This window comes from Salvia hispanica, chromosome 3 (assembly GCF_029641045.1).
Source record: "Salvia hispanica isolate PSC_SH4W2 chromosome 3, Shi_PSC_v1, whole genome shotgun sequence".
Taxonomy (NCBI): domain Eukaryota; kingdom Viridiplantae; phylum Streptophyta; class Magnoliopsida; order Lamiales; family Lamiaceae; genus Salvia; species Salvia hispanica.
This window is the reverse complement of record NC_142694.1, coordinates 23,516,181-23,656,028: the sequence shown is the minus strand read 5'-3', so window position 1 is coordinate 23,656,028 and position 139,848 is coordinate 23,516,181. Positions and strand designations below refer to the sequence as shown.

The 139,848-nt window shown below is 37.7% G+C and overlaps 13 protein-coding genes and 7 pseudogenes across 24 annotated transcripts; 6 read left to right on the top strand and 14 right to left on the bottom strand.

The window, feature by feature from the left end:
* The first annotated feature begins 18,781 nt into the window (after positions 1-18,781).
* Positions 18,782-20,865, top strand: LOC125212302 (basic helix-loop-helix (bHLH) DNA-binding superfamily protein). 2 transcript variants are annotated; one of them, XM_048112428.2, is made up of 7 exons: positions 18,782-19,164; positions 19,226-19,619; positions 19,689-19,796; positions 19,935-20,000; positions 20,133-20,198; positions 20,283-20,333; positions 20,417-20,865. In XM_048112428.2, the coding sequence occupies exons 1-7, from the start codon at positions 18,908-18,910 to the stop codon at positions 20,567-20,569; spliced, it is 1,095 nt and encodes a 364-aa protein (XP_047968385.1). In that variant the 5' UTR covers positions 18,782-18,907; the 3' UTR covers positions 20,570-20,865. The 2 variants fall into 2 exon arrangements, with proteins under 2 accessions (XP_047968385.1, XP_088923504.1); XM_089067378.1 differs by having other exon boundaries at positions 20,133-20,333.
* Positions 20,866-26,257: 5,392 nt separating this feature from the next.
* On the bottom strand, positions 26,258-28,917 carry FQR1 (flavodoxin-like quinone reductase 1). The gene is made up of 4 exons (XM_048110007.2): positions 28,761-28,917; positions 27,418-27,511; positions 26,849-27,111; positions 26,258-26,672 (listed from the first exon to the last, which is right to left on the bottom strand). The coding sequence occupies exons 1-4, from the start codon at positions 28,781-28,783 to the stop codon at positions 26,438-26,440; spliced, it is 615 nt and encodes a 204-aa protein (XP_047965964.1). The 5' UTR covers positions 28,784-28,917; the 3' UTR covers positions 26,258-26,437.
* A 13,512-nt stretch (positions 28,918-42,429) lies between these two features.
* LOC125213518 (G-type lectin S-receptor-like serine/threonine-protein kinase At4g27290) lies at positions 42,430-46,069 on the top strand. Its single transcript, XM_048114109.2, has 7 exons — positions 42,430-44,176; positions 44,246-44,383; positions 44,451-44,572; positions 44,655-44,865; positions 44,979-45,216; positions 45,295-45,445; positions 45,522-46,069. The coding sequence occupies exons 1-7, from the start codon at positions 42,889-42,891 to the stop codon at positions 45,825-45,827; spliced, it is 2,454 nt and encodes an 817-aa protein (XP_047970066.2). The 5' UTR covers positions 42,430-42,888; the 3' UTR covers positions 45,828-46,069.
* LOC125209561 (G-type lectin S-receptor-like serine/threonine-protein kinase At4g27290) lies at positions 44,978-49,385 on the bottom strand. Of its 3 annotated transcripts, none has more exons than XM_048109158.2 (7): positions 48,095-49,384; positions 47,874-48,008; positions 47,640-47,788; positions 47,357-47,567; positions 47,012-47,249; positions 46,776-46,926; positions 44,978-46,703 (listed from the first exon to the last, which is right to left on the bottom strand). In XM_048109158.2, the coding sequence occupies exons 1-7, from the start codon at positions 49,356-49,358 to the stop codon at positions 46,398-46,400; spliced, it is 2,454 nt and encodes an 817-aa protein (XP_047965115.2). In that variant the 5' UTR covers positions 49,359-49,384; the 3' UTR covers positions 44,978-46,397. The 3 variants fall into 3 exon arrangements, with proteins under 3 accessions (XP_047965115.2, XP_088925117.1, XP_088925118.1); XM_089068991.1 differs by having other exon boundaries at positions 47,640-47,782; XM_089068992.1 differs by lacking the exon at positions 44,978-46,703 and having other exon boundaries at positions 46,797-46,926; positions 47,008-47,249; positions 48,095-49,385.
* Positions 49,386-49,883: 498 nt separating this feature from the next.
* On the bottom strand, positions 49,884-52,158 carry LOC148930401 (G-type lectin S-receptor-like serine/threonine-protein kinase SD1-1). The gene is made up of 7 exons (XM_089068993.1): positions 51,703-52,158; positions 51,480-51,605; positions 51,252-51,397; positions 50,953-51,163; positions 50,606-50,843; positions 50,388-50,538; positions 49,884-50,321 (listed from the first exon to the last, which is right to left on the bottom strand). The coding sequence occupies exons 1-7, from the start codon at positions 51,878-51,880 to the stop codon at positions 50,013-50,015; spliced, it is 1,359 nt and encodes a 452-aa protein (XP_088925119.1). The 5' UTR covers positions 51,881-52,158; the 3' UTR covers positions 49,884-50,012.
* LOC148930400 (G-type lectin S-receptor-like serine/threonine-protein kinase At4g27290 pseudogene) lies at positions 52,039-52,980 on the bottom strand (annotated as a pseudogene).
* A 2,750-nt stretch (positions 52,981-55,730) lies between these two features.
* On the bottom strand, positions 55,731-56,553 carry LOC148930399 (G-type lectin S-receptor-like serine/threonine-protein kinase At4g27290). The gene is made up of 2 exons (XM_089068995.1): positions 56,263-56,553; positions 55,731-56,191 (listed from the first exon to the last, which is right to left on the bottom strand). The coding sequence occupies exons 1-2, from the start codon at positions 56,404-56,406 to the stop codon at positions 55,886-55,888; spliced, it is 450 nt and encodes a 149-aa protein (XP_088925121.1). The 5' UTR covers positions 56,407-56,553; the 3' UTR covers positions 55,731-55,885.
* LOC125213520 (G-type lectin S-receptor-like serine/threonine-protein kinase At4g27290) lies at positions 56,506-58,868 on the bottom strand (annotated as a pseudogene). Its single transcript, XR_016137260.1, has 5 exons — positions 57,700-58,868; positions 57,500-57,631; positions 57,292-57,431; positions 57,003-57,210; positions 56,506-56,743 (listed from the first exon to the last, which is right to left on the bottom strand). The product of XR_016137260.1 is annotated as a G-type lectin S-receptor-like serine/threonine-protein kinase At4g27290 (transcript).
* A 6,251-nt stretch (positions 58,869-65,119) lies between these two features.
* LOC125209560 (G-type lectin S-receptor-like serine/threonine-protein kinase At4g27290) lies at positions 65,120-67,238 on the top strand (annotated as a pseudogene).
* Positions 67,142-68,174, top strand: LOC125213523 (G-type lectin S-receptor-like serine/threonine-protein kinase At4g27290). The gene is made up of 3 exons (XM_089068994.1): positions 67,142-67,492; positions 67,579-67,729; positions 67,812-68,174. The coding sequence occupies exons 1-3, from the start codon at positions 67,263-67,265 to the stop codon at positions 68,115-68,117; spliced, it is 687 nt and encodes a 228-aa protein (XP_088925120.1). The 5' UTR covers positions 67,142-67,262; the 3' UTR covers positions 68,118-68,174.
* A 772-nt stretch (positions 68,175-68,946) lies between these two features.
* LOC125209558 (G-type lectin S-receptor-like serine/threonine-protein kinase At4g27290) lies at positions 68,947-72,211 on the bottom strand. 2 transcript variants are annotated; one of them, XM_089068990.1, is made up of 7 exons: positions 70,886-72,211; positions 70,689-70,820; positions 70,486-70,622; positions 70,198-70,405; positions 69,742-69,979; positions 69,505-69,655; positions 68,947-69,433 (listed from the first exon to the last, which is right to left on the bottom strand). In XM_089068990.1, exons 1-7 carry the CDS (start codon positions 72,174-72,176, stop codon positions 69,125-69,127), a joined length of 2,466 nt encoding a protein of 821 aa, XP_088925116.1. In that variant the 5' UTR covers positions 72,177-72,211; the 3' UTR covers positions 68,947-69,124. The 2 variants fall into 2 exon arrangements, with proteins under 2 accessions (XP_088925116.1, XP_047965114.1); XM_048109157.2 differs by having other exon boundaries at positions 68,947-69,430.
* Positions 72,212-75,369: 3,158 nt separating this feature from the next.
* On the bottom strand, positions 75,370-78,223 carry LOC125209557 (G-type lectin S-receptor-like serine/threonine-protein kinase At4g27290). The gene is made up of 6 exons (XM_089068996.1): positions 76,818-78,223; positions 76,609-76,726; positions 76,328-76,535; positions 76,015-76,252; positions 75,778-75,928; positions 75,370-75,695 (listed from the first exon to the last, which is right to left on the bottom strand). Exons 1-6 carry the CDS (start codon positions 78,218-78,220, stop codon positions 75,390-75,392), a joined length of 2,424 nt encoding a protein of 807 aa, XP_088925122.1. The 5' UTR covers positions 78,221-78,223; the 3' UTR covers positions 75,370-75,389.
* Positions 78,224-93,096: 14,873 nt separating this feature from the next.
* Positions 93,097-100,492, top strand: LOC125213522 (cysteine protease ATG4-like). 2 transcript variants are annotated; one of them, XM_048114112.2, is made up of 9 exons: positions 93,097-93,269; positions 93,778-94,379; positions 94,471-94,556; positions 94,644-94,694; positions 95,161-95,537; positions 95,879-96,017; positions 99,800-99,855; positions 99,952-100,022; positions 100,115-100,492. In XM_048114112.2, the coding sequence occupies exons 2-9, from the start codon at positions 93,854-93,856 to the stop codon at positions 100,312-100,314; spliced, it is 1,506 nt and encodes a 501-aa protein (XP_047970069.1). In that variant the 5' UTR covers positions 93,097-93,269; positions 93,778-93,853; the 3' UTR covers positions 100,315-100,492. The 2 variants fall into 2 exon arrangements, with proteins under 2 accessions (XP_047970069.1, XP_047970068.1); XM_048114111.2 differs by lacking the exon at positions 93,097-93,269 and adding an exon at positions 93,429-93,625.
* Positions 100,493-101,430: 938 nt separating this feature from the next.
* On the bottom strand, positions 101,431-104,631 carry LOC148930398 (G-type lectin S-receptor-like serine/threonine-protein kinase At4g27290). Its single transcript, XM_089066838.1, has 7 exons — positions 103,315-104,631; positions 103,108-103,245; positions 102,919-103,040; positions 102,626-102,836; positions 102,275-102,512; positions 102,046-102,196; positions 101,431-101,969 (listed from the first exon to the last, which is right to left on the bottom strand). Exons 1-7 carry the CDS (start codon positions 104,606-104,608, stop codon positions 101,664-101,666), a joined length of 2,460 nt encoding a protein of 819 aa, XP_088922964.1. The 5' UTR covers positions 104,609-104,631; the 3' UTR covers positions 101,431-101,663.
* A 1,068-nt stretch (positions 104,632-105,699) lies between these two features.
* On the bottom strand, positions 105,700-108,700 carry LOC125209556 (G-type lectin S-receptor-like serine/threonine-protein kinase At4g27290; annotated as a pseudogene). Its single transcript, XR_016136888.1, has 6 exons — positions 107,425-108,700; positions 107,214-107,354; positions 107,009-107,133; positions 106,732-106,942; positions 106,418-106,655; positions 105,700-106,344 (listed from the first exon to the last, which is right to left on the bottom strand). The product of XR_016136888.1 is annotated as a G-type lectin S-receptor-like serine/threonine-protein kinase At4g27290 (transcript).
* A 6,534-nt stretch (positions 108,701-115,234) lies between these two features.
* Positions 115,235-117,657, bottom strand: LOC125213524 (G-type lectin S-receptor-like serine/threonine-protein kinase SD1-1; annotated as a pseudogene). The gene is made up of 6 exons (XR_016136887.1): positions 117,206-117,657; positions 116,810-117,136; positions 116,535-116,744; positions 116,081-116,424; positions 115,689-116,005; positions 115,235-115,510 (listed from the first exon to the last, which is right to left on the bottom strand). The product of XR_016136887.1 is annotated as a G-type lectin S-receptor-like serine/threonine-protein kinase SD1-1 (transcript).
* A 1,235-nt stretch (positions 117,658-118,892) lies between these two features.
* Positions 118,893-120,934, top strand: LOC125209555 (G-type lectin S-receptor-like serine/threonine-protein kinase At4g27290; annotated as a pseudogene). Its single transcript, XR_016136886.1, has 4 exons — positions 118,893-120,230; positions 120,305-120,436; positions 120,525-120,660; positions 120,727-120,934. The product of XR_016136886.1 is annotated as a G-type lectin S-receptor-like serine/threonine-protein kinase At4g27290 (transcript).
* A 404-nt stretch (positions 120,935-121,338) lies between these two features.
* Positions 121,339-125,046, bottom strand: LOC125209554 (G-type lectin S-receptor-like serine/threonine-protein kinase At4g27290; annotated as a pseudogene). Its single transcript, XR_016136885.1, has 7 exons — positions 123,693-125,046; positions 123,209-123,346; positions 122,969-123,090; positions 122,677-122,886; positions 122,356-122,593; positions 122,139-122,289; positions 121,339-122,062 (listed from the first exon to the last, which is right to left on the bottom strand). The product of XR_016136885.1 is annotated as a G-type lectin S-receptor-like serine/threonine-protein kinase At4g27290 (transcript).
* A 479-nt stretch (positions 125,047-125,525) lies between these two features.
* On the bottom strand, positions 125,526-128,641 carry LOC148930397 (G-type lectin S-receptor-like serine/threonine-protein kinase At4g27290). Of its 2 annotated transcripts, XM_089067953.1 has the most exons (7): positions 127,309-128,638; positions 127,028-127,177; positions 126,827-126,951; positions 126,548-126,758; positions 126,226-126,463; positions 126,002-126,152; positions 125,526-125,926 (listed from the first exon to the last, which is right to left on the bottom strand). In XM_089067953.1, exons 1-7 carry the CDS (start codon positions 128,561-128,563, stop codon positions 125,639-125,641), a joined length of 2,418 nt encoding a protein of 805 aa, XP_088924079.1. In that variant the 5' UTR covers positions 128,564-128,638; the 3' UTR covers positions 125,526-125,638. The 2 variants fall into 2 exon arrangements, with proteins under 2 accessions (XP_088924079.1, XP_088924080.1); XM_089067954.1 differs by lacking the exon at positions 125,526-125,926 and having other exon boundaries at positions 126,009-126,135; positions 127,309-128,641.
* A 924-nt stretch (positions 128,642-129,565) lies between these two features.
* LOC125213519 (G-type lectin S-receptor-like serine/threonine-protein kinase At4g27290) lies at positions 129,566-132,508 on the bottom strand. Its single transcript, XM_048114110.2, has 6 exons — positions 131,027-132,508; positions 130,822-130,952; positions 130,542-130,752; positions 130,226-130,463; positions 130,017-130,155; positions 129,566-129,942 (listed from the first exon to the last, which is right to left on the bottom strand). Exons 1-6 carry the CDS (start codon positions 132,426-132,428, stop codon positions 129,655-129,657), a joined length of 2,409 nt encoding a protein of 802 aa, XP_047970067.2. The 5' UTR covers positions 132,429-132,508; the 3' UTR covers positions 129,566-129,654.
* Positions 132,509-139,848: the final 7,340 nt, after the last annotated feature.

Here is a 139,848-nt window from a genome sequence, read left to right as displayed (position 1 = left end):
TTGTTTTTCCAGATAGTATTTGAGTCTTAGTAGAGGATAGACACTTTGTGTTCGTCTTCCCCGTGTTCGATATCCGGTACTAACCTTTAGTTATACTATATATACTCTGTATACTTGCAGGTTTATTTAGTGCTAATAAAAAGTGCATTAGCCTCCTACACCATTCTACACGCCTCCTACCCCAAAAATACCACTTTTTCACCTAGGAAGAAGAGAAGAACGAGCAGAGGACAAGTATTCATCGCAAGATTGAAGAAGAGGCCTCCAATCCACCTAATCCAATTCTAGGAGTTTCTAATTTTAGTTTTATTCTTGTTCAAACAATGTTTTTGAATATTTATTTGAATATTTCTTTGACTTTTGTGATGAACATTAGTAGCTAAATCTTTCGCAGGGTTCTACGGGGGAGATACAATGATTCTTATGTTTAATTGATTTCCTTTTTCTATGCCTTGGCTCATGTGGTTATTTTGACTTCTCTTGTGCTTATACATTTATTTGATTGATCACCTTATAAATGCATGTGGATTTTACTACAATACTCGGGAGATGAGTAGTTTAATTTGAAAGAAGAGAAGTTGACGTCTTTGCCAATATAATCGACAGATTTGAGCCATTGAATGAAGCTAAGTATCTTAGGAGCTTTTAGGAGTTGTTACCTTAGTTCTAGGAAGGACACTTCGGTTCTAGGTAGCAATCTACAAATTATATGCTTTGAGAAAAGATATAGTTTTACCTTAGTGATAGCTTAATAACCCTTGAGACCCTTTGTTGGCATAGTTAGGAAGTTAGTTGAGCATAAGATAGTTGTTATCGATCCCGTAGGATTCTACCCTTCTCATCCTTGATCTACATCCGTTTTCTTATTTACTTTTAGTTATCTAGTAGTTGAGGTTGGTTCGTGGTAATTTGGTTGACACTGATTGTCTCTGTGGATACGATACTCTTTGTTTACTATTTGCTACATTAGCCCCGTACACTTGCGGGTTTACTTGTGTTAAAAAATAAGTTGAGTCAACCCCGTACATTAGCACTGGGCACATTCCAACGATGCATGATGAGCATATTCTCTGATCTGATCGAAGATTGCATATAGATCTACATGGATGATTTCACAGTATACGGAGACTCCTTCAACTCGTGCTTACAGCATTTGGACGTAGTTCTGGAGAGATGCCAAGTAAAGAGTCTGGTTTTGAATTTCAAAAAATGTTATTTTATGGTCACAGAAGGGATTGTCTTAGGGTACGTGGTGTCAGAAAGAGGAATCCAGGTGGATCAAGCCAAGGTGGACGTCATATCCAAGTTACCTTTCCATACTGACTTGAAGGGGATAAGAGGTTTTCTGAGGCATGCTGGGTTTTATAAAGATTTATCAAGGACATCGCCAAGATCACCCAACCTCTCACCAGACTCCTTCAGAATGAGGTGGAATTCATCTTTGACGAGCATTGTAAGGCCGCCTTTAACCTTCTCAAGGAAAATTTGATATCTCCACCAATCATCTGGGCTCCTAATTGGGATCACCCTTTCGAGATGATGTGTGATGCATGCGACTGTGCAGTAAGAGCCTTACTGGGTCAGAAGATTGAAGGGAAGAGGTACATGATATTCTATGAGTCGAAGACACTAAATCAAGCCCAACAGAATTATGATACCACCAAAAAGGAGATGTTGGCTGTGGTGTATTCGTTCGAGAAGTTCCGACAGTACTTGATAGGATCCAAGGTCATCGTCTATACTAACCATGCGGCCATTAAGTATCTCATTGCCAAGAAGGAATCAAAACCCCGACTGATTCGATAAAAAGTGCATCAGGTATAAGCATGATTCAAGGAGAACAAGCAATTAACTAATTATGCATTTCTTTCACGAAACCATCAAATCAAAACGTCAAGCCATACCTAATCAAAGATAAAAAAATATCATTGGCAACTCAGTCTAATGTGTCCCTATACATGCATGTTTCCAAAATTCTCCATGTTAAACTCATGATGCAATTCACCTCGGTTTTTTTTTTCTGAAAATAAAAAAAAACAAAAACAAAAACAAAAACCTAAACTCACGGCCCACCACTTCATCCCCCTAAACTTATTTACAACAAAGTGTAAAATAAGTTTGTAGAGTCGGTAGGGACGTGAGTAAACTACGAAAGCAATATACCTTGAAATTTTTGCGTGTAGACTGAACGGTGCAAAAATTTGAAAAACTCAAAAAAATTCGGCTGGAAAACTGTAAATGGACAGCGGTCGCTGTGGAAGAGTCAGAACGTTCCAGTGAGTGGCTAGCGGACCGTTGCGCGTACCACAGCGGTCACTAGGAGATGTCTAGAATCTGTGAAAATTTCAATCAACACAAAACGAAAATTAAATTAAAAAAATCTTTAAAATCTGAAAATAAATGGCTGGGTTGCCTCCTAACAAGCGCTTATTTTTCATCTTTAGCTTGAAGATGCCTTTGGGATGCCTATCGTGGGAATTCCGTTGGGATGTCTTTGTACCTACAGTTTCACAATGTGAGCATAGAATGAAAAAAATTATAGTAGGATACAACACATAATATTTGGCAATCCCCCAAACTTAAACCAAATCAAGACGTAAAAATAATCTCGTGCAAGACCAATTAATCTACCTTAATTAAAAAATTATCCCCCCATCATGATCTCTATTCCCCAATAATTTAGAAGAATTTTTAACAATAGACCAAGATCATGCATAACAATTTAAGCTAAAAAAATTACACAAGTCATGCAAGATAAAATAGCCTCACAATGCTATGAACATGAACTCTACGTATCAACAATCAAGTCAAAGGGGGTATTCAAATTTTATAAATAAAAAGAAGCTAATCCAAGCACAACCAACAATGATACTAGGGATGTCAATATAGCCCGCAACCCGTGGGCTGGCCCAAATAGCCCGCCAAATTTATAGGGTTAGGGTTGAACTTTTATAACCCGAAAGAAATCACAACCCGACGAGCCCGCACCCGATTAACCCGCAACCCGTTAGGGCCAGACCCGAAAACCTGATGGGTTGGCCCGAAAACCCGATAAAATTTTTATTATTCCAATTTTTACTCCTAATTCGACATTTCATTGATTGATTTTATAATTATAGATACCAAAAAAAAGTAACTTTCAATTTTTATATTAAATATATAAATTATATATTAAATTTTTATTAATATAATAATTGATAAATAAATTAAAAACTTTAAATTCACTAAAAAATTATTTAAATTTCTAAAATATGCATTAAAATTTTACGAAATATCTCAAATATTAGTATTTGATCATGTTTATGATTGAGTTTAAGCATATATCTCACGTTTATCATTATTAAATATTTTACATTTTATGAATATAACTAATTTTCATCATTATTTATGGGATTGATCGCATGTTAATCTTATCGGTAGCAACCCGATTAACTCGCTGGGCTAGCCAGAAACCCGAGCTTTTAGGGTTAGGGTTGAACTTTTATAACCCGAAAGAAATCACAACCCGACTAGCCCGCACTAGATTGACCCGCAACCCGAATAGGGTTGGCCCGAAACCCGGTGGGCCGACCCGATTGACATCCCTAAATGATACCCAACAATGATTAATTCCAACAAATGCACGACTTTCGTAGAATGACCATACCTTTCTCCAAAGAACTCCCATTGAGAAGATGAAGATACCAACGCGAATCTCTTTCAAAGACGAAGAGAATGATATATAGCATGCCCTGATCAGACTTCGAATCGCCGTAGAAATAGGTTCGAACTAGGACTACTGCACGCGAACAGGTTCAGCGGGCCGCTGCACAGCTTCAGAGCTCTCTAGACTGGTTTTCAGCGACCGCTAGTGTGCGCTAGTGGTTCGCTGGGTTGCGCTTCTGCTCCAGCTTCCAGATTTTGACCTTTATATGCTCTTTTTTAGCTCTATTTTGTTCATTTGTCACAAAACACGTCTAAATACCAAAATTGATAAAAAAAATATACAAATAATGGACATGAAATACAATTTTGACACTCAAAACGGACCAAATAATGGATAAAACATGCAAATAATGAACATCAAATGCAAATAATGGCCTTAAAGTGCAATATTCGAGTGTATCACATGCGCAGCGACCGCTGGAGTGTGCGCAATGACAACTGATTAGGATCCAAAACCTACGGAATACTAGCCAGTGACCGCTAAACACTGTGCAGTGGCCTGGGAAAATGAGGTGCACAGAAATTGTCCTATTTGCTCTCCAAGATTTACCGTACTATGCTGAAGATTTAGCATATTGAAGGTTGTAAATAACCCCTAAAGCTTCATCAAACGATCCTTTTGCTGCATACTACACCAGAGAATAATATTTGAGAGTTTCTTCCACTATTTATCGTTCAAAGTGTTTAAACCGTGGAATCAAGAAAAGATCAAGGCTACGAGATTCAACCTTTGAGTTTTATTATCTTAGTACTTATATTTCTATTTTTTTTCCCACAAACTATGGGTTTAGTATATTTCATCATGAGTAGCTAAATTCATAGAATTCTAGGGATATGTTAGTAACGACTTGGGCTTATACACTTCCTATTTATTTCATATATGTTTTCTTCATTACTTCGCTTCTATTCTGAGTTTTGTATAATTTCTTAATGTTTGAGTGACACATTCTATGATGCTATTGACTTGCAAAGCAATTGAGAGAAGATTTGTATGTTAGAAGAGGTTAGTTGACACTACAATGATTTCCCCTTAAAACGGTAATTTTAATTGAGAGCGATAACAATAGGAATCTTAGGTGCTTTTGGGAGTTACAAATATAGGATTAATGATCTACTTTGTGCCGCATGAGCAATATTTACGTTACTTGTTCTAGTAAAGTATGAATTGTGCCAGGGTGTTGTAGTTGGAATTTATATAAACCATAACTTTGAAAGCACATCTCTGGAATTTATCTCATTTTAATATGAATCTTAAGGATTCAATACATATATATTTTCCCGGACTTGCTCTTGTAAATATTTCAACAACCTAACAAACCAAACAAGAAATAGAACAATAAAAATGGTGAAAATGAAAGAAGATGAAGGTGTTATGAGTTAGGCTAAATAACAAGCAAAGAAACCCAATGGCTACTTTCACTCAACAATAACCTAATGGCTCTACAGAACTGGCAACACAAGAACTAGCTAAGCATACCTTAATATTCAACCTAAGCCCGACAATAGATTGGAATACAACCACCAGGGATTTTAGAAAAGCCTTTAAAGATGAAGGGGCTACTCAAATTTGAGTCTTTGTTCCTACAATATCATTCAAAGCTTCCATGAAATGAACCATCACAAGAGTATTTGTACATATGGGTTTAAGAAGAGTAAAACAAAACACAATATAGAAGTCTAAAAATTGTTCCGTCAAAAACGCCCGATTGGGTGATTTACTCCTGGCCAAATCTCCCGGTCGGGTGAACTTTCCAGACTCTGAACATCAAAACAGTCAGAAAGCCCAGTCGGGCGTTTGCTCCTTGGAATTCACCTGCCCGCGCATTTATTTATGGATTGCGCGTCTTTCGTAAAACAACCATAACTTCTTTATCTTAGCTACAATTGAAGCGTGTAAGGTACCCACGCGAAGCTCTTCCAACGATAAATACAATGGTGGTCATAAAAGAGCATTTGAACACCATCTTGATAGGAATATCGACATTTGAAACAAATCGTAGGTCCTGCTTGGCTCATTGGGTGCCTTCACTCTTTCTATTTGTTTGTCGCTTCCCAGATTCAAATCATCCACTCCTTCTTTTTGAAAGGATTTTTCCTCAAATCTGGTTCTTCAATTCGTCTTTCGCACACCCGGATTCATATCACATTTATTTTATCTATGTGTTTTATTCTCAATTGTTTACATGTTTACTTTAATTTACAAGTTTTTAGTTTTCTAAATCAAAATATTTTGTGTTTTCAAATAGTGAAAGAAACTTAGTAAGAGATAGTCAAGACAGTCTTGTGATCATTTTCCCTATGTTTGACATCCGATACTGACTGTTAACTATACTAGATCTATTCAATATACTTGCAGGTTTATTTAGTGCTAATAAAAAGTGCGTCATCTAAGTACAATAAACAACTTTAATTACTATCTAGATGATTCAAAAATGGTTTTTGTTCTAATACAGCTACTTAAACAAAATCAAAATAACAATCAATAAAACTTGAGCAAATAAATATGATGTGAAAAAGATGAATTGAAAAAATGTAGAATTTTAGGTTCCAATGAACAACTTAAAGCTAATATTAAATTAACTCCTTTTACCTTTAAGTGTCTCTAGAGTTATTAGACGGATCACTTAATTAGATTAAACATTTTTCCAAGGTGAGAAATTCGTAGATTAGATGTTAGGATCAAAATCCCCATCAAATACCTAACATCAAACTCCCAAATTCTCTAAAATCAAAGACTCCACACAAAATTTCAACTCGTTTGAGTTTTATTGATCAAAGAGTATATTGATCTTATTTCTAGTTTAATTATTTAATATCCCGATTAATTTAATTAACCCTAACACATTCAAGAGTTAGCTAAGCAATTGAATGAAAAAGGCGCAAGAAATAATCCAAACAACTATAAGAACGAAGCGAGAAAGAATTAATCGGAAAAAAACTATAGATATAGTGCATTTTCACCAAAAGTTCTACTAAAAAAAGGTTTAGAACAAAAAAAAATAAAAGAAAAACAAATTAATTACTCCCAATGGATGAATTATCAGAGTAAAAGCTTCAATCGAGGATTCAAAGTCTATAATCTTCAATTTCTTATCCAAAAGCGTTCTTGAGGTGTGAGTGGTATGTAATTGGCTGCTGGAAGTAAATAATTAGAATCCTATGCGTTCTTTTTTCTTATATTTCACTTTTTTCCCGAATTGACACGTCTTAAAGTAACTCTTTTTGCCTTTTAGTGTCTCCAGAGTTGTTAGACTGATCACTTAATTAGATTAAACTTTTTCCCAAGGTGAGAAATTCATAGATTAGATGATAGGATCAAAATTCCCTTCAAATACCTAACATCAAACTCCCAAATTTTCTAAAATCAAAGACTCCACACAAAATTTCAACTCTTTTGAGTTTTATTGATCAAAGAGTATATTAATCTTTTGTCTAGTTTAATTATTTAATATCCCGATTAATTTAATTAACTCTAAGAGTTAGCTAAGCAATTGAATGAAAAAGGCGCAAGAAATAATCCAAACAACTATAAGAACGAAGCGAGGAAGAATTAATCGGAAAAAATCTATAGAATTAGTGTGTTTTCACCAAAAGTTCTACTAAAAAAAAGGTTTAGAACAAAAAAAAAAAGGAAAAACAAACTAATTACTCCCAATGGATGAATTATCGGAGTAAAAGCTTCAATCTAGGATTTAAAGTCTATAATCTTCAATTTCTTATCCAAAAGCGTTCTTGAGGTGTAAGTGGTATGTAATTGGCTGCTGGAAGCAAATAATTAGAATCATATGCATCTTTTTTTTCTTATATTTCATTTTTTCCCCCAAATTGACACGTCCGGGTCGGAATATTGATCTAAATAGTGCTTTCTCGTCATACTCACTAAAATCTTGATGGTTTGGGGAATTTGCATGTTTGAGCACTCTGTGATGGTCAAAATGGCCCATTTAGTCCATTCCTTCGGGAGACGCGATGTCTTGGCTAAGTGGCTCACTCGGGTGGCTTGTGGCAGTGTGACGGGCAGGTCAATTTCACTCGAATCCTCACGTTGCAAGATCAAGGCCCGTCCGGGTAGCTTATGTGCGCCAATCTTCAGTCCGGACGGATCTTGCTCTCTAGAATCTCCAAACTTCGCCATTTTGGTATGATTTTCACAATTTTTCTCCACACAACTCACAAAACTCGTTAAAATCAAAAGCATCCCATAATTGGCCGGAAATATACTATTTGAACTATAAAATTTGACAATAATCACATCGACAAGTCAATAAAACCGATAGAAATACGAGTTTATCAAGCTTCCAAAGGCGACACACGGACCATGCATAACCTCACCTTGATTAAACAACTTGTGCGACAATGTGAGAGATTTAGATATACATTTATGAAGCGCATGAACCGTGTGTCATGATGGGATTTCATCGTATCTTTCATCCGAATTTAGGTTTTTCAACCCAAGTCAACTTAAACTCCTCATCTAAATAAATGATGTTCCTACTCAAAAACAAAACCCTATAGAGCCATTAACTAGATAATTCACATGAGATCCAGTACCTTTTATTAGATTGAATATGTTTTTTTCTGTGTATTTATTACTACTACGTTTTTATTGCATAATGTTTATTTTATTTTTATGAACATATTTTGTTTTTTTAATTAATTATATGTACTGTTTTCAGCTAATTAATGCATGATTGGAATATATTGTGTACACACATGAAACTCAAGGGATAATATTGATAAATGATTAAGTTGTTTGATAAAAGAAATGGAGTAATATTAATTGGAATATTATTTTTTCGAATTTCACTTTTGAAAAAAGTGAATCGTAATACTATTCTTACAAAATGTTTGGAAAAAACCAAAAAATTTAAGTATTTTAAATTTGTATTGATTAACTAAATATTACTTCCTCTGTCCCACCGAAACTAATCCACTTTCATTTTGGTTTATCCCAACCAAATGACTCATTACTAAAAATGAAAACATCTTTCCTTTACTTTATTCCCTCTCTCTTGCTTTAATTTTTTCACTTAACACATAAAATTAAACTGTATAAAATTTAATGCAATCCAAGGAAGTGGTCATCATCCTTGGGGTCGAGGGAGCATTTAATCAACCGATGTGATATTTAATTTATAACATGCATAAAATATTTCTTTAATTAAGTTTCTAAAAACAATACATTACTCAAGTACATACGCCATGATTTTAATTATTAAAATTAAATTAAAATTTCATAAAACCAATTATTAATAATACTACTTCCTCCGTCCCATAAAGATTGTCCCATTTTTCCATTTCCGTCCGTCCCACTTCACTTTTATCATTTTTGGTAGTGGACCCCATATTCCACTAACTCATTCTTACTCACATTTTATTATAAAACTAATACTTTATAAGTAGGATCCACATCCCACCAACTTTTTCAACTCAACTTTCCATTAGATTTCTTAAAACCCGTGCCGGGTCAAAGTGGGAATATCTTTGTGGGACGGAGGGAGTATAATACTAAAACTAAGTATAGAATTTATGTTGGGAAATTTATGCTCCTAAAAAAATGCATAGTTTATATTTTTCAAATGTGAAATCAAAATTATTTAATGGATAGGGAATTTAAAATAATTAGAAGAGTATGTCTTATAGAAGTGGATAAAAAAGAGCTTATTTATCACCCAAAATAAGTGTGTTAATTTTCCCCCCTTATTAAAAAGTACTCCCTCCGTTCACGAAAATTCGTCCCGGTTTGACCGGGCACGGGTTTTAAGAAATGTAATGGAAAGTGAGTTGAAAAGGTTAGTCGATTGTGGGTCCTACTTTTAAAGTATTAGTTTTATAATAAAATGTGAGTAGGAATGAGTTAGTGGAATATAGGGTCCACTACCAAAAATGGTAAAAGTGAAATGGGACAAATTTTGAGGGACGGACGGAAATGGAAAACTGAGACAAATTTTCGTGGACGGGGGGAGTATCTTTCAAGCAGAGAACCTCAATAAAAAGAGGACTGAAAGTCTGAATTAATCTACACGTAATCATAAGGAATGTAAGTACACTAATGAAAACTTTAAAAGATATCGTATGTTTATAAACAAAGAAGCGAATTATATTTGTTCTTTTAAAGAGAATAAATGAGGAAATCATCTTACGTCACATAGAAAACACCTTCCACTTGGAAACATGAAAGTGAAGTGAAGGATCGGGAGAACACATGTTAGACAAAGACCAGAAAAAGAAGATGTAGCTAAAATATCACAAATTAAATAATAAAATAAGTGTGAAGTCAAATTGCTAAAGCTTGTATGACAATGAACATAGCTGAAGATATTACCTAAACAAAATAATTACGCTTGAGAAATGTAGGCGTAATTGTTTAAGTCGCTATCGAGCTCTGACTCCGAGTCATAGTGGGGCACTCAACCGCACGCGTAGCTGCCCATTGGTTGACTTATGTTGAAACTCAGAAGCCTAAAGTCAAAATTAAGAATGACGGCAGCCACACCGTAGCAATTGCAATCGCCTATCCCATTTGAATTCCAGATTTGTTTACTTTATTATATGATGGATATTTTAGATTTTAGTTAGCCATTAGGGTATCACAGCGGCATCGTCACGTTATCATTCCCTGTATCAGACCAAAATTTTCATAATGGGGCGCACTCTGTCCGCACACCTCACCACGCCTCTCAAGTTAAATAGCATTATTCACTGTTTTAGTTCTAAAATTGAGATACGAGTTGACCATATATAACGTCAAACTGAAATTACTTTATTAAAATTTAAATAAAAAATTACTAATCTTAGAAATTGAAAAAATTATAAATCCTAAATATTTTTAAATATAAAAAGTTTGTCAGTGATTGAAAATGTTGGTGTGTATCCAAACTTCACCGATAAATCTTCTTGGAGGCAAGCATGGACCTGTTCCTCGCGCATAGAAGCCCGACCAGATGCTAACTCATAGAATTCTGAAGTGCACATTGAGTTAGGGAGTCTGTTACCACGGTCGAATTGGAAGCGATCGAATCATCCTGCCACACTATGATGTTTTCCCCTTCTTCTTCAACTATCATGGTATGCATTATGATACATGCGTACATGATATTAGAGACTATCGTTCACAACCACGAACGAGTCAGGCCTTTCACTATAACCCATCATGCTTGGTGGACTCGAAATGTTCAAAACCACGAACAAGTCAGGCCTTTCACTATAACCCATCATGCTTGGAGGACTCAAATACACGCTCCACGTCTTTCCGATTGAGCTCATGCTTGTGTGCGATCAACGACCACATCAGTGTTGTCGAACACGTTATCGTTTTCACAAACACATGCCAAAGTCAATAGATCCCATCTGCAAAGTAATAGCCTATATTTTACGGGCAGACATTGGCAGTGACGCATATGTTTGGTGATCTTACATGACATAAATGGTTAAATAGAGGGACTCGTTCAACACATTGAGGGCGTTGTTGGACCTAACTACTACGTATGCATGCATGATCCATAATTGTTTGTCAGATACAACCTCTTTCCCAATTGTCAATGTGTGCGTTTGTGCCCGTTAGTGAATGCACTCTGGCATTCCACGGGACAATCTTCCACTCCCAGTTCATACTATTAATGTGATACGCTCGGATTTTGCACTATTTTAAGGCCATTATTTGGTCAATTTTTAGGGTCAAAGTTGTGTTGGGGTTTGTATACTAAAAGATGCTTCGAGCGTACATGCCTTTGTACAGTCAGCTTGTGCATGTATACGAGAAACGCCATGTCCACTTGTTTACCTAATTATGAGAATAAATAATATAATATAATGGTTTATTATTGAAATATGATAAACAAGTCTAAGGCTTTTTACTAAGAAGGTTAAGTAGGGAAATTCGATGAATCTCCTCATGAGTTTTCCAGTAGGGGACTTGGCCAGACCTAGTAAGAAGAAAAACGTATTCACAACCTAGATAGGCTTTGGCTACCTATTGGTACGGTTGCGGTGTTTGTGATAATTCTCTCTTACCTAAGATGAGATTAGTAACACCAGTGTGGTAAAGCACTGAAAGGATCTAATCCTAAATGTATTCTTTATTGCTATCTACTGTAAGAATATATTTCAGAAAGTTTAGTATTTTCTAGTCTATGATATTAATATCAATATTGTTTATTCAATCAAACGCCACTTTGACTTATCAATATGTGAGAGTTTGTACGTAACTCAAGTTCATGATATCTTGGGTGGTAGTAATTGAATAACATGAAGGTATTGGAATATTATTTCATAGAATTCGCGTGCCCAGTGTGGTATGATTAAATCCCTAAGGGGTGATCCCCAAGAGGTGTTTGAAAAAGGAATTTATTATTCAGAAAACTGCGTAGTTGGAATTTATTCCACGAATAATAAATAAAGTTTCAAACTAGAAAAACTCTTTGGAGAATTAATTTAATTCTAGTCACATAGCAGACAAAAGAATTAAATTGACGGATCAAGATAATCTTAAACGCAGGAAATATTATAAAATAAAATGGACCCAAGTTATTTGTAATTTGGTGATTTAAGTGGGAGTGCAATATTATTCTTTAGTGGAACAAAATAATATTCCATTGATAATATATTAAATCATGGGTCATTTGATTTAATTAGTAATTTATCTAATGGGTGAGCCCAACACTTAAGTCACTCCATGGATCCCCTTACTAGCCCAATAAGGTCCACTATAAATAATGAATGAAAGGGAAACCCTAGCACACAATCCAAGACAACACAAAACCCTAACCCTAGTGCCTAGAAATCGGCGCCTCCTTCCTCTTCCTCTTGGTCTCGATTTTCAAGCCATAGTAGTGGGAGAATTAGGGTTTTGATTATTGTTCTTGATCTATCCTAATTCATAGGATTAGATCTAGACAATTTGGTGTTTGTATTGGGTTTCCCTAGATTCATTCAAAGTTATTTAATTGGTTTTCTAAGATCCGCCCACACGGATGGAGAATCAAGGACGAGGGAATAGTACGGAAGATTCGTGGTCGATAAACCAAGGATCTCCGGGTGGTGCAGCTAGCAACGTCAATCCAATGATGGCTTATGAGGTAACAATCGAATCTACATCGAATATGCATGATTATGTGTTTATTTGATGTTATATCTATAGATCTATGTAAATTGCATGAAATTGGAGTCGAATGCATAATCAACTAAATAGATCCGTTCTAGGACCTGTTTGGTTTCCGTGTCTTCCACTGCGGTAGTCCCAACAAGTTGCATTCAAGTCCACTAATTACATATTTTATCTATTTTGATATTTTGGCGTGTTTTGTGAGAAATGTGCAAAATAGAGCCTAAAAAGATAGCAAAGAGTCGAAGATGGAAATCTGGAGTATTAGAGTCGTACAATAGTCCGCTGGCCGCCAACACCGCTGAACCAGTAGCGGTCCGCTTCGGAAAAGTTTAGCTAAAAAGAAGAACACGCCCAGCGACTGCTGGGTTGTGTGCGGCGACCGCTCCGGAAGATCCAGTAGCTACGGGATGATGGCCAGCGACCGCTGAAACAAAGTGCAGCGATCACTGATCAAGAGGCAGAAACTACAGAACACATTGCAGCGATCGCTGAACAAATTGCAGCGGTCCGCGGGGAAAGCGTGGCGCACAGATTTGACCTACTCTCTCTCCAAGATTTACCATACTGTGCTAGATATTTGCCATAATTATGGAGCACGAAAATAAGGCTATAAATACCCCCTCAAGCTTCATCAATCGAGATTTTCTGCTGCATAATTTCCAGATATAATATTTGAGAGTTCTTCCATTGTTCATCAACATTGGAGGCGTTTGAAGAAGGATTCAAGAGCAGATCAAGGCTGCAAGATTCAACCTTTGGGTTCTATCATTTTAGTTCTTATGTTTTCTTGTTTTTTCCTACAAACCATGTTTTTAGATTATTCTATACAATCCCTATTTATTTAATATCCCTTTTGTTTATTACTTCGCTTCTATTCTAAGTGTTTAATAATTGTTTCACGTTTGAGTGATACATCCTGTGATGATCTATTGACTTGCAACATAATCGTGAAAGGATGTTTGCGAGTTAGAAGAGCTTAGTTGACGTTACAATTAGCTTCTCTTAAAACGGCCCTGTTAATTGAGAGGGAGAACATTAGGAGTCTTAGGAGCTTTTAGGAGTTATTAATCTAGCATTGACGCCCCTAGTGTCTGTAATCCACTTTGTGGGGCATGGATTTATTTGTGATTCGTTCTAGTGAAGTAGTTGGAATTTGTATAACCATAACTGTGAAAGCACATCCCTGAAATTCCCTTTCTCATCTGTTTAATCTCTGTGATTTATCTACAATCGTTATTTGTTTTCATGTTTACAATTTTTATTTTCAAAATTTCTAAATTTTTTGTTTCTCCAAATAGTAGAAGAAGCCTAGTAGAAGGTAGATAATTTGTGATCTTTTTCCCTGTGTTCGATATCTGGTACTGACCACTAGCTATACTATATATACTCTGTATAATTGCAGGTTTATTTAGTGCTAATAAAAAGTGCATCGCAATGCTACCAAGCATCTCGGGAAATCCATATACATGTCTGTGTATGTTCGCCAGCATCTAGGCATTGTCGCTAGTTGTTCATCTTAAATAAGTATCTTAAAAAGCCTAATCACCCCCTACAAAATCGAGTCAAGCACTCATGTCCTGTTGTGTAAGCAACATGAAGATACTCTCCGAACAAATTTAGAGTGTTGTCATATGCAAGTTGTCTTAGCGCCATAATGCACTTATGCAGTGTCGATAGGCCTTCACATCAAAATCTTTCTGGGCCCTGAACGAAGTACTCGTCACGAGCAATGAGTGCATCCACGTTCTGCAGAAATAACGGCCATTGCATTTGGAACTGAAAGCAGAACATTGAATCAGTCCATCGGGTGTCCCTATAAAAATAATCATCAAATGGACAGAGAGGAGTATCCTCGCGCTCTCGATGGATATACCACTGTGGATGTAAAGAGCAATCTCGTTTTTTTATTTTTGTTTAGATTGTATGCATGGAATCCATGATGATTTTTATAGCTATATCGAGGTGGGCATTCTCGTTCATCATATTATTTTAAAAACTATTGTACTATTAATTTGATTAGTTAGATTTAAATCCTTATAAAGATTTAATCGTATTATAACATGTTTTAATTGGCTAATACTAATTTATATTGTAATATCATGTTTTAATTGTATAATATCATGTTTGGATCATTATAGTGTTGTGTCAACACGAATTATATCGTATCGTTAACGGTAGGGCTAGAATTTTCAATACGACATGAAAACCCAACATAAACTTGTATGAAGTTATTGGTTTGGGTCAAGCATTATTAGGTGGGTCAATATCGGTTTGACTATATAAGGACCCAACTCGCATTATTTGTCAGCCCTAATCACAACAGAAGGGGACGTCGCGGCCCCACCGAGCGTCTTGTACCTCCCTCTCCGCCCACCACCTATGGGTGCTCATAGGTCAATATCGTGATGAAATTACTTTCAGATCAAATCAATTTCGGCGGTTCTACCAAAATATTTGATCGGATACAATTCAGAGAAAATCAGAATTTTTTATGTTGATATCTGAGGAAAAGAATATATCGAACCAAACAAGAATTGATCAGTATTTAACAAGATGAACCAGCGCATCTGTTAATTTCATAACCGAAATTAAGAGTTTGTCAAAGGTTTTTCCGAAATTGCAAACTAGTCCTTTGACTTTCAGAAATTACATTTTCGGATGAATTTCTTACACAGCTCGACCCCAGCCAGGGGCTCTGCCCCTTGGACCCCGCTACCCAGGGGCGCTGCCCCCGGACCCCGTCCATCTGTTAGGGGCTTCGCCCCTAACATTATAATGAATTCAAATAAGCGTGCACTCTGCACCTCCAGACTTATATGATGTCTCATTATGATAATACCGATCAATCAAGTTAATCCAATTACACTAAAATATCCAACAAAATACCACTCGGTCGAGTCAAATCCACTAACTCTTCTTCCACACCTCTCACTCTGTCAAGTGAATTAAGAGCGAAATCGCCACTCAGCCTATTAAAATCCTCTAACTCCTTTGTTGTCCAATTCACTCAGTAGAGTGGATTTAGGACATAAGTGCCACTCGGTTGAGTCACATTTGCTGGCTCATCTTCCCGAGTAATTCATTTGGTCGAGTGGCTTGTGCGGCGCAAGAAACTCAGTCAAGTAGAGTCTTCTGACTCGTCTTCACCTTGAGAGATATTTTCTTGGCTAGTCTCTCTGCAACCTTTAATCATTCCACTTGCATTAAGCCTCTCAGCTGCTTCACCTAAAGTGATAATTTAATTCTAAATTCATACGAGTAACCCTGAGTTTTGTTGTACGTTACTTTGACTTATTAGAAAGTTTGGATTTTTTGCAACCCTACGATCCTACTCCCTCCGTCCTGCTAAGATGTCACATTTCATAGTCGGCACGAAATTTTAGCAGTTGTTCGTCAATTGTTTAATTGGAGAGAAAATGGTGATTGTAAGTAATAAATGGAGAGAGAATGAGAGTTGAATATTTTATTGGGGAGAGAAAATATCATATTTATATTAATGTGGGAGAGAGATTTTTTCATAAAAGGAAATGTGATATTTTTTGTAGAACAAACTGAAAAGGAAAGTGTGACGTCTATTATGGGACGGATGAAGTATCATTTATTTGAGTTCTATGTAGATTTTATGTTTGGTAAATCAGCATCGAAATATTTCAGAAATAATCCTATATGATCCTAGGAAAAAAGGGATCTTCGATATATGTTTCAAACATTTCACATTTATTTTTAAGAAGTCAACCCATGTCATTCCCGAGCATTTATTAATCAACATATGTGATCTAATAAATTATTAGTTTTGTCTTATTCGACATAATGGTAACATAAGAAAATGTTGTTCACTAATGTAATTATTTGCAGCATTAGCAATTAACAATGTAGAGGACTTCAGATATAAAGGGAAACATAATTAGAACATATGAATTAATTATAAGATAATTAAAAGGAGGTAACTATATTCACCTAACCAGACTAATAAGCATATATCTAATACGTTTCGATAATGGAAGCGTGGTCCTCCTGTATAAAGAGTAGCCAAGTTGTGTATTTGATCATTGATGATAAAATTGAAACTATTTCCCTTCTTAGTTTTATGTCTCCACACAAACACTTGTTGTGTGTGTGAGAGAGAGAGGAGATAAAATGTGATGACGATGATGGCTTTTGTGAAATTGAATCTGGTGGCATTAGTCACTGATATTGACTCCACCACTATAATATGATAAAGTGGAAATTCTCTTTCTTCCTTAATTTAAAGGATTACTAAAAGACAAGAAATGTTATACACATTTTACAATACATGTGTGTGGGTGTATAGATATTTTTAATGTACTAATTCTGATCAGGTAATTATGATAATATCATTGAATATAATTGAATAAAAATATAATAGGAAAAATAATACAGAAAAATTATCCAACAGAATAAAGGTTGAAATTAAAATAATAATTTGAAATGAGATTTCTGTAGTCTAACTCAGGCGTAATGAGTGCTATTGTTTCAAAGAATTATGAACACATTAAATTTCTAAAGTAGAATGTTTCTGATAAGACTCAAAAATAGCACATATTTTTGAAAAAATAAATAACTAAAAAAACAATTAAAAGGGAAGGAAAAGGTGAAACACAATAAAAACAGAAAAAAAAACACAAATATTTTACGTCCATTTAACTTTGTTTGAACATTTTGAGTATTAATTTTTTTTTTAAGATCTTATTGTCATTATTTGGTTACTTAACAACTATTAAAAGTGATCTATTCCTACATTAGTTGAAAATTTTGATAAGGAAATTCTCATTCGGTTAATTTAGCTTATATTATTGTTTACCCATAGTTGCGACGTGTATTTTTTGTCCTACATCTTCAGTGGCATGTTGACTCGATGGAATTTAAGAATGCATGGAGTTTGCTTCCCTAAAAATTCATAATATTACAATACTGAAAATAACGAAGGAACAGATAATATAGCACTATCCAAAAATTAATAAATTAAGACTTAGGAAAACTGTGATGTGTATATACACACATTGAAATGTTATTGTACATATCTTAAATATGTAAGCACCTGAGCATCATTTTTATTTAAATGTTAATATTATCTTTTAACTTTGTACATTGATTTTAATTTTAATGATTAAAAAATTATGACTTACATCATTAATTTTATAAATTACATAAAACTCAAACCTTAGTTTATTGCTTTTTAACTCCAAATAAATATGTAAACGAGTAAATCGATATTTGATTTGTTGATGATTGTAAAATAAATAAATCAATAATAATTTTGAAGTATAAAAACAAAAGAAAATGCATAATGTAAAATAAATAACGTAACATTCAATAAACAAAAGCGTTCATATCATACAACAATTTCATGTTATACTACTTGATTAGTGCATGTTGCATTATGTCACCATATTTTCAGAAGTAACCCCCAAAATTTCACCATATTTTCATAAGTATAACACAATAATATTTTACATATTCTATTCCCTTCGTCCCACAAGAATATGCACTCTTTCCTTTTTAGTCCGTTCCACGGAATATACATTTTTCTATTTTAGAAACTCTTTTAACGTAGTACTCATTCTTCACTAACAATACTTTAATTACTTTTTCTCTGTACATCTCTCTTAGTTTCTCAATTTTACATTAAAACACGTGTCGAACCCAAAGTGTATATTCTTTGAGGACGAAGGGTTCGTATAATTTTTTATTATTATATTATTCGATATTTTTCCTAGTCATAAGATGAATTTAATGTGTCGTATAAGGTTGAATCTGAGATTCTGAATGGTAGACCAATTTTTATTGCTAATACATGTGATTGGCTATGTGGGGAATTTGCTTTCAAGATGACCAATCCTTTCCCTTGTCAAATCACTAGAATAAAAAGTCAACCACAAATTCCACTATTAATTTCTCAAATTGATACTAGTATAAATACCATGATGCAAGCGTCCTTGTTTCATTTCGGTTTTAATAAAAATCATCCATAAAGTAAAAGCAGCCAAATGAGTCTTCAAGCATAAGCCTCTCAACATTTATTTTGCCTTTTTCGGTTCGGATCGAAAAAAAAATTAAAAAATTCGAAACTCAGCCATGGCAGATGATTTCCAGCTTGGAAACGGAAGCTGGTGGGATACATCAAGAAACCGATTCGAAACCGGCACCACCTCCCCGGCTTCGTCGTCGTCGATTTCAACCACGCTGAATGCAATCGCAAGCTACGGATGGCCGACAGAGATGGTCGACACGAAATCATCAAGAGATGATCAATCATCTGGCGGCGGCGGCAACTTGCAAATGATGGGATTAGGCCTTTCCTCGCAGAGCCTGGATTGGAACCAAGCTTTATTGTACGTTCTTCTCGATATCGTTCTAATTTAATATACATATTTAAATCTTGTTTCTCTGTAGAAATGAAAAAGGGGAGAGCAGTTTCCGGTCGTTGCTCCAGCAAGATTTGAGCTCAAACCCCGCCAATTTCCGTGGATTTTCGTTGGATCAACCGCAGTTCACTTCTCAGGCGAGCTCCAACGACAGCACCATCACGTCGCAGAGTTTAACCCCCGCTTTCCAAGTGGACTCCTCCACCGCCTACAGCCTCTTGTTATCGGAAAATCAGCAGCAGCCTACCTACCAAAGTCGACCCATATCGAACTATCCATATGCTCCGGCCGGAAACAGCAACCATTTGCATTTCACCAACAACACTCCCTTCTGGAACGCGTCCGCGCCTCCAGCCGAAGCCCGGTCCAGCTTTTTCCCGCCCTCACAAAATCAGATTCCCACTTTTGATGCCAAACCAAAGGTATACACACTTTATAAAATTAGGGTTTTTTCCCTTTTTTTCGTGCTTATGTCCAATTTTGTGCATCAGAGCAAGGCAGAAGGGCGGGAATTAAGCGCGTCGGCGAAGAAAAATAGTGTTGAGGCGACGAATAAAAGGGCGCGAAGTGAAACGCCGTCGCCCTTGCCAGCTTTCAAGGTATGGTATTGGTATGCATACATACATACATGTTGAGGAGCTTTTGCTTTTGGAAAAGATGAATGAATCTGTGAGTTTCAGCTTTTATTTTTCTTTATTGAGATGAGATTAATGATGAAGCTTTGTTTTCTGGATTAGGTGAGGAAAGAAAAGATGGGAGACAGAATAACGGCACTTCAACAATTGGTCTCACCTTTTGGAAAGGCAAACAAACTCTCTTAAATTTTCATCTCCATTCATTTCTTTCTGTTTTATTACCAACATTAGTCTCATGATGTTGAACTAAATCAAACAAAATCTTCCTCTTATTTATTTATCTTATAAAACAACTTTCAGACCGACACTGCTTCCGTACTCTCGGAAGCTATTGAATACATCAAATTTCTCCACGAACAAGTCAGTGTAAGTCTCGTCCATCGATCACTCACACATGAAAATACGGAGTTTTTAAGTAATTTCTTGACAAATTTAAATATGATATATCAGGCCTTAAGTGCACCCTACATGAAAAATGGAGCTCCCATGCAAAATCAGCAGGTACATAAAATCTCCAATGAATTGGTAATTAATTATCATGTTCTTTCATGCTATAATTCCAATAATATAATCTATTATGGCAGAGTAATCCTGAAAAATCGAAGGATCTAGAAGGGGGCCGTCAAGATCTAAGAAGCCGAGGGCTATGTCTAGTGCCCGTTTCGAGCACTTTTCCGGTAACGCACGAAACATCAGTCGATTTTTGGACCCCTACATTTGGTGGTACATTCAGATAAGCAAGCAGAAAATTCATGAGACTCTAATCAAACTCCACTAATATCTAAGTAGGAAGAGAGAGAAGCAAATGCAGTGTTTCAAGTATACTTTTTGGCATGGTTTGGGCCAAACTGATGCAGTGTGGCAAAGATTAGTTTGCTAGCTAGGAAACAAATTGTATGCAGAATATATTAATTATATAGCCCTTGTAATAATTGAAGAATTATGAGTAAAAAGAGTTGGTTAGAAATGAGTAGACAATATAAGATGTCCTGAATTTAATTTAATTCAAAATATAGATTAGCTTGGTAGCTAGCTGATGGATTGGAGTATCAAAATTTTGTTGTTAGTAGCAAAAAATGAGCAGAAAAGGGGAAGGATAAAAATGTAAAGGAGCTTTTGGTGGGGAGAGAGAGCTGGCAGAGTTAGCTTTAGTGGTATTTAATTTCTAAAGAGAAATGAAAGGGAATAATTGAATTCCAGTAGAGATCATTTGATTGAAAATCTGGCTTTTGAATTGTTTATATGTTTGGAATAATATGTGAGTGGGAAGTCAGAAGGAATGTGGGGCATATGTGCAATGGCCACCCTCCTTTTTAGGGTTTATTATAATTTTTATAAATTATTTTTTCAATTAGAATGGGCATGTTTGAGTAGGCTATCACTCCATAGCTTTGTGGTTTTTATCCAATGGTCACCTTCACCTACTTTCATTGGAAGGTGGAGGCTGCATATCCACCTCCTGTTTTAAAATTATGATATTACCTAATATACATCTGCTAATGATATGATATTATATCATACTATAAGCTTAAGGTTTATGATTTATCAGCAATAAACTAGTGATTCCATTTTAATTCATCGCTTATCAAATATAGCAAGGAGTAAAGAGGGTGTATTTGTGTGTAAGTTGGCAAAGGGTAGAAAGGTTAATGCTTGAGGTTAAAGTTCTCGGGTTTGAGTTTTTTTTGGTGCCACCTCTAAATTTTTAAAAAAGAGTGCAGTTAATGTACTGTGTAAATTGTTTATTAATTATATTTCCTTGTATATCTTTTTCGCTCACCAAAAAAAGTAACTAATAATTTTAGTATATCTAGATCAAGAAAAAAGATAAGTTTAGCACATCTTCAAAACGATCATGGGAAACTTATACTTTAAAAAGTAGAATTTAAATTTAGTCCTCCATATTTACCTACAAAATACTCCCTCCGTCACATAATAATTGTCACTCTTTTCTATTTCGGTCCGTCCCACAATAATTAAATATCACACTTCATTTTTACCATAAATGATAAGTAAGTCTCACATTCCACTAACTCATCTCACTCATATTTTATTATAAAACTAATATGAAAATGTGGGTCTCACATTCCACTAATTTGTCCAACCAACTTTTCTTCACATTTCATAAAACTCATGCCCACAATAAGAGTAATAATTATTGTAGTAGGATGAGAGTAATATATTTTGATTCATATTTAATGATTCTATCGAAAAGTTAACTGTCAACATTAACATTTTAATTAGTAAATCAGTTGCATTTAAATTCAAAATTAAAAGAACAAAAAATGTCCATTTAGATATTTTTTTTCTTTAATATTTATGATTTTTCTAAATCAAGTATATATTTCTTAACTTTTTATCATTTTAATTTTAATCTTGTCATTGTTAACCATCAATTTTTTACGGGACCTATAAATAGGGATCTAAACATATGGAGTATTTAGGAACAAAAACTATTACATTTAATTTGTTGGATAAAAAAATATTCTAGCAAATACAAAGAATCTATTTTAAACTTTAATTTTTTTAAAAAATAAATAAGAAAATTAAGTTAAACTTTAACTTTTTAAAAAATAAATAAGAAAATTAAGAATTAAAAATATTATCTAGACGACTGCAGAAGTAAAATGTCATTATAACATAATATATATTGTGGATAATATTTTTTTTCTTACTAATGTACAGTACTTCCCACTAATTTGATTGATACAAATTAGTGTGCAAGTCAAGTAAAACATATGTTTATTCATACCCCATTTAATTGAATGGCGGCAGCATCATTCATTCATCACATATGCCTTGTGATACATTTTTGGTTACCATTTAACAACCTAATATGGTTAGCCCATAAGTATTTTATTTAAAAATATTTTTTATTTTCTGCGAGTTCCGTTTCAGAATTCTGTAGAATCATGAGTTCATGATACAAAAGTTTCCATTTTACCTTTAATCATTACAAATTCTTTGGTTTTTTTCAATTTTACATACTCCTTCAAGGGAGAAATGTTAACAAAACAACACTGGAAAGGGTTTTCATATGATCAATTTATATTTCTTTTTCTTCTTTATTTCATTTCCGGCTATAACAAAACTCACTAACACAAAGGCATTAATTACTTTCATTTCATTCCATAAAATATCAAAATAATTTTCTTTCGTTGTCTATCTCACAAAAATAGTACTACTACTTTTTTCCACTGCTTCTCAGTTCTCACAAATTGTTAACACAGTTAATTTACAATAACTTTACAAATTAATACTCCTTCCGTTTCAAACTACTAGTTGAATAATATTGTTTCGAACAATTAAAAAAAAGTAATTGAGTCATTTTTTTTTAGCAAAAAGATTATTTTTTCTTTTACTTTATCTCTTGTATTTTAATTTTTTTCCTCCTACATTAATCTCATCATTTTAACATTTATATATCAATTTTTTAAATCTTGTGTCAAATTAAAGAAACACATTAACTATCTTGGAACTTAGAAATATCAACTCACAATGTAGAAAAGGGTAAAAATGAGATTATTTCTCCACTCATACTACAAATACAATTACTTCTTGGATCTACCAAGTCCTATTTTATTATTTTCATATGTACATCAATGTATATCTTATTTATTTTTTACTATTTTTGGTAATGGACCTCACATTCTATTAATTTTAATCATTATAAACTAAGTAATATATAAAAGCAAGAATCTCCACTAACATTTTAATTTATTTTTTACTATATTTCTTAAAATTTGTATCTGATTAAACTTGGTCTTATATTAGTTGACAGAGGGAGTAAATATTTTTAAAACTCATACCCAAATCGTAAATTCAAACTTTATGGGACAAAAGGGGGTGTATTACTAGCAATATATACATAGAGTAGATGCAATGATACCTGCACATAGCCCTCATTCAAGTACCTGGTATTATATTTGTTTAAAGATCATCTAGACATAATTGCTTTGCTTAGAAGCATAAACCAATACAAAAAGAAATCACAAATCCTCGCCACATTATTGAATAATATTATTATTCATGATTACCCTCACGCTACAGCATCATCTCCTGACGCAATTAATCTTTTTATGAAATAATTAAATTAAATAATTAATTACTTTTATTGCTAGATTTGCAGTATATATGATATGTGGTAGATATGTTTTACAAACTAAAAAGATTTCTAGTGTCGTGAAGATACTATAACCTTATTTGTGCTGTTCCTTCTCCACAAAAGTTTATCCAAAACAAGCATAAATTCTTTTTCTTTATGTCATGTAATAAGTATCTCCTGTTACTTGCCATCTTAATGAATTGACTATAATTAATTGGATAGAAGCACTAGTTAAAAGTTTATGTAATAGCTATTCCATTACTACTCCAATATGGCAATATATCCTAATTAGCCAGATAATAATGATATATGAAATATAAAATTTACAGATTATTTAAAAATACTTTACTAGTTAGCACCAATAAGTGTGAAGTTTCTTTAGATAAACTTATCATTCATACGGCAGCAATGAATATATTATGGTTGCTGGAATTAATTAATTCGATAATATAATAGTCGCAGATATTTTGGTATTTTAGTAGGTTTAAGAAATGGAGGTGTTCAATCAGGAATATGTGCAAATTCGACAACTGTGGCTGAAAAAGAGAGTTGTTAACATTACCACCAGACTCAGTCATCTGTCAGCCAAATGTATTTTGCTTCAATTATATACACTCTATCAGTCCCAAGTGGAAAGAGCTATTTGTTGGAATAGTAGTCCGGTCAACGCAATTTAACTGGATCTTACAAGTGACGGATTATTTAATTTTAAAATAATTAAATAATTTATAATCGATTTACGCTCTGAGTAGATGATTTATTCATTTTCTCTAAACCAATTTCCGGTGAGTGGGAAATAATATTTTAAAGTATGTCATGATATACGGAGATATGTAATTAATTAATAATTAATCTCATTTTGGACACATAGACAAAACAATGTGACAATTGAGCATACGAAGAAAGCTTCTTAGAATGCGGGCACATTGATCGGGCCATCCAGATACATTTCTGTAATGAACAACTATGTGAGAGGTGTCTAGGTACATCCGTCCAGGTTCCTGCTCCATGATTGACGTTTGTAACGTTTGTAACCGCCGACCATTACAAATTAGCCTTAATGACATATTTGACTTCATATCCTCCACATGGCCTATAAATAGTGATGCATACTCTTGCATATTCTACGCCAAGTCATTACAAGATACACTTGAAATCTCTCCACTCAAAGCATTCTGTGCATTCATAAGCTTCCTCTCTCTTTTGTGCATTGTTCTTTTGTCGAAACTCTGTCCTCGCATCTATGTAGTTCGTCGGAGCTCTGCTGATAGCGGTGTTGTTTCATCAGAGACGAAAGTCGTTTTATCTTTGGGGACGTCACGCCAATCCAAGAGCCCTACCAAGGCGTATCTCATCTGCGGAAAGAGGACTCCTCGACTCGGCTTACACTATACAGTTTATTATTTTGAATTCTTCATTGTAATTTCGTTTCAGTTTACTTTTCTTTATTCCTTCTTTTGGGTTGTATTACATTCGGATAGTGTTTATCTTGTAATCCAGAAACCAACAGTATTCTTACCCGGTACGAGTTTTAAAAAATGGTTTAAATAAAAAATTAGTAAAATATGGATTTATTTTTAGATAAAATAAAAAATTCGCATATTAAAAGACAAAAATGGATAAAAGTAAAGGAATCTTTAAATAGTACTCCATCCGTTCCATAGTAGTAGAGTCATTTTTCCATTTTGTGCATTTCATAGAGTAGTTTTTCTATTTTGAGCGCTCCGTAGTAGTAGAATTTTTCTTTTTTTAGTAAAAATAACATATTTTTTTAATCTTATTTTCCTTCTCTCTTACTATATTTTACTTTTTTCTTTCTCATATTTTATTATCTTTTTAATTACATTACATACCTTTTCCTTAATCATCGTGTTCGAAAAAAATGTCACCAACGAGAGTAGATGTCTTAAAATCATAAAATGATCTTTAATGTAGAAAGTGTTTCTCTTTATTTACAAATAGTATGGTTCAATTTTCTAAGATGACAAAATTATTCCAAAACAATAACAAGATTTAAAACATTACATAAAATAGATGACCTCATGCTTTCGTAAGATGACGATTGAAAGTTTAGATTTCTCAAATATGTAAATAATCCCTCCATCCCAGCGAAATAAACCCAATTTTTTTTCCAACCGATATGTCCATTACTAAAATTAAAAACATTTTAATATTTATTTCTTTCTCCACTTAATGCATAAAATAACATTCGTGTCACCCAAAAAAACTTTCTTAGAACGGAGAGATTAAGTTTTTCGTTCACAATTGCAGCTAGGAAAAAGGTACACCAAACAACCATATGCATAACTGGATAACATAATTTCAGAAACAGTACTTTTAACATATAAATGCCACTTCAAATTTAAGGTAGGCAAAGTTATGACACTGGGACAGATATTGTATTAAGTAGCACAAGAGTGGCAGAGCAAGAAATACAGTGACATCTCAGGAAATAATAGAATCTTGGAAAAATAAGAAAATATATGATCTGGAATAGAGATTAGGCAGCTCCTCCCTTCAGTTTCATGGCAATTGTGGCAATGTATTTCCCTTGATGAAAAGCCTGCTGCAATTCAAGCTCGGACGGGCTTCTTGAACCATCACCGGCATAAGTCCCAGCTCCATAGGGGCTTCCACCTTTGACCTTCTCCATTTCGAACATGCCAGCTCCAAACGTATACCCGATCGGCACAAAGATCATGCCATGGTGAACAAGCTGAGTGATAGCAGTCAATCTGTAATGCATCAAATAATAAACTGTCAGTAATTTCTCTAGCAAAACACGGCTATATATGAGTTACCTCTCTTACGAGTAAAAATTCATAACAGAGTTTGTTGATCATGAGCTGTTGGAGATACAGATAAAACGTGAAATCTCGTAAGGTTAAAATGTGATTGTGGGAGGACATACGCTGTAGTCTCCTGGCCACCACCTTGAGAACCAGTGCTGTAGAAGATCCCAGCAGGCTTGCCAGCGAGCTGTTGTGTTCTCCATAGGCCTCCAGTAGCATCAAAAAATGCTTTGAATTGTGCAGCCATCATGCCAAACCTTGTAGGGAAGCCGAATATGAAGCCATCAGCCTCAGAGAGCTGATTAGGCGTGATAATAGGCACATCACTTTTTGGAGGCACGCTCATTTTTGTCAGAACATCATCAGATAGTGTTTCAGGAACCTATAGCATAGTTGCACTCAATGTTAAATTCTTTCAATATAAGTAGCTACGCAAATAATTTCTAATCAAACAATACCACGGGCCTATTCATATTCAACACAAGGAAGGGAAGAATTGGTGATATCCAAGTTTACTCTGCAAAATTAGATCCACAACTTGCCAACAATTGTGGCCTTCTGGCCATACAGATTTTTATTCATGATAAACCACTTCATATTTAGTAGAGTATAGTAACACAAATCAAATTTTATCATCAATGTGACAAGTGCTCACAGCTTGCAGAGAATGCGGAAAGAGAGCTGTTACCTGCCATAACTGGGCTTCTACTCCTTCAACAGACGCAGCTCCTTTCTTTATCTCTTCAGCGAGTTTCTCCACATGTCCATACATAGAATAGTACCTGTAGGTAGGTGTCGTTCGGTTAGCATGACTCATTATCTTATGACTATCCATCTAGGATTAAATTTGGGATTATTTTAGTTGGAGGGGGTGGCTATGACTAATTATCGTATGATTTGAGACTCAATCTCATGAACCAAACATAATACATATTTAATCATGAGATATAATCTTGCAAACCGCACAGTCCGGTAATAGATGAAAGGAATATCATCAATGTCATGCATCATAATAAAGAAGCACCTTCAAGATTTTCTGAGTAACAATAGATGTACACCAGAATCATGAGAATTTCTACTAATATACGTTAGTTCAAGTATTCAATATTTCAAAAATACTACATAGCTTTATGGAACTTGAATCCATAACAAAAGAATACTCCATTGGATCGAAGCAAATGACAAGTTCTTATTTCAAGTCAGGGACAATGATGGGTGTATATTTCGGGCTGTAATATATCACCACTGATTCTCACCTCACTCTTGCAATGATAAATAATAATGAAATACTAGAATATATGCAACAACAACTGATGCTTGTTCAAGCATAGATCAACTTACACTGAAACAATGTCAATTTTAACATCTTTACTAATAACAAAAATACTTCGGAAAAAGGACTAAGTTGTTCAGATTTACACAGATGATATTCCACACCAATTAGATTTTTTTCAAAGTTCTGAGGAAATTACAACATATTCTTCAAAATTTAGAGTTGTCTACACATAATTTTCTCAAGTAGATGTGCATTTTCAGGCTTTCACCAAGTTTAATGAACAGAAGAAAAGTCATCAAATTAAGCAATAATTAACTCGCAAACATGAAACTATTCAGAACAATCCAAGCTAATCTACCACTAACTTCGATGGATCAATTACTTTAGACTTGTTTGACCATCCTTCTCTTTACTGAATCCCATGGTTTATCACTCCAATTAAAACCCCCTTAGGCAAAACGAACTATTTTGAACGACTTGCAGACTAAATCGAAGCTAATACATAGTTTTACAGACTGATCATTCCTAAAATTACAAGTCTTGCAAAATCAAGAAACACGAATCAAGAATGATCACCAAAAATTAAAGCGTACTATCTCGAAATTCAAACAGAAAAAAAAACGACCCAAGTTATTGAAATGGTTAAAAAAAATAAAAATAAAACCTACAGCGGAATTACAATTATGCTCAACAGAAAACGAAAAACAGAATTAGATACAAGTATGAAATTATCGCCACTTTAAAACGGAACTCACACAATGTAAACTTTGGTCGCCATTGATGATGCAAACTCTCGAGCTTTTCCTCTGCCAAGAAAATGGACGACTAAGTGTTCGACAAAATGAGAATGTGAGCTTTCAAATTTGTCGCCCAATTTAAGTGCCGAAACAAAAATTAGTTAGCAATCATAATAAAAATTATTTAATAAATGTCAAAGAATTATTTAAATCTTAATTTAATATTATAAAAATTATAACGAATGGTATAGAATGGATTTATCTGGAAAAGTCTAAATTCTTAAGGTGGACGAAATAATCATAATCATTTTAGATTCAATTTATTAAGATCAATTAATCGTGTTCGATATGACACGTGTCGTCGGAAGTGGGATTGATGCGTTAATTTAGTGTTTAAATTTTTTTATACTCCACCTTTTTCTTTTTTATTTTGTGGTGGGAATGGATTAATGTTGAAGCCTGTGGACTTGGATGATGATGGGTTGTTGTCACGCTCATCTTCATGCTGGCTTGATTTATTGCGGATTCATAGAGTCGAATAGTTTTAATTCATGTAATAAGTTCAAAATTTTAAATCACTCGTGTAAACAGTTTAAATGTTTGAGCATGAAATTAATAAATTGTATTGAAGAGTAGGAGAGGAGAGTAAAGTAGGAAAAATAAAAAAAAATAAAAATAAAATAAGTGTACGATAACATAAGAGTAATTAGGTATTTTATTTTATTTTTTTTAAAAATAAAATGACTCAACTTAGTTGGTATATGCGGAAAACTAGAAAATCACTCAAGGGATACGACACGAAAAGTCAAAATAGTTATAATAAGTCTATTTTTTTTACCACAATAATATGATAAAATTAATAATTCATCCGTCCCATAAAAATAAGGATATTTTCCATTTTGGTTGCTCCATAAAATTATCTCGTTCTATTTTTGGTAACTTCTTCCTCTATAAAGCGGCATGTGTTCTCCACTAATAATATTATAATTACTTTTTGTTTTCTTTTTTATCTCTCTCTTATTTTATTGCTTGCAAATTTGTTTATACTCCTTCGTCCCGCTTTAGCAGTCCCATTAACTTTTCTGTCATCTTTTTGTAAAAATAATAAAAAATAGTTAAAGTGGAGAAATGGTAAAGTAAGAGACACAATAATGTAGATAAGACTCTTCTCTATATTGTTCTTTCTCTTAATTTACCATTTCACCTCTTTAACTATTTTTTATCATTTTTACAAAAAGAAGACAGAAAAATCAATGGGACTGCTAAAGCGGGACGGAGGGAGTAATATTTAAATGTCGATCTCTTATATTTCATCCATCTCAGCTAAAATGACACATTTCTTAATTGACACGAGTAATTTGTTTAATTGAAGAGAGAAAATATAAATGTAAATATTAAATAGAGAGAGTGTTGAAATCAATTAGAGAGAAAAAATGATTGGGTATCTTAATTAGAGAGAGAAAATTTCTTTATTGTTTCAAAAAATAGAAATGTGTCATCTTATTCGTAACAAATAAAAAAGGAAAGTGTATCATTTTGAGTGGAACAAAGGAAATACTCCCTCCGTCCCAATAAATATGAAACATTTGGTTTCCGGCTGAAGATTTTATGCAGGTGTTGTTTTGTGAGTTAATGAAGAGAAAGTAAAGTAAGAGAGAGGGAAAAGTAGAGAGAGTGATATTTCTATTTTAGGAAACATTTCATTTTTAGTGGGATAACCCAAAAAGGAAAACGTTGCATTTTTAATAGGACAGAGGAAGTAGTATTTAAGAGCCGATTCCACGAGGAAGTATGTGATTATTTAACTAGGCTTAAACGATAAATTGGGATTATGGTGTGCTAAATAGCTACAAACTAAATGCAAGGAATAAAGAATTTAAAAGCGTGAAAGCAAAGAAATTCAAAAGGTAAAGATTAGTGTTCCTGATATCATTCAAATAAATTGTCATATATCGATTCTATATTCAAGTCAATGTACCTATTTTGTGGACAACATATCATTTTTCACTCTAACAGTACTTAAATAGGGCATGAATGGTACTCTTACTAGTCCCTTAAAATACATTGTTCAATATCCTTATATCTTGTTCGGTTGTTCACTATCCTTATATCTTGTTCGGTAGCTCTGCAAAGAAAACATTGCACCCGGTACAAACTTGCCAGGTATAACACGAGAATTGATAACTATCAGCGAAGGTGGCTGTAGGGATCAGATTAGTCTAGATTCACTAATTACCGAGACCACTTTGTTCTTGTACAAGAGAGCTCAGCCAAACTCTCACCCACGCGGCTGATTTACACAAGTAATACAAACTAAGATTACAACGAATCTAGTTCTAACTATTACAAGGTCTTGAAGCTGTCAACCCAGCTCCACTCGTACTCGCTTGCACCTGCACACTCAAGAACCAAGTCAGTAACACTAAGAAAGATCCTCTCGGATCTGAACACTAGAACTCAACTAAGAACAGAGAGTAAAACAAGTGATCGAAGAATCTTGGCTCAGAACCCGCCACAACAACACTGATCTATTCTTCCAGAACTAGATCCAAGGGAGCACCAATGGATTGGATAGAGTCAACCCTCAGACCACCAATACCTCCACCAGATAAACCCCTCGCACCAGATCAAGTTCCACCGAACAAATCTCCACACACGGCCTTCAAGTTCTCACAAACCCTAGTTCCACTCCAGTAACAAGCAATCGAAGAGATTGCTTCCCACCAGCACTCACAAAAGATCTACCACTCACAAAACCATGGAAGATCACCAAGAGATGGCCGGACGATCATCGGAGAAGAATGGAGAGAAGAGAGAATAGCTCTGAGTCGAAGAGAAGAGAGAGAGTGTGAGAATGAATAATGAAACGGCTCACCACACCATCACTCACATAACACACACAACCCTACATCCAACGGCTGGAAGGCATCATCTGAGAGAGAGGGGCACGTGGCAGCATCTGGAGTGAGGAGGTAAGTTATTGGGCTCAGCCCAATTAATAACATCCGGGCTTAACAAATAACACAGCCCAAATAAGAGTCCATCCAAAATATCCAACATACTCCACCTTGGACTTTTATTCTGGGAAACCAATCAAGTGTTGTGGGCTAAGGCATAATCATCACAGCCTACAAGGCAGATCCCTTAGCACCAAAGGACGAAGTCCACTAGCATCTTGGGAACTACCAGGTTGCCTTTAGACGCCAGAGGGGCTGACACCCATTAGTCTAAAGGACTTCATGCCTCCAGCCACCTACCACCCTTACCACAGCAGATAAGGTGGCCGAGGTCTTTCCCCCGGGACATGCAACCTATCCTAGATCAAAGTGCGAAAATTTAATGCAGAAAAGAAGTTTTTCTAAAGGTAAGGGCTTAGTTCCCATGTCAGCTGGGTTTTTATCAGTATGCACCTTTTGAAGAAACACTTCACCCTTTTCTACAACATCCCTAATGTAATGAAACCTTACATCTATATGCTTTGTTCTATCATGAAAAACAGGGTTTTTACATAACTGAATAGCAGATTGAGAATCAGAGAACAACACATGAGAGGATTTCACAAACTTGAGTTCAGAAAGTACTCCCTTTAACCATACAGCCTCTTTCATTGCCTCAGTGATGGCAATATACTCTGACTCAGTGGTAGACAAGGCCACAATGTGCTGCAGCTGTGATTTCCAACTTATGCAAGACCTACACACTGAAAATACATAGGAGGTTGTTGACTTCCTCTTATCTCTGTCATTAGCATAATTGGAATCCACAAAACCAGTTAGTAAGACACCATCATCACATTTAGAATAGCATAAACCATACTTAGCAGTTTGCTTCAAATATCTAAGAAGCCATTTCAGAGCTTCCCAATGAACAGGACCTGGATTAGACATGTATCTACTAAGACATGACACAGCATAGGCAATATCAGGCCTAGTTCTAACCATCAAGTACATAACAGATCCAATAGCATTAGCATATGGAATTCTCTTCATAGCATCAATTTCAGATTGAGACTTAGGGCACAGATCTTTACTCAACATAAAATGAGCAGCTAAAGGCACAGAAGCAGGCTTAGCATCAAACATGTTAAACTTCCTCAGAATTTTGTACACATAAGGTTCTTGATGCAACGCAAGGGTGGATGTTTTTCTATCTCTGTAGATATTAATCCCTAAGATTTTCTGAGCATCACCCAAATCCTTCATGTCAAAATTCTCACTCAAGGCAGCTTGCACACCCTTAATGGTCTTCAAACAAGGACCCATTATAAGCATATCATCAACATATAAAAGCAAGAACACATGCACAGTATCAAGATTCTTAACATATAAGCATGCATCAAAGGTACTTCTGACAAATCCTAACTTCTGCATACAAGTGTTAAACTTGTTGTTCCACTGCCTGGGGGACTGTTTTAAACCATATAAGGCCTTTTTTAACAAGCACATATGATTGGGAAACTTGAGATCAACAAAGCCCTCAGGCTGATTCATGTAAATGGGCTTATCAAGATCACCATGTAAGAAAGCAGTTTTAACATCCATTTGCTTCAATTCCCAATTAAAATGAGCACACAAAGCCAACATCATTCTGACAGTAGTGAATTTAACAACAGGGGCAAAGATTTCTGCGTAATCTACCCCCTCTTGTTGAGTAAAGCCTTTTGCCACTAATCTCGCCTTGTACATAAGGCCCTCCACCTCATTTTTCAGTTTATAAAGCCACCTGCAATCAACCACAGATGCACCAGGAGGCAAAGGTACAAGAATCCAAGTAAAATTAATTTTCAGGAGTGCATCTCCTCCATCATGGCTTTATGCCACTGACTCTAGAATTTAGATTTAGTAGCCTGCTTATAGGTTTGAGGCTCATCACCATCAGATTCATAAACATTGAAAGCCAAATTTACAAGAGCAACTAAACCAACAAAACCATCATATCTAGAGGGTTTACTGACATTGACCCTTCTAGTTCTATCTCTGGATAACACATAATCCTGCAAGTTAGTATTATCAATAACATTTTGAATGCCACTAGGGCTATTTATCACATTCTGGACAGGACAGGAGGAGAGTTTCTAACAGGACTGTCATGTAAATTGGGCACATTGTTACCAACATTTTGGGCAGGATTATTGTGCAACACATTTGGATTTCCTTCATCAGGTGTCTCATTAGAAGTGTACACTGGATAAGTGTTCCAAAATGGCTGCTCCACCTCACTTGGAACATCACTAGAATGCTCCACTCCAGTGAGTGTATCTGTGGACTCCACCTCATTGAGGGGTTCATTGTCCACATCTATAGGATTTGGGCTACTTGTCAATCTTAAGCAGGGGAATTCATCTTCATTGAAGACTACATCTCTGCTTATAATGACCTTTAACCCAGGTCACTTCTTAGCCAGACTCTATACCCTTTGACACCCTCAGGATATCCTAGAAAAACACCTTTTCTAGATCTAGGCTCAAGTTTATCAGACTTATTATGCACAAAAGCAGTACAGCCAAAAACCCTTAGGTGAGAAAAATCAAGAGGCTTGCCATAGAACACATATTCAGGACACTGACCAATCAGAGGCACAGAAGGAGACCTATTTACCAAGTAAGTAGCAGTCAATAAAGCCTCACCCCAAAACTTTTTAGACAATCCAGACATAGAAAGCATGCATCTCACTTTTTCAAGCAAAGTTCTGTTCATTCTCTCAGCAACCCCATTTTGCTGTGGGGTATAAGGCACAGTTCTATGTCTTTTGATTCCAAAGCTATCACATAAATCATCCATCTGATTATTACAAAATTCCAGGCCATTATCAGTTCTAATAGCCTTAATCTTCTTACCAGTTTGAGTTTCAATCAAGGTTTTCCAAGTTTTAAGTTTTTCAAAAACATCAGACTTGTGTCTCATCAAAAAACACCAAACTTTTCTTGAGAAATCATCAATCACAGACAAGAAGTAAACACATCCAGAGTGAGAGGACACAGAAGCTGGACCCCAGACATCTATATGCAAATATTCCAAGATACATTTACTCACATTAGCAGGAGCAGGGGTACTAGGAAAAGAAACTCTATGTTGTTTACCCAGCACACAAGAATCACAGAAAGGCAACTCACTTTGAACATCATTATCAGAAAGAATGGCATGCTTTTTTAGGATACTCAAACCTTTTGCACTCATATGACCTAGCCTATTATGCCACAACATGGTTCTGTCAGTTTTAACTACATTGGCATAAGCTTTTTCACATGCAAGAGGCACAGCATTACAAACATACAAGCCACATTTTTTCTTAGCTTTGAAAAGACACATAGAACCTCTACAAATCTTCATACAGCCTTCTCCCCACTTCCCCCCCATACCCTCATTTTCAAGAGCAGTACAAGACATCAAATTATAGCACAGATTAGGAACATATCTGACATCCTTTAGGCTGAGCACATAACCATTTTCAAACTTTAAACACACAGTGCCAATACCAAGAATTTCACATTTCTTGTCATCAGCTATTGACACAAAAAGTCTTAGTTACAGGTTTCAGCTCAGAAAACACTTCCTTAAAAGGACTCACATGATAAGTACATCCAGAATCACACAGCCAATCATTTGAAGTGAAGGGACAAGCAGGAGAGGCATTCACAAATTGCAGGTCATGCACCATGAACACAGAATCATTGACATTGTCATAAGTAGCAACATTAACAAGGGTTTCAACCTGGGGATTGTTCTTAGGAAACTTATTCTTCTTAGGTTTAGTGCACTCTCTCTTATAGTGCCCAACATCACCACAGTTGAAACACTTCCTATAGGTTTTAGGATCCTTGCTTCTAGACCTAGACCTAAACTTTTTCCTAGGGTTTGAGGAATTACCAGAACCACTGCTGGGCTCATTGCCCCCTCTAGATTTAGATCTTCCTCTAACATTCAACACCTTATTATAAGCATTCTTATCAGCAGCCCTTTCCCTAAGCTCAAGTTCTTTGGATTTCAGGGAGCTAATAATCAGGTCTAGAGGAGCAGAGTCTCTACCATACTTAATGGTAGCCTTAACATCACTATAGGAATCAGGTATGGCATTCATCAGGGCTATGCTTGTGTATTCATCTATGGTTTTATCACTTGACCTCTTAATGTCCTGAACTAACTTCTGAAACCTATCCACATTGTCATCAATATCTTTAGCAAGATCAAGCTTAAATTTGAACAGTTTCTCAAGCAAATACATTCTGGAAGACATAGAGGTTTCAGTATACAGAGTATCAAGTAATTTCCACATTTCAGCAGCAGATTCCTCATGATCAACTTTTCTAATCACAGAATCAGATAGATTTAACACAATGGTAGCCCTAGCCAGATCATTCATCTCATCAATTTTATCCTGAGTAGTATCCTCAGGTAAAGTACCATCAACAACTTTGAACACTTTTTGTTGAATCAAAACACATTTCATTTTCTGTTTCCAAATAGAAAAATCATTTTTACCATTATAAGGAACCAAACCAACAGGTTGAGCCATTTTAGCAAGAAAATTTGCAAGAACACAGGAAGCAAGACAGAAACACACGACCTTACACACCAGAAAGCACAGAGACATACACCAGCAACACAAGAACAGACCAAGAGCTTTCACACAACAGAAAGGGACTCAAATCCTTGACTGTCACGAGCAAGACTGGCCAAGGCTATCCCAGCTCGCAATCACTCACTACTGGAGGGCGCAGGGGGTCACTTGGGCAGTACAAGATGCTTGGTGGTCAAGTAACTTGAGATCACAGATCACAGAGCACAAGAACCAGCGGAAGCAACACAGAGAAGAGAAAGCACAGAAGTCCTAAGTCCTTGCCAGAGACTGTCTACTAGAAACAAAAGCCCAAGCCTATATTTGGCACTAAACAGAAAACTTAAACAAGAAGGATATAGCCAATTTACCAGAGTGAATCCCCTCTGGAAGGAGGATTCCACTTGCCCACCTCCTTAAGCGACTCGGCGTGCTAGACTAATCCCCTCGTGGCTCTGATACCACTGTAGGGATCAGATTAGTCTAGATTCACTAATTACCGAGACCTCTTTGTTCTTGTACAAGAGAGCTCAGCCAAACTCTCACCCACGCGGCTGATTTACACAAGTAATACAAACTAAGATTACAACGAATCTAGTTCTAACTATTACAAGGTCTTGAAGCTGTCAACCCAGCTCCACTCGTACTCGCTTGCACCTGCACACTCAAGAACCAAGTTAGTAACACTAAGAAAGATCCTCTCGGATCTGAACACTAGAACTCAACTAAGAACAGAGAGTAAAACAAGTGATCGAAGAATCTTGGCTCAGAACCCGCCACAACAACACTGATCTATTCTTCCAGAACTAGATCCAAGGGAGCACCAATGGATTGGATAGAGTCAACCCTCAGACCACCAATACCTCCACCAGATAAACCCCTCGCACCAGATCAAGTTCCACCGAACAAATCTCCACACACGGCCTTCAAGTTCTCACAAACCCTAGTTCCACTCCAGTAACAAGCAATCGAAGAGATTGCTTCACACCAGCATTCACAAAAGATCTACCACTCACAAAACCATGGAAGATCACCAAGAGATGGCCGGAAGATCATCGGAGAAGAAGGGAGAGAAGAGAGAATAGCTCTGAGTCGAAGAGAAGAGAGAGAGAGTGAGAATGAATAATGAAAAGGCTCACCACACCATCACTCACATAACACACACAACCCTACATCCAACGGCTGGAAGGCATCATCTGAGAGAGAGGGGCACGTGGCAGCATCTGGAGTGAGGAGGTAAGTTATTGGGCTCAGCCCAATTAATAACATCCGGGATTAACAAATAACACATCCCAAAATAAGAGTCCATCCAAAATATCCAACAGTGGCAACCACTAACAGAGAAAATTACCTAGTATAAGCTTTTTCCCTTTCTCCAAAACCTTGAAAACAAACTCATCTCCCATTTTTGGCCTCTCACCCCTCCAATTGAAAGCACAAGACGACAAATTCGTGAAGCCTCGGTATGAATTGCTACCGGCGTTGTGTACGAATTTCAATCCAGGTATGCCGGTGGCGTTCGATTCTTCATGACCACCAAATTTGCATCTATGAATTTGGGTGTTACCAATCAGTTTCCCCTCCCATGCATGTTCATCTCACGAGCATCAGATTGAATAATATGTGACTCAAGTAATCACAACGTTGTAAGTGATTGTCACAATGTCTCAGGAAGAACAACTGACCGTCGTAATGTGAGACACTTGTAGTTAACTTCGGAGGCCTATATATAATATATGCCAACGTTGTGGGTTTATAACATTTACAACTTGAATTTAATTCAGGCATAGATGGACTGCGTTACGAAGAGATTAGGCATAAAAAATACATTCGTAATGTGACAATTAATTGAAGGCATCTTCGTATCAATAACTCAACTTATTTTAACACAAGTAATACCCGCAGTGTACGGGACTAGTGTAGCAATTAGCAAGTAAGAGTATCATATCCTACAGAGACAAATTTGTACCAACTTAACTACCACGAACAAATATTAACTACTATCTAGACAATCGGGAAAGGTTTGATTTGTTCACTACTGAAAGCATATAATAAGCAAGTAAACAATTGAAAACAAGTAAACAAGATATGAAAAGACAGTATAGAGAAAATTGTAGAACTCAAGGATCCGATGCACAATTCCATCTTATCCAATCAAATTGTCTTACCTTTTGGTGTCCCTAGAGTTATTAAGGTGGCTACAATTATAGATTAAACCCCCTCCCGAGGTGAGAAACCTATAGATTAGGTGCTAGGATTCAAGTACTCTTCTAATCCTAAACCCTTAACACACAAAAGCTCATTAAGATCAAAGACCTCACTCAAAACCCCAACTCTCCCGAGTTATATTGTATTAAGGTGTGAATTATTCTTATTTCCAGATTAATTATTTCATCTCCCGATTAATCTAATTAATCCTACACAATCAAGTGGTGATCAAGCAATTGAAAGAAATAAACCCAAGAATAATCAAACAACTACAAGAGCAAGGTAAGAACAAGATTAATTGAATAAAAATTATGAAATTAGTGCATCATCACCAAGAATTCTACAAAAAGTGTTTAGCTACTCATGTTCATAGAGAAAACTAAGTTTAACACAAAAAAATCCAAACAAAAACATGAAAGATAGATACTAAGAACTCTTGTGGAACGAATCTATGGAATGAAGCTTCAATCATCCGATCTGGAGTCTTCAATCTTCAATTCTCTCTCTCTCAAAGGTGTTCTTGGGGGGGGGGGGGGGGTGTGTGTGTTGGAGGCTGTAGGTATGGAATGATTAGGTAGTCTCTGCAACCCTAGCCTTTTCCTCCTTAAAAAATCGTGTTTCAGCAAAATTAACTCGCCAAAACAGTGCACCTGGCCGCGTGAAGATTTTCGACCTCTTACGGGAAGTCCAACACTTTATCACTTGTACCCGGCCGCATGAAAATTTATGGACAACGTAATGTTCTTATAACGACCATAACTGCTTCTACCAAACTCCGATTGAGGCGTGCGAGATATCTACACGAAGGTCTTTCAAATACAAAGAGATTGATATGCATTAGGGGCTGATTGGACTTCAAAATCTCCAGTAAAATTTTCTCAAACCAAGGCTGCTGCACATCCACATATTTTGTACCTTTTTCTACACATTCTTAACAAAATGGTCGACATACCAACATAATAGAGAAGTACATATAAACACGCCCAATAATAGACAAATATGATCAAATTCATACAAAACCACCCTCTAAAACCATGTAAAACCAAGTACCCACATATTAAAATTCCCAACAAAAGACCATTTCCCAAAATAAATCTCAGATAAGTAAGACTTTGTCGAACTTCTTCCTCTCATCCGGTCCCCACTTATTTGGAAACCCAACCAATAAATCTTCAAGACTTCGTCTCGCTTATACCTCCAAAAATTTCTTATTTTTTATTTTTATTTTTTCTCCTAGACTTCGTCTAGCTTATACCTCCATTTTTTTTACAATCTCACCACATCTTAAAGATATCTTTTCTCACTATATTCTTCTAACTCTCATTTTTCATAATTCATTACATGTAGTGATGTAGAGTCTAGGATTCCCAACCCAATTGGTTAAGACTCAAAATTGGTTAACAAAAAGTTATGAGTACGGTTAGTGTTTGAATAAAGATATGGCTAACAAAATTGGCCTAACGTCATCTCCTCTTTCTAAAATCACTTGTAGACTTAAGAAGACCAAGAGCAAGTTCTAAAAACATAAAGCACGATTGATGATACATCATACATGAAAAGATTAAGACTCAATTCTCACTCGGGTAAAAGCATGAATCAAACAAACAAGAAATTCGTTACTTATGCACCTGTTACTCAAACTTTCAAGGCAAACAAGTAATTCGTTACTTAAGGCCATCTGCATCCGTGTCTCAATACCGTCGCTTAACCGTCTCATCCCATCACTGTTCATTGGCCCCACTGCACTTTTTACCCCAATCTTTTAACTAAAAGACAACACATGCATCCATCTATCTCTTAACCATCTTATCCCTTAACTATTCATTCAATTTCATTTTTTATTTTTATTTTCAACAAATTCAATTAACAAAAACACACTTTATTAAATAAACGAATATTAAAATTTAAAATCCTAATTTTTTTTTTTAAAAATACATAATTAAAATCCTAAAAAATAAAAAAAAACACATAATTAAAATCCTAAAAATATAAAAAAGACATAATTTAAAATACTAGAAATTAAAAATTGCACCCTTAAATTATAAAAACTACTTCGCCGACAAATCATCCCCTGTAGGCGGTGGCGGTGCCCTCAAGCTAGGTGGAGGCGAACTACCAAGTTGATTTGCCAGATACTCAATGCCAGTCAGATGGGCTTGATATTGGGGACGCGTCATGCGGGAAGTGTCAGCCATCGTGACGGTGAAGTACATGGACATTAGGGAGGACGACGACCCTTGGGAGCCCGCTTGGCTTGATTCGCCTCGGCGCCTATCCCTCCCCCTCCCTCTAGCCGCCTTCCCTTGCGGCCGACGTTGTGTACCGGAGGAGCCCCCTGCATCGGATTGTGAGGCTTGTGAGGCGGTGCCTTCACTAGACGAGTATTGGCCACTCGCCGTATGCTTCGTGCGTTTCGAGCTCGAGCTCATGCAGGAATCGACACTGCCAGCCCACCTATCCATATGTTTGACCGACTCCCAAACATCGGGAAATTTGAAATCTTTGTCGGTGTTGGACTTAAAGACTCGCAAAGCCGCTCTCGAATGTCGGCTCTACTGGCCCCGCTTTGGTATTGCTCCGCTTCCCTCTTTTAGATCCCACAAAATCTTTTGACGTTTTTGTCGGCTCGCTCAAAATGAGCGCGAAGCATCTTCAGGTTGCGGCGGAAGGCCCCCTTCGGCTTATTTGCGTTGTATACGACAATGACCTTCTCCCAAAAAGCCTTGCGAGTTTGTTGAGTCCCGAGAATGGGATCGTTCGACGTACTGATCCAAGCGTAGAACGTAGCCATCGTCTCCGCTTGTGGGTATGGATGACGACCGCTGTCGTCTCCGTCATCCACCGCATCCGGAGTGTGTTCCTCCGGAATATCATCCCAAATTCCCTGCGTTTGCAAGCTCCTCGGACCCAAAGGAGGGGGAGGACGATATTATGCATCAACTAAAAAAAGATGGTGTCGCTGAGAACCGGAAGCACCCAAAACATTGTACGTGCCCCCCAGTCGACAAACGCGTTCAAGTCGTAGCCGCCACCCTCGCCGCCAGAGTTTCCATCACCGGACAATTTTGCAGAAATTGGAGAGGAAAGAGAGATGATGTTTGTGAAAGTGTAGTACATGTGTGTGGAAAAAATGGTCGTGGAATTGTGTGCGTGTTGTGTTATTTATAGATGAATGTCGGAGAAAAAAATTTAAAGAAAAAAAAAAACGGGCAGATAAAACAGATTTTTTATTATTATTCAAAATTTAAAAATAAATAAAAAATATCAAAAAATCGTCGCCCACTCGCGTGCTGGTGAGTGGGCGTCATGCCGCGCGCCAGAGCTTGCCATGTGGCGAGACGACTTGCGGCCCAACCCTCCCCCCCAAGACACGCGACGAGACAGAGCCATGGCAGCGGCGTCTCGCTGGGACGAGACCGAGCTCGCAGCGAGATGCCGCTGCAGATGCTCTAAGGCTCCGAAAAGTTAACTGAGTTCTCATGTATAGATACACATGCCGCTTGGGGCCGCGCACATTTTCAAGGGCCAACGTAAAGTGTTTTCTACAATATCAAACACGGGGTTTGACCAGAAAATATCCATTTTCTAGGCTTTTCTATAATATTAATACCCTAACCATCCACGACCCTGGCTCGGATTCAGGCCCAAGTCCCCTCCACGTCATCATTTTCCTAAATTTGAGTCCGAGGCCACAACTCCTCTAACCCTGGAGGCTTCATCCCAGACCACAACTATTAAATTGCACTATTCACAATTTCGACCTATTTACTCGTAAATATTGAAAACGTTGAACAATTGTAACACGAAAAATTCATTTTTAATTCAAAAATAATAAATTATAAACTAAAAAAAAATTAAAAATTAGAACATAAAAAATGCAAAAAAAAAAAAATTAAAAAAAAAAAATCAGAAAATTGGGCTCCGTCGCCCCTCTCCCTCTTCTTCCTCTCCCCCTCCCTTTACTTCCTCTTCCAAATGCAAAAATTGAGAGCTCCGTCACGGCCCCTCTCCCTCCATCGCCGGGCCAGGCTGGACCCTGGTCGCGGCCCAGGCCGCAAAACCGTCATCTCTATCGCGCGAGGCCGCGGGCCGGGCCGCAGTTGGGTCCCGGCCTGCTGCGTTATTTATGCCCTCCCCTTCAGTTTGACACCTACCTCCCTCTCCTCTCTATTCGTCCATAGAAAAGGTAAAGTTTTTACACAGTGCAGTCAGCAATCATAAAAACATGAAACAAATATAAGTGTGGACTTTGTTGAATAGTCAGCCAAAAACGTTTAACCAATTACACTTTACACCATTCATTTCTATTCCATATGGCGTACTACATCTACAAGAGTAAAACTTCTGACTCCGTCCCTGGCTGATAATATAATCAGATTCCATTATGTCGCTCTTCTCTTTCACTACAATCCTCTGCTCCCTGCTTCACTCTCTCCCCTTTCTTAGTTTAACAGTTGGGGCAGTTTATGATCACATACTTTTTCCAAATCAATCACTTGTTATAGGCCACACTCTTGTTTCTCAAAACCAAGTTTTTGAAATGGGTTTTTTCTCACCTGGCAAATCCTCAAATAGATTCTTGGGAATATGGTACAAGACCACACCAGATGTTGTAGCTTGGGTTGCAAACAGAAACCATCCCATCACTGCCCACCAAACACCATATTTTATGATATCTGGAAATGGAAGTCTTGTAATAAACAGTGGCAAAAGCATTATCTGGTCAGCGAATTCATCAAGAGTAGCAACAAATCCAGTTTTACAGCTGCTGGATTCTGGAAACTTGGTTCTTCTAGACAACATGGTGGAAGGCAGCTACCTATGGCAGAGTTTTGATCATCCAACTGACACTTTATTGCAGGGGATGCAACTAATGGATGATGCAGATTCGGGGGTCGAGAAATATTTGTCCTCGTGGAGAAATGCTGATGACCCTTCTCCCGGAGATTACATATTGAGGATCGAAAACAAGGGCTTGCCTGATGTTGTAACGCTGAGAGGGACAACAAAGAGGTACCGGCTGGGGAAGTGGAACGGTTTATATTTTGGTGGTGGTCCGCGCCTTCCCAACGCCATGTACAATGTCTCTGTGGTGTTCAGGCATGAGAGGATGATATCTGTGGAAGAGGCCTACGACAGCACGGCTGTCACGAGAATAACGCTGGATCCATCCGGCACAATGACACGCTATACGCTCAATGCTGGAAGAGACAGATGGAATCGCGCTTTCACTTTTCCTCAAGATACATGCGATGAATATGGTATTTGTGGTCCTAATGGAATATGCAAATCTAGGACTGACAGTCCGGTTAGATGTCAGTGTTTTAAGGGATTTTCTCCTAAGTTTCGAAGCTATTGGGACCTTCAGGATTGGTCGGGAGGGTGCACTAGAATTGAGCCGTTGAATTGCCATGGTGGAGATGGATTTCTAGAGGTTGGAGGGGTGAAATATCCTGAGATGTTGAGTTTTTGGTTGAACATGACTATGAGCCTTAGTGAGTGCAAAGCCGATTGCTTGAAAAACTGTAGTTGCACTGCGTACGCAAATCCATTCATTACTAATGGAGGAAGTGGATGCTTGATGTGGTTTGGCGAACTCATTGACACAAAGGAACTTTCAGCAGCAGATAGCAAGCAGAACATCTATATCCGCGTGCCAGTTTCTGAACTAGGTATCATCACCATTTCTAACTCTTATTCCTATAGATGGAAATAACATTGACTGGTGAATTTCTCTGTAGATTTGAGCACAAGTTTAGAGGATGAGAAGGAGAATAAAAGGCCTATGAAATTAATACTGATATCAATAGCTTCTGGTGTTCTCATCTCAACCTTTATCAATGGAGGCATACTTTTTGTGGCAAGACTAAAGAGGCAAGGTAACAATTCATAATGCAAACATATATTGGAGTGAAACACATTTATCTTTCCCTTTATTTGTTGCAGTTAAAAGAAAAAGTGAGGACCTAGAATTACCTGTGATCAAAATGGAGACTATTGTGCAAGCAACAAATAATTTCTCCACCGAAAACATGATTGGGATTGGAGGATTTGGTTCTGTTTACAAGGTAGAAATTTACTAAGTGAGAGTGTTGAAGTTAAAGAAACACATGAATACTTTATTTGCAAACTAACAACTTGCATAAGCAGGGAAACATGCCTTCCGGAGAAGAAATTGCAGTCAAAAGATTGTCGAGATCCTCACACCAAGGTCTTGAAGAGTTCAGAAATGAAGTTATGGTGATTGCAAAACTCCAACACAAAAACCTCGTCAAACTTTTAGGATGTTGCATTGAAGAAGACGAAAGGATGCTAATATATGAATACCTAGAGAATAAAAGCCTCGATCTACTTGTTTTTGGTACTCAGACTTATCCTTTACCTTCTTTTTACCAAAATCTCAGAGTTTCATCCTACATTATGACAAAGAGATTAAGACATCCACTGTGGACATTGTTGTTCAATCATTCGCAGATCATAGTCGGAGCACACTTTTGACCTGGCCTATGCGTTGTGACATTATTATGGGGATTGCAAGGGGACTGCTATATCTCCATCATGATTCCAGATTAAAGATTATTCACAGGGATCTGAAAACGAGTAATATTTTACTAGACAGACATTTAACTCCGAAAATATCAGATTTTGGGTTAGCCAGAATTTTCGAAGAGGATCAAGCTCTTGCCAGAACAAAAAGAGTTATAGGGACATTGTAAGTTTACTTCCTATAACTAAACTTACTCCATTAACTATTTCCTATATTGGCATGTTGATAAATAATTTTATGCAGTGGATACATGGCTCCTGAGTATGCAATTGATGGGAAATACTCAGTGAAATCTGACATCTTTGGTCTTGGAGTGGTTTTGCTGGAGATAATTAGTGGAAAAAAGAACAGAGGATATGAGGACACCAATCACAATCTTAACCTCTTGGGCCATGTATGCAAATACTTTGATTCCATTTTTGTTTATATGGACAAATGTCAAAAAACTTAGCTTGTTATTAATGTGGTAGGCATGGTTGCTTTGGAAAGAAAACAAGAGTTTGGAGTTGATGGATGGATGTTTGAAGAATACAGTTAGGGAGTGTGAAGTGAAGAGATGCATCCAAGTGGGGTTGTTATGTGTTCAAAAATGTGCAGATGATAGGCCAATCATGTCATCAGTGGTTTCAATGTTAGGATCTGATGGAGTAGTTTTGCCAGAACCAAAAGAGCCTGGATTTTTTATTCAAAGAAGTTCAAGCCCTGTGGAAAGTTATGCATCACCAAGTCTTAAGTCAGAGAACACAATCACCATTACAGACTTGGAGGCCAGATGAGGAAACCCTCAGAGTGCTGTGCTCCCTATGCTCCCTATCCATCTCTTTCTTTCTCTCTTTTAATGGGAGAGAGATTTCAAGAGAGAGAAAGGTGTTTTATCTAACCGTTTATATTTGACATCCTTCAGTCAAAATGTTGCTTGAGGGGTCTTCTACCTCCAGTGTAAATTTCAAGACGATCGGAAAGCATTTGTAGTATTTCATAATGATCAATGAATGAAGAAAGAAGAGAGTTTTGATAAGTGATGCGAGTAAAATAGAGTAGTAAAATTAGGATTATTTTATTTTATTTTATTTTATTTTTTTTGCGTGGGGCTTATTTTGATGAACTGAAATAGAAACATGAGACTATTTTTGTGAAACAAGGCTGTTTTGTAATACACCTGTTTCACTTCAAGTGAATCCCTTCAAGCTTTCTGCAAAATACATCTCAAAAATAACATTTATAAGCAGAAACTTGTCATAACCATATCTCAATCGAACAAATGAAAATCATAGCATTAAAACGATCATACAGGAAGAGATCAAAGCAAGCACATTGAACATTTATAAGTTAAATGTACCGCAAATTCATCGGGCCTCTACGAGGGAAATCGTGATTGCATTTGTTGAACTTGTGGTGGTTGTGCTAACAGAAGTTTCACTCTTTAGTATCTCTCTTCCTGTAAAGAAACCAGGATGTTTGGCTTCAGGCAGAGCGCCGCCGTTGCACAGCATCATTACCACTGACGACATGCTCGGCCTGTCTTCAGGGTGCTGTTGAACACATAAAAGACCAACATGGATTGATCTCGTTACTTGTGATATGTCGCATGAATTTTTCGCACAAGATTCGACCAACTCAATCGACCTGTCTTCTTCGTAAAGCATCCATGCCTGTTAACATCATCATATTTAGAATTATTGATCTCTTGATTCTATAAGATTGCTGCATTATGGAATGCTTACATGCCCGAGAAGATTGAGGCGGTGATCGCTATGCACAAATCCTCTGTTTCTCTTTCCGCTCACAATTTCAAGCACTATAACTCCGAAGCTAAACACATCAGATTTCACCGAGAACATGCCATCCACAGCGTATTCCGGGGACATGTAGCCGCTGCATGAAATTTTCACTACAAAGATTAATTGAACATAGTGCAAGTGAATGTAAAATGCATCACTAATGAAATAATCCTACATACTATGTTCCTACTACTCTGCTTGTGTTGCCTCCGGTTTCATTCCCCCCAAAAGTTCTAGCAAGGCCAAAGTCTGATATCTTCGGGTTCATATCAGAATCCAGTAGTATATTGCTGGCTTTGAGGTCCCTGTGGATTACTCGAAGACAGGAATCTTGATGAAGATACATAAGGCCCCTAGCAATGCCGTTTATGATGTTGAAGCGCCTCGGCCAGTCAAGTAACAAGCTTCTCGTAGGATCTGACAAATAAGGACATATTAACTATGGAGCATTTATCTTTACAAGGAAGATACTCATTTCAAATCTGGATTGATCTAATGTACGTAGTAATTGGACGAAGCCTTACTGAACAGTATTAAGTCGAGACTCTTGTTGGTCATGTATTCATAGACCAGCATCTTTTCCGTTCCTTGAACGCACCATCCTAGAAGCTTCACTAGATTTCGATGTTGAAGTTTAGCAATGCAGATTACTTCGTTCTTGAACTCATCTACTCCTTGATGGGAAGTTTTTGACATACGCTTGACAGCAATTTCCTGTCCCTCGTCTAGGACGCCCTAATATCATAATATACGTACGATATGCTTTAAACCAAGTTTATATATATAATCAATGATTTAGCTTCCTACCTTATAAACAGGCCCAAATCCACCCTCTCCAAGCTTGTTATCCATGGAGAAATCATTAGTAGCTTTAACTATGATAGACAAGTCAAATTGTGGTAGCTCTAGCTCCTTATTGTCACTTTCATCAGGCTGATGATCATCGAGACCTAATACTTCACGAACGATGAGGATGATATAGTGAATACAAAGAAAGGCAATCCAATTCTGCACTGAATAATTTATTTCCTCGTTCGTTACCTATTTCTGATGATTGGTGGTTCATCCTCTTCCTCATCTGGAAATACAGCAACAAGCTCAGGCACACCAGAATCACCCCAACCATTAGACACAGCGTCACAATAACTACTTGTCGTTTCGTTCCTCTTGACTCGTCTGTGGGATCATTAATACAAACAACACATCATATATTTCCCGGTTCACACAACAACCCTGAATATATTATGAATGAGAGATGTCACCTGACTCGGACGAAGCCAGCCTAATGTAGATATCCTGGCCAGAACCAGGAGACATGTCTCTTATGTTAACAAGGTCACCAAACCAAAGTAGGCATCCATTTTGTCCTCTGCTTATATCAAGGCTAGCATAAGCCATACAAGAACAATTTTTGGAGCAAACTTGGTTGCATTCTCCAAGGCTCAAACTAGCGTTGAACCACGAAAACTGAGTATCAGGCAATTTAATCCCGGAATACTTCAAAAACACATCCCCGCTTTTGCAATTCAATGGCTTACTTCGTACGCATCCATTTCTCCATTCTTGCCTACTCCATTCCACAGGATCTTTCGGTACAAACCTTTCCAAGCAAGCACAATCAAGAACAACGTCAGCGTTACAGCTACCGTGCGCGCCACATGAATTATACATATCACAGCCATCCACTTGCACGGTATGATACATCGCCCATTCCTGTTTTTCATGATTCCACACGAACCTCTGGGCGACGCCGCTCTCACTCAACTGAAACCGCGTTATGACAGAGCGGTTGAGGAGCTCGTAGTGATAGTAAACCTCAGCCTTGGTCATCACCACCTCAAACTTGAAAAGGTTATTCTTCTTCAAGTTCTGGCCGCCGCTGAAGCCGAGGCCGTTCCAAGGCCCTGACTTGTACTGCACAGAAGCACCGTTTTTAAGAACGTTCTGCGGGTAGCCGGTGGGATCACAGCGGAACGTGAAATCTCCTGAGGCCGGATCTCCCCCGTTCTTTGCTGACGTCATGTAGGCCTCTCTCCCGGTGGCGTAGTTCCAACCGAGCTTCATCCCTGGCAGCAGAGTGTCAGTTGGGAAGTCGAAGCTCTGCCACACGATAAGACCAATTCCATCCCTGACAACGAGGTTTCCAGTGTCAAGCAACTGCGCGACCGGGTTGTGCAGGATGCTGGATGTATTAGTGGACCAGACGGTAGCGTTGGCAGCATTGAGGAGAAGTAGACGGCCCAGTGGTGTGAGTGTGAGAGTGGCGGAGGAGTCGGGGAGAGGGCTGTCTCTGTTGGCGACCCACACCACCGTTTTCGGTGCTATTCGGCTGTACCATACGGCGACGTACCACTTGTTTGAGTTGTCAGGGTTGAAGAAGCCGAGTTCGAACGTGCCTCCGGAGGAAATCAGGGTGTCGCCGGTTGTGTGTCGCAGTGTTTGAGAGGGATTTAGTGTGTCCATTGCGTGAGTTATGAGGAGAGCGTTGGTAATGGAGATAATAGCAAAAGAGTAATACAACTCCATTTTTCCTGTTCCAAGCGTTAGTTTCTTGTTTATTTCTGTGTTCTCAGCGATAATGATTTGTCCTACTCCTTGTACGGACAAAATTTATGACTTTCAACAACTACATTTATATATGGTTGGTTGTTATCCATCCATGTGCTTTTGGTCTCAAAATTCAAAAAATGGACTTTGGTGTAATGCATGTAAAACGGTAAAATTGATGTTTACACCATCTACTAATAATGTCATGTTTAAGTCTGGTTAGATATGGAGCGTGACAGGAAATAATTCAGACCAATATATGGTTTATTACTCCTTTTATGATATGGAGTAGTACTTATTTTTATGTGAGGCTCTCTCTTTGTACAATTACCTTGCTTCTGTTCATCTCTTTTCTATTTGTGATCATTGTGTTTGTTTTCCAATAAGTCCAAATTTCAGAGATTGTGTGCCAGTGACAGTGTTTCTTTCTCAGAAACAAATACTCCATACTGTTACTTGAAATCATTTTGATAGTTAGTTATACATGAGTTGTTAACATAGAGTAGAAGATTTGTTTGTTCACTGAAAAAAATTCTCTTGTTTTTGGTGGCAAGGAATAGATATACATCTTGACACAAATTATATTTAGAGAGCTCACAAGCTCAAGTCTGAAAATTGGAATAGCTATAAATGTTATCGAGCCTCTAGTACACTAGTTGTGCTTCTGTTAGTACAACTTCCTGTGCTCCAATTAGCCTCTGGCATCTCCATCTCTCTTTGTATGAAAAACCCAGGATGTTTAGGTTCTGGTAGAAGCACGGCGTCGTTGCTCAGCATCTGTAGCACTGAAGACATGGTTGGCCTATCATCTGGGTGTTGTTGAACACATAAAAGGCCCACATGGATTGATCTCAACACTTGCTGCGATACATCATTGCATAAATTTGTGAGGCATGGATCAATCAATTCCAGTGACCTCTCTTCTCTGTTTAGCATCCACGCCTGTCGCGTTCAACAATTCAACAAACCGTATATCATCGAATTCAAGATTCAAGATGCAATACTTACATATCCCAGGAAGTTGAGCTCCTCATCTAAGTAACAAAATCTCCTATTTCTCTTGCCGCTCACTATCTCAAGCACTATTACTCCAAAGCTAAACACATCCGACTTCACTGAGAAGAGGCCGTCTCCAGCGTATTCTGGTGACATGTACCCACTGCATTGCAACAAAGTTAACAGAGTGAAAAAGAAATGCATCTTATAATATGATAAGTTATTCGTACTATGTTCCCACTACTCGGTTTGTGCTGGCTCCAGTTTCGTTTCCTCCAAAGGTCCTTGCAAGACCAAAGTCTGATATCTTCGGATTCATATCTGAATCTAGTAATATATTGCTGGTTTTGAGGTCTCTGTGGATGACACGGAGGCGGGAATCTTGATGAAGATACATTAGGCCTCGAGCAATGCCATTGATAATGTTGAAGCGCCGAGGCCAGTCCAGTAATATACTTTTCGTAGGATCTGCATCCCAGATAAGTCAGGTTCAAGAAATCTGTCTATACATTGTCCAACTACTTTTCGTTGCTGAATGTTTCGCTGTTAAGAAGATTTGCTGAAGAGGAAACCTTACCGAAGAGTATTAAGTCGAGACTTTTGTTTGTCAAGTATTCATAGACCAGCATCATTTCTTCTGAATGAATGCAGTATCCTAGTAGCTTCACTAGATTTCGATGCTGAAGTTTTGCGATACAGATTACTTCGTTCTTGAACTCTTCCACTCCTTGATGCGATGTTCTTGACAGTCGTTTGACAGCAATTGCCCCTCCATCTTCTAGCAGGCCCTAGTGAATAATCGTATGTGAACATTCTTACCTTTCTAATTCAGAACTTTAGTTATGATCAGTAAAAATGAATTTTAATTCTGATTACCTTATACACAGGCCCGAATCCTCCCTCTCCAAGCTTATTGTCGACCGAAAAATTATCAGTAGCTTTGGTTATAGAGGAGAAGTCCAACATTGGTAGATCCATGTCCTCGCGACTTTGATGGCGATGATAGTTTCTTCTAAGCCCGCCTATAACATAATCTGTTAAAAGGATGCGCAGAAACATAAACGGAACCAAATTACTAATACAACAAATAACTCTTCCTCTTACTACTCTCTTGCAGTTGATGATCACTTTTCAGAGAATACAACAACTTGAGGCTCAGGCCAAGCAGCACAATCGCAATTACCACGGACAATGTCACGATTAGTATTTCTCGTTTCCTACTTCCCACCTCTGTAGAGTTAGCCATTCACAGAAGAATTAATGCATAATACATTATTTTCATGCCTACATTATGTGAAAAAGCCAAGGATTGTGATTAAATTCATACCCAATTCAGATTTAGCCATTCTGATGTAGATATCTTGTCCAGGAGATATCTCTCTCATGTTGACAAGTTCACCAAACCATAGTAGACATCCACTTTCGCCGTTGCTTATATTCAAACTCGCATATGCTGTGCACGAGCAGTTTTTCGAGCATGCTACCCTGCATTCATCAAGACTCATACTTGCATTAGACCATGAATGCTCTGTGTCTGGTAATTTGACACCAGAGTACTTGAGAAACCCATCGCCTTCTAGGCAGTTCAATGGGGATCTTCGAACACAACCATTCGAAAAATCATCAGCACCCAAACCACTAGGATACTTGGGCTCGAATTTACTCAAGCAGGTACAATAAGGCGAAGTTTTGGCGTTTTACAAACACCGTATGCACCACACACACCATAAATGTCACAGTTATCAGTAGGAATGGTATGATAGAGTAACCAGTTTTGTGTCTGGTAAGACCAGAGCCACCTCTGCCCTTCACCGCTCTCGCTAAGCTTAAACCTCATGTATACGGATTCGTTGAGGAGGGTGTAGTGATAGTACACTTGATCCTTGTTTATAACCAATCCAAACGTGAAAATGATGTTCTTCACCAAGTTGTGACTTCCGCTGAAGCGAACACCATTCCACGGCCCTGATTTACACCGGACTATAGCACCGTCTTTGATCACACTCTGTGGATAGCCACTAGGATCAATCTGATATGTAAAACCACCTGTTCCCGGATCATCATTGCTCTTAGCGGACGAGAGGTAGACTCGATGTCCGGACACAAAGTTCTTACCAAGCTTCATGCCTGGTAAGAAAGTGTCAGTTGGATAGTCGAAACTCTGCCATATTATACTGCTCTGATTGTTTGCATCCACCACAACGAGATTCCCCGAGTCAAGTAAACGCACGAGTGGAGCGTTCACAATGCTTGATATATTAGCAGACCAAACAGTAGCATTGGTAGCACTGTTGAGAAGGAGCAGATGGCCGGGCTCAATGACTCGGAGCACACCTGATCGATCGGTGAGAGGATCGTCTCTGTTGGCAACCCACACCACTGTCTTGTCTTGAATGTTGTTGTACCATATGCCCACGTACCGATTCTTGGAGCTCCCCGGGCTAAAAAAACCCAATGCAAAGGCTCCAGTTGATGAGATGAGAGTGTCATTATGGTTATCTCTCAGTATTTGGGAAGTGAAAATGGTGTCATTTGTGTGAGCTGAGATAAAGGAGGTTATCAATAGAAACAGGCAGAGCCCAAAGCTAGTAGTGCTCATATTCATTTGGCTCACAACTAACAAAGGAGAAGGCCACTTTTTTTATTTAATTTGAAATTTATATGTACAAAAGATTTTTTTATTGGGGGATGAGTATATTTGAGGCCATGAATAATAAGTGCATGTGGTTGTGCGTAGCGTAAATGGTCGTCCATTGCTGCTACACGAATTCAACATAAAGCGAAGACCTTGACTTTCCGTTGCTTATAATGACCACCCAAAGGCAGTTGACTTCATTTCTAAAAAAAAAAACCAGTTTCACATTAATCATGGAGAAATTATAGACACGTTTAATAACACACCAACTTCTAAGTCAGTTGACTTCATTTACCAAAAAAAATACCCAGTTTAACTTCTTAAAACAGCTTAAAATAGTGGCGTGCAGAAGATTACTTGTTGAGTAATAAATAAACCTAAGATCTTGCATTATACTCCATCCGTGCTATAGAAATAGATCATTTAAATTTGACACAGATTTAAATGTGTAATTAGTAAAATACGAGAGGAGAAAATTATATAATTGAAATTGTGTAGTGAATGATGAAACTAATAAATGATAAAGTAAAAGAGAATGAGAAAAAAATTGCCATAAATGAATATGGATTATTTCTATATATGGACGAACGGAAAAAGAAATATGACCTATTTCTATAAGACGGAAGGAATATATAAATATTAAATAGATGTAATGTCTTAAAGACGGATTGAATTTTGGTTAATTACTACTCCCTTCATCTTAAAAAATAAACTAAGTTTTACCATTTTGGTCACCCCCAAAATTAGACCAAATCTAAATATAGAGAGTTTTCAACGAATAATAATTCTACACATCATTTATAATATGAACCTCACAATCCACTAACACTCTCCACTACCTTTCCCTCTCCCTCTAACTTTTTTTCATCTTTTTTACTTTACCAATTGCATAATAAAACCTGTATTATTTATAAATTTATCTATTTTTTTAGGACAAATAAAGTAAAACACAAAGTGCTAAATAAACCAACATACAAAGTAACAGTAAAAGATTACAAACAGTCTAACATATGGTAAAAAAAGATTACAAACAGTCTAACATATGGTAAAAAAAATTAAGATAATTCATGTACGGACATATTGCTTCCGTTCCTAAAAATTCGTCACCTTTCACTTTGATCATTTTAGTGGATCACACATTTCACTCACATTTTATTATAAAATTAATATAAAGAAGTAGGACATATATGCCACTGACTTTTTCAACCCACTTTCTATTACATTTCTTAAAACTCGTGATGGGTCAAATGATGACAAATTATAAGAGACGGTGAGAGTAATATACTCATTCAGTGAACACCTCCTACTATAACTGTTCCCTTGTTTGATCATGTGGATTATATGGACGGAGAGAAATAGTTGTGTTCATCAAGATATTTCCTTTCGACCGTTTTCCATGTTGTTTGGCTCATTACCCTTCATCTATGCAGCCTCGTATGAATCAAAACGTGTTATATTATCTTCGATGATCCAATCTGACCACGACCTCGAACTCTAAATATGAAGCCATACCTTTATATTATACGAATGTGTTCTTACATCATGTCACTAGCACAAGAACTATGTTTTACATACATAATACATAAGTGGTGGATCCAGACATTTTAAACTGGGGGTACAAATTATATGATAAATAAATATACATATACAAAATAAGGGGTGTGTTATATTACTAACTATTTAAATTGCTAACTCTGCTATCTCATCAATACAGTGTATTAAAAATGTCAACACATAATATCAACATATTATATTGAAGTTCAATAAAATTATGTGTTGACATTTTAATGTCATCGTGTTGACATTTTTAATACACTGCATTGATGAGTTAGCAACTTAAGAAAGTTAGCAATTGATCACTTCCCTACAAAATAATACATTAAAATATAAAGATAAAAATAAATTATGCTATATATAAACTACCACAATTTAGTAAAAAAAGAAAGAACATGAAAAGAACTAACTATATACTGATATTAAATTAGTACACAAAATAAAAACAGAATAATAATCTAAGTAAATAAATATACACAGAAATATGAAACACGCGGAATTAGTATACAAAATAAAACTTACTATGTACTAATATTAACGGAATTAATATACAAAATAAAACAAATAATAATCAAAGTAAATAAGTGTACATAGAAATATAAAACTCACATGAGATGAAGAGGAGTTGAACTAAGTGTACATACAAAAATGAAACACACATGAGATGAAGAAGAGTTGAAGTCGGGTCTCCACGTGGTGAAACAACTCACCTACCGCTGCACCACCAATGCTTTTTGTGTTATGTTTCTCAATACTATATTACATAGAGAATGATTTGGGGGTACAATTGTACCCCCTTGTTCTATGCTGGCTCCGCCAGTGACATGCATGAGTCGAAATGATTTAGGCGGTTGCTCATTAGGTCTAAAGCTTTCTTGAATGAATCTGCTCAAATGTATGATTTTATTATGCATGAGACTGTCTACTGTCTACTGACAAATTCATGATGAAATTTTGTTTTTGGAAGTAGAAAATGTGTTTTTGAATTAAAGTCAAAATCAGCTCAAATGTGTTTTTGGAAGTAAGAACTATGTCTGACACGAACTTGGGGGGCCATTTTAACCAATCTACACATTTTTGTTCAATTTGAACTTTTAGGTCATTTTAACCAATATAGACCCTCAAGTTTTCATCACAGTATAAACCCAAAATGACATTTGTGCAAATATGCCCAAGAAGCTTGGAATTGTTTTTCTTACATAAAAATGCTCCATTTCACATTCAACTCAAATTCCTACAACTGGAATACTATAGAAGTCTGCACAAGTACTTGTTTCTGTAATTATACAAATTTGATCTGTAATTTTTAGTTTGAATTTGTCTAACGAGCCTCTAGCAGTGAAATGGTAACTGCATTAGCGGAACCTGCAGTGTTAGTGGTATGCCGAGTTTCACTTCTCATTACATCTCTTCCTGTGAAGAATCCAGGATGTTTGGGTTGGGGCAGAACCCCATCATTATTCAGCATTACAACCACTGAAGACATGTTTGGCCTCTCTTCTATCTCTTCTTGAACGCACAAAAGGCCCACATGAATAGATCGAACTACTTGTGACGAATAGCTTGAATATTCCAAACAAGAATCTACTAATTCCACTGACCTTTCTTCTTTGAAAAGCATCCATGCCTGTTGTTTTATTACTACCTCTTATCATTCTCATAAGGATGATTTCCATGCTAGAAGAAGAAATTACTTACATGTCCAACAAGGTTGTGGCGATGATTCACCAGAGTGAATCCTCTGTTTCTTTTGCCACTTATGATTTCCAGCACCAGAACACCGAAGCTAAACACATCTGATTTCATTGAAAATAAGCCGTCTACAGCGTACTCTGGGGACATGTATCCACTACAAAAAATGTTCAACAAGGATTTTAAGATAGCAAGCAGAGAACTACAATTTGATGTGTGATACTGATAACAGTAAGGATAGAATACATACTATGTTCCTACAACTCTGCTTGTTTTGGCTCCAGTTTCGTTGCCTCCACATATTCTTGCAAGACCAAAGTCTGATATTTTAGGAATCATTTCTGAATCTAGTAGTATATTACTGGCTTTGAGGTCTCTATGGATAACTCTAAGACGAGAATCTTGATGAAGATAAGTAAGACCCCGAGCAATGCTATTAATGATGTCAAAGCGCCTTGGCAATCAAGTATGCTTCTCTTCACTTGATCTGCCAAATAAGTGAGGAAATATGTACACATTTGAAATTGATAAAGATTTGTTACATCTCATTTTGGTAAACTTTGCAACAGTTATGTGTTATATATACATCCTACTTGTTTCTAATATCAATGTCATAAATTTGCCTACAGTTAATTTGGTTCTTAAAACTTCTTTGAATCTGTTTTATTATGTTTATGCTAGATAGTTTTTTTTTTTTTTTTATTTTAAATAATTTGAGATGGATGCTAAATGCAGAAGAATCTTACTGAATAGTATTAAGTCGAGGCTTTTGTTGTCCATGTATTCGTAAACAATCATCCGTTCTTCTCCTTGAATGCAACATCCTAAAAGCTTCACTAGATTTCGATGCTGAAGTTTGGCGATACAGATTAACTCATTCGCGAACTCATGTGCTCCTTGAAGGGAAGTTGTTGAAAGTCGTTTCACAGCAATGTCCTGTCCCTCCAACAATCCCTAATTCAATAATGGTGTTATTTAAATTCTTGTTCTTCGACTTCTCGAAAGAACAACAATACATTGTGATATGGATTTTACCTTAAAAACTGGTCCAAATCCACCCTCTCCTAGCTTATTATCAGCTGAAAATCCGTTAGTAGCATTTATCATTGTGGATAATTCAAACATTGGTATCTTTTGCTCGTCGTGAGTTTCACGAGAGTTCCTCAGGTTGTTGTCTGAGAAATGAGAGTTAAAGAAGGGTTAACATGAAGAAAAGCATTGCATAACTCATCAACTGAGTCACCTGTTTCTTGTTGCTGTTGCTTTGGATTCTTTCTAACATAATGAAATAGAAACAATCCCAGGCCCAGCAGCACAATACTCGTTACCACTGGAAACGTCACTACAATTATTTTTGGTTTCCTACTTCCCGAGTCTGTACAAAAGAATACATTTCCATCAAAAAGATATGAAAACCAAGTATGGATGTGACTGAATTCATACCTAATTCAGATTTAGCCATTCTGATGTGGATATCTTGTTCAGAAGCAATCTCTCTCATGTTGACAAGTCCACCGAACCAGAGTAGGCATCCACTTCCACCGTTGCTTATATTCAGACTTGCATAGGCTGTACACGAGCAATTTTCCATGCAAGATACCCTGCACTCTTGAAGGCTCATACTCGCATCATACCAGGAACCCTCCGTGTCTGGTAATTTGACACCAGAATACTTGAGGAAACCGTCGCCATCTTCACAATTCAACGGGGTTCTTCGAAAAATTACCAGCATTCCAACCTTGAGGATTGGTGGGAATGAACTTATCCAAACAAGAACAAGCAGGCCAAGTTCTAGTGCTACAAATACCATATGCACCACACACATTATAAGAATCACAGTTATCCATGGGAAAAGCAAGATAAGGTTTCCAGCTTTGGGTTTGAGTAGACCAGGTCAACCTCTGTCCAACACCAATTTCGCCCAGCACCAACCTCGTAAATACAGCGTTGTTGAGGACATGGTAGTAATAGTAAGCCTCATTCTCGTTGATCACCACTCCCAACGAGTAAAGGGTGTTTTTTACCAGGTTCTGACTGCCGCTGAAGCCAAGACCATTCCAAGGCCCCGATTTAGACAGGACTGAAGCACCATTTTTTATCACACCCTGCGGATAACCACTAGGATCAATATGATACGTAAAACCACCTGCTGCCGGATCATCGTTATTCTTAGATGATGAGATGTAGACTTCATGATCAGACACAAAGTTCTTACCAAGCTTCATACCCGGTAAGAAAGTATCGGTTGGATAGTCGAAGCTCTGCCATATTATATTGTTCTCATCGTTTGCATCTACCACAACCAGATTTCCCGAGTCAAGTAAACGCGCGAGTGGAGTTTGCGCAGTGTGTGATATATTAGCAGACCAAATAGTAGCATTAGTAGCATTGTTGAGAAGAAGCAGATGGCCGGGTTCAGTGACTCTGAGCACACCTGATCGATCGGTGAGAGGATCGTCTCTGTTGGCAACCCACACCACTGTCTGTAAAACCCCAGAGCAAAGGCTCCAGTTGATGAGATTTGTGAAGTGTTAATGGTGTCTCTTGTGTCAGCAGAGATAAAAGGAGGTTGTCAACAGAAACAGACAGATAGTGCTGCATATCAAATTCATTAGTTCTGGTTGGCTCACTGTAAACTTTTGGATTAGCATTTTTGGGTCCATCATATAGCTGTACACAATTTCTTACCCAATGAGAAGACCAAGACTTTTCCTTTAAGTTGAATTTACAGACAACTCACACCTCCAAAATTCTCCTTCGCGCAAAAACCAATCATATCATCTGAAAGTTACTATTTGCAACATTTTCCTAATAAAGTTTTTATTTCAAAACAACGCCATTCTTAATTATTAAAACTTACGTTTAAAACATGCCATTATTGCATACGTTTAACTTGGTATCTTATTTGAGACTTGGGTGATGCAATATTCCGTTCAATCCACTTAATTTAGTCATGCATAGCGACCTAAGTTTTTTTCTTAAAAGTCGGCCACATTTTCTCTAAATACTTTTATTTAGTATTCGATGATTGAAACTAAGTTCCAAAAGTCATGTTAACAGTCATGTATAGTTGTATATGATAAAGAAATGTTAGACTAAAAAACTAAAATAGAAATTATAAATTGTGAATATGTGAAAAAAAATAATAATTAGCTCTCAATCCATTGAACACTATCAAAGGAATTATAGTATATGAAATAAGCTCTCCTAGACTCTACTCACTAACCCTATAGGCCCTACCAGATAACTTAGTAGTGTCACAACCGCATTTTGCTAAAGATAGCAAGTGTAGGTAAACTGCGACTAATAAGAGGGAATTAAGAAGTAGGGGGAGAAAAGGGGTAGAACTTGAGAAATTTACATAAATGACAAAACTAACGATATCATAAAATAAGTGTCAAGTATTCAATTACAGGGGCTTGGAATACAATAAGAATTTCATCAAATAAATCCGAGTATCGATGGTGAGAGTTTTACAATTGAAGTTGCAATTTCATACTATAAACGATAGAATCTCAATCTATTTGTAATTTATGTCAAGCTTATAAGTTTAGGAATTTTCTGTTATAGAATATATACACGTTGTTTAAAATGGTCGCATGCATAAAGATTACTTGTTGAGTAATAAATAAACCTAAGATCTGGAATTATAGTGGAGTACTCTTTTAGGCAGATTGAATTTGGTTTAGTTACTAAAATAACAGAGGGATAGTAAAATCTATCTTTCGCATTAAAAGTGAAACATTTTCTTAAGATTATTCTATTAAAAGTAAAACTTTTTCTAAAATGGAAACAACATCATCTCTATTTTCTTTATTTTTCTTACTTTATTGTCTCTTCAGTAACTCATAAAACAACACTATATAAAATTCCACAGCGAAAAACAAATATTTCATTCCAAATGTGACAGAGAGATAATAGATTACCCATAACATATACAAAAAACAGTAAACGACTTAATGTATAGACAATTTTGTTCTTTCTTTTCTCTTTTTGTGATTTTTACATTTTCTACTATAGATCACTTTCTTACTTTTAATTTTTAAACACTCACAGGATACTTAAAATTTTTATTTATCATAGCAAATATTTTGAGTATAAAAAATTTAATGCATATTTAACTAAAAATCAAATTTGAAAGAATGATGTGAAAAAAGCTTTTCAATTTTCCTTATATTTAATTATAAGCAATACAAGAAAAAACAAAAAAAAAGAGAAGATCTTATTTGTACTTTTATATATCATAAGGAAAATGCAAAAGATAAAAGAACAGAAAAATAAATAGAAAACCAACACAGTTTTGGTATATAAAAGAAAGGGAAAGAAGACATTTTTGTTGAGTTTCATATGAAAAAGAATTATATGGTTGGGTGGAGACGTGGAGTGGTAGGTGATTCAAGCATCGACCATAAGGTAATGATGTATACAAGATTATTAGATACTTAAAATGCTTTATAGCATCTCCAATAAGAAAAGGTAAATTGAGAAGGTATATATCTCATTTACCTTCTTAAAAAGGTAATTATACATTTTCAAAAAGTTATGGACTCTAAAAGAAGCAAATAAATGAAAAAAATAAATAAAAATAATTAACTTTTTACCTTTTATTCCAAAAAGAGATAAAGATACCTTCTCAGAATGGGAGAAGGTATAATACTTTAAATACCCTTTCTATTGGAGAATGAAATTTTATATAGAATTTTATATAGAAGAGATAATATGATGTTAGCATCTGTATAGAAGAGGTAATTACTTTACCTTTGTTGTAGGACCACATGGAGAAGTAAATAAAATGGGGGTAGCTCTCTCCAAGTGCAGAAACAAGGCTAATGAGGTCATGAAGATTGAAGAGTGCTTGTGGTTGTATAGGTTGTTGATTGAGATTGACTTTCCACCATTTGAGATATAAAAAAAATTGCAATCAATGTATTTGAAAATCTAATGAACTGACCAAGCAAAATATATCGAAATAGACAGGCATTTTATTAGAAAAATTTGTTGAAGGAAAGTAGATAACGTGATATGATCGACCGAGTGCTTTTCCATTATTTATGGAAAGAAAACTTTCATATAGTTGATTTGTTAATTTAATAATGCATATCCGGAAACAATTTGCATCTTAGTTTGTGATACTTCATTTACCAAACTGGATTCGAGGTTGCTGATGATCCTGGTTAAAGCAACAGTGATCCTGTTGCTGCCATTTTTGTTGGGAAATAAATACAAGCAATTACGAATATAAAAGGAGAATGAACACAACGAATTATTTACCCAGTTCGATACAAAGTGTATCTACGTTTGGGGGCGATGCCAAGCCAGGGATTTCACTATATAATTTCAGGATGATTTTACAATGAGGGGACACCTCTATTTATAAGCAAAATAGAGAGCCCTAATTCTAGTCAACTAGGAAACATATTCCATAAGGAAATATCTTCTATGGAATAAATCTATCACAAGGAAATATACTTCTAGAAAACAAATCCTAAATATGGTAGGAGATTAGGCTCCATAATTAACAATCTCCCACTTGGAGACTAACAACTCCTACGCCACCATATCCTCGTGATCTCATCCCTGCATCCGCTTAGCATCGCCTAACCTTCTCTTCAAGTTTTAAGGCCAATTGAAGCTATGCATAGCTTCAATTTCTCTAAGGTCACCACCTTAGTAAACATGTCTGCTGGATTCTCACTTCCAAGTATCTTCTCAAGTTGCGGGATTTTCATCTCCACTAGGTGTCGAATGTAATGATACTTCAACTCCACATGCTTTGTCCTAGAATGAAACGCCGGATTCTTTGCCAAGAAAATAGCACTCTGACTATCACTGTAGAGTCTGCTACTCTTGTTCTCCTTCCCAAGTTCATCTAAGAAACTCTGCAACCACACCATCTCTTTGCTTGCCTCCGTCGCGGCTACATATTCAGCCTCCGTAGTAGACAAAGCAACGGTCTTCTGCAACTTAGAAGTCCATGAAATAGCAGTACCACCAAAAGTAAATACATACCCGGTTGTGCTTCTTCTCCCATCAAGATCATTGGACGCCAAGTCTGCATCCACATAACCTGCCAGCTCGACATTCTTGCCATTGAAACATAAGACTCTTTCTGTAGTACCTCTCAAGTATCTAAGGATCCATTTAACCGCTTCCCAATGTTGTTTGCCCGGATCACCCATGAACCGACTCACTACTCCCACTGCTTGTGCAATATCAGGCCTCGTACACACCATTGCATACATAATACTGCCAATTGCTGAAGCATAAGGAACTTTCTTCATTTCAGCACGTTCTTCTTTTGTACTCGGCGACTCCTTCTTCGACAGCTTGAAGTGACTGCCCAAAGGCACACTTACTGGCTTCGAATTATCCATGTTGAATCTTTCCAAAACCTTACCAATGTAAGCAGCTTGCGAAAGATACAATTTTCCTGCCGCCTTGTCACGTTCGATTCTCATGCCCAAAATTTGATTAGCCTCTCCAAGATCTTTCATGGAGAATCGTTCAGACAATTGCCTTTTCAACTTATCCATCTCCTTTGGATCACCTCCTGCGATCAACATATCATCAACATATAATAACAGGATAAGATAGCTCTTGTCAAACCTCTTGTAGTAACAACAATGGTCAGCGTAGCATCTTTTATAGCCAATCTCCATCATGAATCCATCAAACTTCTTGTACCACTGCTTGGGAGCTTGCTTTAAGCCATACAAGCTCTTCTTCAACTTGCACACAAGATTTTCCTTTCCTTTTACTACGAATCCCTCGGGCTGTGTCATGTACAACTCATCCTCCAAATCACCATGAAGGAATAGATGTAACAATAGATTTTCTGCAGCTACCATACTCAACACTAAACGAATAGTAGTCAGTTTCACAACAGGAATGAAGACATCTGTATAATCAATACCGTATCGTTGCTCAAATCCCTTGACAACCAGCCTAGCCTTGTAGCGCTTGCTACCATCAGCTTCACCTTTGATTCGATAGACCCACTTGCAATGCAATGTCTTTTTCCCTTTTGGAAGTTCCACAAGCTCCCATGTGCCATTCTGGAGAAGAGAGGCAAACTCGTCATCCATGCCAATTTTCCACCTTCGTTTATCAGGGCCTTCTCCTGCCTCTGCATAACACTCAGGTTCACCACCATCAGTAAGTAACAAATAGAAATTGGAGGGCGAGTACCTATCAGGTGCACGTCGCTCTCTAGTCTGTTTAGGCAGCGGAATAATCGGTGGTGGAGTGCTTGGTTCTTCTTCAAGCACCTCTTCAGCATTCTGACTCTCCTTGCTCCCACTCGAGTTTGAGATGTCTAGCTCGACTACTTGGGGCTCAGAACTGTTGGAACTCGATGCCTCCAATATATCCTTGTATAATACATGTTCATTGAAAACGACATCTCTACTGCGAATAACCTTACGGTTATGCTCATCCTAGATCCTATAACCGAACTCATCGCCTCCATAACCAATGAACGTACACTTAATAGATTTTGCATCCAACTTACTTCTCTCAACAGAACTAACATGAGCATAAGCAACACAACCAAAGATACGTAGGTAAGATAGATTCACCTCTTTTCCTGTCCAAACCTCCTCAGGTATCCGAAACTCCAACGGAACTGATGGACCTCTGTTGATTAGGAACGCAGTTGTGTTGACTGCATCTGCCCAAAAATTCTTTGGCAATCCACTTTTCAACCTCATGCATCTTGCTCGCTCATTCAATGTTCTGTTCATGCGCTCCGCGATTCCATTCTGCTGTGGAGTTCCTTTCACAGTCTTCTCCATGCGAATTCCATTCTCTGCGCAAAACTCCTTGAACTCTGCAAGTTCATATTCTCCTCCATTATCGGATCTTAGGCACTTCACCTTCAGCCCGGTTACAGTTTCAACAAGGGCTTTCCACTTCATGAAAGTATCAAACGCATCAGATTTACTCTTCAGAAAATAAACCCATACCTTTCGAGTGGAGTCGTCGATGAATGTCATATAATATTCAGAGCCTCCTAGGGACTTCACAGGTGCTGGTCCCCATAGATCGCTATGGACCAACTCCAACTTCTGCGTCTTCAAGTTTCTGCCTCCTCTTGAGAAACTCACCCTTTTCTGTTTCCCAAACACGCAATCCTCGCATAGGCCAACTTCAACTGTTTTCAGGCCCGGCAGTAAACCTTTTGATCACACTATCTTCATCCCTTTCTCGCAATGTCAGCCACTTCTCTCTTTTGGCTCTTTCCATCAGATTGTCCCAAAGAGGATAATTATCCCCATTGAGTTGGGCGGCCATTTATAATTCCTTTTCCCAACATGGTGTTTATGAGTTTTAGATGAATTGGAGGTTAAATATCTCTCGGAAGAAGCACGCTCAACATTGCGTCGGCCAACGGAGCACTTCACGTGTTACTGTGATCCCTACAACGGGGCGCTTCACGTATTACTGCGATGTCTCCCTAAATATTTCTCCTCAAATTCTTAAAATTTCTTCATATATAAATATGCTCCCTCCCTACAAATTCCTAGCTCCGCCCTTTGGGTGGAGCAATGACTTGGCCGCCATCAGATGACTCGAGGCGTTTAACTGATGAGGCCAACTAGGTGCGCTTCTCACATTATCTGCCACAAATATAAATTGGGCTGAGTCAAGATAACAGATAACATTAATTATACCACACTAATTGTTTGAAATTAAGAATTAAAGAATGGGATCTAGACTGACTTTGGTTTGGAATTGGTGCAAAGTAGCTTTCGGGCCTACGCAGCAATTTTGATTCTTAAAACAAAAACTTACAACTACATCTTTGGAGTAGAGATTTAATTGATTAATTACAAAGTATCTAAGGTCAATGATAATAATATCAATGGCCATCATGCATGTTGTTTATTGTGATATAAAGATGAATGCTGTTTACCAATAACTAAACTGCGTTTTGCTAAATCTGATTAGAAGAAGCAAATATGATAAGCAGCAGCAGATTTTACTTGTGTCTGTTTGTATTCACAGCCTGTGTATTCACCACACAAACATCAGACACCATCAATGCGTCCCAAACCGTGAGCGACAGCCGCGATGACAGCCTCGTCTCATCAACTGGGACGTTCGCCTTGGGATTTTCAGCCCCGGGAGCTCCAAGCACCGCTATATCGGCATATGATACAACAAGATTGAAGAAAAGACCGTAGTTTGGGTCGCCAACCGAGACAATCCACTCATCGACCGATCAGGCAGGCTCGTAGTCATCCAACCTGGCCGTCTCCTTCTCCTCAACTCTACTAATGCTACTATCTGGTCTGCCAACATATCAACCACTGCACAGGCTCCACTCGCGCGTTTACTTGACACGGGGAATCTCGTCGTGACAGATGCAAATGATGCAAACAACTTCATCTGGCAGAGCTTCGACTACCCAACTGATACTACCTTACCAGGCATGAAGCTTGGTAGGAACTTCGTCACCGGACACGAAGTCTACATCGTGTCAGCCAAGAACAGTGACAACCCTGCAACGGGACGCTTCACGTATCATTGCGATCCCAGTGGCTATCCGCATGTTGTGATCAAAGAGGGCTCTTCTGTCCTGTTTAATTCAGGGCCATGGAATGGTGTCCGGTTTAGCGGTTCTCAGACCCTGATGAAGAACATGATTTTCTCGTTCGGTGTTGTGATCACTAAGAAGGAGGTTTACTTTTACTACAACCTCTTCAACGACTCTGTTTATATGAGGTTTACGCTTAGCGAGAGTGGTGTTGGGCAGAGGTGGCTTTGGTCGTATCAAAACCCGAAACTGGATACTCTATCTAACCATTCCCAATGATAACTGTGACATTTATAGAGTGTGTGGTGCCTATGGTGTTTGCAATACTAAAACCGTGCCTGCTTGTTCCTGCTTGGATAATTTCGATCCTACTCCAGGTTGGGACGGTGGAGATTTTTCGAGTGGGTGCATTCGAAGAACACCGTTGAACTGCCAAGAAGGGGACGGGTTTCTCAAGTACTCTGGTGTCAAGTTACCAGACACGGAACATGCCTTGGCTAACTCGACTTTGAGTCTTCAAGAATGCAGGGTGGCTTGCGCCACAAATTGCTCGTGTACAGCCTACGCGCCTCTGGATATCAGCAACGGTGGAACTGGATGTCTATGCTGGTTTGGTGACCTTGTCAACATGAGAGTTATACATCCTGGACAAGATATCTACATTAGAATGGCTAAATCCGAATTAGGTATTGATATAATCACTCTCTTTGTGTGTGTGTTTTTTTAGGTAAAAACATGTATGTTGATAGCATTGTTTTCCACAAGCTCAGGGAGTAGGAAAAGGAAAGCACTCATTGTCGCGTTACCTGTGGTGATGGGAATGCTTGTGCTGGGACTGAGCCTGTTGCTTTATTCCCATACAAGAAAGAAGCAGAATCATCAGCAGCAAGAAAGTGGTAAGATTGTGTGTTAACTAAGGCCATTAGTGTTGTTTTTGTTATTTATAACGTTTTTAATCCTCACTCTGCAGAGATGGATACCCAATATCCTAGTGAAAGCCATGAGGAGCTAGAGCTGCCAATGTATGATTTATCCACAATAATAAAAGCTACTGATGATTTTTCAGTCAATAATAAGCTTGGGGAGGGTGGATTTGGACCAGTTTATAAGGTAAAATATATTACACTTTTTCTACAACTTGAGAACAAAACTTTAGCAGACTACATGTTTGTAAAAGGCAGTGCTGGAGGGACAAGAAATGGCTGTCAAACGACTATCAAAAACGTCCGTTCAAGGACAAAATGAGTTTAAGAATGAAGTAATCTGTATTGCAAAACTTCAGCACCGAAATCTTGTGAGGCTTCTAGGATGTTGCATTCAAGGGGAAGAAAGAATACTGCTTTACGAGTACATGACCAACAAAAGTCTCGATTTGATACTTTTTAGTAAGTTCATTCCACAGTTAGCGTCCACCTCAATTACTCTAGCATTACAGCGTATTTAGTTCGCTTATTTTGCAGATAAAGTCATGAAAAAGATGCTAGATTGGCCGAGGCGCTTTAACATCATTAATGGTATTGCTCGGGGGCTTATGTACCTCCATCAAGATTCTCGTCTCAGAGTAATCCATAGAGACCTCAAAGCTAGCAATATATTACTAGATTCGGATATGAATCCCAAAATATCAGACTTTGGTCTTGCAAGAACATTTGGAGGCAACGAGACAGGTGCCAACACAAGTCGAGTAGTAGGGACATAGTAAGTATATGATCCTTACAACGTGATACCTCAAAATGCCATTTTACTGCCTTCTCTCTGATGCCATTGTGAACATTTTCTTGCAGTGGATACATGTCCCCAGAGTATGCTGTAGACGGCATGTTTTCAGTGAAATCAGATGTGTTTAGCTTTGGTGTTCTGGTGCTTGAAATCATCAGTGGCAAGAGAAACAGAGGATTCAATCTGAAAAATCACCGCTACAACCTTCTTGGACACGTAAGTATTCTACCTCGTTGCTGTCTTTATTTGGAATGGAAATTACCTTTTAATAACACAGTATGAGTTAATGCAACAACAGGCATGGATGCTTTACAAAGAAGAAAGGTCACTTGAATTAGTCGACAATTGTGTGGAATATTCAAGTTATATATCTCAGGTTGTGCGATCAATCCATGTCGGTCTTTTGTGCGTGCAAGAACAGGAAAAAGAGAGGCCGAACATGTCTTCAGTGGTTCTGATGCTCAATAATGATGGGGTGCTGCCTGAATCCAAACATCCTGGCTTCTTCACTGGAAGAGATGTAAATGCAAATGAAACTCCCCATAGCTCCAACACTGCAAGTTCCGTTAATGCAATGACCATATCGCTGCTAGAGGCTCGTTAACAAAATCAATGTAAAAGTTATAGATTGGGAAATTGTGAAAACATTTTTTTTTGTGTACACCTTGTTGTTCAAATTGTAGTAGAGAGGGAAACATAGGATCTATATGCTGGTGGATATCAAATAATGATGAATCTTGTCTCTAGATATACGGGAAGAAATGGGAAAGCTCTCAGGTCATGGCAACATATTTGGACCGTCTAAATCGATCTATCTGAAACCTTATATAAGCCACATTTTTGTTTTTGCTAATAGAATTTCCCAAGAGCCTGAGTTATTTTCTTTAAAAACTGCAAGATTTCTGATAGGCTTCGACTTCTCGCCTATCGAATTCAGAGCACATGAAAAATAGAGGAGCGTGCAAACATGAAATCATAGTGTAGGTTCTAGGGAATGGTATTTATAGGATTTAAAACTTGTTTAGGAAGTCATTATATCTTCGATGACTCGAACTCTGAATATGAAGCCATACCTTAATGTTATACGAGTATTTATTATGTTCTTACATGCATGAGTCGAAATGATTTATAGGATATTGCTAGTTAATTAGGTCTAAAGCTTTCTTGAATGAATCTCCTCAAATGTATAATTTTAATATGTGTGAAACTGTCTATTGACAAATTCATGATGAAATGGTGCTTTTGGAAGTAAGTAAATGTGTTTTTGAAGTGAAGTAAAAAATGTCATTAAGAACTATGTTTCACAGAAACTTGGGAGGCCATTTTAACCAATCTTGACATTTTTGTTCAGTTTAAACTTTTAGGCCATTTTAACCAATGTAGACCCTCAAGTTTTCATCACAGAGTATATCATATATATATATATATATATATAGATAAACCATAAATAACATTTGAAAAAATATGCCCAAGAAGCATGGAATTCTTTTTCCTTACATAAAATGTTCCATTTCTCATTCAACTCAAATTCCTACAACAGGAACAGTATAAAAGTACTTCTTGTTTCTGTAATCATACAAATTTAATCTGTAATCTTTAGTTTGAATTTTTCTAACGAGCCTCTAGCAGTGAAATGGTGATCGCATTAGCGGAAGCTGCAGTGTTCGAGGTGTGCCAAGTTTCACTTCTCAATACATCTCTTCCTGTGAAGAAACCAGGCTGTTTGGGTTGGGGCAGAACCCCATCATTATTCAGCATTAGAACCACCGAAGACATGTTTGGCCTCTCTTCTATCTCTTCTTGAACGCACAAAAGGCCCACATGAATTGATCGAACTACTTGCGATAAATAGCTTGAATATTCCAAACAAGAATCTACTAATTCCATTGACATTTCTTCTTTGTAAAGCATCCATGCCTGCTGTTTTATTACTACCTCTTATCATTCATTATTATAAGGTAAATTTCCAAGCCGAAGAAGAAAATACTTACATGTCCAACAAGGTTGTGGCGATGATTCGCCAAAGTGAATCCTCTGTTTCTTTTGCCACTTATGATTTCCAGCACCAGAACACCAAAGCTAAACACATCTGATTTCACTGAAAATAAGCCTTCTACAGCGTACTCTGGGGACATGTATCCACTACAAAAGATGTTCAGCAAGGATTTTAGGATAGCAAGCAGAGAACTACAATTTGATGTGTGATGTTGTAAGGATAGAATACGTACTATGTTCCTACAACTCGGCTTGTTTTGGCTCCAGTTTCGTTGCCTCCACATATTCTTGCAAGGCCGAAGTCTGATATTTTAGGAATCATATCTGAATCTAGTAATATATTACTGGCTTTGAGGTCTCTATGGATAACTCTAAGCCGGGAATCTTGATGAAGATACATAAGGCCTCGAGCAATTCCATTGATGATGTCAAAGCGCCTTGGCCAGTCCAGTATCTTTCTCTTCACTTCATCTGCCAGGTAAGTGACGAAATATATACACATTTTATTACCAAATTGATAAAGATTTGCTACATCTCATTTTGGTAAACTTTGCAACAGTTATGTGTGATATATATTATACATCATACTAGTTCTTTCCAACATCAATCTGATGAAATTACCTCCAGTTAATGTGGTTCTTAGGACTTTCTATGCTAAAAGTATTTTTTTAAATGTGGAAGAACGTTACCGAATAGTATTAAGTCAAGGCTTTTGTTGGTCATGTATTCATAAACAAGCATCCGCTCTTCTCCTTGAATGCAACATCCTAAAAGCTTCACTAGATTTCGATGCTGAAGTTTGGCGATACAGATTAACTCATTCTTGAACTCATGTGCTCCTTGAAGGGAAGTTGTTGATAGTCGTTTCACAGCAATCTCCTTTCCATCCAGCAACCCCTGGTTCAGTAATGGTGTTATTTAAATTCATGTTCTTCAACTTCCTGAAAAACAGCAACACATTGTGATATGCATTTAACCTTAAAAACCGGTCCAAATCCACCCTCTCCCAGCTTATTATCGGCTGAAAATCCGTTAGTAGCATTGATCATTGTGGATAGTTCAAACATTGGTATCTTTTGCTCGTCGTGAGTTTCACCAGAACTCCTCAGATTGTCTAAAAAATGAGAGTTAAAGAAGGGTTAACATGAAGAACTATTGCATAACTCATCAACTGTCTCACCTGATTCTTGTTGCTGTTGCTTTGGATTCTTTCTAACATGATAAAATAGAAACAATCCCAGGCCTAGCAGCACAATACCCGCTACCACTGGCAACGTCACTATAATTGTTTCTCGTTTCCTACTTCCCGAGCCTGTACCAAAGAATACATTGCCATAAAAAAAAATCTGAAAAACCAAGGTTTATGGATGACATTACCTAATTCAGATCTAGCCATTCTAATGTATATATCTTGTCCAGGAGAAATCTCTCTCATGTTGACAAGTTCACCAAACCAGAGTAGACATCCACTTTCACCGTTGCTTATATTTAGACTTGCATAGGCCGTACACGAGCAATTTTTCGCGCAAGATACCCTGCACTCTTGAAGGCTCATACTCGCATTATACCAGGAACCCTCCGTGTCTGGCAATTTGACACCAGAATACTTGAGAAAACCGTCGCCATCTTCACAGTTCAATGTGGTTCTTCGAATGCATCCATTCGAAAAATTACCAGCATTCCAACCTTGAGGATCGGTAGGCATGAATTTATCCAAACAAGAACAATCGGGCGAAGTCCTAGTGCTACAAATACCATGTGCACCACACAGTTTATACGAATCACAGTTATCTATGGGAAAAGCAACATAAGGTTTCCAGCTTTTGGTTTGATCACCAGACCAGATCAACCTCTGTCCAACGCCAATTTCGTTCAGCACCAACCGCGTGTATACAACATCGTTGAGGAGTTGGTTGTAATAGTAAACCTCGTTGTTCTCAATCACCACTCCAAACGAGAAAAGAGTGTTTTTCACCAAGTTCTGACTGCCGCTGAAGTAAACACCATTCCACGGCCCTGCTTTGTACCGGAAGGAGTCGCCTTCTTTGATCACAGTCTGGGGATAGCCACTAGGATCACAGCGATACGTAAAACCACCTGTTGCCGGATCATCGTTGCTCTTAGCTGACGAGACGTAGACTTCATGGCCAGATACAAAGTTCTTACCGAGCTTCATACCCGGTAAGAAAGTGTCGGTTGGATAGTCGAAACTCTGCCATATTATACTGCTCTCATTATTTTCATCCATCACAACGAGATTCCCTGAGTCAAGCAAACGCACAATGGGAGCGTGCACAGTGCTTGATATATTAGCAGACCATACTGTGACATTAGTAGCACTGCTGAGAAGTAGCAGACGGCCCGGCTCAATGACTCGGAGCACACCTGATCGATCGGTGAGAGGATCGTCTCTGTTGGCAACCCACACCACTGTCTTGTCTTGAATGTTGTTGTACCATATGCCCACGTACCGATTCTTGGAGCTCCCCGGGCTATAAAAACCCAATGCAAAGGCTCCAGTTGATGAGATGAGAGTGTCATTATGGTTATCTCTCAGTATTTGGGAAGTGAAAATGGTGTCATTTGTGTGAGCTGAGATAAAGGAGGTTGTCAATAGAAGTAGGCAGAGCCCAAATCTAGTAGTGCTGTTGCTGAATATCATATTCATTTCTGCACAACAAACAAAGGAGGAGGCCACTTTTCTGATTTAATTTAAGATTATTGGATGCCTATTATTTGGTCGAATATGTGGCTGAGTATGCTTGGGGCCATATATAATATGTACATGTGGCTGTTAGTATCGCTAATGGTCGTCCATTGATGCAAGCAAGCTACACGAGTCAACACTATGCGAAGACCGTCGCTTGTTATATTCATAATGACCAAACTTCCAAGTCAGTTGACTTCATTTCCATTGAGAAATTATAAACATCTCCTCCCTCCGTCCAAAAAAAATAGATCACTTTGTGTATAGTACGGGTTTTAATGTAGAATTAGTAAAGTAAGAGAGAGAAGGAGAAAAAGTAGGTAAAGTAAGAAAGATAGGGAGAAAAGAAAGTGATCTATTTTTTTTGGACGTCCCAAAATGGCAAAAGTGATCTATTGTTTGTGGACGGAGGAAGTATAATATACATAGGTTATTTGGGGAGGACACGAGTTTTAAAGCATAATTGGTCTAAGAGTATCGCGCAGGGGAAAGGCAATTGTCGAGCTAGCGCACCACGCACTCCCCCACGTGGCGTGTAAGTTTTTTTATTTACTACTCTCGTCCACAAAAAATAGGACACATTTACCATTTTTAGCCGTCCACAAAAAATAGAGCACATTCATTTATGAAAAGTTTTCAACAAAATAATAACTCTACACATCATTTTATTTACCACTTATGTCATTAAAATTAAAACTTCTCCCTTACGAGAGATTTCGGAAAAAGGGGCTCAATACGCAGGCTTTTCAAAATTTAGGATTAATTTCACACGCCTTTCGAAATATGGGATCGTGGCATGCGAATTTTTCGGAACAATGGATTTAAATTTTTATCTATTTTCTTTCTTTTTTCTTATTATTTCTCTCATGATATTTATAAATTGACCAAATTGCCCTCTATCATTTTCACTAAAAATGTTAACACTTTTTTATTACTCCATCCATCCCACATAATTTTACCCAGTATTCCATTTTGGGTCGTCCCACATAATTTTACACACTTCAATTTTACCATTTTTGGTAGTGGACCTCATATTCCACTAACTCATTCCTACTCACATTTTATTATAAAATTAATACTTTAAAAGTAGGACCCTCATCCCACCAACTTTTTCAACTCACTTTCCATTAAATTTCTTAAAATCCATACCGGATCAAAGTGGGTAAAATTATGTGAGACGGAGGGAGTGCCATCCTATTTTCACTCAAAACACCGCCGCCTCCAAATGATTACCCATGGAAACCTGAAGTTTGAGAACCTCATGCTTGACGAGAACATGAGCCCTAAGCAGACTGATTTCGGGCCTGAGGATCTCCGGACAGCAGATGACACATTGTGACGATGAGGCACGGCTGCTAGCGAGGGAGTCCGAGCAGCGACGATGCTGTGTCGTGGCCAATTTGAGAGGGCTGCTGAGCACCGAGAGGGTGACACTGGCTGTCAGCCAGGCGCGATGACGTTGCCTGAACGAGCGATGGAAATTAATGTTTGGTTGTGCAACAAGAGAGAGAAGAGATAGTCGACAGATTTTAGCTCTCTAAATTTGGGGACGGATGGGGGGTTGCAATGAGAGAAGACGGAGGTGTCCAGTTGCTTTTGAAATTAGGGTGCCGAGGGAGAGAGGCGACAGGTGCTAAGGAGTCTCCGGAGACGGCGGTGGTGGACGGTATCGAAACCGGAAGAGGCGGCGTCCTGGTGAAGCGAGGACGCGTGGTTGCCGTCGAGCGATCAGTGGCTAAGACATGCGACTGCAACAGCGTGACGGGAGGCTCCGGCTGGTCCGTGGGCAAGGGATGACGGTACGCAGCAGCCGCATCGATGACAACGTGAACAAAGGACCACTTTGTGTGGTCGCTGACGGCTGCACAAGAGAAAATATAGGGCGATAGGAGGAGAGAAAAAAGGAAGGAGAAAGAGAACGATTGCAAATTGGAGGCTGCGCATGAGGGTAGAGATAGGCGTTCTTGGTGATTTGGGTGAAAACAATTGAAATAAAAAAAATTGTAGTGAATAAATTAGGGGTAGGTTGGTCAATTTATAAATATAATGAGAGAAATAATAAGAAAAAAGAAGAGAAAATAGATAAAAACTCAAAAATCCCTTATTCCGAAAAAATCGCATGCCACGATCCCATATTTTGAAAGGCATGCAAAATTAATACTAAATTTCGAAAGGCCAGCGTATTAAGTCCCTTTTATCGAAATCTCCCCTTAGTGTTTTTTCAATTTGAAATTAGTTTTAATATATTCAATAAAGTGTTAGCATATACTCCCACCGTCATGGACTTTAAGTGTCACATTTCCTTTTTTTCATTTCTTACTCTAATTAAAATATTTACAGAAACAGAAACATCATTATCTCCACTTTATTCTCATGTCTTAACTTTATTCCTTCTCTACTCACTTCACCAAATAAAAATGTAGTCGCTCCGTTATAAAAAGCAAACAAAGTTGTAAATGGCACGAATTTTAATATGTATTGGTAAGGTAAGAGAGAAAGAAAGGGAAAATGTGGTGGAAGTAGTGTTAATAGATTGTGGGGTCCACATTTAGAATGATGTATATAGTTAGTATTGATTTAAAACTTTTCTTTTTTAGAATTAGTCTAATGTTGGTGGATGGCTCAAAATGGTAAAACTTGTCTATTTCTTGTGAACGGAGAAAGTATAAAATTTCGTTTTGAATAGGAAATGTTTCCATTAGAGTGAAAGGGGAGAAACACATTTCCTTTTTTAAAGTGTATATAAGGATATTATTTATTTCCTTAGAGTGAAAGGGGAGAAACACATTTCTTTTTTTTTTTAAAGTCTATACAACGATATTATTTCTGTTGAATCAAGCAAAATAATGTGCACAAGTGGTGATACTAGTTGTTACAACCAAGTCCACAATTTGCCATTTTGACATTGTTATTTCTTGTGCTTAATGTGTGGAATTTTTAACTCTGTCATACAATCGCCACACTGTTGCATGAAAATCTAGCAATTTCTAATGAAAATAACTCAGTCTCTTCTCTGGGAATTTCTATTAGCTAGAACAAAAATTTAGCTGATATCAGGTTTCAGATAATTGATTTAGATATGCCAAATATGTTGATAACACCTTATAGCTTTCCCTTTTGCATCAGGATGTACTCTAAAAAATGTTTGCAATCTATAACTCTTCATTGAATTTGTTAACGAGCCTCTAACAACGATATGGTCATTGCATTACCGGAACTTGCAGTGTTGGAGCTATGGGAAGTTTCATTCGCTTTTACATCTCTTCCAGTGAAGAAGCCGGGATGTTTGGATTCAGGCAGCACCCCATCATTATTGAGCATCAGAACCACTGAAGACATGTTTGGCCTCTCTTCTGTCTGTTCTTGCACGCACAAAAGACCGACATGGATTGATCGCACAATCTGAGATATATAACTTGAATATTCCACACATTTGTCGACTAATTCAAGTGACCTTTCTTCTTTGTAAAGCATCCATGCCTGTTGTTGCATTAGCTCATACAGTGTTATTAAAAGGTAATTTCCATTCCAAATAAAGACAGCAACGAGGTAGAATACTTACGTGTCCAAGAAGGTTGTGGCGGTGATCTATCAGAGTGAATCCTCTGTTTCTCTTGCCACTGATGATTTCAAGCACCAGTACGCCAAAGCTAAACACATCTGATTTCACTGAAAACATGCCGTCTACAGCATACTCTGGGGACATGTATCCACTGCAAGAAAATGTTCACAATGGCATCAGAGAGAAGGCAGTAAAATGGCATTTTGAGGTATCACGTTGTAAGGATCATATACTTACTATGTCCCTACTACTCGGCTTGTGTTGGCACCTGTCTCGTTGCCTCCAAATGTTCTTGCAAGACCAAAGTCTGATATTTTGGGATTCATATCCGAATCTAGTAATATATTGCTAGCTTTGAGGTCTCTATGGATTACTCTGAGACGAGAATCTTGATGAAGGTACATAAGCCCCCGAGCAATACCATTAATAATATTAAAGCGCCTCGGCCAATCTAGCATCTTTTTCTTTACTTGATCTGCAAAATAAGCTAACAAAATACGCTACAATGCCAGAGAAATTGAGGTGGACGCTAAATGTGGAAATATCTTACCGAAAAGTATTAAGTCGAGACTTTTGTTGGTCATGTACTCGTAGAGAAGTATCCGTTCTTCGCCTTGAATGCAACATCCTAGAAGCCTCACTAGATTTCGGTGCTGAAGTTTTGCAATACAGATTACTTCATTCTTAAACTCATTTTGTCCTTGAACGGACGTTTTTGATAGTCGTTTCATAGCAACTTCCTGTCCCTCCAGCACTCCCTAGTATAAACATAAAACATTTAGTCTGCTAAAGTTTTGTGCTCAAGTTGTAGAAAAGGTATTATGTCTTTACCTTATACACCGGTCCAAATCCACCCTCCCCGAGCTTATTGTTGGCTGAAAAATCATCAGTAGCTTTTATTATTGTGGATAAATCATACATTGGTAGCTCTAGCTCCTCATGGCTCTCACTAGGATAATTGGTATCCATCTCTGCAGTGAGGAATGGAAAGGTTATAAATAACAAAAACAACACTACTGCATTAGTCAACACAAAATAACTACTCATGTTCTGTCTTACCACTTTCTTGCAGCTGATGATTCTGCTTCTTTCTTTTCTGGGAATACAGCAAAATGCTCAGTCCCAGCACAAGAATTCCCATCACCACTGATAGCGCGACAACGAGTACTTTCCTTTTCCTACTACCCGAGCCTAATTCGGATTTAGCCATTCTAATGTAGATATCTTGTCCAGGAGATATATCTCTCATGTCGACAAGGTCACCAAACCAGCGTAGACATCCAGTTTCACCATTGCTAATATCCAGAGACGCGTAGGCTGTACACGAGCAATTTGTGGCGCAAGCAACCCTGCATTCTTGGAGACTCATAGTCGCATTAGCCATGGCACGCTCCGTGTCTGGTAACTTGACACCAGAGTACTTTAGAAAACCGTCTCCTTCTTGGCAGTTCAATGCGGTTCTTCTAGTGCATCCATTCGAAGAATCCCCACCATCCTCGAAATTATCCAAGCACGAACAATCAGGCGTAGTTTTAGTATTGCAAACACCATAAGCACCACAAACTCTATAAATGTCACAGTTATCACTGGGAATGGTAAGATAGAGTATCCAGCTTCGGGTTTCATACGACCAAAGCCACCTCTGCCCAACCCCACTCTCGCTCAGCGTAAACCTCATGTAAACAGAGTCGTTGAGGAGGTTGTAGTGATAGTAAACATCGTCTTCGTTGATCACAACGCCAAACGAGAAAATTGAGTTCTTCACCAGGTTCTGGCTCCCGCTGAACCGGACACCATTCCACGGCCCTGTCTTGAACCGGACAGAGGAGCCCTGTTTGATCACAGTCTGCGGGTAGCCACTGGGATCGCAGTGGTACGTGAATCCCCCCGTTGCAGGGTCGTCGCTGTTCTTGGAAGACGCGATGTAGGTCTCATGGCCCGTGGCGAAGTTCCTACCAAGCTTCATGCCTGGTAAGAAAGTATCGGTTGGATAGTCGAAGCTCTGCCAGATGAAGTCGTTTGCACCGTTTGCATCTGTCACGACGAGATTCCCTGTGTCGAGTAAACGCGCGAGTGGAGCCTGTGCAGTGGTGGTTGATATGTTGGCAGACCAGATAGTAGCATTAGTAGCGTTGAGGAGAAGGAGACGGCCGGGTTGGATGACTAGGAGCCTGCCTGACCGGTCGATGAGTGGGTTGTCTCGGTTGGCGACCCACACCACGGTCTTTTCTTCGATCTTGTTGTACCATATGCCGATGTAGCGGTTCTTGGAGCTCCCGGGGCTGAAAAACCCCAAGGCGAAGGCCCCCGTTGATGAGACGAGCCTGTCATCGCTGCTGTCGCTCACGGTTTGGGACGCATTAATGGTGTCTGATGTTTGTGTGGAGAATACACATGCTGTGAATACAAACAGACTGAGGTAAAATCTGCTGCTGCTTCTCATATTTGCTTTTTCTAATCCAGATTGGATTAAGATTTAGCAAAAGGTAGTTTAGTTCATCATTCATATTTATATCGCAATAAACAACCTGTAACTTGTAAATTTGTTTATGTGATGGTCCAAGTCTGATGGAGCTAACGTAAGCGCTATAGGGTCGAGTTTTAGTGTGGAATATTATTATTGTCATTATTGACTTCGAATACTTTGTAATTAATCAACTAATGAGACCCTTTATTTAAGGGAACATTATAGGAACTAGAGTGGGGAAAAATAACGAAATATTGTACTTACCGTATCCAAAAAATACTGAAAATACCAATTTTTTGGTATACCGCAATAACGCTAAGGTAACGGTATCAAAAATTAATCATACCGAATTTCTGTATACTGAATTCGGTAAACCTAAAATTGGTATGGTATTAGTATGATATTTTGTCGTATTGCAGTTTTTGACACGGTATACCGTACCCACTCACATCAGTTGATACCTAGAACATATGGAGGGGGTTTCTGTTAAAATTTCTTAATCTTGTCTATTTAAGAATGTCGGTCAATTATCCGGTTGTGGAGGTGATTAGTCAAGTATTAGAGGCTGCTGGGCAAATGGTTATTTTAGCTAAAGTGAAGCTGAAGTGGAAAATGACATTTATTCTATTTTATATTTCTAGAAAAAGTCAGAAGAGCATATTAGACGTCTATTATTAAAAATCAACCTTGTCTAATTAAGTCTCTTTATTTAGATAATTTCCAGTCATGCCAAGATGACTTCGTTAAACCTCCACAAAATTTTGTTTCACAATTCAATTTACTAATGAGAAAATAAAAAATCCAATCACCACATAGCTCATGACAGTCGGCCAACCCAAATGCCAAAGTTGTGTAGCGTGATACTCTTTCCGTCCCACCGAAGATGATCCACTCATTACTAAAAATAAAAATATGTTTATTTTTATTTCATTCTTTTTCTTACTTTAATTCCATCTACTCAACACACGCAAAAAACCTACGTAAAATCTCGTGCCACCCAAAGAAAAGGTCATCTTCCTTGGGACGTAGCGGAAGGAGTACATTTTAATGTACTATCTCCGTCCCATAGATATAAGACCCTTTAGAATTGGCACGAATTTTAATGTGTAATTGGTAAAGTAAGAGAGGGGAAGAAAAAGTAGTTGAAATTGTGTAGTGGGTGGTGGGACCATAAATGATAAAGTAAAAGAGAAGAAGAAAAAAGGTTATCATAAATGGAGATGGACTATTTCTGTAGGACGGACCGAAAAGGAAATATGACATATTTCTATGGAACGGAGGGAGTATAATTTAAACACAAAATTTTAAAAATTGATATGTAAAGATTAAAATGAGGAATAAGTATGAAAACAAAGAGTTAAATTAAAAAGATAAAAGAAAAGGCAAAACGTATATGAAGATTTTTATATTAATATTTCTTCCGTCCCACCATAAGCGATGTTCTTCATTTTTGCACTCATTTTGGAAAAATGATACTCCCTTCATTTCTTCATAGTTGAGTCATTTTACCATTTCGGGAAGTTTCTTCATAGTTGAGTCGTTTCCTTATATGGTAACTTTTTCCTCTTTCTTACTTTACTCTCTCTTACTTTATTCTCTCTACCTTTCCTCTCTCTTATTTTTTTATCTATTTATTTAACACACTCAACATTCATTTCTAAAACTCCGTGCCGAAAAGTTCCGCCTCAACTATGAAGAAACGGAGGGAGTATAAAATAGTTAAAGTGCAGAAAATGTAAAGTAAGAGAGAGAATAATGCAGTTAAGACGTTTCTACATTAATATCTCCCTTACTTTATATTTTCTCAACCTCAACTATTTTATACTCCATTCGTCCCATTTTAGCAATCTCAGTTGAGTTGTGCATGAGTTTTAAGAAACATAAAGAAAAAAATTGATGAAAAATGATAGTGGATCCCATTTTTATATACTACTATTACTTTTATATTAAAATGTTAGTGAAATGTGAGGCCATTACTGTTTATGGAACATTCTAAATGTGACTTCTAATGCGGGAAAGATTAAACTATCTGGGACTGCTAAAGTAGGATGGATGGAGTATAATTTTTCTAAAACGCGTATAAAAAAGAAGCTTCTTGCTTATGGTGAAACGGAGGGAGTACTATATTTTATTTCATTAGATCCTTGTACAATTTTTTGTATGTTATAGAATGTTGTATTAATGCATTTTATTTCAATAGGTATTTTTATTTTTATTTTTTTTTCATTAGGTACTTAGAGCACTCCCAATGGAGTTCCCTAAAAACTCCCTTATTTCTCCCTAACTCCTGCCACATCAGCGCCACATCAGCACCAAAATTTATCCCCAGTTTTTAGCCAAGTGCTACATTGGTTTCTCCCTTATTTCTCCCTTATTTCTCCCTAACTCAACATTTCATTTTTACATCATTATTTTTTATATTATTTAATTTTCCCTACAAATGTATTTAATAAATAGACTAATAATGAACAATTCATCGTTGTATTAATCATTGGAAAATATAATACAACGAGAAAAAAAAAACTACAAATAAAAAACGCAAATAAACAAAGATTTAAAAAAAAAAAATCTAAGACGGAGGGGCCGGAGGGGCGTCGGGATCGAGCCCCAGCGTACTCTGCAGGTGTTGGATGCATTTCCAGAGGGCCGCCTTTTCTTCAGGGGTCCCGCCGCCGGTGAAGTACAGCGTGTACATCTGGGTCAGATTGGCGACATTGCTCGAATAAGTGGCTTTTTCTAAGTCGATGACGGATTCCGACGCGACTTCCGACGTTGCGCCCTTCCCCTTCCGCCTCCCCTTCGCCTTCTTCACTCCCTCCGGGCGCTCGTGCGGACCATCCCCACTCAAGTCGATGTGGGCCGCGCTCCCCTCGCTCTCCGAAACGCTAAGTCGCGAGCGCACCGATTTCCCGTGCAGCGCGTCGTGCATTCCCGTCCGGAATTTGGGGAGATCCTTCAGCTTATCGTAGATGTTCCAATACTTGAAGCCCTTCGTCGACAAGTACTGGCTACTATACATCCGGATGGCCTCATCTCGGACCATGTGCTCGTTCTGGCCACTCGTCATGTGAGTCATCAAGTTAGAATAAATACCGTTGAAGTGCCCGCAGTCCCTCATGAGGCGCTCCCAATGCCGACGGATCGCCTCGCTGCCATGGTCCTTCATTGAGGCAGTCTTGTGGCTCCTGTACTTCGCGGCAATCCGCTCCCAGAATATGATCTCAGTCTGGTAGTTGCTGCGCTCCGCGTCCTGTGACGTGTCCGCCCAGCAGTCGGCTATCAGCTCGGACTCTTGCAGAGTGTAAGTAGTCCTTACCCGCTTCGGCCTCTCATCGGAACCCGTATCAGTCGCAGCCGACGACGCCGGCGCCTTCCCCCTCCCGCTCCTAGAAGGCGGCTCGGTGGGCGTTTCTTCCACCTCGAAGTCCTCCGCGCTCAGTGTCGCGGCCTGAGATTCTTGGTCGCCTGGGGTTGATCCGGGGGTGTCGAACTGGGGCCGATACACATCGTCGGCTGGAAAGGGCATTCTGCCGGCAGAGTTGAAGTACGGAGAAAGTCTCCGCGCCGGAGGAGTCTGCAAAGGAGACGGACCCCCGTATGGAAGTTGGCCGGGAGGAGAACCCATCGCCAACAACGACTGCATCCACTGCTCGTTTGCTTCATCCGTGTTGGGAATTTGTGAACTCGACTCTTTCCCCTTACCCTTATCCTTACCCGATCGGGAACTTTTCTTCCAAAAGCTCATAATTTTGATGAAAATTGAAGATTGGGAGAAGAGATTGAAAATGGAGAGAATGAAGATTGTGGGTGATGAATGGAGGAAGTGGAGGAAATATTTATAGGGGTGGAATGTAAAATAGCCGTTGGGTTCAAAAAAAAAAAAAAAAAATTTTAATTATCGCCGATTATCGCCGAGCGTCGCCACAGTGGCCGGCGATCGCTCGGCGATAATCCGGCGTTAGAACGCCACTCGGCGAAGCAACGGCAACATTATCGCCGAATTATCGCCGACTTCGCCACAATGGCCGGCGATAATTCGGCGATAACCGGCGATTTATCGCCGAGAATTCGCCACCTCCATTGGGAATGCTCTTATACTAATAACTTTGAATTTAAAAGATATTTTGAATGAATATTTATTTAATAAAATTTATAATTTAAATAACTTTTCTTGTATTAATTAAATTATATACTCCCGCAGTCCCACAAAAGATGTCACATTTGTGGGACGACACGAGATTTTAGGTGATTTTGTTTTGTGTGTTAAATGGAAAGAGAAAATATAATATTTATATCTATGATAGAGAGAATTTTTTTGGAAAAAGGAAATGTGTCATCTTTAATGGGACAAACCAAAAAGAAAAGTAAGACATCTTTTATGAAATGGAGGGAGTACTTTTCTTTGTTTTTCTCCTATTTATTCTGAAATTAATTTAATTATGATATCAACTATTGAAAAAATTACAGTGATAAATATAATTATAAACATAGTGATAATTATAAACATCAAATATACGTGTCATGATACCATTATGCAGAAAAATATGAGTGAAGTGAGTTTAGTAGAATGTGGAACCTTCTTGCTATTTATGGTAAAAATGAAATGTGATGTTTATTGTGGAAGAATCAAAATGACAAAATGTGACTCTTTAGTTATTGAATATATAAATGGAATCAATTAAAAATTATTAATTCTATTCAGTTTTCTAATTTTTTATCAAGTAAGTGAATTGTCATTCATTTTCTACAATTACTCCATTTTTATGTTCACTAGTGTAACACCTGTGCATTCGCACAGATATTAACTTTCTCAAATTTATAAAAATAAAATAATATCTGCGCACAAAATAAAAATAACTAACTAACTATGTATACACTTGCAAACATAGTATTAATTTTACTTAAATTCAAAATACCATATATTTATTATCGTTATTAATATGTATAACCATAGTGACTTTATAAATAGAATAATTGTCTAAAATTATTATATATCTTTATCACCATATTTTTATTTAAATTCAATTTTTATGATCAAAATATCTTACTCCGTATTTAATTTTATTTATACTTGAATAACATAAATATTGTTAATAATTTTTTTTATCAATTTAATTGAATAATCAAATATAGGTTACATATGCAAAAAAGTTAAAAATTGTGATATCTAACAAAAGTAACCAATATTGTTCAATTTATAAATAAATTATGTTATATGAATAAAAATTTGAGTGAGAAAAAATGTTTAAATTCAAAAACTATTTGGTCACGTATTGTTACTTAGATCATAGGAAAAACAAACTCTCCTTATTACTATGATACAAATTATTCATAATTAGATAGAGAATAAAATAAACTATAAAACATGTCATTAATAATCGATATAAAAATTAATATTAGAAATACATAATGGGCCACCACAGAATAATATAAACCTATAGTAAATGAACAAAAATTGTACACATATATCAACCCTAAAGAAGAATCCAACGCCTCCATCATAATTGCCAGAAAAAACTTGCGGGGGATGGCGAATGAGAAACAAAATTACAAAATATAGCACCACCAACACCACTCATCTTTACTTCCGAATTCTACATAGCATCTATATACATAAATCAATATTCATCTAAGCAATGTTTACTGTGAGATATATTTTCTCACAACCTTCATTTATGGAGATGAATATTCAATTTATTTTTCAAAACCTTATCATGTCCACTTTCTCCATTTCTAGTAAAGAAGAAAAAAATATTTCACTTGCTTAACTTACTATGATATAATCAAGGCTGTTAAGCAATGTTATCTCCTTAATTTAGGCAGTAGGAATCCGTGCATGAACCTGAAAATAGTTAAGATATTGATATCAGTAGCAAGAATTAGAAAAATACAATCAAGATGCAGTAACAAAATTTGTGAAGTTTGTTGGATAAAGTTGCACTACCTCTTTTGTGAAGTTCGTTGGAGTTGCTTCAAGAATTCACATGTTTATCCGCTTGCCTATGACATATTATATTTATAGCCATAAATTTGAGTGAGAAAGCTCATTGAGCATGGTGTAGTATGCACATAACCCTTGTAAAATAACTACCCTTTATTTGGTAATTAATGCCAAGCCGATTTACTATATAATTCTTACTCTATTTGGCATTTCCCTAAATACCCCAATAACTCCCTTTTCATTTCCCAAAATACCCTCAAAACTCCCCTTTTATATATTATATACCAAAATACCCCCAAAACTTCCCTTTTATATATTATATAGATATAGATATAGATATAGATATAGATATAGATTTTATTAATTCCTTATTCAATTTTATATAAGCACAATGAATCTTTAATAAGCAATGCCGTGTCCGAATTTTTTAGCTGATGGCGTTCTATTTCTAATAATAACCTAATTTTCCATGCCACAATACAAATTATGCACCATCAAATTATTCAGAATGAGTACAATCTATGCTTCATATACATACGATTTACCAGTGACTTTGTCACGTATAATGACTCCAATTTTGACCAAATGTCGGCGCCAGTTGTTTCTCAAGCGACCTCCTCTAGCACTTTATATCCAAGATTAGAGATAATTGCACTATGAGAAATCCCAAATCTTTGTTTTCTTCATCAAGATCACGAGAATTCTTATGGTAAAATCCATTCACATTAATTCTTCTTAGTTCGGTGAAAAGGTGCATAATTACTGAATTGTTTGTTCGTCTTGAATCATCTTTATATCATGAGAGATTTGATAATTAATTCTTTCTTGTGTGATTTATCTGCATGCATGTATATGTTTCTAGAACTTGTTCCTCGTCTGCCTAAGTTTACATAGAGTTTAAGTTGATAAGGGAAGATGTTAGACCATCTTTTCATAGCTACATTTGTATCCAAATTTTGACCCTTTTTCAAATTTCCCTTTGTAGCCAATTTTGATCCTTAAAGCCTATTCTTTGTAGTCAGTTTATTGAAAAGACATTGGTACTCTTTTTGGAGGAAAAATGAGAAGCTGACTGTGTAATAACTTAGGGAAATACTTCCTCCGTCCCATAGTAGATGTCACACTTGGGTATTGACACGAAATTTTAGAAGGTGTTGTTTTGTGTATTAAGTGGAAATAGAAAATAATATATTTATATTAAAGTGAGAGAAACTTTTTTCAAAAAATGAAATATGATATCTTTTGTGGTATAAACTAAAAAGAAAAGTGTGACATCTATTATGAGACCGAAGGAGTATAATACTTTATTTTCTTTCTTTGTTTTGAGTCTTCCAATATATTGAGCCAACCAAATGGCTTTCCAATGCAAACAATAGATTTCCCAACAAGACTGAAATTTTTATAAATACCACTATAAGTTCCATGAAGAATATTACAATAAAACGATAAAAAAAAATAATCTTTGAAGGTGATGAAATTTGAATCAAACCAAATCTTGAACTCCACACCACAACAGGGCCGGTTGTGGTGAAGGAGGTTGCCGGCAACGCAGGCGACGAAACCATTGAGGCTGGGGTGGAGTCTGACTCGCGGCCTTGCCGCCTGCGCGACTCTGTCGCCTTCCGCCCTCCGTCGTGGGTGCTGCTGGTAGCATGGAACTTCCCTGCTGCAGCAACGCAGCTAACGTCGAGCAGCTTCGGAAAGCGGCGCTAGAGAAGAAATGGAGGAAAATTTTTAATGTATGTAAACAATTGGACTTTAGTTTGGGCTCTAAATATATTGTAATGTTAGTATCTTTTAAATTTAAATTTTGGGCTGACAGTATATTGTAATGTTCGTATAATTGGAATCTATAATCTATAAATATATAAAATGAGAATTTTGGAGATATTTATAAAACTGTCATTATGAATATTATAATAAAATAAAATGAAATAAAGACTTCGTAATCATAAATCATAGTAAGTATATGTAATTGCTATGTAGTTGGTATAGTGGAGTAGTGGAGCACATGAAATCTTCCTATAAGTATTTTCTTTCACGTAATGTTGACAAAAAAGAAGAAACTACATTGAATACTTTTATGTAGTGCAATCGATTTGGTAGCTCAAGATCATTCGGGCGAGAAGGTTAGGTTTTTGCCTCTTTGTCGATGTGAAATTATTTCCAGTTCATTCTCCGAGTTTGATAGTTATCGACAACTGATGGAAGTGCTCATGCTTTGATTACTTTCCTCATTATTTTCCTCTTCTTTGCTCTTCTCTGGTGAGCCTCAAGATCACACATTAATGAGGATGAATTTCTTATGCACAATTCTCTGACTTGGTGTCTCCATAAATAAATTGGAATAGATTGTTTGGTATATGGACACGGAAAATTTCTACAAAAACCAATTCTATTAATCAAAAGCGTGTTTCTCCGGGGAGAGAGCGGGTAGGAAAAAAGGAGATAATAAGATAAGGCGGTGATTGAAGACTATGAATGGAGATCCTTTTTTTTGTAGATGAGAAACAGTATGAGTAGTGGTTTAATCCGATGGATAAGAGCATCTCCAAGGGCAATTGAAAACATATTTTCCGGTATGATTAAGCCTTCAATAATAAATATTTGTTCAAATTGCAATATACAATGTATAGTTGATTATAATTTGAAATTCTACATGTAGTGAAGGCATATTGGCTGATGGAGAAGATGGTGCCAGTGTAGGACAAGGAAAGTGCAGGAGACAACCGGTGAAGATCAAGGGTACTGGAGATAGGTGGAGTTGGCCAGAAGAGGTTGGGGGAAAAGATAAGATTGAGTCGTATTGGATGAGAAGAGAAGTCTGAGGTGGACATTTTAGCCTAAATTGTTTATTAGTAATGGCTTTCCAATTAGTTGGTCCCATTATATATAAGTGAAAAGTTTACACATTATTTTTTTATGAAACATAATAGATGTAACAAACGCTTGTTGATTTATGTGATGTATTGGATTAATGTAATAAATTTATTTGTTTAATTTAATAAATTATATTTTTGAATTTGATGAAATATGAATGTAGATTATATTTTTATTTAATTATTTATTTAATATATAGTTCGTTATTGTAATTTTTCTATGATTATTACATATTGTATATTAGGGGTACTAATTTCATATCGAGGGTGTTTTTGGTATTGAATTGCACTATGCATTGCTAAAATTGAATAATGTTTTTGTAGTAAGTAGGTAGTAGTATATATCAAAATATTTCTGTTTAATATGCATCTTTGTTGTTTTAATATTACTATAATTTCAAATATTATAATCATGCTCTGAACTTAAACTGCATAATTGGGTTTAAATTTTACTTATATTACTCTAAATCGAAATTATAATTATTAATTGTGATTTAGTTTATTATATTTTTATTTTATTTTCACACTTATTATTATACCAACATTTCTATTTAATTAAATTGTTATTAGCATCAAACATATAAATTCTAAATTACAAAAATATAATAATATATATTTTAAAAAATTTTATTTGCCGTGCATAGTACGGGGGAGATACTAGTTTTAAATAATAGTAGAGAATTATATAATTTATCCTTTTTAAATAATTAGAGTTCAAGTTAGATGTTGAGTTCTATTATTATTATTATGTCTAAATTCTAATCTAGATTTTATATTTCTTGAATTTTGTTCAATACTATATGTTATAAAATTAAATTCTTTTTCATGAAGTATTTAAATTTATACACTTATTTATTACTCTTCGTATATTGATTTAAGAACTATATTTATATAGTACGGGGAGTGTTATATTCCTAACTCATAACTTAATTGCTACCTACAACTAAATAATAGCCATTAGATATTCAAATTAAAGGCTTAGATCATTAATCCCTAAATGTCAATACGATCAACGAAAAACGTCAATAAGGCCATAGGATTAATTCCAAAAAATATCAATAGGGGTATTAATGTCAATTAACCATATGTTTAGTTATAACTAACTTTTAAAAGAAATCCCAAAACTTTAAATTCATATAACATATATCAAATTAAAGATAATTTCATAAGGATTCCAACGATATCATACATGCATATGTTCATGTTGGGGATTGGTGCCCCTTACACAGCGGAACTCATGCATTTACAAATAAATCATACATATGGATCTATTTGACAGATTATGGGATCAATTTATCACATGTTAAACAATCAATTGCATGCTAGAACACATATAATTCACAAATAAGGAATCAAAACCCTAATTCATGAATTCCTACGGATTAGGGTCACCGAACAGATTCTCCGAAGAATCGACGGTTGCTTGCGCCTTCTCCACATGATGTTCTTCGTACTCAACCACAAATCTTCTAATCTGTATCTCGAACTCAGAATCTGACCTTTGAGTGGACAAAGCTTGTCAGAATCAAAAGGACTCGACTAAACAGAAGACAGAATTCCCAACAGAAGGGAAAGGAAAATTCCGTCTACTCTGGAGAGAGAGGGAGCACGAAATTAATGATTTAAATTCATTAGATTAGTCTTCTATTTAGTCTCCTTTATATAGAGTTATGATGGGCCAGATCAGGGATCCATGAGGTTGGATTTGAGACAAACCTGTTGGACTTTTACTAATTAAATTGAACCCCAATTTAATACAAGTTCAAACAGAATATTATTATCATCCACTATAGCATAATAATATTGACTGTCCATCCAATCCCAAATTACGAGTAATCCGGGCTTTACCTCTTTAATTTATTATTTCTCGTGTTTAAGATATAAACTAGTGTTAACCCACGTGCGATGCACGATAAAATATTTTTTTTATCACATATTTTTAAATTGTTAATTGATTAATTAAAATATGAAAATATAACTATATAAAATTTAAAAATAGAAAAATATACATATAATAAAAATTCAATAAATATATGCTCCTCGATGCATTTTACACTTAAAAACATAAAATTAGACATATTTGAAATGGAATCAAGGTAGACACAATTATTTGGACAACGATGAAGAGACTATATCAAGCGTTAGACACATTTAAAAAATATGTTTAAAACAATCCTTCATATTTCTCAACTAAAAATAATGTATATCACACTTTTAACAAAATAATAAATCAATAACTCATAATATTCAAAATGTCAAAACTATGAACATAAAAAAATTCAAATGATAAACTATACAAAAAATATTACTTTAATTGGTTGAATTAACACTATTATATTAATGAATAATGATAGCCCTTTGAATGTTGGAACGTTTACCTTTATTTATTGTACTTTTAAACGTGGCTTGTTGGAATATGAAAAATCTATATTATTTTTTATGCTACTTTACAATTCTCAATGCTGCAAATTTTCTTTTTGTAAAATATATTTAATATAAGTATATATTTTACTTAGTTGATCACCTATATATAAGATAATTAGATTCTCTATAGAAAATCAGTTGTATCCCGGAATAATTAAGTGCCAAATCCTAATTTCAACAATAGTATTATTAGTAAACCAAAATTTGGTTGTAAACTATTTTATTTTGTTTGAACAACTAATTGTTTGATCAACTCTATTTTGAAAGGTTTAATTATCTCATTGCAAATATACATATTATGCATCACTTATTAATTCATCATAAGTCATAAAATATTATTTTTGAGACACCATATAATATAATTACAGCACAAGTTGGAATATAAATATGTAAAATAATAAATTGTGTAAAGATGAAGATAAACATTATGCTTGTTTGAGTTAAGGATGTTACAATTCTTCCATCTCTAAGAATTGTAAAAAATATTAGCATAGAATTCTCGAACCATATACACGCAGTACTCTAACTATTGCAATAAAAAAAATGAAATGGAAATTACAACGAAAATTATAAAATAAACCGAACTATAAGTCTAGTTGAGAAAAACCCTCTTTCCGCACGACAAAGTACATCACGGTTAGTACTTTCGAATTGACGTATTATCCCCAAAGATGAAACGTCTTCCTCCTAACGTGTATAACTTCTCAAACCCGCTGGCACCGATGAACTTGACGGAGTTCCAAAAATTGAGCAATACTCTAAAATATACAATAAAATGTTGAGAGCTTGAGAGAGAATGGTGAATGTGTAATTCATCTACAACTCTATGCTTTTTATAGGCACAAAATTAGAATATGAGAAATCATGAAATTAAAACATCATAAATTATAAAATTAAGAGAATAGAGGTTACAAAATTTGTTAAATGCTCATTATCCTATTTAAAGATTAGTCAAAGCATTAAAATATTTAAATAAATATTCATGAGAGTTACATATTTTATAATAATTCAAATTCATCCCATAACTTCTAAATATATCAAATTACGGCCAAAACTCGCCTTTTATATATGTATAGATATCCATTAATTAATTTAAGTTTGCTATTTGACTTTAATTAATTTAAATCTTTTTCCAAGAGTTGTCTAGTTCAAAATCTTTATTTATTATTCTGGAATAAATTCCAACCGGTCGGGTTTCTGAATAATAAAACCTTTTTCGAACACCTCTTGAGGATATTATCAAACTGGACTCTTCCAGCACATGATTCATTGCAATAACAATACTAGCACCTCTAGACATTGATCACCACTACCCAAGATATCAGGATTCTTGGATTACGAAAAATCCGCACCATATGATAAATTAAAGTAGTGCATAATCAATATCGTATGCTCAATGTTATATCAACAATGATTAAGAAATAACAATCACCGAGACCTCGTCTTTCAGTAAATAGCAAGAAAAACTTATCTCAGCCGTTAGATCCTTCAGTGCTATACCACACTAGTGTCGTTTATTTACTAAGGTAAGGAAACATGCGGACTGACACTGCAACCTTTCACGATAGGTAGCCAAAGCCTATCTAGGTTGTGAAATTCTATTTCTCTTCTAAAAAGAACCGACTGCGTCACCTTCTGTGAACATCGTTCACGACTAGTCTACTATATAGAAGAATTAAACTTATTTGTTTCTTATACATTTGAATGTTTGAGAAACATCTTATAAATGCACAAACAAACATCAATGCGATAAAATTACTTCTTCTCGCCTTGGGTTAAAAGTGGATTGTAGAGTTTATTGTATACAAGCAATTCTATCCGTGCAACATGCTAGAAATATGCTTTTCAGTATACCAATCCTAACAGTTCCGACGTCAAAATTTGAAAAGAAAATCAAAATCTTTTAATTTTTTCGTACAAGCAGAAATGTCAACATACTATATAAAATATGTCAATATAACCTTGGGCATCTCTAAATGCTATAATTATTTCAAATGGAGATATACTGCCATATTTATTTTTCTTATAGACTCTTCTCACTTTTGTTCATAGTATAACTTATTTTTATTATTTAACTCTTCTTCTTAAATCCTTAAGATTGATGTCAAAGATAACTCTTCTTCTTCACTTAGGGCATTAGCAATGGGGGCCATTCCCCAGAGCCGATAGATCGGCCCCTCCATCGCCTTCCATGGGTCACCATTGTAGGGAGGGGGCCCATCTCCCTTCCCCTTCGCCTCTGCCCTTCCGCCGATAAATCGGCCAAGCCGATGCCCATATCGGCCCGCGATAGGCCTCCATTGCGGAGGCTCGGGCCGATGACGGAGCCGATTTTCCTATTTTTTTTTAATTAATTTTTTAATTTTCTTCTCCTATATAAATACCTCAATCCTCTTCATTTCACACACCCACATGCTTTACTTCACAATTTTTCTCACAAGAAATGTTTAATTTCACCCACAATTTGGATTCAAATTCCGATTCCGACGTCGGCGAGAGCAACCCCATCATTGTCCAGATATGGGAGCGCGTAGCGGAGATTGCTGAACAACAACGGCGGGAACGGGAGCAGGCGGCAGTCCCTAGGCCAATCCGGCGTCGTCGGACGATTCCCCGTAACCACGTCAAAGCTCACGATCGGCTGTTCGCGGATTACTTTGCCGAGGATCGGCATACGTTGACATGCGCCAAGCCGAAGCCCATCATGCACTCCAACGTGATATGATTGAAGAACTTTGGTCACGGAAGGGTTGATGTTTCATTTAAATTTGTTTCTTGTATTTTGTTTTTCAATATTGTAATACATTGAAGAATGAATTTATTATGTAATTTTATTTATATTATTCAGATATGAATGCTTTTTTTAATTTTTGAAATGAAATGAGATATACTCTGAGATAGGCTCTGGGATGAGCTTTTCATTGCATGGAGATAGGCTCTGGAATGGACCTGCTGACGTGGCAGAAAAAAATGGAGATAGGTTCTGAGATGGACTACGAAGAAGAGCCTTTATTGTTATTGCCCTTAGAGTGAGATTAGAGAAGTACTCCCTCCGTCCCAAGATAAGCGACTCGCTTCTTTTTCGCACTCGTTTTGGAAAAATAATACTCCCTCCGTCCCAGAGAAGTTGGCACACTTTCCTTTTTAGTTTGTCCCACAAAAGATGTTACATTTCCCTTTTTGAAAAAAGTTCTCTCTCACATGAATATAAAAATTATATTTTCTCTCTCCATTTAACACACAAAACAAAACCTCCTAAAATCCCGTGCCATTTTCAAAGTATGCCAACTTCTCTGGGACGGAGGAAGTATAAAATAGTTGAAGTGGAGAAAAAGTTAAGTAAGAGTAAGAATTAGGTAGAGAAGACTCTCCTCTATATAATTCTCTCTTACTTTACTCTTTTCTCTCCACTCTAACTATTTTATAGTATCATTTTTCCAAAACGAGGACAAAAAAGAAGCAAGTCGCTTATCTTGGGACGGAGGGAGTACATTTTCTAAAGTGTACATAAAGATATGAATTTTTATTTCTGTTAAATTATTTAATATTTATGTTTATTATTTAAAAATCTTATGTAATAAACTCACGACGTCTCCATTAATCAGGTTTGTGATAATTTGCCGTGATTATCTTTTGTGGCTCTGGCCAGCCTCGCCAAAACGAATTTCCCCTCAATTTTTAATTGCGAAACCCTATCTCTCAAGACGGATCCGAAAACTTTGTCACTACGTATTGGTCTTCAATCTCTGATTTTGCTAACATCGCTTCCGATTTAATACAGGTATTTTTATTCAATTTGATTTTGCGATTTCTGCTTAAATTTCATTTGCGATTAGGTATTATATGTGTTTTCTAAAATATTCAAATCCAGTTCATTCTATGTTTCTCACAGCAAAAAAATGCCTTATATTTTTTGACGATAAGTTTTGGGGCCCCTTTTGAGAAATTTGCCAACACATGGACGTCATTGCCCTTAGTATTATTAGTACACGATTTAATACACGGCGATGTGTCAATTCTCAAATGTACGCAACCTTGTTATTGTTGCACACGCATAGCAATCTCTTCACCCTCACCCCATCCCCTCCCCTGCCTGCAATTCGCATCGCCCGAGTTTGGATTCCGCTGGAATCTCCGGTGATTGACTTTTCCTTCTATTTAATCTTTGTTTACCATCTTCAATTCTGTTTTTACATAATCAGATGGTCAATAGGTTAAATTGCTTATAATTTGAGATATAAAGGTTGTGGTTTTATTCAACGGTTAGTGATTTTGTTCCTCTTTCTCAGATATTGGAATTAATAATTATTCTTGGAGGCTGCTGTTCTCATGCGGAACCATCTTTTGGTGTTTCCTAATTAGTTGATGAAGGGGTTTCCTGAGAGTGACACCGATTCTATTGATAATTGCTGTACAAAAAATTCTGGTTGCAGTAATTCGCCAACAAAGTCTCCGGGTTCTGTCTCGGGCGAGGCAGAGCCGGGTATTGGCTGTAGAAAGTATCAAATTTTGTCTGGGATCTGGCCGCCTGCTTTATCAATATTTGGGCATTCAAGTGGTAGTTCAAAGAGAAGTGAGTGCAAGAGTTGCAGCACTAACAGTAGTAGTAGTAGTAGTAGTAGTCCTAGGAAAAAATTGCCTAGTGGGAAGAACTATTATGAGGGCTGGAGAGCGGTGGTGAGGAGAGTCATGATGAATGGTGGATCGATGAGGAGAATATTAGGTTTTAGTCGGACGGTTTTATCAAATTCCAATAGCGATATCTGGCTTTTGGGTGTTTGCTATCATGTGGCTCAAGAAGGTGATGATTCCTCAAATCCTACTCAGAGTGAGGGATTTGCTGCGTTTGTTGATGATTTCTCATCACGGATTTTGATCACCTACCGTAAAGGTATTGTGCAATGAATAAGTTGATTGTTTGGATGTGTAATCGTAAGAAACTGCAGATGATGTTGCTAACATGACTTTGTCTAATCTTGCAGGTTTTTTACCCATTGGGGATTCAAAGTATAGCAGTGACGTTAATTGGGGCTGCATGCTTCGGAGCAGCCAGATGCTTGTTGCCCAGGCATTACACGTGTTTCTTTTTGTTATCTTCATTGATTTATCTGAATATTTCACATCTTGTGTGCTAATATACGAATACAATGTGCAGGCATTTTTGGTTCATAAGTTAGGAAGATCATGGAGGAAATCTCCGGACAAGGTAATATAGGTTTGGTTTTGTTTTTGGCCACTGTCGGAGATTGTTCCCCATAATGGAACTGGGGGACTGCACTAAATAAAATGAGTAAATTTCTAATATTGTGTATTGCCAAACTTATGTTGCAACTGATGCTATGTATCCATGCATATAATATTGGCGGTTGTGGTCATTTATCGTATTAATGATTGATTAGTGATATACTTTGACAAAAATGATAAATATATCCTCTACTTCGACAAAAACACAATTTAGAGAAAATGAAACCAACATAGCGTGAACTTTTAGTCTATCTCTTTAGTTCTAAAAAATTCCTGGAATAAATCAGGTTGGTTTGTAGTGATGTTTGCATCCATGATTGCGTAAATTGGAATCATTTTACTTTGATATAATTGTATAAACATTAAGCATAGTGTGAAAGCAACAAAGACATTCTCATGGTAGGTTTTTATTTTTGTTTTTATCTTAGCCACTCGATGAAAGTTACTTGAAGATATTACATCTATTTGGGGATGCTGAGGACTCTCCTTTCTCTATACACAATCTTCTTCAAGAGGGTAGTGCTTACGGCCTTGCTGCTGGCTCATGGGTGGGCCCTTATGCCATGTGTCGTACTTGGGAAAGTTTGATGCGGAATAAGAAGGAAAGTGATGGTGGAGTTCTATCCTCAATGATGGCTCTGTATGTTGTTTCTGGTGATGAAGATGGGGAAAGAGGTGGAGCTCCTGTTCTGTGCATTGAGGATATATCAAGATACTGTTCTGAGTTCCATCAAGCCCAAGTTGATTGGGCCCCTATATTATTGATGGTTCCATTGGTTTTAGGATTGGAAAAAGTCAACCCAAGGTATGTTTATGAGTTAGAGCTCTGGATTTGGAAGTTATGTATGTATCCAAATTTATTTTTGTCTTTTTCATATGTCACTCTTTGGAGTCATCTAAAATTCTAACTGTCTTGCACTTTCGCTGTTTTGACTGAGGCAATATACAGAACAGTGATTCAGTAGCATTGTGACTAGATAATCCTTAACAAAATTGAATGCTTAAGCAAATATCCCAGTAGTTGTTCTAATATATGGACATCATTCTCTATTCCTTCTATACTTCTGTTCATTTATAGTCAAAAAGCCAAGGAGAATGGTCCTTAATGTTTACTGAATTATGAGTACCTTTTTTACCCCCCAACAGGTATCTTCCTCTTCTGTGTGCTACATTCCAATTTCCGCAAAGCCTGGGTATTCTAGGCGGTAGACCTGGTGCCTCAACATATATAATTGGGGTGCAAGATGATAAGGCATTCTATTTGGACCCGCATGAAGTTCAGCAGGTTCGTGCAACTTTTCTTTTACAAATTCTCTCTATGTTTTCTTACATGGAATTGTTTGTTCAAGTATATTTCATGGAAAAGAAATTATTTTTCTTCTACTCGATTCCATTATTATGATAATCCCTTCAGGAAATTAAATTGCTTTTAAGCAAATAACAAATTATGATTCATAGTCATGTCTGGGCATGACCTCTTGCCATTGGTGACAAATATGTTACCAATAGCTTGCAACGTTACCAAATCTTTAGTGCATTATGTGGATATTATAATGTAGGACTAGTAGTCTGATCTTGTTAAATTGATGGGGGTTAGGGTGTTATAAGCGTGATTTCATTCGAAGTGTTATATGCAGGTGACTTTCAATGTGATGTTGGATTTCTGTTAGTTGTATGATATACTCCCTCCGTCCCAAGGAAGATGACCCCTTCCTTGGGTGGCACGGGATTTTATGTAGTTTTATTTTATGTGTTAGGTGAAGAGAATAAAGTAAGAGAGAAGGAATAAAGTAGAGATAAATGAGGTTCTATACTTAGTAATGGGTCATCTTGGGTGGGGACAAACTAATAAGGAAAGTGGGTTATCTTCGGTGGGACGGAGGGAGTACATCATAATCCGTTTCCTTTATGTTACAATGGCTATTTTTTCATTTACCCTTTCCAAGCAGCTATCCATCATAGTTCTGTTCATTTGTAAATTAAAATAAGGCAATAAGCCTGCTAAAATTATAGTGAAACCATTTTTACAATCATGTAGAAAATATTGAAACTGGGAATTGAAGCTACTGTAGTTTTTTGAAAGAATGAATGGCGAAAGCATTCAGAACATATGCTAGAATTGTACATTGTGTTTGACTGTTTTCTTTTGGCCACCAAAACTTTGAATAGGAAGATACGCAGCTAGCCTAAAGGGAGATAATTTTATTACTCTGTGTAATGGAGAAAAGAACCTCTCATGAGTTCATGCTTAATCTCATCTTTTGTGATGGTTATAATGAAGACATTTAGTAAGTTTAGTCAGAAATTCAATATCCCTCATGTTAATTATTTGGATGTCTGGTTAGAAATATATTACTGCATTCCAAAATGGAGATCTGTAGACTGATGAAGTTTGTAAATTGGAACAAAGTTGGACTAGCAATTGATAGATCACTTTGAAAAGGTCGTGGATTAGTATGTCTATGAGGGTTTCAATTAGAAACTGCAATTTCATTTGAAATGAAATTGTAAGAACATTGACCTATTTTAGGAAAGATGGTTATGTTGGCAGTTGTCACCTTTTTGTATATAGCGAATTACTCCCTCCGTCCCACTCAAGATGGCCACATTCTTGAGTGGCACGGGATTTTAGAAAGTGTTGTTTGGTGGAATAAAATAAAGAGAAAAAAGGTAGTTGAATATTTTAATGAGGAGAGAGGAGAGATTGGGTTATTTCCAAAATTGGGACAAACAAAAAAGGAAAGGTGACCATCTTGAATGGGATGGAGGGAGTACAAAAAGGTACTCCCTCAGTCCCATCATATATAACACATTTTTTTTTCGCACATGTTTTGGGAAAATCATAATAAATAGTTAAAGTGGAGAAAAAGTAAAGTAAGAGAGGGAATAGTTCAAATGAAACTCTCTTCTACATTATTCTCCCTCATACTTTACTTCCTCCCCACATTATGATTTTCCCAAAACATGTGAAAAAAATAAATGTGTCACATACAGTGGGACAATGAGTATTTATTCTATTGGTTCTCTCACGATTTGGTACATTTTTTGAAAGAGTAAAGGCCATATGTGGTCCTAAACATATAGCGATTTTACGATTTTGGTCCAAATATTATCTTATGAATTATTGCATCCTGAACAAATGAAAAAGGTCCGTTTTTAGTCCATTTTGGACGGAGCCGTAAAAATTGACGGTCAACGCCAATTAAACATTTTTGACTGAATTAACACTTCTTAAAATATTTAATTTATCAAAAAATAAATATATTATTCACCAAGCCATGATCCAGACCGTTTTCATTTGTTCATGATGCAATAATTCAAAATATAACGTTTTGAACCAAAATCGTAAAATCGTCATATGTTTAAGAACATATATGGCCATTACTTTTTTTTGAAAATATTGACATATACTGCTCCTACACTATACGGAGAATCACATAAGCAGTAATTTTTTTAATATATTTTTAGGACGAAAATTCCCTGGATGCCTCTAGGGCTGATTTAGAATTTTTCTGTCTCTTTCCACTTTCACAGATGACACTCTCTCTCCTATTTCATCTTGTTCTCGCTCATTTCTCTCTCCCTCTCTCTCTCTCTCCCTCTCTCTCGTCCTTCTCCTTTTCTTTTCATCTTTTTTTCATTCATTTTTCCTCACTTTTATACAATCTCCTGTGGTGCAACACCACCACAATTTCACTACTGCCTTATGCTTGAATTGGTTGTGTGCTAAATTCAGCTCTTTTATCTTCTTTTGTGAATGAATGCCACCACCAAAACCTCTCTCTCGACTCGAAAAATCATCACTTATAATCAAACGAAAATGCCAAAGAATGAAGCAGCCAAACTTTTTTCTGCATTTGAGCAAACACCTTAAAGATCTTTGTTTCTGCCAAATCATCGTCGTTCATCGCCTTCACCTCGCTCAAATTGACGAAAAACGAAAATTTCATGTTCGGATGCACTAGCTCAGAAAATGAGAAGTCCATCTTCGCCGCTGTTCCCCGATAATTGAATGGCCAATGGAGGGTTCGATTGCAGGAAAAAAAGCAAGAGAAGATGGGGGGGACTATAAGAATCTGTTTGCAAATCATAGACAAATGGGTCTTGATTATTTGTGTTTTAATTGATAGATAATGATCCTTGAAATAGGCCACAACAGAATTGTTTTAAAGAACTTCATATGTGATTGGAAAGAAAAGCTGAGAGAGGAAATGCCTAAATTAGCCCTGGCCTCTAGAGCATTTTCATCTTAAAGATAAGCCAAATGGTTTAAAAGTTCTTCATATGTGATTCTACCTATACTATAAATGGAAATGTCAATATAAAAAATATAGCATATGAGAGAACCTTATGAACAAACACCTACTGGTTTACTTTTTTGTATTCGAGCTCCTCCATCTTTTTTTGTATTTGTGTGTCAACATTTGAAATAAATACCCGGTTAGACATTTGTAAGTTTCGGTTTATAAAAAGGCTAGATTAAAAAGTTAATAAAGTTGTTTGTCCTTGAAAAAAGTTATTTGCTTTAAATGCAACTTGACATCCTAAGATTTTCGTCCAGTGTCCTATAGAAACTGCATTGTTCATGTAAAGAAAGCTTGGGTATGCAGGGAGGAAAATATATTAATTCCTCTTGGCTCTATTAACAGTTTTCATGGATGTTAAGTGACCTTGATTTATATAATAGTTATCCAAGGTGGAGAATCTAGTACTAATTGGGATATAGAAAGCCTAAATTATTCAATCTCACCTCACAAGTCACACCAGCACTATGCTCCTATCTGTTTTATGTACATTTTATCTCATTCCCCATCTTAAAAATCAGAATAAAAGAATATTACTGTACCATGTAAGCCATAGTTGGGCAGAGTCTGAACATCGAAAGCTAGATTGTATTCTGATTCAATTTAAAAATCATTAACACCTCATCCATTGTTTTCATCATTAAATTTTCATGGTTCTTGTTAATACTATATTTTTGTTCATTGTGATTTTGTGTTTTTCATTAAAAGCACTCAGATGTTACATATATATAAATTCTAATCTTGCTGGCTGTTTGATTGGTAGGTAGTCAATCTGAAGAAGGATGATGTAGATGCTGATACTTCATCTTACCATTGCAAGTGAGTCACTCATTATCCTAATTCCTAATCTTTTACTATCTTGTTGACATTGTTTTCCAAGCAATCTGTTTTTCAACTTGTTCCTACTGATTGCAGTGTGCTGAGACATATTGCTCTGGATTCTCTTGATTCATCCTTGGCACTTGGATTTTATTGTAGGGACAAAAGTAAGCGAGCTTATATATTATATTACAATCCTCGTCACAACTTCATCGACCAAATTCAAATAAGTCTGTTATGTGCCTTTGTTTGTGGACAGGTGATTTTGATGATTTTTGTGTTCGTGCAACAAACCTTGTTGATCAATCAAAAGGTGCTCCATTATTTACCATAGCTGAGACCCGCAGAACCCCGAGGCCTGGAAACACTACAGAGGTTCAAGATTGTGATCTTGGTCATGGGCTGCCTACAGGTGAATCGGAGAATTCTGGGCAGGAAGACGACTGGGAACTCCTCTGATTTTCTATGCTTCAGTCCAGTTCCATAACCAACAACGTTGTATCTACTTGAAACCACGAACTTGTGTGCTCTTCCACTTTCTTGTTGCTTTAGAGTAAAAGATGTGTATTTAGTTTGACATTTAATTGTTTATTTATTTATTTTTAATGAAGGAAATTGTTAAAGGTTGTTAGTTGTATACGCTTGTGTGATCTTCCAACAGTCAAAGATAAGTAGAAGCAACCAACTTACCCTTTTCCCTTTGTGTATACATCACCTTTACAAATGATTCAATCGCACTTCAAATAATATCTAGTACAGACATTTTAATATGGACTTCTGTTTGAGTTTGCATGAATATCATAGTTCAATAACTTTGAGCCCTAAATTCTTGCCTTTTCTAAACCAAATCTCCTCCCAACTATAAAAGCACACCTAGAGCTCGGTTTTGACGCATGTTGAAGCATCCCATAAGATCATACAACATACAAAACACATTCATAATTAATCTCAATGCTCTGCGATCAATCAAGTTAGAAGGATCTAGGTATCTAAGGAAGCCAAACACGAGAAATCTCTTTAGTTTGGTCTTATATGTTCATGTGTCTTGTTTGTATTTGTTTTAAGCTATCTATTCATGGATACATAAAGTTATAGTTTTGAAAGGATTTGACTCTATGTATATTTTTTCTATTTATTTAATCAACTTTTAGACTCCATTTAATACTTTCTGTCCCCTAAAAATACACTCTTTCATTTTTTGTTTTTGTCTGATCCCTCTCTTATTTTACTAATTTTACCTTAAAATCTGTGTCATTTAAAAATTTTTATTTTTAGGGGAAGGAGTAGTTCTTTGCACTTTTGTGTAAGAGTATTTGGTCAATAATGGATTGATTTTTTGTGTTCTTGCAAAAACTCGAGAGGTGAGTAGTTACACTTTGAAAATAATAATTATTAACACCAAGTAAACAATAACTAGGCCTGCTTATTAGCCAGTTTCCACTTTGCTTTTTTTTTCTATTTTTGGTAAATGCCCCATTTTCTTCACATTTCTTCACATTTCTTAAAACTCGCGCCAAGTCAAACTTGGACAATATTTCATGGACGAGGGAGTAGTAGATATCATGAATTTAAATATGTACGAACAGAATGAATAATCTCCGCCAATTTGCAGCAAGAATACAAGATAAAGAAAGCTTGTCAGCTATCTTGAATTCAGTTATGAAGTGGAACAAGATAGTGGTTTGTAGGGTTTATATAGAAGGCAGTTGTGACCTAACAAGTGATAAAATGCTGATGAAGGTTTTGACATGTCCTAATCTGCATGAATTGATGACTATGACTAAGTTAGGGAACACACTGGGGTCTACTCATCTGGCCTCCAAGTCTGTAATAGTGATTGTATTCTCTGACTCCAAACTTGGGGATGTGTAACTTCCCACATGACTGCTACTTCTTCCCATAAAAAATCCAGGCTCTTTTGGTTCGGGCAAAACTGCTCCATTAGATCCTAACATTGAAACCACTGATGACATGATTGGCCTATCATCTGCACATTTTTGAACACATAACAACCCCACTTGGATGCATCTCTTCACTTCACACTCCCTAACTGTATTCTTCAAACATCCATCCATCAATTCCAAACTCTTGTTGTCTTTCCAAAGCAACCATGCCTACCACATTAATAACAAGCTAAGTTTTTTGACATTTGTCCATATAAACAAAAATGGAATCAAAGTATTTGCATACATGGCCCAAGAGGTTAAGATTGTGATTGCTGTCTTCATATCCTCTGTTCTTTTTTCCACTAATTATCTCCAGCAAAACCACTCCAAGACCAAAGATGTCAGATTTCACTGAGTATTTCCCATCAATTGCATACTCAGGAGCCATGTATCCACTGCATAAAATTATTTATCAACATGCCAATATAGGAAATAGTTAATGGAGTAAGTTTAGTTATAGGAAGTAAACTTACAATGTCCCTATAACTCTTTTTGTTCTGGCAAGAGCTTGATCCTCTTCGAAAATTCTGGCTAACCCAAAATCTGATATTTTCGGAGTTAAATGTCTGTCTAGTAAAATATTACTCGTTTTCAGATCCCTGTGAATAATCTTTAATCTGGAATCATGATGGAGATATAGCAGTCCCCTTGCAATCCCCATAATAATGTCACAACGCATAGGCCAGGTCAAAAGTGTGCTCCGACTATGATCTGCGAATGATTGAACAACAATGTCCACAGTGGATGTCTTAATCTCTTTGTCATAATGTAGGATGAAACTCTGAGATTTTGGTAAAAAGAAGGTAAAGGATAAGTCTGAGTACCAAAAACAAGTAGATCAAGGCTTTTATTCTCTAGGTATTCATATATTAGCATCCTTTCGTCTTCTTCAATGCAACATCCTAAAAGTTTGACGAGGTTTTTGTGTTGGAGTTTTGCAATCACCATAACTTCATTTCTGAACTCTTCAAGACCTTGGTGTGAGGATCTCGACAATCTTTTGACTGCAATTTCTTCTCCGGAAGGCATGTTTCCCTGCTTATGCAAGTTGTTAGTTTGCAAATAAAGTATTCATGTGTTTCTTTAACTTCAACACTCTCACTTAGTAAATTTCTACCTTGTAAACAGAACCAAATCCTCCAATCCCAATCATGTTTTCGGTGGAGAAATTATTTGTTGCTTGCACAATAGTCTCCATTTTGATCACAGGTAATTCTAGGTCCTCACTTTTTCTTTTAACTGCAACAAATAAAGGGAAAGATAAATGTGTTTCACTCCAATATATGTTTGCATTATGAATTGTTACCTTGCCTCTTTAGTCTTGCCACAAAAAGTATGCCTCCATTGATAAAGGTTGAGATGAGAACACCAGAAGCTATTGATATCAGTATTAATTTCATAGGCCTTTTATTCTCCTTCTCATCCTCTAAACTTGTGCTCAAATCTACAGAGAAATTCACCAGTCAATGTTATTTCCATCTATAGGAATAAGAGTTAGAAATGGTGATGATACCTAGTTCAGAAACTGGCACGCGGATATAGATGTTCTGCTTGCTATCTGCTGCTGAAAGTTCCTTTGTGTCAATGAGTTCGCCAAACCACATCAAGCATCCACTTCCTCCATTAGTAATGAATGGATTCGCATATGCATTGCAACTACAGTTATTTAAGCACTCAGCTTTGCACTCACCAAGGCTCATATTTCTGTTCAACCAAAAACTCAACATGTCAGGATATTTCACCCCTCCAACCTTTAGAAATCCGTCTCCACCGTGGCAATTCAACGGTTTAACTCTAGTGCACCCGCCCGACCAATCCTGAAGGTCCCAATAACTTTGAAACTTAGGAGCAAATCCCTTGAAACACTGACATCTAACCGGACTGTCAGTCCTAGATTTGCATATTCCATTAGGACCACAAATACCATATTCATCACATGTATCTTGAGGAAAAGTGAAAGCACGATTCCATTTGTTTCTTTGGGCATTGAGTGTATGGCGTGTCATTGTACCAGATGGATCTAGTGTTACTCTTACGACAACTGTACTGTCGTAGAGCTCTTTGGCAGATACCATCCTCTCTTGTCTGAAAACTACAAGAACATTGTACATGGCATTTGGAAAGCGTGGACCACCGCCAAAAAATAAACCATTCCATTTGCCCAGCCGGTATCTCTTAGTTGCCCCTCTCAGTATTACAAAGTCAGGCAAGCCCTTGTTTTCGATCCTTAATATGTAATCTCCAGGAGAAGGGTCATCGGCATTCCTCCACGATCTCAAATATTTCTCCACACCCGGATCTGCATCATCAGTAAATTGCATCCCCTGCAAGCAGGTATCAGTTGGATGATCAAAACTCTGCCATAGGTACCCGCCTTCCACCATGTTGGCTACAAGAACCAAGTTTCCAGAATCCAGCAGCTGTAAAACTGGATTAATACTTGTTGGTATTCCTGATGAATGCACTGACCAGATAATGCTTCTGCCACTGCTTATAACAAGACTTCCATTTCTAGATATCATAAAAAATGGTGTTTGGTGGGCAGGCATAGGATGGTTTCTGTTTGCAACCCAGGCTACAACATCTGGTGTGCTCTTGTACCATATTCCCAAGAATCTATTTGAAGATTTACCAGGTGAGAAGAAACCCATTTCAAAAACTTGGTTTTGAGAAACAAGAGTGTGGCCAATAACAAGTGTTTGATTTGGAAAAAGTATGTGATCATCAACTGCTGCTGCCCCAACTGTTAAACTGATTACAGAGTGAAGCAGGTAGCCGATGATTGTAGTGAAAAAACAGATAGCCATCTTAGAATCGGATTACTTGTGCAACTGGCCACGGATGATTATACATAAATTATGGAAAAATAAATTAAAAAGTCCTATTAGTTAGCGTTTTCCTTTTCCCATTTCTTACTTTTCATGTTTGTTTTCTTTGATTCCACTGTTGATAGCGACTTGGCCTTTTCAACGACGGTAAATGACCTCTGTTGATCAGCAATAAATTGTTCAATCAGTCAAATTCTAGAAGATGAAATGAATCTATTTTCTTGATGAATCTTTAAGTCTCTGTACTTTAATTTTTTTTGTCGAAGTGGATTATCTCTATTTTCTAACAAGCCAATATATATTCCGATTGATCTGCTCCAGAAAATATTTTCCTATATTTATTTAAGATGTGGAGAGTTGAGACTTGAGATTATGGGTAAAAACATTGGAAAACTAGTTTAATATGTTTTCCAAAATTGAATAACGCAAAAAAAGCTTTAATATTCCCTTTTCATGTGTACTGATAAATCTTTGAATGGAGAAATCTTATATTTACAGTTTTTATAGCATCAGACCGCTAGACCACGACTCCACCGCGTGTGGCTCGAGCCAAGCACATGCCTACAAAGGATAATATCTGAACATGTAAGGTTTGGAGATAGAATTTTCAAGATGTTCTTGCCTTTATTTACTAGACATCCTTTAGTGTCTTAGATCATGTCTTATTTTCACTTCTTCTCGGCTTTTATTTGTCAGTTCTTTCCCGAGTTGTATTAGGAGTCAAAGCGCACAAGATTTTAAGAGCTACCATAAATAGATGTCTCAGCTTAGTTATTTTAATTGAGAAATAATAAAACGTATTACTCCCTCCGTTCCCTCATAGTTGAGGCGAAACTTTTCGGCACGGAGTTTAAGAAATCGATGTTTAGTTTGTTATGTAGCTAGATTAAAAAAGTAAAGAAAATAGAGTAGAAAGTGAATAAATTAAAGAAAACTAAGTAAGAGAGAGTAAAGTAAGAGCGAGAAAAAGTGCTAATTATTTCTCCTTCCGTCCCCAAAGAGTATGAACAATGGATTTGACACGAGTTTTAATAAATAAGGGAAAAAGTAAGAGAGAGAGAGAAAGGGTATAACTTGTTAATAGTAATGGTATAAGTTGTAAATAAAACAATGCGTGGATAACATGTTGTTTGAGTTTTCCAAATTAAGGAGAGGTAGAAATCTACATGGATATTACCCATCTCATCTTGCCTCTAAGTCTGTAATGGTAATTGTGTTCTCTGACTTAAAACTGGGTGATGTATAGCTTCCCACAGGGCTGCTACTTCTTTCCATAAAAAACCCAGGCTCTTTTGGTTCGGGCAAATCTCCATCATCAGATCCTAACATTGAAACCACTGTTGACATAATTGGCCTATCATTTGCAAATTTCTGAACACATAATAACGCCACTTGTATGCATCTCTTCACTTCATACTCCCTATATGTATTGTTCAAACATCCATCCATCAACTCCAAACTCTTGTTTTCTTTCCACAGCAACCATGCCTGCCACCATAACTACCAGGTTAGTTTGTCAGTTTTTCATTTATCATGGTGAAATAGCATCCATTTATTTACATACATGGCCTAAGAGGTTGAGATAATGATCCAAGTGTGTGAATCCTCTGTTCTTTTCCCCACTGATTATCTCTAGAAACACCACTCCAAGACTAAAGATGTCGGATTTCGTTGAGAATTTCCCATCAATGGCATATTCGGGAGCCATGTATCCACTGCAAAAAATGATCAATCTTAATGTTGCCATAAAAAATAATGAGCTAGTTCGATGATATAAAGTGAACTTACTATGTCCCAACAACTCTTTTTGTTCTAGCAAGAGATTGATCCTCTTCAAAAATTCTTGCTAAGCCGAAATCCGATATTTTGGGAGTTAAATTTCCATCTAGTAAAATATTGCTCGTTTTGAGATCCCTATGTACAATCTTTAATCTGGAATCGTGATGGAGATATAACAGCCCCCTTGCGATTCCCATGATTATGTCATAACGCTTAGGCCATGTCAACACTGTTCTTCGGCTCAGATCTGCATTGAAAGACCATGCGAATGTTAACAATGGATGCTCTTTTTCAAGTTTGGCAGATCAAAAAAAGAGGATTACCAAAAACAAAATAATCCAGGCTTCTATTCGGCAGGTATTCATAGATTAACATCCTTTCTTCTTCTTCAATGCAACATCCCAAAAGTTTGACGAGGTTTCTATGTTGAAGTTTTGCTATCATCGTGACTTTATTTTTGAACTCTTCATGACCCTGTCGTGAAGATCTCGACAATCTTTTTACTGCAATTTCTTCTCCCGATGGCATGTTCCCCTGCTTATTCAGTATGCAAGTAAGTATTGTGTTTCTTAACTTCAGCACTCTCACTTACTACATTACCTTAAAAACAGATCCAAAACCTCCGACTCCAATCATGTTTTCTGTGGAGAAATTATTCGTTGCTTGCACAACGGTTTTCATTTTGATCAAAGGTAATTCAAGGTTCTCAGTTGTTGTTTTTGATGCTACAAAGAGAGAGTAAATGATTCATTGTTAGCTTGAGTTTATGGTTGGGAAACATTATTTTCCAGAGAGCAACTGTTACCTCTCTTCTTTCGTTGTGCCTTTAAATGTAAACCCCAATTGATAAAAGTTGAGACGAGTACACCAGATGCAACTGAAATCAGAATTAACTTCAAAGGCCTTTTCTTATCCTTGACGTCCTCCTCTGGACTTGGGCTAAAATCTACTGACAAAATCATCAGTTTTAGGATATGCTAATCTAAACTTAGTATGGATAGAAAGAAATGAGTTACCTAGGTCAGAAAATGGTACGCGGATATATATGTTTTGCTTACTATCTGCTGCAGGAAGCTCTTTGATATCAATGAGATCGCCAAACCACATCAAGCAGCCAATGCCTCCATTGGTTATGAATGGATTAGCATATGCATTGCAACTACAGTTTTCAAAGCACATAGCTTTGCACTGACCAAGGCTCATGGTTGTGTTTAACCAAAATTTCAACATATCTGGATACTTAACCCCTCTAACCTCTACAAATCCATCTCCTCCATGGCAGTTCAATGGTTTAATTCTAGTGCATCCACCGGACCAATCTTGAAAGTCCCAGTACTTTTGGAACTTAGGTGCAAATCCTTTCAAACACTGGCATCTAACCGGGTTGTGAATCCTACATCTGCATATACCATTAGGACCACAAATTCCATACTCATCACATAAATCTTGAGGAAATGTAAAAGCAAGATTCCACTTGTCTTTATTGTCATTCAGCGTATGACGTGCGAGTGTACCAGATATCTCTAGCCTTACTCGGATGATAATTGGGTCTTGGTAGGGCTCTTCAGCAGATATAATCCTCTCTTCTCCAGGAGCTGCCTTTGATTGGTAAATGGCATTGGAAAATCTTGGACCACCGCAAAAATATACTCCATTCCACTTCCTCACTCGGTATCTCTTTGTCGTCCCCCTCAGTGCAACCACGTCGGCCAAGCCCTTGTTTTCGATCCTGAATATGTAATCTCCAGGAGAAGGGTCATCTGCATTCCTCCATGATGTCAAATATCTCTCCACGCCTGAATCTGCATCATCTGTGAATTTCATTCCCGGCAAGTAGGTGTCGGTTGGATAATCAAAACTCTGCCATAAGTAGCCCTCTCCCGTGCCCGTGTTGTCTGAAAGAACCAAGTTTCCAGGAGCTGTAAAACTGGATTTGAGGCCACCCCTGATGACGTCGCTGACCAGATAATGCTTTTGCCACTTTTTATAGTAAGACTTCCATTGCCAGAAATCATGAAAAGTGGTGGTGCTTGTGAGGCAGTGATTGGAATGTTTCTGTTTGCAACCCAGACTACTACATCTGGTGTGCTCTTGCACCATATTCCCAAGGATCTATTCGAAGATATTCCCGGCGAGAAAAATCCTATTTCGAAAACTTGGTTTTGTGAGACCAGAGTCTGCCCAACAACAAGCTTTTGATTTGGAAAAAAGTACGTGATCATCAACTGCTCCATGTGTGATGGAGTGAAGCAAGGAGCATGCCACCGTTGTTAAAAACAAGTGTAGCATATTCAAATCTCTTAACTAAAGAACTACAACCGAATAAAATAGGTGAAATGGAAGCTAAATTCAAAGATTGGAAGGCTTGAAATTAAAGAAATTCGTTGATAAGGCCTTCATGCCTCCGTAGGTTTGAAACTTGTAAACTTTTCCATGAGAGGAATAATAATAGTATTACTATTATTTGTCAATAATGTACTGTTTATAATTTGTTTGACCAGGTTGAGGTTGTGGAACCGTTTGAGCAACGCTAAACTGGACGAGACAATGACACTGATTATCTGATAAATAATCAGAGGAAGTTAATTTTGAAACTAATAAACATGTAATCATTGCTGGAAGAAAAGATGTGGTTTCATATTTCACGTATTCCCACTATGGTCAAGAATGTGGAAGAAGCTAGATTGACGGATGCAGGAGACACGAGAGTGTCCAGACTGCCTACGCTAGTGGGTTGGCGCCCTGTTACGGGTCAACCCTCGGCTCGCTTGAAGGAGACGACCGCGGAGCAGGTAGTAGAAGAGAGTGACGTGGATACCAGAGTGAGCAATCGGAAGGAAGTAGAAAGAACCATTGCGAAGGACAGAGCACGTCGGCAGAGACATCCGCCGAAGCATTTGGCGGACTTTGGCAAACCGTGAGAAGAAGAGCCGAAGTCTTGAATTATCATGTTTATTTTATTATTTTTGACTTTAGTATTTTGAGAACTATTAATGTTATTTGAATTATTTTAGCATCGAGCGATCTATAAGCTCCTTTTCTGCCGTCATCGCAGAGGCCGTCTCCATGGGAGTTCGGCAGCGGTAGTAGTATGATGGCGCGGGGTAAACAATTGACGGCGTGGGATAATCCTGCGGCGAGACAAGATGGCCATGGTAACAGCAGACAGACGGCTTGGGATGCCCCGGGCAGCAACAGGCAGGAGTTCGCTGAATATTACGAACCCCCGCGCTATGATCAGTTCCGTCCAGAGAAGCAGCGTTATGAAAAGATGAAGCCGCCTCGCTTCGACGGGTCAGATGCGGTAAACTGGATTTCGAGGGTGCAATATTATTTCGACCATATGGGAACTCCGGATGATCACAAATTGCATTATGTGGTCAACATCCGGCGTCTGAGTGGATTTTTAATTATCGGGAGAACAACCCGCAAGCGAATTGGTCAGATTTCTTAGACGACGTGCGACGTCGTTTTGACCCACAATGTTTTCAGAATTGCATCGGCCTTATTGCTAATTTGTGTCAGACATGCACGATAACAGAGTATAACAAAGCTTTTGAGACGATGTTGAATCGGGTTCGAGGGGCACCGGAATATATATTGCTGCCGATTTAGATTGAGGGGATAGCCCAACCGGTTAAAAACTAGGTCCGTCTTCAACATCCTTCTTCGGTGGCAGCCGCTATGGCATTAGCAGTGGAGTTTGACAGCGAAAGGCCGCCACCACCGCGTAGCTTTCAGCGCAGGAACGGGAATCGTTATGAGCAGCGGCAGGTGGCTCAATCTCAACAGGTGGCGCTGCCGGCTCCCCCTCAACAGCCTCCACGCCCAGGTCAACATAAGTTCTCATAGTTTTCTAAGCTGCCCGTGCTCCGTTTGTTGACAACAGAGAAGGCGGAACGGTCTCGCCTTTGGCTGTGCTGGTGGTGCTCGGAAAAGTGGGTGCCTGGTCACAACTGTCGAGGGAAATTTCTGGTTTATATGGGCATGGATGACGATTCGAACGATGATCTGAGAGATGAGAGATGAGGAGGAGGATGTGCAGGGATCTCAGGTGGTTACTTCAGATATGTCCCATATTTTTGCCATGGATGGCAGTCAGAAGGATGAGGATATTGAGTTAGTGGGCGCCATCGGGGCGGCGGAGGTCCGCATTTTGGTGGACACAGGTAGCTCGCATGACTTCTTACATCCGCGGGTGGCGGAACGGTTGGCGCTGCCTCTGCAGAAGATTCGCCCTTTTCGAGTTTATGTGGGTAATGGAGAATCGTTGCTATGTTCGTGGGCGAGTAAGCAAACTCGGATTGTGGTGCAGAACCATGTATTTCTGGTGGACTTGCATATTCTTCCGGTGCATGGACTGGATGTGATACTGGGAAGAGTGTGGCTGAAGTCCCTCCGGCGGGTGACAAATGACTTTGAGGCGGGTACTCTGGAGTTCATACGCAACGACGACCATATTAGCTTGAAATTGGTACCGCCCCTCCCTCAAGCGGTTTCACTGCGTCGGTTCACGTCCCTGTTATCTCTGCAGAGCGACGCAGCGGTGTTTGAGGTGGTTCAGTTGCCGAGGCAAGAGGCGAACAGTGTGGCAACGGCGGAGGTGATATTTCCCGCAGAGCTGCCGGAGGAAATATTGGCAGTGTTGTGCTCACACGTGCAGGCTTTTGTGGTTCAGTCGGGCATGCCCCCGAGGCTCCAGTTCGACCATAAAATTCATCTTCAACCCGACTGCAAACCAGTAAATGTCCACCCGTACAGGTATCCGTACTTCCAGAAGACGGAGATCGAAAGACAGGTCAAGGAAATGCTCGACTCGGGCATAATTCGTCCCGGTCAAAGCCCGTTTTCCTCACCAGTTTTGCTGATCATGAAGAAGGATGGGTCGTTTCGCTTTTGCATTGATTACCGCGCTCTGAATGCGGCAACCGTGCCGGACCATTTTCCGATACCCACCACAAACGAGTTGTTCGACGAGCTGGGCGCGGCTCGGTTCTTTACTAAGCTGGATTTGCACTCCGGTTATCATCAAATCCGGATGTGTGAAGCGGATGTTTTTAACACGGCGTTTCGAACACACGACGGGCATTTTGAGTTCCTGGTCATGCCTTTTGGCCTGACAAATGCACTGTCACATTCCAGGCGGCCATGAATGATCTGTTCCCCCCCTGCGTCATTTTGTGATCGTGTTTTTCGACGACATCCTCATTTATAGCCCAACATACTCGTCTCACATCCGCCATTTGAATGAGGTACTGTCTATTTTAACGAAGAATCAATTCTATGTGAAACTTTCTAAATGCACGTTTGCCTGCACAACCGTCGAGTACTTGGGGCACTTAATTGCGGACGGGGAACTTAAGGCTGACCCTTCCGAAATTGAGGCGATGTTATCATGGCCCACCCCCACTTCAGTGCCACAACTCCGTGGTTTTCTGGGTCTGACGGGATATTACAGGAGGTTTGTGGCGCATTATGCGTCTATTGCGGGTCCCTTGACTGAATTATTGAAGGACTCCTTTGTTTGGTCGGAAGCGGCGGCGAGCAGTTTTGTAGCGCAGAAGGGTGCAATGTGGTCAGCGTCGGTCCTCCGTCTACCTGACTTCACCAAAACTTTCTATTTGGAGACCGACGCGTCAGATTTTGGGATTGGGGCAGTGTTACTTCAAGAGGGTTATCCTTTGGCTTTCTTTAGCAAGAAGCTCGGTCCGAGATGACGAATTTCATCTACGTACCACAAAGAATTATATGCAATTGTGGAGGTTGTGCAAAAGTGGCGTCAGTATTTGCTGGGTCGGGAATTCGTTATCAGAAGTGATCAGAAAAGCTTGAAAGAGTTGTTGCAGCAGATTATTCAGACCCCAGATCAGCAATTCTATGCTCGAAAGTTGATGGATTATAAATTCAGAATTGAGTACAAGACGGGCGCTTCCAACAGGGTGGCTGATGCTTTGTCGTGGAGAGATGTGGAGTGCAGCTAGGCCGAGCCCACTGCGAATGGCGATCCAGATCAGGACGGCCAGCTCTTGACCACGGTCGCCCTCCCGGTGCCGGAGCTGCTGGCCGAACTGCGGTAGGAGGCGACGAGCGCCGCTGATTTGATAGAACTGATCTCGACAGTGGAGTCTGGGGCAGGGGATCCGGAGTTTTCATTGGCGGATGGACTGCTCAACTACAAGCGTCGTATTTACGTGAGCAAAGACTCTGCAGTGAAAGAGCGGCTGCTGCACGAGTTTCACACTGCCCCATTAGCGGGTCACCCGGGGATTGACCGTACGATCAAGCGGTTGGCAGCAGTGTTCTATTGGAAGGGAATGAGGAAGGATGTGAAGTTGTTCGTGGAATCTTGCTACGAGTGCCAAACAACCAAGTATTCCACGCAGAAGCCTGCACGGTTGCTACAGCCGTTACCGATTCCATTACAGGTATGGGAAGATGTTTCGATGGATTTTGTTACTGACCATTCTCAATCTAGGGGCTACACATCTATCTTAGTGGCGGTGGATCGTCTGACCAAATACGCTCATTTCGCCCCATTGCCTAAGAGCTACAATGCGTTGAAAGTGGCGACAGTTTTCATTGATACTGTGGTAAAACATCATGGCTTTCCCAAGACGTTGGTTTCGGATAGAGACCCGGTGTTTTTGAATGAAGTATGGGAGGATATGTTGCGCCTCAGTGGGACTAAGCTCCATTTTTCGACGGCTTACCACCCCCAATCCGATGGGCAAACTGAGGTCCGGAACAGGGGTCTAGAACAGTATCTGCGGGCGTTTGTGGCGGATAGACCGACTAAGTGGGCTAATTTCCTTCCGTGGGCGGAATTGGCATTGAATTGCTTTCATCACGAGGGCCTCGGGACATCGCCCTTTACTGCCCTATACAGCCGAGAGCCGCCTTCTTTGATTGCTGCTCCACCTTCGGTAGCCACGCCTCCGGATGTAGCATTGATGATCCAACAGCGTGGTGAATTGATTGTGATGCTTAGGAAGAATCTGGAGAAGGCGCAACAACGGATGAAAGTGACGGCTGATAAGCATCGTCGGGACGTGGAGAAAACTGCAGTTATACAGACAATACTCGGTTGCCAAACCGTTATCAACTAAGCTTGCTAGGCGTTTCTATGGGCCTTTCGAGGTGTTGGAGAAAATTGGGCAGGTGGCGTACAGGCTCAAGTTGCCCGAAGGGAGTCGCGTACATAATGTGTTTCACGTGAGCTTGTTGAAGCCGTTTGTCGCAAGCGCAGGGTCGCCGGCTGAAGTTTTACTGCCAGTATTTGTTCGTGGCAGACCCGTGGTAAGGCCTCGTCGCGTTGTGGACCGTCGTACAGTCTAGAGTGATGGAGCTCCAGTGGAGGAAGTGTTGCTGGAGTGGTGTGACGATGGGGGTGATTAGCCAAGTTGGGAGCCGGTGGATGTAGTCCGTCAGAGATTTCCACACTTGCTCCTTGAGGACAAGGAGGTTTCCAAGGGGGGGAGAGTTGTTACGGGTCAACCCTCGGCTCGCTTGAAGGAGACGACCGCGGAGCAGGTAGTAGAAGAGAATGACGTGGATACCAGAGTGAGCAATCGGAAGGAAGCAGAAAGAACCATTGCGAAGGACAGAGCACGTCGGCAGAGACATCCGCCGAAGCATTTGGCGGACTTTGGCAAACCATGAGAAGAAGAGCCGAAGTCTTGAATTATCATGTTTATTTTATTATTTTTGACTTTAGTATTTTGAGAACTATTAATGTTATTTTAATTATTTTAGCGTCGAGCGATGTATAAGCTCCTTTCCGGGTTTTCTTCGTTGATTATTTCCCGGATCATAGGTCGAATCAACCCTAGGGTCCTAGTATAAATAGGCGTGTATTTTATTTCCCTCCTTATGAAATAAAATATTTTCACGCAAATTTACTTTTCTTCTTCAACACAAACCCTAGTTCTACCCGTGTGCGATCGTCGGGCAAAGCTCCCGTGACTTCACGGAGGAATTAATCGTGAGTTAGGAAGTTCATACCTAACACGACCTCCAACGCTTGATCATTTGAAACTTAATATTGATGCCTCCTTAGAGAATGGGTCGGGTTATGCCTTTGGGGGAGGTCTGACTAGAGATGCAGAGGGATTATGTAGGTATGACTTTGTTGTTAACATTGGACTTTGTTATATTCTAACAGCAAGAGATTTGGTGCTTGTATCACGGCCTATAGGCTATTCATAAGAGTAGGAGGTGCGAACTGAGAAATCATAGTTTTGTTGGAGTGGCCATGATCTTGGGCACTTTGAAACTTCTATCAATTGTCGCTTTATAGTGAAAAGGGTACGTGGGTTACTCCAGGATTTCAATTTTATGGCTTTGCAACATGTGCATCGAGAAGGGATCTTTGTTGATGATTTTTTTATCGCATAATGCTTATTCTTATCATAGAGGTGTTCATAAGCTCGAGGTCCCTCCGTCTGGGCTCTATAGCTGAATGTTGAATGACAGACTAGGTGTTGCTTATATTTGTTGATTTTGTTCTTATATTTGGGATTTGTCCGCTTTTTTACCAAAAAAAAATGTAATCATTGCATCATTCTATAGAAAAAACGTAGGTAATTTTGTTCGAAAAATAAATAAAAGTACATTTTAGTTTTCTTTGAAGTTTGTTGTGCTAATTATTAATTTTCACTATTTAGGTGGACTAATTCAGAAAACACTGTTTAGACCATCTTCAATCATATAATAAAAATAATTTTTGGTGTAGAAAATCTAAACTCATTTTTGAATTTTTCTATAATAAAACAACACCAAATACGGTGCTACTCCAAAAATTTGGTGTGACATGTATATACTCAAAAATGGTGTAAATTTTCAATTCTATGTAAATTGTTGAAAAAAAACAACTTTTTATTGCTATATATACTCTAAAATAGATCTGAGTTTAGTGTAAGTTGGAAATGGTGTTATATACTAGACTTGAGCCACTCAGGCTACAAAATCATAACAACACTCTGCATCTTTCTTCTTTCCTGTGAGCACCTCTTTCCAGCTACGTGTATGTGTGTGTTCCTCACCATGATCTTGCGCCTTATCCACAATCAAGATCTCAAACACTTTACTCTTGCAATGATCGACCTGCATTCCATGCACATCATTAGATGAACCAGACTCAACTTTACTCTTAACACATCCCCTCAATTCGAGTGCAGATCGTGCCACAACTCCCAGCTTGTTGCGCAATCGCACAAGGACTGGTGGCTTAATGGATTAGTCAGAGAGGGAAGAAAAGAGATAGATAGAGAGCACAACATACTGGGGTTCTCCTCCTCTGGCCTCCAAGTCTGTAATGGTGATTGTATTCTCTAACTCAAAACTTGGTGATGTGTAACTTCCCACAGGGCTGCTACTTCTTTCCATAAAAAACCCAGGCTCTTTTGGTTCTGGCAAATCTCCTCCATCAGATCCTAACATTGAAACCACTGTTGACATAATTGGCCTATCATTTGCAAATTTTTGAGCGCATAATAACGCCACTTGCATGCATCTCTTTACTTTACACTCCCTAACTGTATTCTTCAAACACTCATCCATCAACACCACAATCCTGTTTTCTTTCCATAGCAACCATGCCTGCCATAGTAATAGCCAAGTAAGTTTTTTGACAATATTCATATTGATGAAAGTGGCATCAAAGTATTTGTGTACATGGCCCAAGAGATTAAGACAGTGATTGGGGTCTCCATATCCTCTGTTATTTTTTCCAATAATTATTTCCAGCAAAATCACTCCAAGACTGAAAATGTCAGATTTGACTGAGTATTTCCCATCCATTGCATACTCAGGAGCCATGTATCCACTGCATAAATTTATTGATCAACATGCCAATATAGGAAATAACGGAGTAAATTTAATTATATCAAGTAAACTTACAATGTCCCTATGAATAATCTTCAATCTGGAATCATGATGGAGATATAGCATTCTCCCTGCAATCCCCATAATAATGTCGTAACGCATAAGCCATGTCAAATGTGTTCTTCAACTATGATCTGCGAATGATTGAACACCAATGTACCCAGTGGATGTGTTAATCTCTTTGTCATATTGTAGGATGAAACTATGGGATTTTGATAAAAAGGTAAAGGATAAATCTGAGTACTGAAAACAAGAAGATCAAGGCTTTTATTCTCTAGGTATTCGTATATTAGCATCCTTTCCTCTTCTTCAATGCAACATCCTAAAAGTTTGATGAGGTTTTTGTGTTGGAGTTTTGCAATCACCACAACTTCATTTCTGAACTCTTCAAGACCTTGGTGTGAGGATCTCGACAATCTTTTAACTGTGATTTCATCTCCGGATGGCATGTTCCCTGCTTATGCAAGTGGTTAGTTGGCAAATAAAGTATTCATGTGTTTGTTTCACTTATTATATTACCTTGTAACAGAACCAAATCCTCCAATCCCAATTTCGTTTTCCGTGGAGAAATTATTTGTTCCTAGCACAATACTCTCCATTTTTATCAGAGGTAATTCTAGGTCCTCACTTTTTTCTTTTTACTGCAACAAAGTGAAGAAAGGTAAATGTGCTTCACACCAATATATGTTTGTGTTATGAATTGTTACCTTGCCTCTTTAGTCTTGCCATAAAAAAGTGCGCCTCCATTGATACAGGCTGAGATGAGAACACCAGATGCTATTGATATCAATATTAACTTCATAGGTCTTTTATTCTCCTTCTCATCCTCTAAACCTGTGCTCAAATCTACCGGGAAATTCACCTGTGAATGTTATTTCCAACTCTAGGAATAAGTGTTAGAAATGGTGATGATACCTAGTTCAGAAACTAGCACGCCGATATAGATGTTCTGCTTGCTATCTGCTGCAGAAAGTTCCTTGGTGTCAATGAGTTCGTCGAACCACATCAAGTAGCCGCTTCCTCCATTAGTAATGAATGGATTCGCATACGCAGTGCAACTACAGTTTTTCAAGTGTTAAACTAAAAAAGGGAGCGGAGTGAAGCAGGGAGCAGATGATTGTATTGAAAAAGTAGAATGACATCTTAGAATCGGATAACAAGTGCAGCTGCGGGAATGTTTAGCTGGCCACAGATGATTGTACATAAATCATGGAATAATAAATTGAAATGGAATGAAAAGTCTAATTGTTGATAGCGACTTGGCCTTGTCAATGACGGTAAATGACCTCTGCTGATCAACTATAACTTGTGCAATCAGTCAAATTGTTATAGATAAATTGAATCTAATTAATGTTTTTTTTTTCTTGATGAAATGAATATGAATGTCTTATTTTGCAGCTACAAAGGAAGGAGTGATCAAACTATTGCACATCCGGAATAATCTTCAACTGGCTGACATGTTTACAAAGCCTTTGGGATTCACTGCTTTTCATTCTATACTTGACAAGATGAAGCTTGTACTGTCCATCTTGAGGGGGAGTGTGAAAGATGAAGAGTAAAATGGAGCATGCCGAGATTGATGCAAGCATGCGAAGTCTTTGGATAAAGAAGATGACTGTGTAGAAGTTGAGAACCTGTGAAGAAGACCGTTGCTGCCAGCTGGATTAGTTAGTTAATTGAGAGAGAAGTTATCGTGTGTGACACTTAGCTTGGCATGTACCTTGTGACTTACGTAGGTAGTACTTAGACTATGTAATTGCAGAACATTTTTGAGATGCAGATGAAATTCCGGAGGCTAAATGTCTATAGGAAGAATCACTCTCTACATCGAATGGTCAAGAGTGTCGATCCGGGTGGAGCAAAGACATGGCCGCCATCGGATGACTCCGGGCGTTTAAGTGATCAGGCCAACTAGGTGCGCTTCTCACATTAGTTGAGCCAATGCCACAAATAAATTGGACTGAGTCCAAGTAATAGATAAGGTCAATTATTCCACACTAACTGTTTGGAATTAAAAAGTAAAGAATGGGAAGGGTAACAGACAGATATGGAATTCTAGACTTAGGACTTTGATTTGGAATAGGTGCAAAGTAGCTTTCGGGCCCACGAAGCTATTTTGATTCATACACCTTAGAATTATGATCAATTCCAATTCTATAATTTTAGTGATACCAAACAATTCCATAGCTCCAATTCCATATTACCAAACACACCCTAAAATACAATTTTTTTGGTTAAGAACTATTTAAGTGAAAGTAACATGATTATAGAGTTTGTAGTTTACTTGAACTTGAACAAAACAGCCGCAAATGAGCTTTACCTCCAAGTATTTATTATGTTTAATAAAAAAAGTGTGGACGTCGTAATTAGTCTGCGTGCTGTATCATGTATGGAATTAAGTTTAATGATTTATAACAAAAATTTATTTAGATCTCGTAAATCAATTTGCTCGCGTTGGCCACTCAAGGTATAATTTATACTTAGTAATTTTAATTGATTAATTACAAAGTATCCGAAGTCAATGATAATAACATGAATGGCCATTAGACTTGGACCATCACATAAACAAATTTACAAGTTACATGTTTATTGTGATATGAAAATGAATGATGTTTACCAATAACCAAACTGCCTTTTGCTAATTCTTAATCCAATCCGGATTAGAAGAAGCAAATATGATAAGCAGCAGCAGATTTTTCCTCAGGCTGTTTGTGTTCACAGCCTGTGTATTCTCCACACAAACATCAGACACCATTAATGCATCCCAAGTAGTGAGCGACGGAAGCAATGACAGGCTCGTCTCATCAACCGGGGCCTTTGTCTTGGGGTTTTACAGCCCCGGGAGCTCCAACAACCGCTACATCGGAATATGGTACAACAAGATCGAAGAAAAAACCGTGGTGTGGGTCGCCAACCGAGACAATCCACTCATCGACCGATCAGGCAGGCTCGTAGTCATCCAACCCGGCCGTCTCCTTCTCCTCAACGCTACTAATGCTACTATTTGGTCTGCCAACATATCAACCACTACACAGGCTCCACTCGCGCGTTTACTCGACACGGGGAACCTTGTCGTGACAGATACAAATGATGCAAACAACTTCATCTGGCAGAGCTTCGACTATCCAACTGATACTTTCTTACCAGGCATGAAGCTTGGTAAGAATTTCATCACTGGCCACGAAGTCTACATCGCATCACCCAAGAACAGCGAAGACCCTGCAATCGGGGCGCTTCACTTATCACTGCGATCCCAGTGGCTACCCTCAGACCGTGATCAAAGAGGGCTCATCCGTCCTGTTTAAAACGGGGCCGTGGAATGGTGTCCGGTTCAGCGGCACTCAAAACCTGGTGAAGAACACGATTTTCTCGTTCGGTGTTGTGATCAGTAAGAACGAGGTTTACTATTACTACAACCTCTTCAACGACTCTGTTTATATGAGGTTTACGATTAGCGAGAGTGGCGTTGGGCAGAGGTGGCTTTGGTCGTATCAAAACCGAAACTGGATACTCTATCTTACCATTCCCAATGATAACTGTGACATTTATAGAGTGTGTGGTGCCTACGGTGTTTGCAGTACTAAAACCACGCCTTCTTGTTCCTGCTTGGGTAATTTCGAGCCTACTCCAGGTTGGGATGGTGGTGATTTTTCGAGTGGATGCATTCGAAGGACCCCGTTGAACTGCCAAGAAGGGGGCGGGTTTCTCAAGTACTCTGGTGTCCAGTTACCAGACACGGAGCGTGCCTTGGCTAACGCGACTATGAGTCTTCAGGAATGCAGGGTTTCTTGTGCCACAGTTTGCTCATGTACAGCCTATGCGCCTATGGATATCAGCAACGGGGAAACTGGATGTCTACGCTGGTTTGGTGACCTTGTCGACATGAGATATATATCTCCTGGACAAGATGTCTACATTAGAATGGCGAAATCCGAATTAGGTGTTGATATAATCACTCTCTTGTGTTTTTTTAAGGTAACAAAGTCTATGCTGATAGCATGTATTTTCCAACAGGCTCGGGGAGTAGGCATAGGAAAACACTCGTTGTCGCGTTCTCAGTGGTAATGGGAATTCTTGTACTGGGACTAAGCATGTTGCTTTATTCCAAAAAAAGAAAGAAGCAGAATTATCGGCAGCAAGAAAGTAGTATGGCAGAAGATGAGTAGTTATTTTGTGTTAACTAATGCCATAGTGTTGTTTTTGTTATCCATAACCTTTTATTTCTCACCTGCAGAGATGGATACCCAACATCCTAGTGAGAGCCATGAGGAGCTAGAGCTACCAATGTATGATTTATCCACAATAATAAAAGCTACTGATGATTTTTCAGTCAACAATAAGCTTGGGGAGGATTTGGACCGGTTTATAAGGTAAATCCATAATACCTTTTCTACAACTTGAGTACAAAGCTTTAGAACACTACATGTTTGTACCAGGGAGTGCTGGAGGGACTGGAAGTTGCTGTGAAACGACTATCAAAAACGTCCGTTCAAGGACAAAATGAGTTTAAGAATGAAGTAATCTGTATTGCAAAACTTCAGCACCGAAATCTTGTGAGGCTTCTAGGATGTTGCATTCAAGGCGAAGAACGGATACTTCTCTACGAGTACATGACCAACAAAAGTCTCGACTTAATACTTTTCGGTAAGATATTTCCACATTTAGCGTCCACCTCAATTTCTCTGGCATTGTAGCGTATTATGTTAGCTTATTTTGAGAATATGGTAAATCAGCATGAGTTGAAAGTTGATTCAAAGAATCTATACATATTTTTGAATTTTTTTTTAAGAAAATTGTTTAAGAATGTCACTCATGCATGTTTTGGCGGGAAACGTCATTTATGCATTCAGATTCTTAGGTTACCTTTTTGGAAGCATGCCAGTATGGCTATTCTTATTTATTAGAGTTCCACTCTGACATGCCTTCATTAGAGATATATGTCTAGAATGCTGAAATCTAAAATATTATTCCATCCGTCCAGCATTAGGAGTCTCATTTCTTGGCGGCATGGGTTTTAAGAAATGTTAAGAAAAGTAGGTGGAAAAAAGTTAGTGGAATAGGGGGGTTTCACTTGTATATATAAGTTTTAAGTGAAATGTGAGTGGAATGAGTTAGTGGAAGGTGAGACCCTATTATTATTCATGGTAAAAGTGAACCAGGACTCCTATTTGCGGACGGAATAAAATGGAAAAATGAGACTTCCATTCGTGGACGGAGGGAGTACTATTTTACTACAAGAATTGGTTCACTCTTCCCAAGGGTAATGCTGAGCGGCCATAATGTGGCTGGCCACACTGTGGAAGTTCTGTAAATAGTACTATTTACTTTTTCAAATTTTGTGTCCACCAACCTATTTAATTTTAAAAAACTCTCAAAATCAAACATTTCTTTGTTGCCCGAAATCTCTCTCCCCCTCAAACAGAGAAAGAAAGAGAGAAATAAAGAGCCAACACACTGGGGGTCTCCTCATCTGGCCTCCAAGTCTGTAATAGTGATTGTATTCTCTGACTTAACACTTGGTGATGTATAACTTCCCACTGGACTTGAACTTCTTTGCATAAAGAATCCAGGCTCTTTTGGTTCAGGCAAAACTGCGAGATTAGATCCTAACATTGACACTACTAATGACATGATTGGCCTATCATCTGCAAATTTTTGAACGCATAATAACCCCACTTGGATGCATCTCTTCACTTCACACTCCCTAACTGTATTCTTCAAACATCCATCCATCAACTCCATACTCTTGTTTTCTTTCCAAAGCAACCATGCCTACCACATTAATAACAAGCTAAGTTTTTTGACATTTGTCCATATAAACAAAAATGGAATCAAAGTATTTGCATACATGGCCCAAGAGGTTAAGATTGTGATTGCTGTCTTCATATCCTCTGTTCTTTTTTCCGCTAATTATCTCCAGCAACACCACCCCGAGACCAAAGATGTCAGATTTCACTGAGTATTTCCCATCAATTGCATATTCAGGAGCCATGTATCCACTGCATAAAATTATTCATCAATATAGGAAATATTGGAGTAAATTTAGTTATCTAAAGTAAACTTACAATGTCCCTATAACTCTTTTTGTTCTAGCAAGAGCCTGATCCTCTTCGAAAATTCTTGCTAACCCAAAATCTGAAATTTTCGGATTTAAATGTCTATCTAGCAAAATATTGCTCGTTTTTAGATCCCTATGAATGATCTTTAATCTGGAATCATGGTGGAGATATAGCAGTCCCCTTGCAATGCCCATAATAATGTCATAACGCATAGGCCATGTCAAAAGTGTTCTCCGGCCAGGATCTGCAAATGATCGAACTCTAATGTCATATGGTAGGATGACAGGATGGGATTAGAGATTAAAAGTAAAGGATAAGTCTGAGTACCGAAAACAAGAAGATCGAGGCTTTTATTCTCTAGGTATTCATATATTAGCATCCTTTCGTCTTCTTCATGCAACATCCTAAAAGTTTGACGAGGTTTTTGTGTTGGAGTTTTGCAATCACCATAACTTCATTTCTGAACTCTTCAAGACCTTGGTGTGAGGATCTCGACAATCTTTTGACTGCGATTTCTTCTCCAGAAGGCATGTTTCCCTGATCGTGCAAGTTGTTAGTTGATAAATAAAGTATTCATGTGTTTGTTTAACTTCAGCACTCTCACTTAGTATATTACTACCTTGTAAACAGGACCAAATCCTCCAACCCCAATCATGTTTTCCGTTGAGAAATTATTTGTTGCTTGCGCAATAGTCTCCATTTTGATCACAGTTAATTCTAGGTCCTCATTTTTACTTTTTACTGCATCAAAGTGAGAGAAAGATAAATATGCTTCACTTTTAGCTCCAATATAGGTTTGCATAGCTAACAGACTATATGATATTTTCAGATCAGTTCACTGCAGAATATGAATAGTTACCTTGCCTCTTTAGTTTTGTCATAAAAAGTATGCCTCCATTGATGAAGGCTGAGATGAAAACACCAGAAGCCATTGATATCAGTATTAACTTCATAGGCCTTTTATTTTCCTTCTCGTCCTCTAAACCTGTGCTCAAATCTACAGAGAAATTCACCTGTCAATGTTATTTCCATCTATAGGAATAAGAGTATAGGGACACAGACACCACTCGTCTAATATGTTCTTCTACATTTACTCCATCTTATTATACTATCAACACATCAGATCTATATGCATGTCATACGTTTAATATTTATGATGATCACTTTTGCACAAACAAACAATTAGGATTCACAATAGCAGTAATGGGCAGATAAGAAATGAGTTATCTAGTCAGAAACTATGTTTATTGATTGCTACTATATCTCAAGTCTCCATCTTGGGTTCAGATTTAGAAATGCTGATTTAGGTACTGTTAAGAAATGGTAATTATGAAATAACTTACCTAGTTCAGAAATTGGCACGCGGATATAAATGTTTTGCTTGCTATCTGCGGCAGAAAGTTCCTTGGTGTCGATGAGTTCATTGAACCACATCAAGCAGCTGCTTCCTCCATTAGTAATGAATGGATTCGCATACGCAGTGCAATTACAGTTTTTCAAGCACTCGGCTTTGCACTCACTAAGGCTCACAGTCATGTTCAACCAAAAACTCAACATCTCAGGATATTTCACCCCTCCAACCTCTAGAAATCCGTCTCCACCGTGGCAATTCAACGGTTTAACTCTAGTGCACCCGCCCGACCAATCCTGAAGGTCCCAATAACTTTGAAACTTAGGAGCAAATCCCTTGAAACACTGACATCTAACCGGACTGTCAGTCCTAGATTTGCAGATTCCATTAGGACCACAAATACCATATTCGTCGCATGTATCTTGAGGAAACGTGAAAGCACGATTCCATTTGTCTCTCTGGGCGTTTAGCGTATGGCGTGTCATTGTACCAGATGGATCCAGCATTATTCTTGTGACAGCCGTGCTGTCATTGTACCAGATGGATATCATCCTCTCTTGTCTGAACACTACAGAAACATTGTACATGGCATTGGGACAGCGTGGACCCCCACCAAAATATAAACCGTTCCACTGTCCCAGCCGATATCTCTTCGTTGCCCCTCTCAGCGCTACAACGTCAGGCAAGCCCTTGTTTTCGATCCTCAATATGTAATCTCCGGGAGAAGGGTCATCGGCATTTCTCCATGAGGTCAAATATTTCTCGACCCCCGAATCTGCATCGTCAACTAATTGCATCCCCTGCAATAAAGTGTCAGTTGGATGATCAAAACTCTGCCATAGGTAGCTGCCTTCCACCATGTTGTCTAGAAGAACCAAGTTTCCAGAATCCAGCAGCTGTAAAACTGGATTTGTTGCTACTCTTGATGAATTCGCTGACCAGATAATGCTTTTGCCACTGTTTATTACAAGACTTCCATTTCCAGATATCATAAAATATGGTGTTTGGTGGGCAGTGATGGGATGGTTTCTGTTTGCAACCCAAGCTACAACATCTGGTGTGGTCTTGTACCATATTCCCAAGAATCTATTTGAGGATTTGCCAGGTGAGAAAAAACCCATTTCAAAAACTTGGTTTTGAGAAACAAGAGTGTGGCCTATAACAAGTGATTGATTTGGAAAAAGTATGTGATCATAAACTGCCCCAACAGTTAAAGTAAGAAAGGGGAGAGAGTGAAGCATGGAGCAGAGGATTGTAGTGAAAGAGAATAGCACCATCTTAGAATCGGATTACATGTGGGAATGTTTAGCTGGCCACGGATGATTGTACATAAATCATGAAATGAAATGAAAAGTCTAATTGGTTAACGTTTTCCTTTTCCCATTTCTTAGTACTTTTATTCTATAAATTTCCATTGTTGATAGAGACATTAACATTAGTGCAACGACTTGGCCTTTTCAATGACGGTAAATGACCTCTGCTGTAGGAAAGCAATAAATTGTCCAATCAGTCAAATTCTAGAAAATGAAATGAATCTGAATGTCTTTTTCGCGTTCTTTAATATGTGGAGTAGTTGAGACTTGAGATAGTGGACCCCATGATTAATCTAAAAACATTGGAAAACTAGTTTCATTTGATTTCAAAATTTAATTAACATTTTGCATGAAAAGCTTTAATATTTATTCCCTTTTCATGTGTGTTGATACAAGGCAGCCTCGAACCCAAGAGTGCAAGAATGGTAACATTTTGTATGTTTTTCTACTGCACAAATGAATAATTCGATTACCTGGGAAGTATTTTTCTAGTCAATGTTAATGGAAAAGAATAATGATGAAACCAAATCACATAAACTAAAATACTAGATATTGTTTGTTTTGGGAAAAACAATATTCAGACATTTTTATTATGCAGACAAAAAAATGGATTGCATAGCATTCTTCATCTGGCCTCAATATCAGTGATGGTGCTTGATTCTTGACACACACTTGTGTCGAAGCTCGAACTCTCTTCAGGAAAAAACCCAGGTTCCTTAGGATCGGGGATAATAGCTTCGTCGTTTCCTAACATGAAAACCACCGATGACATGACCGGCCTATCTTCTGCAAATTTTTGAACGCATAATAGTCCGACATGTATGCATCTCTTCACTTGAGATTCGATAAAAGTATTGCTCAAACATTTATCCATTAGCTCCCATATTTTGTTCTCTCTCCATAGGAACCATGCCTGCATAAATGCATTGGTTTAGTCCTTCGGATACAAAATGATTAATTCAGTGACAAGTACTAACGAAGAAATTACATGTCCCAAAAGGCTATGGCCGTCGTCACTTTGGCCAAAGCCTCGGTTCTTCCTTCCGCTCACAATCTCTAACAGTATCACTCCTAGTGCAAACACATCGGATTTCACGGAATACTTCCCATAAATCGCGTATTCTGGAGCCATATAGCCACTACATAAAGTTATCAGTCATAACAACCCATACAAGTTAACTGAATCCTTTCTTATAAGTAAGAGTAGCTTACTATGTCCCAACAACTCGTCTTGTTCTAGCAATAGATTGTCCCTCTCCCAAAATTCTTGCTAAACCAAAATCGGAAATTTTTGCATTCAGATCTTTGTCGAGAAGGATGTTGCTTGTTTTGAGATCGCGGTGTATAATCTTTAGTCTGGAGTCCTGGTGGAGGTATAGCAGTCCCCTTGCAATTCCCATGATTATGTCGAAACGCATAGCCCATGTCACAAGCTTCCTTCGGTTTTGATCTGCAGGCGCGCTTCAATACTTTGTGAGTTTTATGAAATGCAATTAGCCATGTTTAATACAGAGAAATTTGTATTAAGCTGTACCAAAAATGAAATGATCCAGGCTTTTATTCTGGAGGTATTCATAAATCAGCATTCTTTCTTCTCTACAAATGCAGCATCCCAGAAGCCTGACGAGGTTTCTATGTTGAAGTTTAGTGATCAAGATGACTTCATTCTTGAACTCTTCAATGCCTTGTTGTGAAGTTCGTGACAATCTCTTGACAGCTATTTCTCCTTCTGCAGACAAACTCCCCTGCTCATGCATGTTAAGGTCAGAATGTGAAACTATTATTATTCATGTTCGCCCATGTTCTTCGTTACCTTGTATACGGGGCCAAAACCTCCTTCTCCGATCATGTTTTCTGAAGAGAAGTTGTTTGTGGCAGCCACAATAGTTTCCAGCTTGAATATTTTCAGTTCTATATCTTCATCGTTACTTTTTGACGCTGTAATCGACCAAAAGTAAAGCGTTACTGCCTCAGATCGTTAACAACGCTAATAGACTGGAAAAAAAAAAGATACCTTCTCTTCTCCGTCTGACGATAAAAAACACACCTCCACCTAAAAGTGCAAGAATTACAACTCCAGAAGCAGTTATAAATATTACAACAAGCTTTTTAGCACCACTCCTTTTTCCCTCTTCCGTCTCTTCCTCTCCGTTGGTGGCAGAACCTGCTAGAAAAGAAAACAAACATTCATGCTTAGTTCTCTATAGATAACAATTAAGCCATGTACACATCATAGTTCATTTTTCAAAGGAGCATGAAAATCTAACAAGAAACAAGTTTTACAGATAAATTTACCTAGCTCAGAGGCCGGTAGACGAACATAGATGTTTTGGTTATCGTTTGCTTCAGGAAATTCTCTGATATCAATGAGATCCCCAAACCACATCACACAGCCACTGCCTCCATTAGTAATGTATGGATTAGCACAAGCAGTGCAGCTGCAGTTTTTCAAGCACTCGGCCTTGCATTCTTCGAGGCCCATGCTAGGATTCAGCCAAGTCCTCAACGTATCAGGGTACTTTACCTTTCTAACCTCTAGAAAACCATCATCTCCATTTGGGCAATTCAGTGGTTTCGTCCTAGTGCATCCGCCCGACCAATCTTGAATGTCCCAATCATTCTGCGACTTGGGAGCGAACCCTTTAAAACATTGACACATCTGCGGTTTCTCAGTGCTGCACAACGCATATGCTCCACAGTTACCATATGCATCGCACTTATCTCTTGGATACGTCTGGACATGCGTCCAAGCATCTATTCTAGAATTCATGTTGTACCTCTGTAGCAAACCTGATGGCTCGAGTGTTGTTCTTGAGAAAATTGAGCTGGTGACCGGCCTTGATATAGATATCAACCTCTCGTCTCTGAAAGAAAAGCTTGTGATGGAGTTATTTGGTAAGAGTGGAAGGCCACTGAAACCAAGCCCGTTCCAGCCTCCAGTTCGAAACATCTTCTTGGTCTGTTTGTAAACAACCAACTGAGGCAAGCCCTGGTTTTCAATCCTGTAAACAAACTCACCAGGCGAAGGATCCTCGGAAGTTCTCCATGACCTCAAATACGTCTCCACACCACCATCACTATCGTCCACCAACTTGATTCCTGGCAGCCAGTTATCAGTTGGATAGTCAAAGCTCTGCCATATGTAGCCTTGCTTTGTCGAGTCTACTACAACCAGGTTTCCGGTATCCAGGAGCTTTAAGACTGGATCTGATCCGACAATTGATGGATTCCCCGACCAGATAACGCCTCCGCCTCTGCTTATAGAAATATTTCCATATTCAGAAACTTTCAAGACTACTCCTGAAACTGAACCAGTGATGGGATTGTTTCTGTTTGCAACCCAAACTACAACTTTGGGTGTTTTTTTATACCACATGCCTAAGAAGAAACTGCTCCCGGGAGAGAAAAACCCGACCTCGAATACTTGGCTATGGGAAACCAAAGTCTTCCCAACACCAATGGTTTCATTAGGAAAAAGAGTATCTGCTGCATCATACAGTTTCAGAAAGGTGCTGTACAGTAACAGCTTAAAGAGAATTCTGTTGAACATGAGACTCTCCTTTGTTCAACAGAAAAGAAGTGAAATGCAGCTTGAAAATGAATGGGTAGTAAATGCAACTACGTAGGAAAGATCACACATTTCTAAGTTGACTGGTATATTTAAATCATGAAATGATAAGGCTGACAAACACAGGTTTTCCAATTAGATTGACTCAGCCACCATTATCTGTTCTTGAATTTCTTCATTTAACTTTTTTGTCCAAGTGAAGCAAAATTCCAATCCCAACCAACTAACCACTAAGGAAATACTAGTAGTATTATTTTGACTTTCAGCACACGAGGAACAAAACTCCTTATAAAAATCACATAGTCAAATTATAATGAGGACTTTAATGATGTGGTGACGATAGGGTGATTCATCATTCTTCCAATCCTCTATTCAATTTTCTTCTTCTGATTGTGACTTCAGTGAGGTGTCTGGCTCTCAATTGAAGAAACTGAGATAGACTTCCACAGAAAATTAACAAGATAGCATCAGCTGTGTTGAGAATTCAACAACTTATTATTATTGAATTATGGTTATTCTCTTTATAAGTCTATTTTGGTTGACATTTGAATTGAATAATATCAACAATTTTCTTTAATAATAAGAAACAATGGCTAAAAACTTTTCTTACATGAGGAACCTGCTTCCTGGAAATAATCGCAAGGTCTAATCAATATTATCCACGTCTATATGATCAGTTCATATGATATTACATTTACTATATTCAGAATAACAAATAAGATTAGCTCAATTCAAATTTGTCACTGTTTCAATCTCCATGAGTTATAACGTATCCTCACTTGTTATATGGATTGAATCAATAGCTAACTTTCTTAAGTTGCTAACTTGCTAACTCATCAATGCAGTGTATTAAAAATGTCAACACGATGACATTAAAATGTCAACACATAATTTTGTTGTTCTTCAATATAATGTGTTGACATTTTGATGTCATCGTGTTGACATTTTTAATACACTGTATTGATGAGTTAGCAACTTAAATAGTTAGCAATATAACACACCCCTGTATTGTATTTAGAGCAATAAATATATTTACATACATAGGTTTGTAGCATGCAAGAACTATATTCTTCTCATCTGGCTTCTAACTCAGTGATGGTGAATGTTTCCTGGCGTGAAATTGTTCTGCAGCTCGGACTACTTTCACCAAAAAATCCAGGTTCTTTAGGATCTGGTAGCATTGCTCCATCACTTCCTAACATGGAAACTATTGATGACATGACTGGCCTATCTTCCGCATATTTTTGAATGCTTAATAACCCGACGTGTATGCATCTTTTCACTTGAGATTCAATCCATGTATTGCTCAAACATTCATCCATTAGCTCCAGAATGTTGCCTTCTTTCCACAGCAGCCATGCCTGCCCAAATATATATGTTAGCTTCTCTAATAATATAGAACGCGAGGCTGATTGAATGACAGATGACAGATTACATGTCCCGAAAGGCTATAATAGTCGAAGCCTCTGTTCTTCTTTCCACTCACAATCTCCAACAATATCACTCCCAACGCAAAGACGTCTGATTTAACTGAATACTTCCCATCAAAAGCGTATTCTGGAGCCATATAGCCACTGCATAAACTCATTAGTCATAATGCCTCGTAAAAGGTAAAATAATTCGATGTTATAGAAAACAGCTTACTAGGTCCCAATAACTCGTTTTGTTTTAGCAATGCATTGGTCCTCTCCAAAAATTCTTGCTAATCCAAAGTCTGAGATCTTCGGATTCAAATCTCCATCTAGTAGAATATTGCTCGTCTTTAGATCCCTATGGATAATCTTTAATCTGGAGTCTTGATGAAGATATAGCAGCCCCCTAGCGATTCCCATGATTATGTCAAAGCGCTTAGGCCATGTCAACAGTTTTCTTTGGTTTTGATCTGCAAAATTCAACAGATAGATGGGATGCTCCAATCTCTTTGAAATAGTAATAAATAGAGATGTATCTTAGACTGTACCAAAAACAAAGTAGTCGAGACTTCTATTCTTCAGGTATTCATATACAAGCATTCTCTCTTCCCCTTCAATGCAGCATCCCAAAAGTCTGACGAGGTTTCTATGCTGAAGTTTCGCAATCAAGGTGACTTCGTTCTTGAACTCTTTGAGGCCTTGTTGTGAAGTTCTTGACAATCTTTTGACAGCTATTTCTTCTTCCGTAAATAACTTCCCCTGCTTAAGCACTGTTAGCATAAGAGAATACAAAACTGATCATACTAAAGATGTGATGTTGAATGTCACCTTGTAGACAAGGCCGAAACCTCCCTCCCCGATGAGGTTCTCCCTAGAGAAGCTATTTGTTGCAGCCATAAGAGTCGGAAACTTGAATAATTGCAATTCCTGATCTTCTCTGTTAATCTTTGAATCTGATGCTGTTAAATAAAAAGAAAATTGATCACTCTTTGGTTCAATGAGTTAATCATAAAATTAAGCAGAGCATCCATACCTGGCTGCCTCTTTCTTCTTGTCAGTAAAAGTATCACTCCAACAATAAAACCTGCTGAAATAACTCCACATGTAACTGATATCACTACAACTTTTGTCGGCCTTCTTCTCTTCCTCTCCTTCTCGTCGGTTGTACCACCTAGTTCTGAAATTGGCAGGCGAACAAACAAGTTCTGGTTACTATCCGCACCAGTAAATTGTTTAACATCAACGAGATCCCCGAGCCACACGAGGCATCCACTGCCTCCATTAGCAACATATGCATTAGCATACGCGGTGCAGTTGCAATTTCTCAAGCACTCAGCTCGGCATTCATGGAGGCTCATACTCATATTCAACCAAAACTTGATCATATCAGGATACTTCACCCCTCTTACCTCATGAAAACCATCTCCACCCTCACAATCCAACGGCTCAGCTCTCCTGCATCCACTGCTCCAATCTTGAAGATCCCAATCATTTGGCGACGCGGGTTTAAACCCCTTCAAACACTGGCATCTCTGCACTCTATCAATGCTGCAGACTGCATGCGGTCCGCAATAACCATACTCTTCACATTTGTCTTGTGGAAAGGTGTAGGCCAGATTCCACGCGTCTCTTTGCAAGTTCATGGTATACCGCTGGATGGTGCCAGATGCGTCAAGCTTCAGCCGTGTGAAAATTGAACTGTCATAAGCCCTACTGACGGAAATCAACCACCCATGGCTGAAATTGAAATCAGTTTGAAAAACAGAATTGGGAGAGGCTTCCATGTTGCTAAACTGAAGCCCATTCCACGGTCCTGATCGATAAAACGTTTTTTCTCCATTCAAGATCACCATCTGAGGCAATCCATGATTCTTGATCCTGAACACAAACTCTCCAGAAGAAGGATCGTCCAAACTTCTCCAAGATGTCAAGTTCGTCTCAACACCGGAACGAAGATCATCTACGAGATTCATTCCAGGCAACAAGGTGTCAGTTGGATGATCAAAACCTTGCCAGATGGTGTCTTCTTGGTCGACAACAACCAGGTTTCCCGTATCCAGGAGGCGTACTAGTGGACGCGATGCCTGCCTTGATGGACTCGCAGACCAAATAGCCTTTCCATTTCTGGTTATAACGAGAGTGCCGTTTCCAGCGACGCTGAAGACGACCCCTTGCGACTCGGTGATGGGATTGTTTCTGTTCGCAACCCAAACCACGACGTCTGGTGTGGTTGTATACCGTAAGGCCAAAAACGTGTTTCTTGATTTTCCGATGCTGAGGAATTGCAGCTCGAAAACTTGGTTTTGACTCACCAAAGTGTGCCCGATAGCCAGCGTTTGATTTGGGAGGAGTGTGTCTGCAGAATCAGAGATTTGTGAAGATATTATGAATAAGAGCAGTCCACACACAATTTTGTTGAAGATGAAATCCTCCATCTTTCATAAATGAAACCAGCTTAAATTAATGGAGCCTGATTCAAAACATATTTGTTTCTTTGGTAATGTATTAAAAATTCAAGAATGCAATGTTTGACATTGTCCATTCTAAATATTTTCTGTTGAAAGTTTGAAATTTTCGCACCCTTAGAAATTATGAAAGGTTGGTAAAAACACGTGAAGGCAATGGATTCCTTTGAGTAATAGTACTAGTAATTTATTATTTTACTCAACTTTCACATGATTTGGTTTATACACTAGAGGTAAGTAAAATCTAATTGATGCTTTTCTGATAACTAATTTAACATCATTTTATTTTTTCATGAACTTAAAAATATCATAAATTGTGTCATAAAAAAATATGATTAAATAAATTTAAAAAAATACAAACACATAAATCGATTATGACAGGGTTGAAGATAAAATCATCCATCTTTGTTGAAGATAAAATCCTCCATCTTTCGTAAATGAAACCACCTTAAATTAGAATGGAGCATATTCCAAAATAATTTGTCCATGCATGTAGTCCAGTAAAATTGTGGAAAAGATCAATAATTCAATGAAAGTAAATGTTGACACTTCAAAGAATGAAATATAATTCCTCTAGTCAAACCTAACACAGATTCAAAGACGAATTGCATGTAGTCTTCCAATTTTATACTAATTTAATTAATTCTAAATGAGACTTCATTCAGGATATCTATCCAAGGTCATTTTTTATTTATTTGTCTCTTAACATGGAACAAGATAATCTTATTCTATACACTCCATCGAAATATAAGTAAGCCTTTTTATGGGCCATTCGATTGCCACAATTAGTTGTGATAAAAAATTATGACTAATCTTATCAATTGAAGATCTATCAGGTGAGAGGAAACCCATTTCAAAAACATGGATTTGAGAAACCAGAATGTGTGATCATAAACTGCCCCAACTTAAAATGTGAGGCAGGAAGCAGAGGATTGTAGTGAAAAAGCATAGAGCCATATTAGAAAGCCACGGATGATTGTACATAAATCAAGGAAAATAAAATTGAAATGAAATGAAGTCTAATTGGTTAATGTTTTCCATATTCAGAAACCTCAAGACTAACTTTCGGTGTTTTTTTTGTACCACATGACCAACCCAGGAATGTGCTAAACATAAATACTCCCTCCGTCCGTCATTAAATGTTCCATTTCTCTTTTTTCATCCCTCCTTCAATTCTGTCGTTTCACTTTTACTATATTTAATAAATAGACTCTATATTCTGGTCACATTTTATTATATAACTAAAAATAAAGGTCAATTTTTATCCTAAACATATGATCAAAATGCGAATTTGGTCCAAAACATTCACTTTTTGAAAAACAGGTCCATAACAAATGAAATCCTTGTCGGAGAAGTCTTTTTTTGACGGTTCCGTAAAAAAACTAACGGTCATGTTGTGCAGTTAGCATTGACTGTTAGTTTTTTACGGAACCATAAAAAAGGGACTAATTCGGTGACATTTTCATTTGTTATGAACCTGGTTTTTAAAAAGTGAATGTTTTTTTATCAAATTCATATTTTGGTCTTATGTTTAGGACCAAAATTGACATCTAATCTATAACTAATACTACTCCCTCAGTCCATGAAAAATGACATGGGTTTTGATATGAAATTGGTAAATAAGAGAGGACTTTTAGTAGAATGTGAGGTCCATATTATTAGTAAGATAGAAGGGAAAAAAGTAAGATAACATCTTTGTGTTGAACACGAGACTCTGCTTTCTTCAATAGCAAGCTAGAATTGTCTTTTTCTAATTCTTTACATAGACTAACAACAGAATTGAAAATTGAAGTGAAGTGCAGCTTGAAAATGAAGTAAATGCAAACTAAGTAGGAAAGATCACACATTTCTAAGTTGACTAGTACTATATTTAAATCAAGAAATGATAATGCTGACGGACACAGTTTTCCCGATTTGATTGACTCAACCATTGCTTCTTGAATTTCTTCATTTAACTTTTGGCTGGAAGTGCAGCAAAATTCCCATCCCAACAACTTAAAACCATTGAGGCTACGTTTCGTACACAAAATGGGATTTGGAAATTAAATTATAATTCCAATTCTATGGAATTTATCAGTAATTTAATTATAATTCCAATTCTATGGAATTTAACAGTAATTTAATTATAAAGTAATAGATATGAAATTGAATTTGAATAATTTGTGCATATACAATATACAAAAAATATACACTCACACACTTTACACAAAATACACATAACACATAAAATACACACTGCACACTCTACACACGCTATGCACAAATACACACACTACACACATTACAAACACATTATATACAAAGTATACTGTTAGGAACCTAAATTCCTAACGAACCGATAAAACGGAGAATAACAACATAAAGAGAATCCGGCGCCCGTTAGGGTCGGCGGAGAGATAAATACGGATAAATCCGGCGCCCGGTCGGCGGCAGAACGGGGCTGAGTGCGGGAGTATTCCCGTCGGCAGCAATTGATTTGTGATTCAAGCCAAGTTGGGCGAAATACTGATTTCATTAATTGGTTGAATGAATAACAAGATAACAATCTATCCTATTTATAATAAATACTACTACCCTAACTTATCTAACAAGAAAAACAATATATAGAAAAGATATCAAATCCCTACAATATCTAAACTAAAGAAAGGCAATTAATGCTCGTAACAAACTCTCCCACGGTTTAAATCCACCTTGTCCTCAAGGTAGGAACCACGAAACAACGACAACAGTTGTAAGCAAATGCTTTGGCAAGGAGTATCCTCCTGGGTCAAACGCACACTGGATTGTTGAACATCTCACTTTATCAATTCCTTGACTACCAGTTTGGCCACTCATTTGTATATACCCCCTACTAGATATCCGTCTAAACCTTATAAATCCTTCTCGGAACAAGATTTCCATGACTTCCTTGATAGCTATTCTCTTGCGGGAAGAACTATAGCTGACGCGTTTCACACCCTCTGAAATCTTCATTTTCTTTGAGCTGGGGACAGCAGCAAGTACAACATGAGGGACCAATGTTGGATTGGTATCGGGGTTGTCCGGCTGACAGATCACGGTTGGTGGGTGCGGGTCACTGTCTAACAAACCGCCCTCCTCTCCACTGATATCGGCGCTGCACGGCAGAGCTGGTGGGCACCAACAGGAGGGAGAGCGCTGCAGTGGTGGTGGCAGAACAGCAAGGGCAGCAGGTAGAGAGCTGCTAGATAGATCGTGAAGGAGATGGGGACGCGAGAGGCGTCGAGAATCAGCAGCGCAGGGCGTCGGGCAATTACCCAGCTGCCATGGATGAAATCTGGATGTAGTTGCCGGATTACTCACCTGTCCTTTCCCTTCACATTGTCACTTGGGTCGGCAATTTCATTGGCTGGAAACCAAGTCTTATCCTCAACTGGTTGTCTCATGAAGCTAGCATCAACGTCCTCCTCATAATCAACCGAGTCCCAATGATCAATAGTATAATATACAGATTCACTATCTCCACCATCGATAGCTGCAAAATCAGATGCTTGATATTCTAATGAACCTGCTGTGGGGTGTTGCTGATCATATGCTTGAGATTCTTGTTGCACACGATAGTCCCAACATGTAGGTGGGCGCAGTGGTTGGTGCGTAGGCTGTTCAAGCTGCACTCTTGGTGGGACCCAACAGGAATTCGGGCTGGTTGTCGGCTGCAGCGACTGTGTCAGATGAAGCCCCTGCAGATACCAACTTGAACTAGGGCGGAGGGCTGGTGGCGGCCAGTCGAGAGGTTGTTTGTGGCAGGAGCGGAGACGAGTTGGGTGCTAATATGAGTATCCCTGATGGCTGCGGCTTGGCGGTGGACCCCAACACGATTTGCTCCTCATCCGCGGCTGATCTTCATGATCAAGTTCTTGCGGCGAGCGAAACTGATGCTTCACAAGTCTCCGGTCATTCGCGTCCATACGCGACTCCAATTTGTCGAAGCGTTGATAGGCTAGTTTTCGTCACTCGGATTAGATCACTTTTCGCACTTATTAGTTGAATATTTGCATGATAAGATGCTATTTTGGCAGGGAATTGAGCTTATGGACCAGAAGCATTGTAGAAAGGCATTTGTAGTGGAGTGATGCAAAAAGGAGGCAAAAAGGGCAAGAATTTGAAGAAAATCAGAAAAAGGGCAAACTGCCCAAGCTGTTAGCTTGGCCAAGCTACACCCGACGGGAAAATGCATGAAGCCACTTTTGCTCACCATGGGGTGAAGCTTGTAGTTATGTAGTGCTTTAATGCTTTGAATGATCTAGATCCTTGTTTGTACTCATTTTCCAGCATCTTAACTCTCTAGTTAAGGTTGTTGGGTTGATCTTAAAGAGCTTTTGGTGTATTTAAATCTCTAGGTGTTTAGCATTTATGTTTGGTTGTTGGTGTTCTTGAGCATTTAGTTAAAATCTTGCCTTGGTTCTACTATTTTCGTTCTCTAGCTAGCCTTTGTCCTTGTTGGTTCCTTTTCTTGTTTATTTGAAGTTTCTTATGCTTTTGAAAGGGTCTTGCAGGGGCTGATTCTACTTGAAGCTTTTGATTGAAGAAAAGAGAAAAAGAAATAGTGGTTGTTTTACTTGCTTAGCTTGTTTAAATTTCTCTTTTTGCATCTTATTTCTTTGATCTTTTCTAAGTGTTTAGGTCAGCTAGTTAATCCTTCTTTTCCATCCTTTTAATTTCGAAAATCAGTAAAAAAAGAGGAGAAAACGTTTGTGAATTTAAGTTGCAATTGTTGGTGATTTTCCCTTGCTTAGTAGCTTTGTTCTTGTATGCTAGCTAATGTGTTTTAGTTGCTGCAGTTTCTTTAGTTATTTCTATCCCCCATAGCAAGCAACTAGTACAATCCCTTTTCACTCTTTGACATGGAGCCTCCAAAATCAGTTTTAAACTCTCTCTCTCATGCTTTTCATGTCAGTTTAGTCACCTTAGGAAGTCTCCAAACTAGCTAGTTAAGTAGGCTTTTAGAATTACCTTTTAAGTGTCTCTTTCCTAGTAAATTAGCTTCTCTAGCTTTCATTTAGGTGTGAACACTTAGAATTTAGTTAGCAGCCTTCTACTTAGTTCTTTTTGCCTCTTTTACTTAGTATTTTTCGTGGCAAAAGCTGGTTCCTTTCCCCTTGTTCCTTTTATTCTCGAAAATGCTATTTTACAAAGTGTTGTTATTTTTCTCGCCACTGTTCTGATTTTGCTGCTAAACTGCCCAGTTTACTTACTTGCCCAGTTTAAGTTGCAGTTTATTGCTTTATCTTAAGTTCTTTTTTTTGCTTGCATTTTTATTTATTTTCAACTTTAGTTCCCACCATGTTCGTAAGTATGGTTTAATTTCTGTAGTTTAGTTTCTTCCTTCTTTAAATTAAAGCGTGGCGGCATCGCCAAACTCTAAAGTGTTGAAATACATAACGGATACGACCGTTCCTCGTGGGATCGACATCCGACTTACCACGTACTAATTAATAGTATTATGGGAAGTGGGAACGTATAAGTATTGTTGAACAGGAAGAACACGCGCCTACGACACGCGTTCAAAATTCCTTCCTTTCAAGCGTTCCATAATCCGATCGAACATGTGGGATAGAATGATTTCATCGTCGGAATTCATGGATGGAGGATGAGCACTGGATGAAAGCACCAGTTGTTAGGAACCTAAATTCCTAACGAACCGATAAAACGAAGAATAACAATATAAAGAGAATCCGGCACCCGTTAGGGTCGGCGGAGAGATAAATACGGATAAATCCGGCGCCCGGTCGGCGGCAGAACGGGGCTAAGCGCGGGAGTAATCCCGTCGGCAGCAATTGATTTGTGATTCAAGCCAAATTGGGCGAAATACTGATTTCATTAATTGGTTGAATGAATAACAAGATAACAATCTATCCTATTTATAATAAATACTACTACCCTAACTTATCTAACAAGAAAACAATATATAGAAAAGATATCAAATCCCTACAATATCTAAACTAAAGAAAGGCAATTAATGCTCGTAACATATACAGACTGCACGCACTACACATAATTTACAAAAAATACACACACTACACACAATATACACAGACTATGCATATTATATACAAAATACACACACTTCATACAATGCACACTGCACACTATACACACACAAACACAAAATACACATTGTGCACGCACTATACAAAAAAACACACTCTACACCATTGCCCACACTACACACGATATACACAAGGGAAACACTACAAACACTATACACAAACACCACACAAACTTGATAATAAAGCGGCAATTAGCATATCAGTACAACATGACAGAACCAAGCATGTTGAGATCGATCGCCACTTTATTAAGGAAAAACTTTAAGGAGGAATTATTGAGTTCCCATTTGTTCGATCCGAGGAGCAGCTGGTAGATATTTTAACTAAAGCCGTGAATCCAAGAAGCTTCAAAGAAATTCTTGCCAAGTTGAACATTGGAGATACAATTGCTCAACTTGAGGGGGAGTGTTGAAGAGTGCCTAACTGGTAGTAACATTTACCAACTAATTGGTAATTGTTATGTCTATTAATGCTTGTACACTTCTTAGGAGAGTAATTAATATTGGGTGGTTCCTAGAATGAAGGGGGATGTACCCCGTGATTGTATTAGTCTATAAAAGGCTGCTATGACATTCGAAACATAGACAAGAAGAAATACAATCAAATATTCCTACTCTCTACAACTTTGCCACCATGTTATCTCTTCCATATGTTGCCTCTCTCGATTATCATCTTTAAGATTAGCTACTAAGGAAATCTATAAACTAGGATTGTGACCCTTAAAGTGAATCTAAAGCAAGCTAAACTAATTGAATCTTAGAAGTTAACTAATAAATCAGATGTAATGGAGGTTGAGTGCAATGATAAATAAAGCTAAATGGTTGCCACAAGTGAAAAGAAAGTATGTACTAGTTGTCTCCAAACCTATTATCCATAAGTGTAAAAGCTGATCTTATCTACTAATTCTAGTTGAGACTTTGAAATAAGGCATTATATTTTAATTTTCGGTTATTCTTATTACTCCATTATTATTAGTTGGCTCCACCATATTAAAGTCAATAGTTAAAATCTAGAAAAAACTGGCTAAGTCTATTATATGAAGATTAGAAAGTGGAGGAGTGTTATTCTACAGCGAAAAATCAAATGCCACGTTTTTGTCTTAAAAATTGTAACCTCAAAACCAGAATGATGTAAGTTAAAGTTTATAGGTTTATTAAGCATTTTTACCCATTGCTTAAAGCGATCATTAAGAAATATGCATGGGTAAAAATCAGAATAAGATTCACATGTCATATACATGAAACAAATTCAATTGGCAATCTTAGAAGAGTGGAATTTTTTTTTTACATTCATTTATCTTTTGAGGGAAGGAAAAACAAATT

What these genes read in the sequence shown, in the direction of transcription:
- LOC125212302 (XM_089067378.1), top strand. Translation starts at nt 18,908, where the DNA reads ATGGCAGATGATTTCCAGCTTGGAAACGGAAGCTGGTGGGATACATCA. An exon ending in TGGTCTCACCTTTTGGAAAG is followed by an intron (nt 20,001 to 20,132) that starts GCAAACAAACTC and finishes AACAACTTTCAG; the next exon opens with ACCGACACTGCTTCCGTACT. An exon ending in CTCCCATGCAAAATCAGCAG is followed by an intron (nt 20,334 to 20,416) that starts GTACATAAAATC and finishes CTATTATGGCAG; the next exon opens with AGTAATCCTGAAAAATCGAA.
- FQR1 (XM_048110007.2), bottom strand. Translation starts at nt 28,783, where the DNA reads ATGGCGACCAAAGTTTACATTGT. An exon ending in GCGACCAAAGTTTACATTGT is followed by an intron (nt 27,512 to 28,760) that starts GTGAGTTCCGTT and finishes ACCTACCTACAG; the next exon opens with GTACTATTCTATGTATGGAC. An exon ending in TAGAAGCCCAGTTATGGCAG is followed by an intron (nt 27,112 to 27,417) that starts GTAACAGCTCTC and finishes ACTATGCTATAG; the next exon opens with GTTCCTGAAACACTATCTGA.
- LOC125213518 (XM_048114109.2), top strand. Translation starts at nt 42,889, where the DNA reads ATGTCGCTCTTCTCTTTCACTACAATCCTCTGCTCCCTGCTTCACTCT. An exon ending in CGTGCCAGTTTCTGAACTAG is followed by an intron (nt 44,177 to 44,245) that starts GTATCATCACCA and finishes ATTTCTCTGTAG; the next exon opens with ATTTGAGCACAAGTTTAGAG. An exon ending in GGCAAGACTAAAGAGGCAAG is followed by an intron (nt 44,384 to 44,450) that starts GTAACAATTCAT and finishes TATTTGTTGCAG; the next exon opens with TTAAAAGAAAAAGTGAGGAC.
- LOC125209561 (XM_048109158.2), bottom strand. Translation starts at nt 49,358, where the DNA reads ATGGAGTTGTATTACTCTTTTGCTATTATCTCCATTACCAACGCTCTC. An exon ending in AGCAGAGTAGTAGGAACATA is followed by an intron (nt 46,927 to 47,011) that starts GTATGTAGGATT and finishes AATTTCATGCAG; the next exon opens with CGGCTACATGTCCCCGGAAT. An exon ending in GCCTCAATCTTCTCGGGCAT is followed by an intron (nt 46,704 to 46,775) that starts GTAAGCATTCCA and finishes TGATGTTAACAG; the next exon opens with GCATGGATGCTTTACGAAGA.
- LOC148930401 (XM_089068993.1), bottom strand. Translation starts at nt 51,880, where the DNA reads ATGAGTCTTGATGAATGCAGGGTAGCATGCTCGAAAAACTGCTCGTGC. An exon ending in AATGGCTAAATCTGAATTGG is followed by an intron (nt 51,606 to 51,702) that starts GTATGAATTTAA and finishes CTAACTCTACAG; the next exon opens with AGGTGGGAAGTAGGAAACGA. An exon ending in TCTCGACTTAATACTCTTCG is followed by an intron (nt 50,844 to 50,952) that starts GTAAGGTTTCCT and finishes TCTGGGATGCAG; the next exon opens with ATCCTACGAAAAGTATATTA.
- LOC148930399 (XM_089068995.1), bottom strand. Translation starts at nt 56,406, where the DNA reads ATGTCCCCAGAGTACGCTGTAGACGGCTTATTTTCAATGAAATCAGAT. An exon ending in GCCACAACCTTGTTGGACAT is followed by an intron (nt 56,192 to 56,262) that starts GTAAGTAATTTC and finishes ATAAAACAACAG; the next exon opens with GCATGGATGCTTTTCAAAGA.
- LOC125213523 (XM_089068994.1), top strand. Translation starts at nt 67,263, where the DNA reads ATGAAAAAGATGCTAGATTGGCCGAGGCGCTTTAACATCATTAATGGT. An exon ending in AGTCGAGTAGTAGGGACATA is followed by an intron (nt 67,493 to 67,578) that starts GTAAGTATATGA and finishes ATTTTCTTGCAG; the next exon opens with TGGATACATGTCCCCAGAGT. An exon ending in GCTACAACCTTCTTGGACAC is followed by an intron (nt 67,730 to 67,811) that starts GTAAGTATTCTA and finishes ATGCAACAACAG; the next exon opens with GCATGGATGCTTTACAAAGA.
- LOC125209558 (XM_089068990.1), bottom strand. Translation starts at nt 72,176, where the DNA reads ATGAATATGATATTCAGCAACAGCACTACTAGATTTGGGCTCTGCCTA. An exon ending in AATGGCTAGATCTGAATTAG is followed by an intron (nt 70,821 to 70,885) that starts GTAATGTCATCC and finishes TCTTTGGTACAG; the next exon opens with GCTCGGGAAGTAGGAAACGA. An exon ending in AGCCGAGTTGTAGGAACATA is followed by an intron (nt 69,656 to 69,741) that starts GTACGTATTCTA and finishes CATCTTTTGTAG; the next exon opens with TGGATACATGTCCCCAGAGT.
- LOC125209557 (XM_089068996.1), bottom strand. Translation starts at nt 78,220, where the DNA reads ATGAGAAGCAGCAGCAGATTTTACCTCAGTCTGTTTGTATTCACAGCA. An exon ending in GGTAAGACAGAACATGAGTA is followed by an intron (nt 76,727 to 76,817) that starts GTTATTTTGTGT and finishes CAATTATCCTAG; the next exon opens with TGAGAGCCATGAGGAGCTAG. An exon ending in GATTTGGACCGGTGTATAAG is followed by an intron (nt 76,536 to 76,608) that starts GTAAAGACATAA and finishes TGTTTATACTAG; the next exon opens with GGAGTGCTGGAGGGACAGGA.
- LOC125213522 (XM_048114112.2), top strand. Translation starts at nt 93,854, where the DNA reads ATGAAGGGGTTTCCTGAGAGTGACACCGATTCTATTGATAATTGCTGT. An exon ending in ACCCGCATGAAGTTCAGCAG is followed by an intron (nt 96,018 to 99,799) that starts GTTCGTGCAACT and finishes TTTGATTGGTAG; the next exon opens with GTAGTCAATCTGAAGAAGGA. An exon ending in ACTTCATCTTACCATTGCAA is followed by an intron (nt 99,856 to 99,951) that starts GTGAGTCACTCA and finishes TACTGATTGCAG; the next exon opens with TGTGCTGAGACATATTGCTC.
- LOC148930398 (XM_089066838.1), bottom strand. Translation starts at nt 104,608, where the DNA reads ATGGCTATCTGTTTTTTCACTACAATCATCGGCTACCTGCTTCACTCT. An exon ending in GGCAAGACTAAAGAGGCAAG is followed by an intron (nt 103,041 to 103,107) that starts GTAACAATTCAT and finishes TATTTGTTGCAG; the next exon opens with TTAAAAGAAAAAGTGAGGAC. An exon ending in ATCTTAACCTCTTGGGCCAT is followed by an intron (nt 101,970 to 102,045) that starts GTATGCAAATAC and finishes TTAATGTGGTAG; the next exon opens with GCATGGTTGCTTTGGAAAGA.
- LOC148930397 (XM_089067953.1), bottom strand. Translation starts at nt 128,563, where the DNA reads ATGTTCAACAGAATTCTCTTTAAGCTGTTACTGTACAGCACCTTTCTG. An exon ending in CGTCAGACGGAGAAGAGAAG is followed by an intron (nt 126,952 to 127,027) that starts GTATCTTTTTTT and finishes GGTCGATTACAG; the next exon opens with CGTCAAAAAGTAACGATGAA. An exon ending in GTTTTGGCCCCGTATACAAG is followed by an intron (nt 126,759 to 126,826) that starts GTAACGAAGAAC and finishes ATGCATGAGCAG; the next exon opens with GGGAGTTTGTCTGCAGAAGG.
- LOC125213519 (XM_048114110.2), bottom strand. Translation starts at nt 132,428, where the DNA reads ATGGAGGATTTCATCTTCAACAAAATTGTGTGTGGACTGCTCTTATTC. An exon ending in AAGAAGAAAGAGGCAGCCAG is followed by an intron (nt 130,953 to 131,026) that starts GTATGGATGCTC and finishes TTTATTTAACAG; the next exon opens with CATCAGATTCAAAGATTAAC. An exon ending in TCTCGACTACTTTGTTTTTG is followed by an intron (nt 130,464 to 130,541) that starts GTACAGTCTAAG and finishes TGAATTTTGCAG; the next exon opens with ATCAAAACCAAAGAAAACTG.